Raw genomic sequence first — 144179 nt, forward strand, 5'->3', positions numbered from 1 at the left:
GTGTTGAGCACATTGTGGTCTTTACTGCTTCATGTCTGCCCAACCCTGGCTGTCCAACCCGCTCATTAACATTTCATTTGAGTTAGAAGACTCAAGGCTGGCGGCCAGCGGGGGATTTCATATGACAAGGTGTTAATCATCCAGCTGAGACTGTCAACTGAGAAGGGAAAATCATTTTGGTTATTTAAATAACATAAATAACAGGTCATCATGATGAACAATATAGTAAAAGAAAAACACCACAGACACACAACAAAGGTCAATCATGAGGAAAATAATATTAAAATGAACTGATTTTCGAGTTTTCTACGTCTTGAAACTGTGCTATGGTGATATTAAAATGATGCACCTCAAAAACAGAACAAAATAATAAACGAGTAGAACGTTTACAATTTTACGCAGGATTTACGCACAGGTTTTACGCACGTTCTGTTGTTTTTTATTAATAAGGAGAATTTCTCTGTCCATCGTTTGTTCTTGTTGGGTATTGTGGAGGTGCAGCAGGGGGTTGAGGTTGACTTGACATCCAGTCTACGAGATCGTCATAGGTTATCAGTAGCAGATAACTCCGAGTTATTTTAGGAACACTTTTGCCGTACGTGCCAACTTCGATCTTGGGGGCTTGATTGTCCAACTTTCGGAACAAGACCACCTCGTCCACTGACCAAATCGCATTACATCGCACATCACATCACATTGGCCACAGTGAGGTAAAGTTTTAAAGTTTCGTAAGGGCTTTCCCTCCTTTCTCCCACTTGTTGAGAAACGAACACCGTTCCTCCCATCGTCAAACTGCGTCAGACCCCATGTGTTTGGGAAAGTTTCCTTGTAGTGTGTTGGGTTGGGAAACGTATTTAAGCCCTGGGTACAGATGTGCCGATCAGCTCAGTGCAAACTACTGCAGCTGCTGCTCACTGACACATGTGCTCAGTTTTATTAGAGAGCGAGGATGCGTCCAATACTTTTGGCTCTAGTTGTCAGCTTCGTCGTGAAAGAAGTTCAAGGTTGGGGATACAAGGATGGAGTACTTCATAACTCTATATGGCTAGGTAAGTTTGCATTCCTAAAACGCATACCTTTAACTGAAACAATTGCGAAGGTATTGAATACATACGGATTTTTACAACGTGGTGACTTACAAGCTGCTGCTTAATGTTCTTTTTTTATGACGATTTTGTTAAAGTAGGCTATGCAATAATGCAATGTCTGCTTTAGGACATGTGATGTTGACACACACAGAAGAAGAAATACAAATTTACGGTTCTTACATTAGGGAATTACACCTTGCCATGGTAGACTGCAACCCAACTAGCTGAAAAGCACATTACCAAGTTGTGACAAAGTAAAACATATTCAGGATTTGTATGTGTGTATATGTACATGTGTAGATACGGTAGGCTATTTCTAATATATTTAAAGGATAAAAGATGTGAATAATGTATTTCTCACATCGCAATCTAAGCTTTTTATAATATATGATAAGGTCATCAGCTTTGAACTACCGGTAATCAGATTGACTTTAAAATTCTAATGATAACAAAGGGAGGAAAGTGCATCAGTAAAGAGAGGTAAGGTAATCTGCTTCAGACAATTAGTGAGTATGCTACACATCTGGAACCAGTGAATAAAGGTTTACAGTAATGCGTCACACCCACCCACCCACCAACAGCCTATTGTTTGGATCTGTAAAATACTGTGTGTGGAGCAACACGCCACAACATTTAATGGGTCCTTGGCATTACAGAGCTTGAGGTTAAGTAAGTGTAAAGACTGCCCCTCGGCCAAGTTGCTGAGGTGGGCCCTCCTCTGCCATCTGCAAGATCATGCATGCGTGATGTCAAAACAGGGCAGAAAAGGAGCGAGTCGAGCTCCCCTGAATGGACTCCATACCTGTACCGACGCCAAGTGGGCCATACTCAGGCCAGCTGCTGCATGGCTTAGGCCTGACATGTTCTGCTCAGCTGCACTTTACGTAAATGTTAACTTTCCCCTCTGTAAACCTTAAAAGATTGCACCATGTCAATATTATGGGTTTGGATTTGTGTCATCATGCCATCCACCCGGGAGAGCTGCTTGAATTTCTTTGCGGGAGACCTGTGCTGGGAATTTTAAACAGAGAGAGAGAGAGGGGGAGAGAGAGAGAGAGAGAGAGAGAGAGAGAGAGAGAGAGAGAGAGAGAGAGAGAGAGAGAGAGAGAGAGAGGAGAGAGAGAGAGAGAGAGAGAGAGAGAGAGAGAGAGAGAGAGTGTGTGTGTGTGTGTGTGTGTGTGTGTGTGTGTGTGTGTGTGTGTGTGTGTGTGTGTGTGTGTGTGTGAGAGAGAGAGAGAGACAGACAGAGACAGAGACAGACAGACAGACAGACAGAGACAGAGGACTTTGTCTGAGGGATGTTGAAAAGTTTACTTACCAAAAGTCCCCTCTCTTGTGCCTCCACCCGCAGAGCAAGCTGCAGGAGTCTACCACCGGGAATCTCGTAAGGGGAGATATCAGCTGACGTTCAACGAGGCCAAGGCAGTGTGCAAGTACGAGGGGGGAACTCTGGCAACGTACCAACAGCTGGAGGCTGCGCGTCAAATAGGTCTGTATGTCTGTATCTACGTATGTATTAGTTCGCTGGAGGCTTAGAGTGCCTCTGGCGAAAAAATAAAAAAGTGCTGTCAATTGTCCCTCGAAAGTTTGTGTGTGTGTGTGTGTGTGTGTGTGTGTGTGTGTGTGTGTGTGTGTGTGTGTGTGTGTGTGTGTGTGTGTGTGTGTGTGTGTGTGTGCGTGTGCATGTGTGTGTGCGTGTGCGTGTGTGTCAGTAAAAGTTGCACACGTGCATCTGGGTGTGAATCGGATGCAGGATGCGCATTACACAGCCATAAACAAGTGTCCAGGGATAGTTTCAGGAATTTGTTGTTTCAGTTTGTGTTGGACTTTGATGCACTGCATAGACTGATGGCAAACATGAAGAACTGAGGCTTTTGGTAGGCCCACATAAACGATTCCATCAGTTCTGTCCTGTTCTCTGTTGAGAATAATTGCATGACAACTATGCTTTTCTTTGATGGTTAACACCTGTGATCTTTTGATTCGAGGGATTACACCCGAACCACAGAGATCCTTTCCAGGCACATTCTTTGTGTGGCTTTAATGACTTTTGATGTGCACTGGTGCCCGCTTGACTGTCCCTGAGGGGCCTGTTGTTGTTCGCTATTTCCTGCCAGTTCCTGCCATGTGGGCAAGAGTTGCAAGCCACTGGACTTCTTTTTGAAGGGATTTTTTTTTTTTTACCTCTGCCAAGGATGTTGTGTTTTAGGTCGTGTTGGTTTGTCTGTTTGTCTGTCAGCAGGATAGCTGACAGACAAACAGAGTGCATTTAGTTTTGGGCTTTGTGCTTTTATTTTGTGACAGGACAGTGAAGATATTGACAGGAAGCGAGTGGGGAGAGAGAGATGGGGAAGGGCTGACAAAGGATCCAGGCAGGAATCGAGTGTAGCAGAGCAGTGCCCAACCGCTTGAGCCACGGCAGGGCCGAAGAGATTTTTTAACTGGATCAATTATATCGTCCATGTAGACACATTACTACTGCCTCTTTTTTCCAAACAAGATGCTTTTGTACTTTTGTACATGTTTTATAAACTTGAGGTGGGGGTTGTCTGGGTTGCGGTAAGAGACGACAACCGTTCATTGTCTGATTTCTCTTGCTGTGTGGGAGCTGTCTTGTAGAAAAAGGTTTTCCCACCACAGCAATCCTTAACCGAGTGTCGCTCACAGCACAGTCGAGATGGAATACCAATTGCTTTAGAGCTACATTTGTAAAGACTGGTACCTAGCAAAGCACCTGGTACTGGATAGTCAGCAACGCTGAAAATACAAAGTACCGAATTAAACAAATCACATTCAATTACTCTGCCGTCATTGTATGTCTTTGGCATATTGACTTCTAAACCAAAACAAAGCAAGCATGACCTCATTAGACACCATAGGTGGGATCCAAAAAGCTGTCTCTTTGAACAAACATGGTTACTTCATTGATCCAGAGGGAACGCCAGTTTCATTTTTATCCCACCACTGTTTATCACCTCTTGACATATTAACTGTTATATTTCATCACTCTAACCTCTCTTGTGTTTATTTGCTTTCTGGGCCCACACACAGGATTTCATGTGTGCTCTGCGGGCTGGTTGGACAAAGGACGGGTGGGCTACCCCATTGTCAAGGCCGGAGCCAACTGTGGCTTCGGAAAGGTTGGCATCATCGACTACGGCTTCAGGCTGAACAAGAGTGAACGCTGGGACGTCTACTGCTACAACCCCAACGGTGTGTATGTAAACTGTATGTAATTACTGTATGTAACCCAGTGAGAGTGGTCTATGCACTTTGGGTATATTGGCAACGTCAATTGGGAACATTTAAAAAAAATTAAAGTAGGTCTTATTTTTGGAACATACTCAGTGAATGTGCAGACCACACTCTCACACTACCAACTACTATCTGCTATGCAGAACTCTAAATTAACTCCTGCCAACCTGTCAAAATGCTGGTGAAAATTCAATTTGGTAAGTAGAAAAGAAAGCTTACTAGACAATTTGGACCATTAGTGAGTGTAAGTGAGTATGAGTGTGCGTTTGGCTAGTAAGATTAACATCGCCATTTTGGCTGGTGATGAAAGAAGTTCATTTCAAGCCCTGAAGCCACGCATTGTTAATTTAATGTGTAGGCCTATGTGTGCTTACTCACATGGAACATGCTATTAAAGTGGTCTATTTCTCATTTTCCTCATGTGAGAATTGCACAGCCATTGAAATACTTAGTAAGATTTGTACGTACCGCTATACTGTATTTACTCTTTGTGGGAAGGGCTGAGACAACTGGGTGTGAGGCCTCTTGCGGTGGTGGTGTGTACCCAAGACTTGTCATGGGTCAAACGCATTGTGGTTTTGGGTGGGAGAGGCTGGTACAGAGGTAATACATCTTTTCCACGGAAGAAGGTGTCAGCTTCCCTCCAAAGAGAAAGGGGCCTACGTCGGTTACGTCAAATAACTTTTGACGGCCTGTGGCTCACTTGTGAGTCATTCTAAGAGATCTTGAAATAAGTGAAAACAATTTATGGTCACCAAGGGCAACAGAGACTTATTCACCAGGTGCTTGATCATGTGGCCATCTGTTTTTATGGAATGTGGTTTTGGGGAAAATGTTGCAAGAGTCGGATGTGTCAGTAAAAAACTGAAATGTTCAAAATTAACTGGTATTGGTCAAATTTGCTGAAAATAGGGACATGAGGACTGTTACGATAAAATATTTGACCTGAAAAATATAAAAGCAGAGCCCTTTTTCTTAGCCTGATGAAAATAATGTAAGCAATTAAGAAAAAAACCTAGTCAAATTTACGTTTCGCTTGGTTGCTTGGATACTCTGGTTGGTAGAGTCACTCAATAGGCTGATATCATTTCTCCTCAGTGGGGCCTTTCTTTGTGGTAAGGACTGGAAATTAGGTTTTGCTCGGTTGCTTAGATACAGTGGCTGATATACTATGCTGTCTCATCGGCTTATATCAGACTTCATATAAAGGAGGACCATCTTTGTGGTCTACACTTAAGACATCCAAATGCAGGGATGAGGTGGAGTGGTGGAGGGGGTTGATGACGATGGTAGCACCAAGACACTGTGACGAATGATGACATGCGTGTGTAAAGTTTGGATGAGTCACTGTATCGAAGCGAAACAGAGAACATCCTGATGCTCCTGAGAACTTCCCCATCTGGTTTAGTCAGGGCTGATGACAGCTTTGGTTGGGCCCAGGACAAAGTCATCTGAACGCCCCCCTCCCTGCTCAAAACATATAATGTAATGGGGACCCAATTCTGGGCCCCTTCTATCCATGGGCCGTGACAACTGACCTCTTTGCCCAACTGCCCACCCGTCGTTGTCTTCCCTGGGTGTAGTATTCACGTGTGCGTAAATGTCACTTTCCTTTTAAAAAAGTATTTGTTCTGACGTTAACAATGTTTACACAACGGTCGGTCTCCCCTGTAAGGGTGTATCTGAAATCCACCCAGATGAGTACTCGCTGCCAGTGAACATTTCATTACTGCATGGAGGTTTTGTGACTCTGACTCGCCAAGATGCTACCGGATAGCCAGCTGGAATAGGTTATGTCTAATTGGTCTCTGGCTGTATGACTATGGTGCTTTTTTGGGTGATTCAAGTCTATTAGACTGTATTTAGGTGACAGTTTAGTAGTAGTTTCAGCATCTGCATAATGTGTTGCAACTATTGAATAGAAGGCATTGGGCCTTCATCACTTTCCATCATCATCATCATCATCATCATCATCATCATCATCATCATCATCATCATCATCTCTCTCTCTCTCTCTCTCTCTCTCTCTCTCTCTCTCTCTCTCTCTCTCTCTCTCTCTCTATCTCACACACACACACACACACACACACACACACACACACACTGAAAAGACGTTACTACCAAAGTACGACCAGAGATGGATAAAACTAAAGGCACCTAGATCATAGAGAATTGTTGAGACTACACTGCTACAACATTACACAAGTCTTAAGTGATACATTATGACTTTGTCATTGCTCATCGCCATTCTGGTAACAAAAAATTTATAATCAGGGCCCTTTCCTCAGAGTTTTTGAATATACTTTTTGGGTTTTTTGCCATCATTTGGACTGTACAGTGAGAGAGTGTGACAGGAAATTAGTGGGAGAGACTGATGGTGAAGGACTGGGAAATGACCTCGGGTCGGAATCGAACCCTGGTCCCTGGTGTGGAACAGCACCTTAGCCCACTGATTGGCCATGGTCCGAGTTTTTTTTAAGTGATAAATTGCATTACTGTCTAAAGTGAGAGTAAAGTGTGGACCTGTAGGCTACAGTATATAGGGGGCCCACACATAGTCAGATTTATGCAGATGTCTGGTGGGGGGCACAATGGAACTGATTGTACACAGGGCCTTCGATTTGTTGCTATACCCCTGGCACAGCATGTACATGACACCACATTGAGAGGCAACATATCTCTGCTGGAACCAGTGATGTGAGCACCGCAGAGAAAGAGTGCTGTATACAGTATGGCCACACATGTGGAAGACAAGGCACAGTACCAGATGTGGCTTTAGTATGCGCTTATTCCCCATGGAGGAGGCCATGCGACTGGAGGACTGGAGGCAGCCCAGATTCTGGTCTTTTTTTCTCCCCGATTCTTACAGTGCAGTGAATGCGGCGGTTTGTGTTTTTGGGTCAAAGCTTGAGAATTTAGCTGGAGCCAAATGGACAATCAGCCTGTTTCCTACCCCCTAGGAAGCCATTGATGTCACAACGCACATATGGACCTCATATTCTTGTTCGCCCAAGAGTGAGGTTGCATTTCACATTGCTGTATGTGTAATGCAATATTTCATCAAGACCGCACATATGGTGTTCATTAATATTTGTTTGATTTTTGTCCAACAATTGAAGTCATATCACTTGCTGAAGTCCACTCAGAACTCTTATCTTTCTTATTACCAATTTATTTGGTAGGTTGGCACGTCCTTTCACACTATTACCTAATAAGTGGGAGTGGGATTATCCCAAGACACCTTATAAACAATAAACAATTGAGGCACCCCAGACTATAAACACTACACATGTGCCATTTCTTTGTTTTTAAGATATTGTTTTGTTCTTTTCAGACTTTATTGGTGACAGGACAGTTTGAGAGAGACACAGGAAACGTTTTGGGAGAGAGAGACGGGAAAGATCTGGCAAAGGACCCAGGCCGGAATCGAACCCGGGTCAGCAGCATAGAAGATGTGTGCCCTTCCATTAAGCCACGGCAGGGCCACATGTGCCATTTCTAGGGACCTTACACATCAAACAGATGCATTGTCATTGTCTTCATTTTCTTTTTTAGGCAGCTAAGCATAGGTCAAGAAATTGGTCTCGGAATCAGAAAGTCTCAGATGTGAATCCCATCACCCATGGCTAAGTGCCTTTGAGCAACGCACCTAACCACATATTGCCTGCAAACAATAGTCTGTATGTAGCTTCTTCATGCAAGTGGGCGAAGGGTTTACTCGGGTCGAAGGGTTTACTCACTTCTGGCTGAAGAAACTCAACTATCATATCAATATTGTTATATCAATACAGAAAGAATTTTTGGGGGGCTTTTTTATTACAGGACAGTGTGAGAGTAGACAGGAAATGATTGGGAGAGAGAGATGGGGCAGAGCCGGGAAATGAACCCGGCCGGACTCGAACCGGGGTCCCTGTGGGCAATGTAAGTCCAAATGTGGGGGGCATCCTGCGCCACAGCACCCCCAATACAGAGAATCTTTTAAACAGATTAAGACAGGGCCATTACCAGTTTTTGTGACCATAATGTTTTAAAACACAGCTGAGGGAGCTAATTAGGAGGCGCTGTGACATTTGGGCTTACAGGACATGCCCACAGGGATCCCGGTTCCAGTCCGGATGGGGTCATTTCCCAGCCCTACCAGAGATTAGAACATAGGGAGAAGACTCAGTCTGATTGGTTCCCATTACAGCCATTTAGCTTTGCATGCATAATGCAGTTCCTGAGTGTAGTTGGCGAGCGTCGGTAAGTCTTTCATGTGGGAATATGTATGGAATGGAAAGGGGAACCTATCTAATACACTGCTACAGCAATTTCCAGTCACAAATCTCATCAACTAAACATCCCTGGTAAGCACTATGACTGGTGTTTAACAATAGGCTGTATTGACAAATCGTGCAGGTGTGTAGTTTTACAGCAGGGAAGAAGATTTCGACCTGTACTCGCTAGCATCCCACTAATGTTTATGGGTTTGGCCTAATAAAAATTGAACTTTGTGACCCAGTATATAATAATCTAGTGGTGCAAAATAATCGAAACGCTACTCAAACGAGGCCTTATTATTTCTAGTTTCGACCTCAATATAAATATTTCAGGGCAAAAAATTATAAAAAATCACAAAAATTATAATAGTAGAAAACTCTATTGACACCCATTAATTTTGCACTTGTTCGGATTAGGGTTAGCCATTTGTGGCTAGTAGCTTGTTCCGCGAGTGAACACCCCCTGGCCCTACCCCATATCTCTCTCACAATTGTTTCCTGTCTCCTCTCATTCTGTCATGTCGTAATAAAAGCCACCCCCCCCCCCCAAAAAAAAAAAAGAAAGGAGCTAATTAACTACGTTTCTTTAGAGGAAAATGTCAGCTAAATGCAATGTAATGTGACTGTAGCAAAGGGGAGTAGAGTTGCCCCGCCGGGACTTGAACCCAGACCTGCTGGGGTAGTAAACTGGGGCTCTGACTGCAACACCAAAGAGCCAGGCTCGTTGGTGTGACAGTCAGAACACACCCACAACCCTAGTGATGGTCACTCCATCACGCTGCCTTCCCCTTCGGGTGCACTTCACACACTCATGGTGTCCCTCACGTAAATGCCCATCATGCTTCTCCCATCCAGTGTGCCCCATCATCAATGCTTCACCCATTACTGGGGTCCCTCACATGGAATTACCGCTCACACACAATGGGCACGCTTCTGATGGCCTAACGGCAGCTATCCCACTTCTGACACCATTTGTAGCGAAGGGGAGTAGAGTTGCCCTGCCAGGACTTGAACCCAAACTGGGGCTCTGACCACTACACCAAAGAGCCAGGCTCGTTGGTGTGACAGTCAGAACACACCCACAACCCTAGTGATGGTCACTCCATCACAGTGACCCAGCCGTGGCTCATAACGGCTGGGCAGTGGACTGCTACGCTGGTGACCTGGGTGCGATTTTGGCCCGGGTCATTTGCCGTTCCTTCCCTGTCTCTCTCTCCCAACTCGCTTCTGTCTCTCCTCCACTGTCCTATCCCGAAAAATAATAACGGCTTAAAAAATACAATATATTCAATGTGGTCCTGCCGTGGCCTAACGGTAGGGCACTGGGTTACTACGATGGCAACCCAGGTTCGATTCTGGCCCGGGTCATTTGCCGAACCATTCCCATCTCTGTCTCCCCACTCATTTCCTGTCTCTCCTCCACTGATCTATCAAAATAAAGGCAAGAAAGCCCTAACAATATATTAAAATAAATACATTCAATGTAATGTAAATGTAATGCAATGCAATGTCTCTCCCCTCACAGCTAAGGAATGTGGAGGTGTGCACACAGACCCTCAGAAGGTGCTGAGCTCCCCTGGGTACCCCAACGAATACCCTGACGAGCAGATCTGCTACTGGCACATCCGGGTCCGCTACGGCCAGAAGGTCCACATGCGCTTCCTGGACTTTGACATCGAGGATGACACGGCTTGTCTTAGTGACCACTTAGAGATCTACGACAGCTATGACGACGTGTCAGGATTTGCGGGAAGGTGAGATACTGATGATACTTGCGCTAAGTTTTCATCTTTTGTCACCCTATGTGTTGCAAACAGAATTGGCTTAGAGGTGCAGAGACTGACAGAAATGTTCACACTTTTACCTGCCCCCTTTTTACCTGCCAGGAGGGGCTTGGGCCAGGTATTGCAATGACTTTTACGTCAGGCGTTTACGTCAGGCGTTTACACATCACTGGATCAGATCCGTGCTTGAGTGAATATATGGGCTCTGGCGTCTTCAAATTGTTCCACCTTTGAAATCGTTTTCCAGCGTTTTAATGTGCATGGACAGTGCATCCGCGATGGAAACGATACAGAAACAGTTTAATGTAAACTTAGCCCCTGTCTGTCTGCCTGTCTGTGTCTGCCTGTCTATGTCTGCCTGTCTGTGTCTGCCTGTCTGTGTCTGCCTGTCTGTCTGTCTGTCTGCCTGTCTGTGTCTGCCTGCCTGTCTGTGTCTGTCTGTCTGTCTGTCTGTCTGCCTGTCTGTGTCTGTCTGTCTCTCTGTCTGTCTCTCTGTCTGTCTGCCTGTCTGTGTCTGTCTGTCTCTCTGTCTGTCTGTCTGTCTGTCTGCCTGTCTGTGTTGTGTTGTGTTGTGTTGACCAGGGGCCCAGGTTGCTATCTCTGATTGTTCTCCTTTGAAGTATGGGTCAGGGACGGGTAGTGCAAGCCTGTAATTGGTCGTATGCATCCTGCCAATTCTGGCAATGGTGGAATGTAAACAAAGTTGGTGGCCACTCAATCTGTTTTTTTTAACTTTAGCTACTGTGTATTTTTACAGGTTCTGTGGAGATGAGTTACCAGAAGATTTTATCAGCACAGGTATTGTCACAAAATCTGCTTCTTTAAAAAATTGTGAAAGTGGTGGTGGTGGTGGTGGTGGTGTGTGTGTGTGTGTGTGTGTGTGTGTGCGTGCGTGCGTGAGTGCGTGCGTGCGTGTGTATGTGTTTGGTTAATTATGGCTGCAGAAGAAATTAAAATCTGGTTGATTACTTGTATACTTCTAACATTTTTTTGTATTTGGGCGTAACAACTACTTGGATATCTCTGTTGCCAGGAAATGTCATGACCCTCAAGTTCCTGTCCGACTCCTCAGTAACAGCTGGCGGCTTCCAGCTTGAGTACACCGCAGTGGATGCGAACCCCTCCGACGAGACCAACACATTCACCTGACCACTGTTCACATCTCTCTCTCTCTCTCTCTCTCTCTCTCTCTCTCTCTCTCTCTCTCTCTCTCTCTCTCTCTCTCTCTCTCTCCCATCACTTCTTTTTTAAGAGAGAAAAAATGACTTGTTTTGTATTTGTAGTTCACTTTAATAATTTATCATGGTGTTGTTTACTGTATTGATGCGAACTAGTCTACAATGCTGTTTGAAATTAAATGTGTATTCTTTTACAAAAGTTTGTCATGTGTCATGAAAAGTACCTTCTGTTTTCATTTAATTTTGTGTCAAACTGAAATAAAATGTTTTTAAATAAAAAGAGTTGTATTTGATACCTTTAGGCCTACTTTGTTTGGTCTATCATGCATTGGTCAGACATCCTGTTCAATCAAGGAGGAAAAAGTGAGTAAAAAACCCAAGTATGTTCAACTGCAGTGTGCAGGGCGGGGGGCAGGTCAGGATCACATCTCCCTCCTCCCCCTGAGCACATCTCCCTCCTCCCCCCTGAGCACATCGACTGCCTCCCCCTTGTCATTCAGCGCTAAACTTCTACACGGGAAGAAAAATAGCTCTGGAAGTCACTGCACCGTGCAGAGCAAAGACGCAGAGTTTTCACAAATAAAATCGTAGATCCATTCTCTCTACTCCACTAATGTATAGGCCTAATGGTTTGGTGAGTGTAGGAAACACGAGCTGGGAGCTTTGAGTGAACCTCGTGATGAACAGCACGCGAGGCTGTTTAGTATAATTTATTAATCCCGAGGGAAATTAATATAAGGACAGCTACATGTAGTAGGCCTATTTGTTAACGCATGGGTCTAATTTGAATAATTAAGTGTATCTTCTATCTTAGTTTGAAGACCAGATATGTGGTGCCAGTTTCTAAAAATCGAAAGATGGGTACAAGAAAAGTGCAGTAAAACGCCTGTGCAGTGGCGAATTATTCCATGTGTGATCCGCTCGAAATTAAACATAGGTACCCATCATTGAAAACGAAAGCATGAGCACATTCTTCAAAGTCCCAAAGCCTGGATGCTGTCGCCACAATATCTTTAGGATTGGGGACTGGACTCTGAGCAGGCCATTGCAGTAGCCTTTGGTATCCTTCGCGCATCTGCCCCGCTTCCAAACTGACACCCTGACACATGACACATTCAGCATTAACCTTTTGTTTTTAACCGTCTAACAGCGCATACCATTATCATTAAATCAATGGAACCTAAAGCAGTTGCAGAGACCGTTTCATATTGGATCAATCCCTTCTCCTTTACTATGAAAGAGAAAGTAAGGTCAAGGACAAATTATTCTATCTAAATGGAAATAAACACTCATGCATTTGGTTGTCAAGTCTGTCGCCCTGAAAGTTCTACTAGCCTACATGCATATGATAGAGGCACGCCCGATTAGCCTACGTGCGCATACATTATTCTGCAGTTGGCATAATTCATAGGTTACAAATTTACAGATAGGCCTAGCAATAGATGACAAAAATACCCTGTACCGAAATTTCTAAGCATCTGCCTCGCCATCAATTGTATCGAAACGAGGTCACCTCGTCATCTGCTCCACTCCCATGGTTTTTAAAATGTAGGCTATTTCCCGCTGCCTTCCCTTTGTTATTGATCCGAAAACATCCCTTTTTTTAAATTGGGCTACTCTCCTCTTGTGGGGAAGGAACACGTGTGAAAGGGGAAAGTGGAGAGTTATTAAAAATTACCCTATCGTGGGTAATCTCTCTCTCTTTCTCTATCTCTCTCTCTTTTACGCACGAAGTTGAGGTGGCTAGCCTGTGATGATCAGCAGGGGGAAATAGACGCGTGATGCGACATATGTCGATTCAGCATAGAAATGCTTCGCAAGTTTTTGTTTTTAAACTTCCATCCCAACGTAGTAGGCCTATAGGGCCAAAGGAAAATTAAATAATCACAGCGTCGGCTACCAAACGCGCGTCAAGTTGGACGCCAGCACAGCAATATTCTATCTTGATAGAACATGGTTCCTATAACTTTACCGACAATAATAGATTTAAAAAAGTACCCTACCATAACGGCAGATAAGCGGGATAACGGCCTTCGAGGTCGACCGGTTATACGAAATGAATGGCTTGGCTGCGCGCGTCGCCAAAGTTCAAAGCCGCCGCCTCGCCATTAATTTCGTATAACCGGTCACCTCGTCGGCCGTTATCCCTTACTTATTTAGCACTCCAAACGACGAGACACGATACAAACTGTGTGCATAGAATACAGTGTAGGCTACTATGCATTCGCCGGAGAAGACATTTGGCGCAAATTCTCAAATAGGGTGACGTCGGGATGGCGTGGGACTGTACAGACTACCATAATAGGAGAAATAGGAGGGGCGAGATCCAAAATGGGAGGGGCGGGATCTCAGAGATCCAGACCTGCCCACTTCTGCAAACTGCAGTTGGGTGCTACTCAAAAAACCTACCAAAGCAAGCTGTAAGTTATTCAAAGTGGGCGGGGCCACGTTGGGGTGAAAGGTGACGTTCCCTTGCTTGCGTCGTTTGGCGCCAGCAGGGTTTTCGCGGGGAAGACCGATCACACCGCTGATGAAAAGACAGCATTTTAAACGTTTTTAAACATTATTCGTTAGATATGACAACATCAGTGGTGTCCTGCCACTAATCGTCATCTCTTCTTTTTAAAGATTAAGGTGAGGATGTTATGGCCGGTGGTTGCAGAAGAAGGAGGGTGGCTTGTTCTCAGCGTGGCTGCAAGCGGTTTGTGCATGCCAGATAACTTGGCCTAATATATGTGACCAATCTGAATATTTTTTCATTTATGACGGCTTTAAGCTGCACTTTGGTGCTGGTCGAGGTGAATTTTAGATATGTTTTCTTAAATACATGCTTTGTATCAATCAACACGTTTGACGGCGGTGGTATTGTTTACAAAGTGCATGGAAACATCTGCAAGGACTTTTGCTACGTGTTAAAGTCGCAGTATCTACAAAACAAACAATCCTGAACATTTGGATATGAATGATAACTGTAATTGTTTTTTTGTTAGACGCATTTAGCGTGATATGGGGTACAGCCCTAAAAATAGTGGTATAGTGGGTGAGCACGCTAGCAAACTAGCTAGAGTACTAGACCGAGCTAGCTGGCCATCTAACGTTACCTGACCAGGCAGAGAAGCAGCAGTGATGTTCTGTGAGTTGTGCTAGCCAGTGATACTTTTAGCTTGGTTGGTCGTGAATAGCGGTGTAGGCCTGGGCTTTGTGTGGTAGGCCAAAACCCATATCTTTCAGCTTTGACATTAAAAAGATGATGTTTAGACAGTTGCCGCAAACAGTCAGTAACCTTAGCTCAATCGCCCATGTTGTGGTACCTTATTGCGGACCTTTCCGCAACATGTCCAGGAGCATCTCCACCAGTAATCGTTTCTCTACTTCAATATCAGGCTTATCTATCCTACGCGTTTGTCTTATGCTGGCTATTGTCATCCATTTTACGTACGATAAATATCATGGCCAAGGATTGGGCTATGTTGGTTTTGACAAGTATGTGCTCGTAATGGCTTTGTGCACTAATCTTTCACATGGAATACAAACTGTTCTGGTGCGGTTGCGACTATTGTAGCCAATGACAGACAAAAAATGCACCACGCAGGATTCAGGAAGTAGGCTATACCCTTGTTGTTTTACGAGCCATAACAGGGGAGCGACCGAACATATTTCATATCGGTTTTAAGATCTTTTAAGACCGGTTGAGGTCGAGGATGGTTTAAGGGTTGTTGATTTAGTCAGATGACCACCAGACATGCAAAGAGGGTTCATCACCTATGCTTGTATAAACAGATGGCAGTTTGATATCCCTGCCTGTTGAACATCACTGTAGCCTACAACATTTCCATTCCCTTTAGGATGATGGCAACTGTATCTCTTTGCGGTGCCAGTCTCATTCCTCTTCTGGACTCTCTGGAGGACACAGCAGCTGGACAGCCAGAGCAGACAGATGCCTACCTCACCATTGTCAAGTATGAGTTCACCGTCTTTGTTTTGCTTTTTGTTATTTTAAAACTCATAAGCTATTTTCGGCCCGGTCCACTTGGAGGAGATATCCATTTCAATCATCTAATTGATTTCAATGATTAAATAAAGTGTTATTTTTTTGTGTAATTTTGACCTGCGGTTTGTACATGTAATTTGCAATTTATATGTCATGTCCCCTTCTCATAGCCGTCTGAGTGGTGAGGAGGGGCAGCAATACCATGCCGTTATCGTCAAGCACTTTCCCCGCCTTGGTAAAGCCATTAAGGTGAGGCATCTCATTCCACTGTTTAGTGTGAATGCTGTCTTATACACTGGTTGTATTGCATGTTCTCTCCTTTTCTCTGTCTCCTGGATTACTTCCATTAGTAGAATAGACTAGTAGAGTAACTTTTATTGACCCTGGAGGAAATTAAGGTGTCAAGCAGCATAGATGGATCCATAGTACACAATACACAGGACATCATACAAGTTATTGCTCAGCAAATGAAGCATATAACACGCATAGGCTACATACATATATTCTGCCATTGGAGGACATCTCACGCACACACACGCTCACACCTACTAACACATTTTCCCACACACACACACACACACACACACACGCATTGTGGATGTGATCATCTCTGACTACCAAAAATATTTCACTGTTTACAATTTCTGACCCCTACATTCAAGCATGCATCACAACAGCCATAGAAATAGTAAAGTCACTTGAAGGAAGTGAAAGTTAAACCGTGGAGCACATTGTACTAAGTAGGAACTGGGTCACTGCTGGTAGCATTTAAGGTATGGAATGTGTCTTAGATCATTGTCTTGTCAGCCCCAGGCAACTTAAGCATGACTTTAAAGGGAAACCATTCTTGTAGAGTTACAATACATTGAGCTCAGTGAATGGATCCCCTCATCCATTTTTTAAAATGCTGGTGTTGACCTGGACCTTGTTTCTCGAAAGCATCATTGATAACCAGTTAGCAGCTTATTCGATCGGCTATGGGATATTGCATTTCAAGTTGCTTACTTAGTTTGCAACTATGCTGTCGAGAAACGCACCCCTGTGTAGTTAGACTACAATGGAAGTTGAGAGTTGAAACTCCACCATTTCCCTCCTAGGCTCACATCTGCAGTGACAATGCTGAGCTGAGCCAGGCGGCTCTGCAGACCCTGGGCCTCTGTGTCTTTTACCCGCACATCGTCGCTGCCGTCCCAGGTATGGACAGTCTTACTTTACTCTGAGAGTGCATGACATTGGGGGCGTTAAGCTTGGTAATATTATCGGCTGAATTGTTTATTGACCTAAAGGGAGACGCTGTGTTGATTTTAAATAATTGTGAAAATGACGGCACACAGGAAATGGCATGTTTCTCCTGAGTTTAGTTGTGCTTTATGTTTAATGCTTGATACGTTGCTCAGGTTGCTGTATTTTCTTATAACTCCATTATGCTATTAGAATGATTTCAAATGATATAGTGGCAATCCCAATCCAAATGGCAGTGTTTTGCAATGCAGTGTGCTTTTTTTTCTCCCTTTCTAGCCAACTTTGCAGAAGAGACCCTCACAAAGCTTACTGAACTTGTGGTGAAGTCGACTGAGAAGAACACCTGTACTCGAGCACTATGGGTCATCTCAAAGCAGAACTTCCCTGCAGATATCATTGGGAAGAAGGTAAAGAAATTATTAGAGATGTCCGATATTGGCTTTTTTGCCGATATCCGATATGCCGATATTGTCCAACTCTCAATTTTCGATTCCGATATCGGCCGATACCGATGCCGATATATGTGGGTTATTTTTCCTCATAACAAATTTTAAGTAACATTACAAATCTGCTGTTGTGGAACAAAATATGCTTAATTGTATTGTAATGCCCCACTAGATGCATTCTCAAATGCAACAAAGCTTTCCAAATATTAACATCGTCTGTGCAAAATAGAAAAATAATTAAGGAGAAAAGTGTACAGTAATTCAAGCATTATTATATCGGTTTTGATACGTTAAAAATCCGATACCGATATTGACTGATATTACATTTTATGCTATTATCGGGCCGATAATATCTGTGGGCCGATATTATCGGACATCTCTAGAAATTATTTGCTGAAACCGTATCTGACCGTATCTATATGTCAGGGCTCTAAATTAACACCAGCCAACTGGCCAAATGCTGGTGAAATTTCAGTTTGGCCGGTAGAAAAGACTAACTTACTGGTCACTTTGACCCATTAGTGAGTGTGTTTGGTTTGTAAGATTAACATCTACCAGCCATTTTAGCTGGTGATTGGAAAAACTTAATTTAGACTTTAATTTTGGTACTCTCTGTTAAGACCTTCATACCTCCGTCTGTCTTTTACATTGTGGTGTCCTTTTTTACCAGTTGTATCGCTCTGTTATGATCAATTTCATTCAGCTTTTCATTTCAACATTTTGCAGACGAAACATTAGTCTTAATGCACTGTCTAAAAAATAAATAAATAAATAACAAGACATCCTTTTGGTGTCAGATTTTTCCCTTTTTATTTTATGTCCTGCTCTGGTTGCACCCGAGTGTGAACCTCGGAAGCGCAAAGTATGTTTTTCTCTTGTTCTCTTGTCTTGACATGTCTCTTCCCTTCCCTTCCCTTCTCTTCTCTTCTCTGGGCAGGTGCCTGCCATTGTGACTGCTCTGGAGGCGGTGAGGAACAGGGAGGACATCCAGTCCGTTGTCCTGGAGCACGAGGCAGTAAATGTCATCATAAGGTTGGTGGCCTCTTCTCCTCATCCTATACCTGCTTGAAAGAAGATCGTCAGACATAGTCATTCAGCTGTTATGGACCTTAATGTGTGAAGATGTGTCAAGTGGCAAGACATGAATATATGAAGACTTGCAAACATCGATGACATCTTTTACGCATTGCATTGTGTGTATGTGTCACACGAAACACAGGCTCATGTGAACAGTTTCCTCCCTAACGCACTTTGCAACTGTCTTGATGGTGAACAGTGCTGTAAAACTGAGTTCTGCTTACTCTTGCTGCTCTGATCTGTTTTTATGTTAAGTTACCTTGTATTGGGTATTATGAAAGGTGCTTAAAGTATAAAGTTATTATTATTTACAGAGCTGTAACAGTACATTTTACTTACTTGCTTGTTGCATTGGCAGGTTAATAGAGCAGGCTCCTGCCCAGATGACGGATACTGCGGTCCATTGGGTGAAGCTGGTGGTTCCCCTGGTGATCCACTCTGCCTCTAAGGTGCGTCTCCGTGCTGCGGCCGCCCTGGAGATGGGCCTGCCCCTCATCCTGGAGAAACAGGAGGATGTGGCCGCCGTCGTGGAGCCCATGATGTCAACGGTAGGTTAGGTGTTGGCTTTTATTTGTGGTGCAGTGTTTCCCAACATTTTGTGTGTTGTGTGCCCATGTGACTGTTCCATATTGTCCTACAAAGGCAAGGTACCGTGACTATATATGTTGTCAAAATTGAGTTTAGACTGAAAATGTTCATTACACCTCCTTTGTCTTGTGACAACTGTCCCGTTTCAGAAATATTGCTATTTCAAATTTGCAGTAACTACAATATCCAACCTAATACCATGACTTTGAATGCATTTTTCTCAGTTTCAATGCTGACGCCGTTACTGCATTTTTCCTTTGTAGGGTAGCCAGCATACATTGGTAATTTTTTCCTACACACCCCCTGAAGTGTGCTCATGTACTCCTAGTGGCACGTGTACCCCTGGTTGGGGACCACTGTTGTAGTAGATTGTATAGTACAAATACTAATTTACACAAATAGTATTTATGTACATACAGGTGTTATTTGACTTGCTTCCATGTGCTCTTCAAAGTCTTGTTAAGTTTTCATCCCTGTGTTTATTTCCAGAAATTGATACCAGAACTGCAAAAGCTCTTCAACAATAAGAATGAGACCAATGTTCTTAAGCTCTGGACCTTATTTGTGAAGATTCTTGGAAAGGTAACATTTGGACTCTCAATACATATTGTATGGTTGTTTTCTCTATTTGTTAATAATAACACAAATAATGATTGAAAAAAAGCTGCGTACAGAAGAGAACGCAATCTTGGTCTTCTGTTTTTTTAATAATGGATAATGAACGTTTCACTCCCAACCTTGTTGCGTGACCTTCACGTCTCCTCCCTGGTTAGGTACTGCATTGTGCCAGTGGCTTCCTCAACTCATTGTTCTATCTGGAAGAGATGACCTGTGGCAGCTTAATCTTTTAATAATAATAATAATAATAATAATAATAATAATAATAATAATAATAGTAAGATTGCTGTCCTTGGTGTGTCCTTGTTTAGGTGCTGCATCGGGGCGGTTCCTTCATCAACTCTCTTCTCTACCTGGAGGAGATGGGGTTCCGCAGCTCCTCGCCCAGTGTCAAGAAAATTGCCTTCTTCGCATGGAAGAGTCTCATCGACAACTTTGCCCTTAATCCTGGTAAGACGATTAAAAAAATATATTTTGGTCGTCTTTATGAAAACTGAGGTCAACGGACCCGAGTTGTGTGGAAACACTCAAAGCAAGGTGGTTTCTGACTTGCCAACAAAAGTTAATCTTTTCAGTAGCCATTCTCTACAATCCTGCATGAATTTTTTGGGTCTTCCACTCCAGTAATTCTCCTCTTTTGAGATGGTAATCTAATGATGCACTTTTTTCCTCTCCTGGCTTCCAGAGATCCTGTGCAGTGCTAAGCGTCTGAAGCTGCTGATGCTCCCGCTGGTCTCCATCCAGGTGAAGACTGAGCCGCTTCTCCTGACCAAGATCAATGTGTGGTGGTACCTGGTCGTCAAGCTAGGGCCCAACCTGGGAACCAACTTCGAACAGGTAAACCACTGGAACATGGTAGTTTGATGGTCAGCACTGTGATGCACAAAATTTGAACACCGGTAAATAAAAAACGCCTGTAAATATGACACACACAGTACTTCAGGTATTGGCAGACTACACACATGCTCATGTACAAGCACCACACCCTCTAAATGGCCTTGTCCGTCTTGCTCAGGTTGGCATTGCACTACTCCAGAACACCATTCCCCAAGAGGTCGCATCCCCCTCATCTACCTCCGCGAGCACTCCCTCCCGAAGCATCACCCAAAGAAGCAGTTTCGCCCTCAACACCCCTAAAGCAGGTAGGACCACACTCTAAAATGTGCCAGATTGAAGTAAAAGACGCCCTCAGATTTGTACTTGTTTGTTTGCCATTATAAGCATGCAAAAATCTGAGTGCTGTCTTTTACTTCATCAATTTACTTTTTCACCCTTTCATCGAAATTTCATGTGGAATCCCGCATTCAATTCAAGACCTCTTATGAATTAACAAGCGATAGTGTGTGGGTCTCTTCCACTTTCCACTGGAAGGTGACAACCATGTACCTCATGATGACCTGGTACATGTGAATCTCATGTTTTGCTTTTGCCTGCTTCTAAAGACTTCAGATTTGATATTTTTCCTCCTTTATCTTGGCAACGATGGGCGTTCCAGATTTATTTCTATATTTGTCTAATGTTCCATTTCTACACTTGCCTGCACTCATTTCTTATACTGCACTCTTAATACTTTTCTCTACTGTACTGCTAATAGAATGCTGTCCACCTATTTCCACACTGACCTCCATGTCTCCCGTCCCCTCTCCACAGCCACCCTGGCGAGCAGTGCCAGCAGCCCGTCCCCAGCATGCCAGACCTCGGCCTCCTTCCCTTGCGTGCAGCTGCTGGGCCTGGAGATCCTCCTGCACTACCTGCTCGGGCCCCAGGTCCCTAGCCTCGCCACCAAGACCAAGCTGCAGCTCTGCCTTGGTGAGAACCACAAGAGGACACTGGATACTAGGGAAATTAGATATAGTTTTAGGTGCTGGTTGCACATATACTGATAATTTAAAATGCAGATTTTTTAAAATCCATTCAAATGTGAACACATGTGGATAAAAGTGAAAACTCTATTGTCATACACGTTCCTTAGATCCATCTCTGGGAGGCCTTCCTCCACAGCGCTGCCTGTCCTGTGTGGGCAGTGCAGGGTCTGTGGAGAGGCTTCCAGCAGCTTTGTGGCTGTACAGTTGGAGGTGCTTGAGTCATTGGCGTGTGAGATCAGTCTACCTGCACCTCTGGTCTCACAGCAGCACTGACCCCTTGCGGGAAGCCATCAGTGCTGCAAGACCAGAGGGCGGACAACTAAAAAAAAAAACTTGTCTATTGTGACAAGTGCGTTTTAGCCCCCAAAATGGGATATTTTTGAATTTGGAAATGCGCTTTCCAAAACTTGTTTACGTGTAAACAAGGGGCTAAAACCTGTGTGTTTTCAAAAATATCCATATATGTGTATAAAGATACGGTAACACTTTACTTAAAGCCAACATTATAAGCGCATTTATAACAAATTATAATGCACATTATAATTACTTACAACGTATTATGACTACACTCATAATGCTTCATGATGCTTTATATTAACAGTTATGAATAACTATGAATCTAGCTTATAATGCTTTATAAATCCAAGGGTGTCATGAGTGCTCATGACTGGCTATAAACAACAGGCTGCCTGATGGGGCTTATAGTACATTATGAGTACCTATACCCCTCTATGCACAGACCTGGATGATAAACTGTCATAAGGGCTCATACGATGCTATAATGTTTCATGTGAGATCATAAGTCGTCAATGTGTGCTCTAAGTAAAGTGAGGTTCATATGGATGCATCTATAATGCACTGTATAATGCACATCTATAATGCATCATAATGTACTATAAGCTCCATCAGGCATCCTGTAGTCTATATCCAGTCATGAGCACTCATAACACCCTTGGATTTATAAAGTATTATAAGCTAGATTCATGGTTATTCATTACTGTTAACATAAAGCATCATGAAACATCATCGGTGTAGTCGTAATATGTTGTAAGTAATTATAATGTGCATTATAATTTGTTATAAATGCGCTCATAATGCGCTATAAATATGGGCTTCATAGAAAGTGTTACCAAAGATTCTTTAGGGGGGAACAAAAACATACGAAAATCTTACAATGTTCTAAGGCAGTATGACTTGGCACCAGGACTATGATTGTGCCCAGCTGGGGTTTTGATTCAGTTCACTCTTAGTGGCTTTAGTGGAGAATCGCTCATGTAGAAGATTAAGTCTGTGCGTCACAGTAACAGACAAAGAGTCTCCTCCAAGACCCAGTTCCAGCTCTGCCTTTGTGAGAACGAGAAACCTGTCATCATTGTGACTCAGCTTGGCACTATGTTCCTAACTTGGCTTTTGATTCTGTCTTCACTGCACTGTAAAGCCAGGGTCCCCGTATGTCCTTAGTATGTTAGAAGTACATACAATGTACAATGTAAATACAATGTGTCTTATAAGGTCCTTGGGGAGTACTTGAAGCCTGTTGGTATTGTGGCTATGCACATCCCACTAGAGACCTGCATTGGGAATGGGTTCCTGACGTAGGCTTCATGCCGAAACATGACAAAGTGTTTTAATCATGTTATGCCTATTTAAATAAAGGCATTTTAACTACAAAGAAGTTGAATGCTTTGATATTCTACAACTTTTTTTCATTTGGATTTGAATTGGCCATCACGATTATGTTTTTGCCCAGCTGGACTTTTGTCACTCTAAGTACAAGTAGTGGAGAATCACTGTTGAAAGAATAAAGACTGCAAGGGGGCGTCCATAAGTCAAGGGGGTCTATAAGAAAATGTGATTGTGGTTACTTACTTGCGTCATGCATGTTGCTTCATTCTTAATCAAGATGGGGCCACGAGTGATTTAATTTTGTTCCTTTTCCGTGTGTTCCAGAGCCCCTGACGCATCCTCTTCTGACGAGTACCTCGTTCTTCACCAAGCACTCCTCTGTGTTCCTGACCTATGTCAAGAATGGCTTCATGGCAGTTGGCAAAGACTCTCCAGGTAAGATTTGAAGAGAAATCTGTCTTTCACAACACAAACGTTGGGTCTGTCTGTCAGAACATACTAATGTGTCGCGTACATGTACTTGTGTGTGTGGTGTTAAAATGCAATGGTACTGTGTCTGTGTGGCGTTTAAACTGCTATACAACTCTTTTTAAAATTGGCCAACACAACATGACTTTGAAAATAACTTTGTGTTGTGTTGTGGCGTACCTGTGTCTGGTTTCATTATAAGTGAATAAAGAGTTGACTTGAGGGGGAGGTCTGTGACTGTAGTAGTAGCGAACACGATCAGACACATCAGAGTTAAGCAGCAACAGCAGAGCCTTTGTTCTCCAGTCTGTCTAGCTGCACGCAGTCAGGAAAGCCAGAGGCGCAGTCAGAGCATTCGGCTCCAAACTCCCAAGTTGTAATCTATTACTGTTTCTAGCTCTTTTACGAATAACCACTGGAGCTCTATGTACAGTATCTATGCAGTATCCACCTTCTCTTTTTTTCAGTTGTTTTTTTCCTCCCATATCTTCGTTTTTTTATTTTTTCTCAATATTTTTTTTTTATTTGGAATGTAGTCATCTTTTCCCAGAATTGCTTGTCCTGTTCTCCTGAGTCATGTGTGGTCTTCCTCTCTCCTCATCTGTTTGGCAGGAATGCTTCTTCACATCATCTGGAAGAGCCTGGTTACTCACGTGTGCAAAACTGTAGAGGCAGGCAAGTCCTTCAAGTATTTTACACTGATCAAATGTAAACAGCTTTTGCTCTGCAAATTTGCATGCTTTGCATCTTCTGTTCATAATAAGTCCTTCAAGTATTTTACATTCCTATTAAATGTGCATCTTTTGGTACTTAATTATAAAAATACACCTTAACAACATACTATTTGTAATTGGACAGCTTGGTGCTCTGCATAGTCCATTATTCTGTATTGTTGAGGGACAGGTGTGCTTATGCTGTATTTGGCTTTGTTGTGTTTGGTTGCGTCACAGGCAGTAGCAAGAAGGATCGTCAGGGATGTGAGGCCTTGACAATGCTGCTGCAGTCCCTACGGGAAGTGCTGTTGTCTGAGGCCCTGCCTGCCAAGCAGACCTTGGTGAGTTCTACTACACAGCAAGAGTATGATGATGACCGTATAAATACCAGACTTCCCATGGGTCATGAATGTCTGGGAATTTCAGTGAAGGCACTTCCAGACAGGGAAAGTCATGGAAGTTGACCATTTTATGTGCAAGTAAGGGGTATCAGAAACAATGTCTAAATTGAAACTTGTGACTGTCTTAATTAAAACCATACACCAAGATTATGAAATTTAGGTTTTAGCCTGGTCACCCTGCAATACATGCAATTCAAACGGGGAAGCAAAGCAAAATAGTCCATTCTTTCATTTGAACGCCAGCAAAGAAAGATCAACGAAGTGAAGAGGAGCTAAGGAAAACAGTTGAGGTGTTTCATCATATGCTGCTTTCTTTTCGCTAGAGACTAAAACAGAACCACTACATAACAAGCAAAGAATTGTACTTCCATGACAGAGTGTCGTAACAGTCTTGTTTTGTCACCACAGGATCTTTTGGAGACCACCGTCAAGGGCATACCAAAGAAGGTCCTAGGCTCTGCTGCATATCAAGTGGGAGACATGGACATTTTGAATGTAAGTGTTTTGAGCTCTGTAGCATGATCCATCATGTCAAATGTATGAAGGTGGTATTTTTTTTTTAATTGTTATTATTTTTTACCTTGAGCCAACCCAAAAGACTCACCACATGGTGCAATGCTCTATGAAGGGATCAAATCATGTAATTGGCCTCCCGCTAGTACTGTCTAATTTTGATAAAGGTAAACGAAATCTGAAGGTTTGCCACATTTTGGTTGTACTCTTATGTGGCTAACAAAACAATGTCACTCACAACCTTTGTTGTACATTATGATTGGCCATAATAACAGTTAAGTTAATGGAGTGGTGGTTGAAGTGGATTCACAGCAGGAACATGATGAAGCAGTTTTCCCCTTCATAGTAATGGCCACGTGACTTGCTCTGGTCCACTGCGACCTCATTGTGTGGAGTTCGTGATGCAGTAATGAAGTGGACATGAGTAATGCTTTCCAGACGATTGTGATCTAATCAGTCTCACACTTTGGCTTATCAACGGCTGAAGCTGATGCCAAGGGCTTTCATTTTATTTGTATGCTGTGAATGAATAGGACAAATGGTGATGATGTGAAGACAAATGTATGGTCACAGCTTTGCAGCAAGAAAGAAAACTGCCTTGTAATGTTTTCTTTCATCTTTCCTACTCCAGGGAACCCCAGCACTTTTCCTGATCCGTCTCTTCTTTGACACCAAGTATCTGCCAACGTTTGTGGAAGATGAGAAGTATGTCCATTCATGGGGGCACTACACAACACAACTATTGCTTACCTAGAATCCTCACACGAAGTCAAACAATGAATAGAATACATTTTGTTTCATAAGCTCTTGGCACTGCATGTTGTATGAACTGTGCCTTGTAACCATTTATTTATTTATTTATTTATTTATTTATTTATTTATATAATCTGTTGGATACTCTCTGGTTTAGATTCTTCTTGAGCCTTGAGACCCTCTAAGAACTCTTTGTTCCAAGGACCTCCGTTGTGTGTCATGCCATATAGAGTTATCAATGATGGGCAACCTCCTGGATTTATTAGTTACTATCCTTCCAGTGCCACATATTCCAAATTACCTGCTTTTAGCTGTCCAAATCAACCAGGTGATCCTTCAACCAGGCAATCATCTTGTGTAGAATTGGACAGGTGAAAACCAGGATATTTGGAATATGTGGGACTGAATTGTGACTAATTAATCCAATTTGCCCATCATTAATTATCATCGTTATTATTATGAGTATTAGCATCTGATCCCTCCCTCCCCTCTACTCTGGTCCAGGTTCTTCCTGAGCCTGGAGACGCTGCTATCCTGTGGGCTGTCGGGCCCCACGTCTCCCCTGGCGTTTGCGGAGGCCGTGCTGGAGGCCATGAGCCAGGACACGGGCGCCGTGGCCAACAAGGAGCACCTGTGGAGGATGTGGAGCATGGTGGTCAACCCGCTTACCGACACGGTCACACAGGTGAAACATGTTTTTCAGTTACCTTACCATTGTTGCATGCAGGGTTGACATCAGGGAGGTTTAAGTTGTTGCATTCGGGGATCACTTGAGGGAGGTTTAAGTTGCCTTCATGTTCGCACTGATAAAGGACGTTTTTCCAGTGACTACAAAAAGATTTATGTTCAACAGTTAATTTGGTCAAACCGCTCTCCAAAACAGACTTGGCAGTGATTTGGGGCTCTTTATTTGCCCTAGAGCCCTGTGTGCAATCGCTCCACCACTATTTACCATTTTATTCATGTTTGCACTGACGAAGGACATTTTTTCAGTGACTTACAGAATTTATGTTCCATTGCTAATTTTTTTGTGTTATAGTTCTTCTCTTTGGATTACATCTGCATATGCACAAAGGAACCAATAATCAATCCTGACTTGGATGTTGATGATAAAATGCAAAATGCCAGACTGGTGCTTACTATAATAACATTGCACTTTTTATTTTTCAGTCAAATGAAGTTAACCAGGGGGATGCCTTGGAGCACAAATTCAGTGCCATGCACAGCGCCTTGATGTTCCCAATATCCTACCTGCTGCCTGGCAAACCTCTACCACAGGTAGGCCCTTATAGCTCTTCATTTTTTGATAAATGTATTGTGCTGACAGTTATCGCAGTATTCATGCTATTCAGCAGTAAAGCGCAAGCATTTAGGGAATCGTCCTTGTGCCGTAACTCAAGGGCTGCCAGTTCAAATTCCTACCACCCCCAGGAGGGGTGCCTGGGATCTCCCCTCTCTTCAACTCAAGACTTAATCTTATGGATCCTGAATGTTGAGTCTGCCTGACTCAAGGCAGTCAAAACATAAAAGGGAGACCACAACAACATGAAGGACATTAAAGAAATGACTCTTTCACTCACCAAAGCAACCACTCCTCTCTCTCTACACACATTTAAGGAATGACTATTTTGTTTCCTTCCTTTCCTTTCGTTTTCTCATTCAGATGACCCAAAAGACCCTGCTGAGCTCCTGGTCCCGTCTGTACATGGTCTTCGGCCGCTGCTCTGCCCTGGTGGCCACTGCTGAGGAGAATGCGTGCTGCGAGGAGCTGTGTGGCAAGATGGCTGCTGCCCTCGAGTCAAAGGCTAAAGGGCTGGAGTTAGAGGTGCATTGAAGTTTAATCAATTCACTTGTTAATTTCATTTTCAGTACCCCGTTTCCTGCAGTGCTGCTCACAAGGCTGTTTCAAATGACGTTGTGAAGTTGCATGCTTGATATGCTTGATGGTTACATGAATGATTTTAGAGGTGTGTTATCAGTTATTATTCCTCTCCTTGGGGTTGCATGCAGTGGTGCTCACAGGTCCCAACAATCTCGGTCATGATACCTGAAATTAAGGCTCAGTTAAATGGGTAGTTGATGGTTTTAGTAACTGCAAATCATTGATGTGTACAGGCGAACAATCGATTCCTGTCTCTTGTAGTGCAAGGCAGTTTGAAATGGTATTGATTTGAAGTGATGTACAGTACCACATTTATTTATATATTATCACAACTATGAAGTTGACTCAAAGTGCTTATGCTGACTGATCGCCTTGTACCCCCATCCCTCTCTTTTTCTTTCTTTAGGAACCTCCAGTTTTGGACGCTGTTATCAACATCCTCCACACAATGATTGAGAGTGTTGACTTTTCTCCATATACCCCGCAGTTTCAACAGAAGATGAAATGTAAGATTCTTTCTGCACTCTTGTTCTTTTTAATTGTCTTTTTTTATTTGCATTAGTGTGATTGGCTTTGTGTTTTCATTTTGTTCCTATTTACAGCTCCTCATACTCCCCTGGGCTGGATAAGGAAGAAAAACAAAGCACTGGGAAACCTGTCCACGTTCCATACACTTCTGGTGCAGTGTCTTGAGAAGCTTTTAGGCTTGGACTTGTCCAAATTAGCTGCTTACAGCTCTGGTACTACGCTGCTCGGACTTGGAACTATGCTCTTCAACATTGTGTCCAGGATCTTCTCCAACCTCGCTCTTCCCACGGTTATTCAGGAGGCTTTCTCGCTTCTTGCTCAGCCTTTGGCACAACTTTATGTGCTTATAGGAAGGTATGCTTGAGAACCTTTTTGATTCATGAATTTTAAAAAAAATGCATTGATTAATTTATTTTATCTCCAATGAGTTAGTGTCTTAAATGTCCTGCGATTTCTTGTGATTTCTGCAGCACTGAAAATGATCCAAGGTCCAAAGCTTACTGCTCCGTTCTTGCACCAAAGGTATGCAACTCTTCAGAAGACATTACTTTGTAATTTATTATTTATATTTTGTGTTTGGCAAACTTGAGAATGAAGTAAGGACTTGCCTTTCCTAGTTTCAGTCAGTTTGGTGTCTTTGCAAGGGGTATTTGAAAGTGTGTGTGTGTGTGTGTGTGTGTGTGTGTGTGTGTGTGTGTGTGTGTGTGTGTGTGTGTGTGTGTGTGTGTGTGTGTGTGTGTGTGTGTGTGTGTGTGTGTGTGTGTGTGTGTGTGTGTGTGTGGGTGTGTGGGTGTGTGGGTGTGTGTGTGTGTGTGTGTGTGTGTGTGTGTGTGTGTGTAGAATCCCGCCAAAGCTGATGATGTTTTGTGTCCTGTTCTCTTTGTGTAGCTGGAGACCCTCCTTGCGGACGTGTTGAGGAGCTTACAGTCGCGTTCAACACTGCAATACGACGACGATCTTCTCTCCGTGCTGAGCCCTCTACTCTGCAAGGTGTTCCTACACAAGAGCAAGCAGATTCGCTCCCATACCACCCAGTTCTGGAATGCAACGTTTGCAAATTCCCTTGTTCTCAGCTACCCAGAGACACTAAGGTGTGAACATTTTACTCATGTTTTATATTCTGTTACATGATGCATTGTTTTACCTGTTTTTGCTTTTGTGACGTCCAATGTATGACGTTTCCTGCCACAGTTACATTGGTAAAAGTGTCCAGCAAATATCGTTCAGTTTTTAATAATGATTGAACTTCTTCCTGCCAGGCCAATTCTAAGCAAGGTGAAACAAAACACCCCCATTATCTTACCTGGATTTCAAGCTGTGGATGTACCAGAGGATGTCTGTGGGCAGTACAGCGTAAGGATTTTTATTTTTTTTAAAGTCGTAATCTTTAATTTTTTCACTGGCTATTGAAAGATGTTCTGTTTTATTTACTGTATTGTGTCAATCCCCCCTACCCAGAGTGAAGGCTCGCAAATTGAAACCAGGATCAGCGGTATGACAGTGACACCTGGGAACAAGCGAGAGTCTTTGATGAACAGAGCAGCCGAACCGAAAACTTCTACAACACCAACCGCCAAGCCTGTATCCGTAAGTCCTTGAAATGGTTAATGGAAAACTTTTTTTTCCTTTTTTTCTTGGCACTGTTGACCATGTTGTTCTCTGCATGTGCAGGTCAAGCTTGATTTTGGATCGTCAAAGTTGCCCCGTCGGGAGGTACTGGAGGAGGAGGCCTCTGTAGACTTTGTCTTCATTCCTCCAGAAACAAAGGAGAGAGTGTTGACTGAGCATCAAAAGGAAGTGAAAAGGACTAAAAGGTGAAAGAAATAATAATGATTATAAAAAGAGGGGAACAATGCTGTGGGAAAGAGGCTTTGTAGTCGATCATTTTCATTTGTGTTCCACCCCACTGAAAGTATCTGGTGCGATTAATCTGTGTTTCAGGGTTGATATCCCGGCTATGTATAACAACCTTGATGCTTCCCTGGACACAACAACTTTCACCCAGTACACTCAAAGCCAGGAGGAATCCATGTAGGATTTTTTTCTTCTCTTCGTTATTTTTTTTTTGTCTTTTCATTTTAACTTTCTTTCCTTTGGAAAATCTGTGGTTCATTAATGTATTTCTTTTTTTCAACCCAGGGACAAATTGCCTGCAGATGAGCAAACGGCCATGGAAAAGGACAAGACTTTGCCTGAGGTATGTTATTTTTTCCTCCACAATTATAACTGAATGAGTTATTTTTTTATCTTTCTTTTTGTTAACTTACTGTTGCAGAATGAATGTATTCTTGTTAACTGCACACAGGCCTTAAAAGAAAACACAGATGCTGCAGTGTCTCCAGCTGTGAATGAAGACCAGGCTAAGGACCAGGATAACGGTGGAAGCCACATGGGCGAGGCAGAGGAAGAACCTACAACTGAAATGGACACCTCTCTTCAAGGCGAAGAAGTCCCATCGGCACCTCCTGATGTTTCCATGGAGGAGGATGGTGGACAAGAGCAAGATGTTTCAAAAGAAGCCAATGTGGAGAAGACTCCTACTAAAGACGATAAAGAGGACGGTAGTCCCAACGTTTCTGGGTCATCTGATGTAATCTCTGGCACACCTCAGAAAACGCCCAGTAGTAGTAGTCGTCGGCAATCTTTCATTACCTTGGAAAAGTATGCTGACGGCCGAGCTGCTAGCCCCATCAGTGTTTTTAAGTTTACTGGTCCTCATGTTAAGAATGTAGACAGCCAAGAAACACCAAAGTCTGCACGTAATTCGCAGTCCAGCCAAGCTGACGGGTTGACTGACAAGGACGCATCACAAGAACATTTAAAAGGTGCGTCTGTTTCAAAGGATCCAGAGCCCTCAAGTAAGCACACCCGAGAAAGTACTGAGGATGAGGACTTCATCCCAGATACCCAGACAAAGGTCCAGAGTGATAATGTGACTGCCAGTGATGGCCCAACTCTTATAGAAGGGAAGGGAGATATTGAAACAGACTCTCAGTCCTCTGCAGCTTCCTCTCCAACTAATCCAAGGCGGTCTGGGCGTCAGAGGACTAAGCCTGGGGAAGAGCCAGGGGAGAAAGAAGGTAAGGGTAGTGAACGGGAAACGAGGTCAGCTGCTAATAAGGAATCTAGTGTTTCATCTTCTCAAGAAACAAATAGCCAATCTAAGGGTAGACCGTCAAGAAGAAGCAAAGGTGCTGAAGTGGAGAGTGTTGATACTGTGAAGGGCAGAAGAAGTCTCAGAGGTTTAGGTGAAAATAGTCAAAGCAATTCACAAACTCCAGAGACTGATAGCCAATCGTCGGTTCGAAGCAGAAGGAGTCAGACAGATATACTTCTTGCTTCCCAAAGCCAATCGCAGGATTTGCCTGGAAGGAGAACCAGGTCTGCCCCTGAAACAGACTCTCAAGTGTTAAATGGTGAAGCTCAGTCACCAAGCAGACCAGTTAGGACAACGAGACGGTCTGAAACTGCTAAGTCACAGGACGAAAGTCAAAGTCAAACTGAGCAGGCTACAAGTCAGTCAGACAAAGGGGTTAGAGGTCGACCTGGCCGAAGGAGAAAGCTTGCCAATGACGAGGAGTCCCAAAACGCTCAAATGGAAAGCTTCAGTGAAAGCCAGGAACAGTCACAAGTACAACGTGGATTGAAAACACGGAAGTCATCACAGCCATCTGCCAGTGTTGAGAACTCTGATACTGAAGCGTCGTCACAAGATGAGCTCCAGAAACCTAGAAAGAGAGGACGAAAGCTGTATTCTATGAATGCAACGCTAACTCATAGTCCAGTAAAAAGTCCACAGGTGAACATTTTGTCAGACAAGGTAGAGACTCCAGAACATCCTGTTGGAAGTGAAGATGTTCAAATCACAGAAATGTCTAAATCTACAGCATCCCAAGAAAGCCCTTCAAAGGCTTCCAGTATTGTCACTGGCGACCAAATGGAGCAAACTGCAACTGAGGAAAGGAATGACTCTCAGGAAGAAGTAATGGACACACAGCAAGAGGACAATGATAAAAGCAGCAAAAAGGAAGAAAAACAACAGGTGCAAGAAGTCATTGAACCTGCGGTGATGGAGGCACCCAAATCGAGTCCCATTTGTACTGATATTGCCAAAGAAGCAGATCCTAAATCAAGTGATGTGATTGAGGTTCCAGCAGCCAGTCAAGTCTTGAATAGTCAGAGTAGTGAACAGGAGAAGGATGTAAATGTTGAGAACATCCATTCCACCCCGGATGTGGTAAAGCCTGTTTCACAAGGACCTGACTCGCAAAGTGATGACTGTAAAACAGATAGCGCAGGGGAAACCAGCTGTCCAGTCCACAGTAATAAAAAGCCCCGCAAACGTGGACGCCCAAAATGCACATGCCATCTCAGTCAAAATTCTAGTGCGGTTAGCGAGGGAGAATCACAGGAGGACGACAGAAATTCAGAAGTCAACAACCTCTCCTCTCAGAGTGAAGAAATGACCTCAGAAGAGCTGAAGACGGTTGAGGATAAAACAATTCTGCCAGAACCTGAGATTTCGGAGACTAAACCTGATATGTCCTCTCCTGTATCACAACCCAATGAAAGCCCAGCCATGCCAGAGCTTCCTATCAAGAGTGAAGGTGAGGGTGCTCAGAAAGAGGAGCCTGATGTTGAACCACAGAAAAATGAGGTGGCTTCTGAGGTGCCGGTTGAAGGATCTGAGCTTGTCGGTGATCTGGTAAAACAGGATGACGAAGTGCCACCTGCAGAGCCGGTAGAAACGGCAAATCCTGACAAGCAAGAAGAAAACTTGGAAGCGTCTGTTGTCAGCCACACAGAACTACATGGGAACGAACAAGATGTCACAACTAATGACGATGATGGAGTTGCACCTCTTGGTGACGACGCACCTGAGGCAGAGGAAGAAGAACTTGAAGTGAATAATAAGGAAGACCAAGTGCCAGTACAAATGGAGACCTCTGAAGCAGCTATGGAGACTACTGGACCACCAGTAGCAGAGACCGCAGAGCCTTCGGAACCTCTAGAAGCTGCTGCAGACAATGAGGTGTTCTTAGACTCTCCCGTCAAGCAGAAGTGTGTTGATGCTGTTAGTGAAGCAGCGGAGATGGTGGAGAGTCCCGGCAGCGGGAGGACGCGGGGAGTGTGGTCACCATCTGCTTCCCCTTCCACTAGCATCCTCAAGAAAGGCCTGAAGAGACCCATTGAGGAGGAATCTCCTTCTCCTCTCCTCAAGGTAAGAGATGTGTGAAATAACATTGCAAAACTTAATTTGTCCAGTGTTGACATTTTGGGTTGCTTGATCTAATGCCTTCTTGTGCTTTTATCTTTGTTTCAGTCTCGGCGAGTGTCTTTTGCTGACCCAATTTATCAACAAGAGTTGGCGGATGACATTGACCGCCGTAGCCCCGTAATCCGGACAAGTTCACCAAGACCTAAGACCATAGGTGGTCAGCCAAAGGTAATAATTTTATTTTTATTTTTTTCCTGAAATATTTCTGTTTACCCTGGTAAGCTTTTAGGTCATGAGATTTATTACCCATCTCGCCATTATAGTTCATCACAACACCAACGAAGGGATTATTGAACTTCAGTCCACGCAACCTCAGAAGTCCTGGATACAAGAGCTCTAAGAAATGTTTGGTAAGTGTACTTTTATCTACGTGTGACGGGCTACGCAGTACGAAAAGATGGAAAACCATGAGTGATATCTTTATCTTGACCATTAATGTGCCATGCTTGATATTTTTCATCATTCCATTGCATAACCTTGGTGCCTAATATTTAGCAGTATGGCCGAAGTACAGTAAGTTTTGCAGCTAAAAAATGTCTATGTGGAAATTCAAAATGGCGGACAATGGAGAAGATCCACATCATAGAGGTAGAAAATAACACTAGAGTGGACATGGCAATTCACGACAGCACTGGGAAGTGGCACATGGCGCCTCCCATTGTCTGTAGGTAGTGTAGGCACCTTCAGTCAATTCAAGTCAATGGAGAACACGCCCACCTCTGTTAAAAAATTGACTAAAACTGTGTGAATATGAAGTAACCTATTAATCAAAGACTAGATTTGAAATGTCAGGATAAATATCTACTTAAATCATATGAGTCGATAAAATACATCTAAAAATCAAATTATATTAATTCTGCACATATTTAGCAACACACTTCAACTATTGTCCTTGTAGAGTGTGTCGATGGACATTTTCAAATTATTAAGCCATTTTTTGACAGAGGTGAGCCTCCTTGTCCATTCATTTCCATTTATCAGACCTACCTACAGATAATGGCTGCCACAGATTGCCGTCAGAAGGGGGGCGGAGTCACCTCTAGTGTTATTTTCTACCTCTATGATCCACATTTTCATTAATGAAAAATGTAATTTTCATAGTCATAATGAATACTTAAAATTGGATGGTGGTCAGTATGAAAAGGCTAACATTCTTAAATGGGTAGCATGAATTTTAGAAAGAAACTGCTAAAAATATTACACAATGCACCTTTAAAAATAACAGTAAAATAACATTGGAACCCTCTGCAATTAATTTTGATCATGAAGCCAAGCAATGGGGTGTCGCAGTTTTTCTTTGCACTATGTAATTATGTGGAAGAAAAGAATTCCTGAGTGGGAAAAGCATTGCCAAGACATATTCAAGAAATAAATACTCTTGGCTGTAACTGAAGTATTCGGTTTGTTTGAAGATCTCGGAGATGAGCCAGGAGCGCAGGCCCATTCCTAAGGACTGCGTATACCCGGCCCTGGTCGGCTGCTCGACCCCTGTGGAAGCTGTACTACCACAGATCTCTGCCAACATGTGGTAAGACTCTCGGCCCACTTTCAGATGTTTGTTGAGTTTGTGGGCAACGCTAACACCAAGTAAACTAGCTGAATAATAAACACAAAAGGATTTGTGTGCCAGGAAAGCTAAGTCATTGGCACTCTTTTGAGCTCTCAACTGCCAAAAATAAGTCCAGTTGCTCACACCTACTTACCATAACCTGTACAAATGTAAATAGTCGGAGTGTCATGCATTTCCTTTTTGCTTCTTTTAACCAACCACCACACTAAGTGTTTTGTTTTCTTCATTGCTTGAGTCAAAAAGGAAAGTCTAAATGTGTCTTGACAAGGGCTTTGAAATGAAGTTTTGAACTTTGGAATGACTCCTCCTTTCCTTTCCTCTGTTTCAGGCCACGTGGCTTTGGGCAGCTTGTACGAGCCAGAAACATCAAGACCGTGGGAGACCTCAGTGCTCTCACACCAACCGACATTAAAGCCTTGCCCATCCGCTCCCCGAAGGTGTCCAATGTGAAGAAAGCACTTAAATCATACCACGAACAACAGGTAACGACTTAAGTTTCTTTATCATTTGTGCTTTTATTGTTCATTTATTTGTTATTGTTCAACCTTTAGACAACACTGATTCGTGCATTTTGTCTTTTGGACTCCAGCGAAAGGTTCGTTGTGATGACCTCAAAGGCTTTGATGAAATGGAGAAAATGACGTCAGAGGCCGAAGACCTGGAGCTATCCCATAATCAGGAGGAAGAGAAGACCCAAGCTGAAGCACAAGGCATGTCATGTTTCTTTCATGTGAATTATGATCTACTGGTGCATTACAACTATTTCAGCATAAGTTGTGCAGATGGATGCCAAAGTGGGCTAATGTATGGAATGACGGAACTGTTTATGAGGTGACTGATGTAAAAATGACCCGGTATGGAGGCATGAGGCAATTTTTTCCTCAAATGCAATGTACTGCTTCTTACGTTTATGGGAGTCAGTTGTGGAGGAAATGGCAAAACATTTTGCACATAGGGCATTTAATCTGTAATACATTTAACAGAGTTTTGAGAGTCCTGTATTGACCCAGTCGGCTCCTCTGGCCCACCCATGAAACTGCATTGTTTTCGCCTCCGAATGCTCTACCTGTGGTCGTGCGGTGCCAATCAGTGCCAGTCATTAGGCATATCAATTAGCCAGTACATACAGCAGGTGGAGCAAACGTGGGGAAAAACAAACGATTTCATGGGCGGGCTCACAGGAGCCAATACGTAAACATGCCAGATCCGTGTCAACTACAGTAAATTTTACCCCAGCCTATCATGTTAAGGTTTTTCGGTTATATTTGTTAAACATTTTTCCTTTTCATTTGTTTTCAGCAGAGGTGATGTCGGAGGGCACCTCCATATCTGAAGAGCTGCAGGTGGAGGAGGACCAGCAGCAGCCTCCGCAGCAGCAGGGGGAGGAGCCTCAGCCAGAGGGCCTCCTGCCAGACATCCAGGCCTTTGGGGAGCAGGTCGCCCGCTGTACCCCAGACCAGCTGGCTGGGGTGCACGACCACCTGAGCAGGATGATGAAGACTGTTGTGGATCGCCTCGTGGTCACTGCCAAGAGTGGCATGCCTTGAAGTCAGCACAATGCCTTTTTACCTGAGGTTTTTTTTTGTCAGTTTGTTTTCATTTTTTAAAGACTTAACGTTGGGGTTGGAGAACTTAACATGATCGTCCAAGGAACTTGGGTTGCCTCGGTTCACCTAACCTCCCCAGCCAGCGGTGGATTGTACAGTATTTTTTTTCTCTTTCCGTGTCCGTGACAACCAGATCAGTGACTTCACGACAGAGCACATGGACCTGAATGATGCCTTTTAGCCGTCTTTTAAATCATTCCATTTTAGTGGATGTATAAGCTGGATGTGTCTTGTTTTTTTAACTTGGTGTGCACAGTCTTAAGATAAATAAAGCTGAAAATAAAGGGATTACATCACATGTTCTTTGACTGCATCTTGGTACCTGTGTTATCAGTGCTGCCCCACAAAGGCAAAGGGCAGTAATTACGCCAACATTGAATATCTCTTAAACGGGACCCGTTTGGATCTTAAGGCTTTGTCAAGAGATAAACGAGGTGTTATGAGGACTTTTCTGAACCGAATTTTGACAAAATATGCTGTTACTGCGCTTTGCTACTACCAGGGCTTCAATTGATATGTGAAAGCATCATGACCTCCTAAACCAGGGATGTCAAACTCAGGCCCGGGGGCCAAATTTGGCCCGCGGAGCCATTTTATTTGGCCCGCCAAATCATTTCAAATGTGTATTTTAATTGGTCTACATACACCATTAAAAATATAGACAATATGACTTGAAGGCATCACAAGAATTTTGAGTGGGTCCCAGGTTAGTGTAACAGCACATACTGTTTTGTATACTGTACTGTAGCACACAGAAGTATATGATGGCATAATAGTGATAATACATATGAATTTGTTATTTGCCTAGCGTGAACCGTATGTACTTTATGGACACTGTCAATGCATTTTTTAATAAATGTTGAATTCGCCCCACGACTTCATCCCAGATTTTGATTTTGGCCCGCTGTGAATTTGAGTTTGACACCCCAGTCCTAAACTAAGGATAACTTCTGCCAATTTCGACACGCAGTGTAAGGCTCACACTACCCTGGACTTGTCAGTACCTGAGAACATTTTTTGTTTTTGTTCGGCCTTTTCTGAGATCCTGGTCATTGTAATGGGGGCATAGTATTTTTACATTTCAAAAAGACTTCTTGAGTTATTCCAAATAACATCCAAAAGGGTATGCAACATCCGCAGACAACTAGCAAACAGCAGGTCATCAAGCACAATTACTGGCTTTAGATGAAGAACATGGGATTCATTGCATTAGTTTGATGTGCTTAATATTTAGCAATTGATCCTGATCCTGACCCAAATTCCTATGCAAAAGGAGCATGACTTGTATCATAATTTGACGTGCTACAATCATGAGTGCTGTATCGCAGAAGCCTTTTAGCTACTGACCCACAGTACACTGTATTGTCGAAAGTATTCGCTAACCTGCCTTGACTCACGTATGAAATTTAGTGCCATCCCATTCCTAACCTATAGGGTTCAAAATGATGTGGTCTAACTATTGCAGCTATTGCAGCTTTAGGATATAAAAACATTTTTGATAATTCCATGTTCCCAACCTTGTGGGAAAAGTTTGGAACGGGCCTCTTCCTTTCCCAACATCCCTATGCCCCAGTGCACACAGCGAGGTCCATAAAAACATGTATGATTGCTGTGGATGAACTTGACTGGCCTGCACGGTCCTGACCTGACCGATTTAGAACACCTTTGGGATAAATAGGAGACTGAGAGCCAGGTCTTCTTGACCGAACATCAGTGTGTGACCACCAATGTGCTTAGGAATGGTCTGAAATTCCTATAAATGTGCTCCTCAACCTCGTGGACAGTATTCCCAAAAGAGTTGAAGCTGTAATGGCTGTAAAAGGTGCACTGACATCATACTGAACTGTATGGGTTAAGTTATGGGATGACACTTAAAGTAAATTCATGTGAGTTAACGCAGGTTAGTGAATACTTTTGGTAATGTGGTGTATCAGATTGGATGTAAATTTGGTCTGATAGTTAAATTTCTAGGACTCCTATGCAAAAGGGACTTAAACTGTAATTTAAGTTGACTTTGTTTTTGGTAATCAAACAATATATATATATACACTCCTTTGGGTGTGAAGTTGGTATTTTCTGATCATATCATACCATTGCTAGGACTCAAATTCCTGTGAAAAAGTTGCATGACTTTTTGTACAGTAATTGAACATGTATTTGTTTTTGGTTATTAAACACAATCATTGGTCATAGATTGAGGAGTCTCAGACAGGTGTGTTGTATTGCAGAAGCCTGTTGTGCTTTATTCATATACTCGATTGGATTTAAATTTGGTATTTTTTGATGGTTTATTTTACCACTGCTAGGACTCAAATATGCACAATTTGCATAACTTGTACAATAATTTGATGTGTTTTGTTTTTTTGGTCACCAAACACAATAATTGGCCATAGATGGGAGGAGACGGGGATGTTGTATTGCAGAAGCCTGGTGTGCTTTATTCATCTCTACAGCTCCAAGGTAATACCACTTCCATGCCCTGTTACCGAGGGAATCGGAAGAAACAAAACACACATGCATCCTAAACGGTCAGCCTACAGCATTGGAGGGAAGAGGCTCGTCTTTCAAAACTTGTCAGTACAGGTTTGCATTTAGGGGAGGGAGGGATGGTGTGTAGGCCTACCCCTGGGTTCACAGTGGGTTTACATTTTGTCTTTTTTGTTCCCACAGTGAATCCCATATCAACTTTCAGTCAATGTTCAGTGTTGCTCTGAAAAAAAACTTTGTCATTTCAGACTGTGCTTTCCCCTTAGGGAAATGTGCACAGTAGTACATTCAGCCCATTCTTTCTCTTCCAACTTTACAATTTCTTTTGACATCTCCAAGGAATATCACATTTGACATCGAGTCAAGAGTCTTATGCATTGTAAAAAAAAAAAAACCTGGGCTTTCTGTCAATTCATACTTTTCGTGTGAGAATACTATATAGTAAAATATAAATAATCCTAAAAGTGGTCTGTCGTATACGTGTGTGTTTATTACATAATTTAGCAGTTTAAACTGTACTTCACATACATCCTCAAGGGAAACAGGGACATGGAGGCAAAACAAAACGTGGATTCACAGATAACTTAAGACAAAAACATCTCTAAAATGAACAACTAATCCTAGCAGCTAAACATGAAACATTTGTTTTCAAGGAAGCCTAAGATGTTACAGGTTTCAGTTTCTTTTTTCTGTTGTTTTTTTTCCTCTGGTGCATTTCCCCCAGTGGATAGGTACACTCACTCCTCAAGGCAGGAGGAGGAGGGCTTCGGATTTGTAGCTTAGACGGCTTCCACGTAGTTGGCTGGCAGCATGCCTGTCTTGCCGGAGCGCTGCACGGTGCCGTACATCCAGCCCTCGTCGATGGACTGAACGTTGACGATGACGTCGCCGTCCTTGAAGGACACCTCGTCTGTGTCGGCAGCGGAGTAGTCATACATGGCACGGACAGTTTTCTGTGAGGGGGGGAAGAAGGAACATCACATAGCATTGGGACATTGGATGAAGCATGTCTGTGCATAGCATTGGGACATTATCATTGCCATGCATGTGTGACACGTTTTACGCTTAGGCTGTGCTCCAAGGTGGTTGGGTGATGTGAAAGTGAAGAGCATTTCCTTTGGTGATTTCAATGGTTACTCTTCTAAAGAGAATGTTTTGCTTGAACATTTTAATTTTGCCAATCATAATTTTGGAAAAGAGTTAATAGTGGATGTATGCATGACTTGGTGGCAGACATCTAATACTGTAATTACTGTGGATACGGTAGTCTTGAATTTTATTTTCATACTCATACAATTTTTTTGCACATTGAGTAAATGTGAGTAAAATTGATAAAAATGATGCTGTATACAGGTAAATACTTAAAGATTGGTTGAGGTACTCACGCCAGTGGTTGATGGGTGGGATGGGATGGAAGAGACGGTAGTCTGCTGGGTGGCCACTGATGAGGACCTCTGCTGGAGCTCAACAGTCCTGGCCTGCTGGTAACCTGGTATGGCACGGACAAAACAGCAGCTTGACACAGGTACACTGCATCTGAACATTTGTTCAACAGCCTAATGCAGGGATGTCAAACTCTGGCCCGAGTGCCAAATGTGGCCAGCGGAGTCATTTTTTTCAGTCCGCGAGATCATTTCAAACGTGTCTTACAGTTGGCCCACTTACACCAATAATGTATAGCACAACAAGACTTCAGCATGAAATTTGGAATGATGTCACAGGAGTATGAGTAGGCCCAGGCCAATGAAAGAGCTCACACTGATACGGAACACAATCTGTGCAGAACATTTGAACTACCATATGTGATGAGAAAGAGTGTGTGTGAAATGTATTAAGTGCATGTACGCACAATTTTAGTCCATTTTTCAAAATATTGAGTTCAGCCCGCTACTTTGTTCCAGACTTTGTTTTTGGCCCTCAGTCGATTTGAGTTTGACACCCCCTGGTTTGGGCCTGTGTGTCATTGTGATCACAGACCAGATCACATCACAGCACAGTATGCCCAAAGAAATTCCAACATGTATATGAAGAGTTCCATTGCAAAACGGTGTATCCATTTTTAAACATTTTGGGAAATTGACATTTTTGTATTTGGCATTCCATTGCATCACATTGTAAAATGCACTAATTTCATATAGGTTTAAAAAGTATGTTCTCAAAATATTTGAATGGCAGAGTTCACACATAGATGATAGGACTTCTGAACAGTCATTTTCAAGAAAACATGCAAAAGTCAAAAATGGTGGATACACCATTTTGCAATGAAACTCTTCAAATACACCATAGTATACTCTAAATAACATGAACGTACCTATGGTTGAGGTCCCGTTAAACGTACCTATGGAAGAGGCAGCTATGTTGGTACTGTAGAGGGACATATGGTGTCCGTCAACGTTCTCAGACACCTCGGACTTGGACTCATCACCGAATCCGCCACTCATGGCACTGGTGGAGCGAGAGTGCTCCTTGCTGCGACGCTGGGCTTGCACTGGGGGGGAGAGCAGTCAAAGGTTACAGGAGAATATGGCTGTGCTGAGGCAGCGGCTGTATGTTCTGTTAAAGTGGTTCTCAACCTTTGAACAAACGCCCCCTTGACCTTGTCACAAGTCTTCCAACGCCCCCTTGACCTCATCATAAGCCTGACAACGCCCCCCTTAGTATTGAAAAATAGAAATGGACTAATGCCCATCTATGGCAACTAAGCAGCTCCCTTTTCAGCTGTATCCTTCTCAATGCCCTCCCTAAAGCTCCCATTGAGAAACACTATCCTATTACAAGTATAATGCATGTGAACAATTTAATCCACACACCGTATTACCACGCCCACTAACCCAGCCCATTTCAACGTTTTTCATGCCTTCCCATCTGTTCCTGTTCTCTGCCCATAGCCCTTCTGTATAATTTAGTACTAGTAATTGCTACCTAAATAGTAATGGCACTGCCCTTATAACTGTGGATAAAAAGGTGAATAATTTTAGAATGCACAGTCAATGGACATACGGACTTACACCGGCCTTGGGGCCAAACAATTATTGTTTTGGGACCACTTTCCATTTCTCAGGTGGGTGTAAGTAGAAGTATAATCATGATTTACAACAGTACAACAGGATGTGATATCATATTAAGACAGTTGTTACACTGAATCTAACAAGTGCCTCATGAGGGTTTTCACTCAGCTTCTACTCTTACTTTTTACTTTATCCAGCTCTGTCACATTCCTTTAAAAAAAAGGAGACCCTCCAACACCATTTATGTATTATTTTTTCTTTTTACCTGCCGGACATACTGTACAGTACAGCATGCTACCTGCGCTTTGGGAAGGGGGTTAGGGTGGGACGTTTCAGTTTGCCCCGATCCTTCGGGACCTGTGGGCCCGTGGGCCTGAACTAAGGCGCCGATTATACATAGCCAAGTATTTTGATAAACAAACATTTTTCATCCCTACCTTTACCGAAATATCTTCGTTCACATCATTGGCAAATTCGAAAAATGCTGCTGAGAGCTGTCATAGACACATTAAGCCTGAGCGAGGTAAGACTGACATTCAAGTCTTAGTTTTTCTCTGGTTATATACAGTACAACGCCTAATTCAGGGGTCCCCACATTTTTTTCTCTGGGGGCCACATTGTCGTTCATGACTGATCAGGGGCCGGGATCAATCATGTGGGCTGTTTACTAGGCCACTGCCTGTTATAGCCATAAGATATCATTACAAGTGATTTGCAAAAGAAGTGAGTACTTCACATGTTTTTCAATTTGAAATACCACAGCTATTCCTTTTGATTTCTAATAACCATGTAAAAATAGCAAGGAAAGGTTAGTAAAATATGGTGATTGACATTTTATGAGTGATACAATAGAAATGGTAGGCCTGTTTATATTACAGTGAGATGAGAAACTATCAAGACAAGAAACTTCTGGTGATTCACACTAGGTTATGAAAATTAAAATATTTAAAAAGTATATTTTATCTTTTTTTCTGTGAGGATTGCTTCTTTGGGCCAGTTCAAATGGTGAGGTGTAGAGAGGTGGAGGGCCGGTCAAAGGGGCATGGCGGGCCGCATCCGGCCCACGGCCTTAGTTTGGGGACCCCTGGCCTAATTGGACTTTTGTATTGAATAGAGGGGCTCGCATTGGGTTAGGGGGCTCTTCAGATGACTTTGTCCTGGACCCGGGCAAAGCTGTGTCAGCAACCCTGGCCAGACATTCAGTAAGACATCTCTCTCACCTGACATCATGTGCAGACTCCTGGACTGGATGTTGTCCTCAGCTGGATCGTAGTCAAAGACGGAGCCAGGGTTTGTGCGCCACACACGGAGGTCTGTTGGTGGCATACACAAACGTGTCCAGAATTAGATGTAGAATTAGAAGTGTGGATGGACTTGATGGCGAGATGGATCATTCTGTCATTGGCATTTTTTTGTTTTTACTGTGTCAGTGCCTATAACTGTATATGGCAGTGACTATATGGCAAAACCAAACAATGCTTGGGCGCACAAAAGTTGAAAACATTTCCACTCTGACTAGGCACAGGCTCAATTACAAACTCAGGTCCATTAGTGTTCCAGCTGTAGAGTGAGGAGTCTGAACACTTCAGATTCTTTTTTGTGTTTTATTCAAACTACGTTTGGACCATACCAAGGTAGGGAATCTGAAGAAGTCCTCGATGTAGTTCTGCCAGCATGGAATAAAACAACAAAGGAAACTCCTCCTCACTCTAAAACTCGAATCAGCCTTTGTCCAGCACCTTTATCTGGGATGTGCGTGTACAATCTTCCTTTTGTACAGTGGTCCATGTTTTGCATGACCATCTACGAATGCTTGATGATCAAAATGCATGTGACAATAATGCCCAGATACAGTAATAGGCTACATAGCCTCTACTACAGCGTAGTAAGGCAGCTGGAAGTTCCACATGCCCCCTGCTCCCCCTCAAGCACCTGCCCCTCAAAATCTCTGTGCACGCCACTGATATGATGTGTTTTTAGAGGGCCTGTAGGGGAGTGTTGTTTACCAGTGATGGTCTCCAGATCGTGCTCCTCGGCACGCCTCCTCTCCATCTCGACGACACGCCTCTGGATGCCACGGTAGTTGATGTCACTGACGTCCTGGGTGTTCTTCTTCACGCGTTCGGTCACAGGGTCGCTCACAGTCTGGGTGAAGCTACCCTTGCTCTTCTCGAAGTCCTGGTGATATCTGACCTGTTAGACAAGTTAGGGTGACACACTTGAATAAAATGCAATACAAACACAATTGGGTAAAACTGCTTCATGGTCATTGCTTTCTGTTGGGATATAAAACTGACCAATAATAATAAGAATAATAATAATAATAATAATAATAATAATAATAATAAATAAATAAAATATAATTAAAAAATATATAATAAAAACAATATAATAATAGGCCTAATAATAATAATAATAATGATAATAATAATAATAATAATAATAATAATAATAATAATAATAATAATAATAATAATAATAGGCCAAAATAATAAATAAGTTACCAATACAGTTATTTATTTGAGTTAATAAAATAAAAACGAAAGAAAAAGGAAAATGGACAGGTGTTAATTTCATAACCTACAACTTTTCTAGCATTTTCCCCCCTACGACTTCTAAAATCAACTTACTCCAGAGATGATGCGCTGAGTCTCCTTCACGCGCCTCATCTCAGGAGTGTCCAGCACGAATGCGGCCTTGCCCTGCACCTGCTTACGGAAGCTGTCTGAGTACAGCACCTGGGGAACAAGACAGAACAGCGCAAACAAGAGGTGAGTTACCCAAACAGTATGCGTCCGAATCAATCACACATTGGACATTTAATCGAAATGGGAGAAAGGGAGAGGGAAAAGACACACATAACGACAAACGTGGACTATGGTGCGTGTGTGTTGTTATTAATAAACCTCTGACAGATGAATTAGCATATTTCCGCAAACCGCGCGAGGGGAAAACGCAAACGGTCCCATGCTGGGAAGGAGGGAGATGGTTGTGCTGGGAGACAATGGCCACAAATGAAGAGATTTGGTGATGATGTGTGACACAGGTAAACTTAAGCAATGATGTACACACTATACTGTATTTTTTCATGGTCAACAGGGCGATGGGAAGTTAATATTATTAGCCATCTAAGCAAGAGGGAGAAAGAGTTAGAAGGTTTAGGTGACTAGCTAACACGCTAGTTCTAGCACAACGTCCCGCTGGAGGAAATACCGAGCTAATGTGTTCTTGGTTCCTTTTCACCCGTTCCATCTCTGGCGTGAACACCACGGGTGTTCCCTTGACTCCGATGTCCTTATACAAAACCTAGAGTGGAGAGGGACAGTGGGCCCAGAAGGGACCAATCACAAACAGGTACAACATGTAGGCCACCACAGCTAGGCCTTTTACATCCTTGCATTTGATCTCATGACCAGGATGTCTAAAAGGTACTGCTGCTGCCATCACAACACATCTGTCAGTGAGTGCACCCAAACAGGAGGGGAAAAAAACAGAGAGTTGTGTGAACTGCTGTAATACTAAAAAGTTGTATTAGTGGTGATTGTTATTCTCTCTTTTTTTTTTTGAACATAGAGAAAAGAAAACACAAAGAGAGAACAACAAGAAGCAGTGGAATGTTTGGTCATTGGAAAGTTGAGTGCACAGCACATCAGACCCTAGCCTAGGCCTATAGGTTTGGATTAAGGAGGTGAATTTGCTGAGCAATGTTTGTTTTCGGTTGAGGGATGGTACTTGAGGAAGACATGATGAAGGGAAGGGCCAGTAAGGTCACTCAAAAAGAAATGGATACTTCTTTTCCATCTGCAGTGATGATGGGTTGGTGTTGATAAGGATGGAGATGGAAAATAAAGCAAAAAAAAAGAAAAAAGTAACCAGTGAAAACCATCAAAGGATGTACTGGGAGGGAACAGGTGAAATGAAGGTTAATTGGAGGGGGAAAAGGCAACTGGAGAGAAAATGTTGTCGTGGTTCCACTACCGAGCTGATGTTCTTTTGGGTTTCCCGGACGCGCTTCACCTCTGGAAGGTCCGGAATGGCTGTACCTTGACCCAACGAATCCTTGTACTTTATCTACAGCCCATTTCAATTCCATGCAGGCAGGCAAGAGCAGTGACATAAATGGATAAACCAAATGTCAAATGAAGAATGTGACAGTAGAAATGCCCAGAGGCTACATTACGTTACAACACAACAGTAAACAGTGAGAGCAGAATAAGACATCACAGTACACTGCCGTTCTTGATAAACAGACAGCTATGACATAGTTCATAGACACACAGCCATAGCTTGTTTGTTTATCAGACCTACACATTCCTGCATAACATGTTCTTACTGACTGGTTCAACCATTAACATTTCCTCATCTACTGTGAAAATAGAAACAGCTTCTGAGCTTTTGATTTGGAAATTGATGTTAAAAATGTTGAAATAATAGTCTCCTGGAGTTGCCCAGTATTTCATCACACAAGGTTACAAAGGATCAGTTAGACTGGGAACGTAACAAAAGGGGGCTTCGGGGAAAATCTTTGGACTGTACCGTGCTAATATTTTGCTGATTGCGTTTAACTCTCTCCATCTCAGGAGTCTCTGATATTGCAGTTCCGCCTCCCAAATCCTCCTTGTACCGAATCTTTCAAAAAGTGAAAACAGATGGCAAAAAATGCACAAAAATGCAGAAAACAAGAAGAGAAAACACAAGACAAAAATCACGAACATTGTATTGCCTTACCCGTTGGATGTACTGTAAAAAGTTAAATAACATTTTTTAAAAGTTTAAAAAGTTTGCCAAAAAACCACTCAAAACTGGTTAAAAATAAAAAATGTTAAAGCTCACACCATGTTTGAGGAAAACAAAAAGTAAGTAAAAAAAAGAAAAATGATGTAAAAGTTAGCAGTTGTAGAAATCTGACCTGAATATTATTTACACAAAAAAAGACCTGTCTTGTGTAGAGTCAACCAAGAAAAAAAAACACGTTAAGAGGGAATAAACGTGAGGTTCACTCAACAGGAGGTGGGGGTAATGAGTTGAAGTAGTAGTTCAAAAGGGTTCCGGGGAGAGGAGATACGGTATCTATGGAGACGGGTGTATACTACCGAACTGATGTTCTTCTGTGTCTCCCGGACCCGCTGCACCTCGGGGAGGTCTGGTATGGATATACCCTGGCCTAGTGAGTCCTTGTACTTTGCCTACCGCCCCGACCATTGCAGCATTATTTTTGTTCAACAAAAGAAGCAAAAAAAGTGACATCACTATATTTGAGGAAAACAAAAGTAAGTTTTTTAAAAAGTGTGAAAAAATTTATGTAAAAGTTAGCAGCACGGAAGATTTCTGAACTTGTAGAAACCTGCCCTGAATATTATTTACACAAAAAAAGACCTGTCTTGTGAAGAATCAACCAAGACAGTCATCTCTCGGCAAAAAAACACGTTAAGAGGGAACAAACGTGAGGTTCACTCAACAGGAGGTGGGGGTAATGAGTTGAAGTAGTAGTTCAAAAGGGTTCCGGGGGAGAGGAGATACGGTATCTATGGAGACGGGTGTATACTACCGAACTGATGTTCTTCTGTGTCTCCCGGACCCGCTGCACCTCGGGGAGGTCTGGTATGGATATACCCTGGCCTAGTGAGTCCTTGTACTTTGCCTACCGCCCCGACCATTGCAGCATTATTTATGTACAGCAACAGAAGCAAAAAAAATGACATCACTATGATACAGTATGATGCAACACGTGAAGGGACAGGATAAAAAAGGGCAACTGCTTAGCACTATGACAACAAGGCATCTTTTTTTGGTTGTGAAGTTATGTTTTCACCCAACATCATCATGGCTTGTAAAAAGAAAGCATTGTTGACACATCCGTGTGTGTAACAACACCGTGTTTTGGTGATGGAAGTCTGTATTAAAAAGCTGATGTATGATATTTGTTATGTCATTATCTCTGAGTTGTAACACTTTTATTGGATTGCAAATGGTCTCCACTTCACAGCATTAGTATATGAACTGATAACGGCAGAGAATGGTCATTAAATGTGACTGTAGTGTCAATTTATCCTTTTGGAAAGAGGCAGCAGTATTATCATTTTAAGCATAGGGAAGGAAGGACAGAGGTTTGGGCGAGTGGAGTCATGGGAGGATGGGAAAGATAGGGTCACACCACACCAGTGTGTACCGTGCTAATATTTTCCTGATTGCGTTTAACTCTCTCCATCTCTGGGGTCTCAGAGATCGCTGTTCCGCCTCCCAAATCCTCCTTGTAAAGAATCTTTAAACATTGAGGGGTGAGAGCAGTAGGACATGAAAAAATAAAGTCAGGGATGGTTTGTTTCTTCTTCAGAGACTTTTGTTGTTTTTTTTGGTCTGGGCAGCCCACCAGACAAAGTTTCGCACCATTTATACAGAAAACATTGACTTCAAACAAAGATGTGAGACGCACACAAGGACACACATTTCACACACTTGAACACAAACTATACACTTCAACCACAGCTGGTAAGTGGTGCATAGAAGACTTCACACAGAATAGACAAAACATTGGTAATTAACGTGTCCTAAAGGTTAGGCTACCACTATTGCTTCAAACAGGAATTTAAAGTTAAAACTTGTAAAAGTTTGTTTATAAAATTATCTTTGTTAATCTACTGTAGTAGTGTGAAGTAGTGGGGAAAAACAATAAAACCAAGAAAGTGTAAGAAAAAATGAGGAAAAATTATGTTGTTAGGAAACTCAAAAAATATATACTCAAGAGAAGTGAGTACCGAGCTGAAATTCTTTGAATTTTCTTTAACACGAAGCATTTCAGGTGTCTCCGTTACTGCTGAAACTTTGCCCTTACTGTTTTTAAGGTCAGTCTGGTACTGAAGCTATAGAGAAGAAAAACACAAGGGCAGTTAAAATGCTTTACAAGAAAAAAAGTTTTGTGGAAAAAATACAAAAAAATCCTACTGTATATGCTACTGTAAATACTTCAAAAGTAAAAAAGAGTACTCTAAGTGAAAGAAGAAAAATGTTGAAACAAAAACCTAAAGATACCTTTAAAACCTAATATGTGAGTTTAGACAAAACCCAAAGTGAAACAGGACAGCAACTTGACAACAACATTACACAGTATGACAATACAGTACAAACAAGAAGACAATTGTTTGACTTGAAACACACAAAAAAGACCACAGAAACAGTTATTGGACTCGAAAAGACATACGGTAAAAACAAAGGCACAGGGGCGATGATGACACTTACGGTGCTGAAATTCTTCTGGTTCTCACGCACTCTCTGCATTTCAGGAGTGTCCAGGACGGGGACATAGTGAGACATGGTCCTCTCAGCCTCCTCCTTGTATTTTTTCTGTTGGGAAATAATCATTTAAACCCATTGATGCTGGATGCTGCGTAGTGAAACATTGACCCAGGCGCCTGAAGCTGCATTGACGGAGCACTCTGGCTCATGAGATTTGAGATTTTTAAAAAAATTTAAACGTTATGTTAGAACTGAATGAACACATTCTAATGCAAGATGGGGGTCTTAGCTTTTAAATGCATCTTATTTTATTTTCCTACAGTATGTTCTTCAGAGGCTGGGATATACGTTTTCATAGACTTAGGGCACTTTTACCTAAAAAGGACATAGACACTTATCAGGTGTTTTTTGCAGGTGCTTTAGGCATGAATGGGTTAATCTTATCAGGTCTGTGAATATTCACATTATTATGAAGATCACGGCAGGTTATGTTATCCTTCACCTTAGAGCTTAGAGCTCTAACAAAAATGGTGAGATAAGAATAGTACATAGTACAATGCCATTCCAGAGGCGGAAAGTCTTTCCAACATAACAAAAGGTTCTTACCTGGCTCACAATCTGCTTCATCTGTTGAGCATGGATGATGTCTGGGGTATCGATCACAGTGGTGTAGATAGAGCGGTCCCTATCGGCGGTCTGCTTGTACTTGGTCTGAGATTAGACATTTACAGATCACAGGTCAGTAACCATCCAACCATTTCCAAAATGTACCAGGAAGCATGCTAATTAAGCTTCCATTGGTACACAATACATTTTGCACTTTGATTCAACAGTCAGAGAGTAGGGTCACTGTAACTGTTACTGTTACTGTTAAGTGTTGAATTTACATGGCAACATTTACTGTGCAGATTCGTAGTTCTTAGCGTTTAGGGCAGAGGTGCATAGGGTAGAAGTAGAAGCAAATTCATGATGTAAAATAAAGCACATATTACATAGCTGCTTCACCATTCATTATATTGTACCTCACGATAGGTTTTACTTTCCTTTTACCTCTTCTTCTACTTTATGCCCCTCTGGACGGTATTCCAAGAACATGGTTAAGTGATAAACCTGGTTAAGTTAACCTACAGCCAGGCCATGGTTCACCTGCTAATGGAGAGCCCACAGTCATTCAGGTAAGAAAATGAGGACTACGGGCTCTTCTATTAGATTATTTACCACGACAGTACTTCAAGGTTAATGTAACCTGGTTTACTACTGAGTCATCGTTTTGGAAAGCCCCCTTGGTTTAGGGATACAGTATGACACAAACCTGACTGAGGATATCGGTCGCGTTTCTGGCCCTCATGAAGTCTGGAGTATCTGTAGCCAAAGCCAACATTCCTTTGCCCTTGATCTCTAGCTCCAATGCCTTCTTGTACACTCTCTGAAAACCCCAAGACAAATATGTTATAAAAATACATTAAAGTCAACCCTTCAGTTGTCCAGGTGCAGGTGTTAGGCAGGAAGACTTGATCAATATGAAAAGTTCATTAAACACTGCTCACTAGATACTGTTCTGAAGACGCACTGGGCGAAATGCGTTGTTTGCTCCAAGAAATAAAGAGAAACCAATAACATTGTCCAGTGTGCAGTGTTAAACAAACGTTATATATATATTATGTTTGTCAATGCTGACTGTTACAAAAAGACCCCAGTTACAATTTCTATCCAGTAGAGAGAGACATGAACTAAACTTCAAAGAAAGCATTACCATGTGTTACTTATTTTAACAGTTAGGTGCCTAAATTAAGGAAATGCTATGACAATGGAGGTTACCATGGTTAGAATCAATGTATGAAAACATTCTACAAAATGGAGGACAACAGGATAATCAAGTAAACCATGTGACAGAAGAGTTATGTGACTTCAAGGAGTCCGTGTAAATCTGTAAGGCAAAGTCATGTTTAGTGGAAATAAAACATCTGGTTATAAGACGCCATCAATTAAATGATCAAAGCAGAATTATTTATGCTGGATTGACGGTGTTAGTTACATCAGAAAGTGTTAGTTTACACAGTCGAACAAACAAGGCAGACATTCAGTTGACATGATGGCATGTTAACAAGGCAGCTAAGCCAAGAAGAAGGGGACTTCTGAGGGGGAGGGGGGCAGTCACGAAACAGCGGTATGATGATGACACATCCTACGACCCGTCCTACCTCGTTGAGGATCTGAGTAGCATTCTTTGCCCTCAGCAGTTCCGGAGTTTCCTCCAGTACCATGAGACCTTTACCCTTCACCCCTTCCTCTAGATCCCTTCTGTACTCTTTCTACATGGCGGAGAAGAACAAGAGAGACTGCAGAGAGACAGACACAGGCCGTAGACACACACAAGACAGCAGGGCAACACAGGCACGCAGTACACGAGCCAGCGTTCGGCACAGTACTGCTCATACACAAGGCTACATTACACAATTACACCAAACCTCTCTTGCATCAGACCAGGGTGAGACTTACTGTAGACATGTCTTAACGGCCAATCAACATCATCGCTTTGGCTCAGAGTACATACAATACACACAGTAGCAGTGCTACAAAATCAACGTACATTTTTTAAATAAGTCCATTAGTTATATATTGTTATTGTTATGTTATGGAATGGAATCAGATTGCAACTTTTTAAATTGTCACGTTGCATCAAAAGTAGCATGTAGTTTCACATTGTCTGTTCATAATAATGGAAGAGAGGCGTTGGTGAATTTTGTAAGCAATTGAGAATGAAAAAACATCATACATCGTTCATCATCAGACATATTCACAAAGACAAACAATAGGCCTATAGCACAGCTCTTTTTTGTTTTTAAAAAGAGTATAATTTAAGTAGAACAATATGAAAAGTTACCACGGTCCAATAATATCTTTACTGTTCCTGGCAGTGACAGGACAGTCCTTTACAAGCCAAAACCACGACGGTGTTATTCACACACACAACCACGACAAGACACGCTGCAGGTTATGGATGGGTGGGAGGTGTTGGCGAAGTCTGAGGTTAAATAAGTTAAAAATAGATACTCTAAGAAAAAAAACGTCAAAAGAGAGCGAGAGAGAGACGGAAAAAACACCAATAAAACACTTATTCGCCCTACATAATGACACTCTGGAGTGCTGTGAAAGAGGGAGGAATTACTTTTGGTGTATTATCTGTGAAAGGTGAACCATGCAGCCTAACCTCTACTGTGGAGAAACTCAGTAGTCCTCAGAGAAAAGAAAAAAAAATCACTCTTGGGATTAAAAAGGGAGGTGATGATGGCTGGAGGAGGTGATAGCATGACATGTGGTCTTAGTATTATTACCGGGGTAGTGAAGAGGGCAGGAGAATGAAAGTGGGGGTCTCCACTTCACTCAACTCAACTCAACTCAACGGGTTACCTCGCTAACTATTTTGGTGGCATGTCTGACATGTAACATGGCCGGGGTCACCTCCAGGCCTGACAGGTTCTTGCCCCTCATGCCCTCCTCATAGTCCTTCCTATAGTCTTTCTATATCCGGCACAGCAGGGATCAGAGAGGCAAATGTCACAACAAGCATCGCTGCCTCAATGCCACCCACCTCCTTACCATTTAGGTGAGCGAGGAGATGTAGAAAGTAGAAGTACTGTTTTGGATGTAATTACATTCCTAGTGGTATGACGTTACACAAGGTTACAACTGTGTCATATCACATAACTAGGGAACTTGTAACTACAGCGATAACAATACTTCTACTTTGTACATCTGTTTTCCAGATATACGTGTAGATATTGAATATGTACAGTTGGGACAAAAGATTTCTAGAGAATAGAGTTGTTATTTTTCTGTGCATAAAGAGTGCGTTCCAGAAGAACAAGACATACAGTACAAGGCAGTACAGTAACGTAGCAACATTATTACATATGCTTGTTAGGTACGATGCACATTCATTTGGCAAGCCACATACTCTACCTCGACTTTTGATGCACGGCGAATATATTCAACCAGTAAGCTTTAGTTACATACACATTGAAAGGTACTACTCATAGTGGTACCCGACTTTAGCTGTGACTTTGTCCTCTACGTTAACATTCAAGGCATGTTTCTCAGTAACAATGACAGCGACACAAGCCAAAAACATACGTCTTGGAGTGGGGGAAAAAGGATAATTTAGAGCTAGGCGTCCATGACACAGGTCACCTGCGAAGTGTGGAACATGTTAACAATTGTAACCATGTGAACGAGTGTTCCATGGCAGAGGTAGAATGCATCTGCAAGTACCTGACTCTGCATGCTCTGGGCCTCCTTAGCGGTCACATACGTGGGAGTCTCAAAGTCCAACATGGCCTTGCCCTTCTCCTTCTCATATTTCTCCTTGTACTTGACCTGCCATCACAGACATTATCAACACGTGTATTAGGCAGTGCACAACTAACTCACATTAATGACAAAATTCAAAACAGATGAATCGCGTTGCGCCCGGTGTGCCCGGTGTACATAGTTTTATGTGAATAATTCGCCCCGCGTATGCAAAGACCTTAAGACAACTTTCTTGACAATTTAGTTTTAACAGGCTCTGTGCAAAGAGGTTAAGTATAAGGCTTAATCACAATTGATTTAATGAAATAGCCATTTTATAAATATACAACAGTTCTATAAGTACACACTGGATGCTGCATAGTACAAAATGAATGTAATTTGCATTATGGTGTACCATAAGTACCACTTGCTGTTGTCTGTAGCCATGGAAACAGCATACAGTAGTACAGTACTACAGTAGTGTACAGTACAAGTACAGTACACTAAATTGCTAAAACAGTACACTTAAAACTGTTGTCACTAACCCCTAGCAAGCCTAATGTCGGAGATGGGAGCAGGACAATGTACAGTACACTACAGTACACTGCTGGCTCCAGCTTTAATGATGAGGTGACGTGGGAAAAGGTTTTACTGTTACCATAAAACTGCCTTGCATAATCCAGCAGACCATTCTGTCCAGTAAAACCCCCTTTTATAGGCCGACCAAACCCAAACAAATAAAAACAATAACAAACCCCACACAAACACATCTTTTGGTGCTAATGGAAAAGGTCAGGATCATGGAAGGCCAGAGAGGTGGTAAGGGCCTTGGACTTTTCACCTCTCTCTGTCTTTCACATACTGTACACACAGAGACACACACACACACGCACACACACACACACACACATACACACATACACACACACAGAGCTTGGCACTATTAATAACAATATGTCTTACTATAAGCCTAATACTTTTTTTCACCTCTCGCCTTCAGACTCACACTACACTGCACACACATGCTCACTCATTCACTCACACACTGTAGTTGGCGCCGTGAGCAGGGTATGTATGGACTACTATACTATGGTGGCGGTTGAGACTTACGTGACTCTGTAGCTCAGAAGCCTCTTTGAGGTGTAGTTGCTCAGGTGTGTCAGGGATCATAAGGTAGTGACCCTTACTCTCCTCGAATTTCTTCTTGTACTGGTACTGAGGGGGAACGAATGCCCGAGCAAAACAGCTCAGTATCACTAGTGAACCCTTTCACTTGTTTGCATGGAGCCCTCGTTACTTACTGTACGCCCATTAAACAAGGCTCATCGAAAACATTTGGAGATAAGCAAGGGTTTTAAAAATATTTTTACAAAAAAATATGAAACTGAATATCAAAAGTAAAAAGGAAAAACACTACAATTTTTACAAAAATATGAGAAATGTGTACGTGAAAAGATGAGTGAATGGAAAAAAGATATTAAATAGTGGAGTTGTTATGTGACCAAAAAGTCAGGAAACTAAAAGCATGTGATGTTATGGTTAAACAGATACTACAGTGCCTAGCTACTTTAGGATCAAGGTAAAAGTGAAAAAAGTGATGTTACTGTCAAAGACTGCCACAGAGATGAATTCAGGCGCAGGGGGTAAGGTAGGTAGACACTATGAAATGCAGCATGTTTGGGTATCAGTGGTGAAGGTGTGTTACTGTTACTGCACAACACCTTTCACCATTCAATAGCACCAACACGTCATTATTAACTATGGAAGTGGACTGAAATCAGGTTTGAAAGAGAGGTGAGAAGGGTAAGGGTCACTACCAGATGATGGTCCTGGGTTATTAGGAGTGGAACTAAGGTGTGGAAATAAGAGAGGTAGGTACAGGGAGAGACAGACACCCGTGCTTTTTCACAGCATGAGATGGAATGTTGTGGAAGAGTGGTGAGGAGTGAGGGGGTGAGGGGATCGTGTGGAGTTTAAAATGGAAATAAAGAAAGAGGAAGTGAGGGAAGAAGAGAAGGTGATGAGGAAAGGGAACGGTGTGGGTGTTGATGGATATCTTACGTCGCTGGCCAACTTGCTGGTGCTCAGCCCATGCTGCATGGACAGAGATTCGGCCATGTCTGTCACAGGCTTGTGGATCTTCTTAAGATCCTTCTTGTACTTCACCTATAAGAGAGAGAGAGCGAGATAGATAGATATATAGATAGAGAGAGATGAGGATGAGGATGAAGAGGATACTTGAAAAACATGGTCATCCACTGTTTCTAGTAGTATTACTAAAAGCACACATTTCTTTGAAATTGGAGTTGCTGTTTACTGTACCTCACTAGCCAGAACATTGGCGTCCTTAAAGGTCTGATAACTCTTGCTTTCCTTCATGTCATACTGTGGTCTCTTTCCTTTCTCCTTGTCGAATTTCTCCTTGTACTTCACCTTTGGGGGAATATCAATATCAAATAATGTGTAAGTAAACCGTAAACAACTGGCAGTTGCATATGGCAGAGGAGCCACTGCCACAATTTAAAACATTCAATTAATATCACCATTTTTTTGACGTTAACACTCTTACAAAATGTCCATGCTTTTACCGATGGTGAGACAAGGCTGTGGACAGTCCTTTCATCACTAAGGATGTCCAGTTACAGACACCATGCATTGCCAGTTGGAACCAACTCTACCAAAAATAAATTGATCCCAAGTGGCAATTAGACTTTTCAGTTTTGAGCAGGCTTTTAAAAATCCCAAAAATATGCCATAACGGGAGCAAAGTTTCTGTGGAGAAACACTTTAAGATAACTTGACCTGAGAGCTGTGCAGACCTACCAGAACTGTGAATGGACCATAATAGACAATATAACCTACAATTTACTGTATTTACACCACACGTTACATGGCCAACTCTGCCATCTAGAGGAGACATCTAGTTTTAGGAAATTCCTGTCGATGCTGGAAGGAGATCTGCAAAGTTCTCAGTTCTTAGCAAGAGTACAAGATGGCATCCAGATTTAATTTTTGAAATATTCAGGAACCATCACTGAGCTCCTGAAGAAATACAGTATGTAGATACTCTTGAGGAAAAACAAAAACGATGAAAATAGTGATGAAAATGGTCCCAATAAAATGCATTAATGAGGCCATACTACAAAGCAATTCTTGAGCAAAGCTTGCAAAAAAGAAGCGAGAAAAAAAGAGATTAGAACATTGCAAAGTCAAAACTGAAAATGCAAAAAGGATAGCCTTTTAAGGTTGTAGGTGGTCCTCTGGTCAAAGTATTTTTGGATAAAACGTCCCAATCTTTCACCATTGCTGTTCAAACCTAAGGCACGTACTGTATTAGTTTTCTCGATTTTTAAGCCAGATAGATAATGCTTTTCATGCTGCCAGATAACAACCAATCGAAGCCAGAAGTGATGTCAGACAGACAATAGAGAGGAAATATAAAAATGGCAGCCATTTGGGCCCTGTGGTGGGCCTCAGGGCATCATCACCATCTCCTTACATCACTAGTCAGGGCACTCATTTTCTTAATGTGGCGCATCATGGGGGTGTCAAAGGAGGCGGCTCCGTGGAGGCTTGGTTTATCCTCCACCTACACAGCGCAGTGAGACACACGGCAGGGAGGAGGAGAAGCAGGGTGGGGGAGGAGGAGGAGGAGGTGGTGGTGGAGGAGAGGAGGGGGTGAGAAGTTACAGGGAGGAGAAGAAACAGGGTGGAGGAGGAGGAGGAGGAGGTAGAGGAGAGAAGGGGTGAGGAGTTACAGGGAGGAGGAGAAACAGGGTGGAGGAGGAAGAGAGGAGAGGAGGTGAGGGGTTACAGGGTGAAGAAGGAGAAAAGGGAAAAACACGGGAAGGAGGAGAGGAGGAGGTGAAGGATTACAGAGAAGAGGGATAAAAGGAATGGATACCGGAAGGAAGAGAGGAGGAGAAGAGAGGGAGAGAGAGAGGGGGGGGGGTGCTCACAGAAGATAGAAAAGAAAAGAGAGGGATATAGGATACAGGCATGGGATGAACATGGGGTGGAGAGAGAGTGGACAGAGGTTGGGTGGATGGGGTGGGTCATGGATAGAGGGATGACAGACAGACACACACACATGTAAAAGGTACAATGATGGTTTAGAGGGATGGTGTCAAGGAGAGGACATTACAGCTGGTGGTCAAATGGGAGACAATTAGGGGTTAACATGGGCAGCATCGCACATGGAGATTAATTGGTAGGGTGGCTAAAGGAAGGAAGCTCTACTGAAGCGCTGGGGGAATAGGGGATCACTACTAAGTTACTACTGCTACTACGTGGCCACAAACTGCTACTACTGCTACTACTACTACTACTACTACTACTACAAGTACCACTACTTTGCCACAAAAAAATGGCTAGTCATCAGTGCTTAAAACTACGCCACTACACACTGCTACTAGTATTAATACTGGTGTACTAGTGCTTCAAACAACACTGACAATAAACGGATCAACAGGAAACAACCTATTAATGAAACATTTGCTGGATTAATAACAAAAAATAACATTGCCATCCGAGTAGATATTTAGTAAGTCCGGGTTTGAAAGCAGTACCGTGCTAGTCAGTTTTGAAACTTCCGTTGCCAGGGCAATGTCAGGGCGATGGACCAAAGATCCGCCCTTGCTTGCTTCCTGACGAGCCTTCTCACGATAGCCAACCTGCAAACACAAGGAGGCACACAATATTTTAATAAATGACAATCGTGCACTTTCACCAGGTTTTCAGCTTAATAGGCACAAACCATACAGTATACTGGTCATGTGCAAGATATGAACGGATATAGTCTGGAACTGAGCGCAGCTTGGGTCAGCGGTCAAAAGTTCAATTGCTAAATTTTACTCAAGACAATGTTTCTTTTGTTGGGTACAGCATATCAAAATGATGAAATTCAAAAGCGAAATAAACTTAGGCTACTTACAGTAGGTTTATCGAACAATCAACACCATACCCTCCATAGCTACAGTATGTGGCTATATCCAGTTGGGTCTACTTTACTCTAGTAGGGTGAAATTAGGCTAGAAGGAACCACTTTTTTCCATTCTACTGTATGCACATGCCTTGCAAGGAGCAACCATGGTGTGTGTCTAGTCAGTAATAATAATGATAACTGTATTTGGATGCACAATTCATACAAGACATGCAGCTCAATGTGCTCAACAGTCACATTAACAACAATATTAAAAAAATGAAATTAGATAAAAAATAAAAATGAAAAAAAATCAGTGTCACATGTAGTGCACATGTAGTGTGTTTGAGGGCTACTCACATCGCTTATGAGCTTAGCAGCCTGGGTAGCCTTCCTGATGTCTGGACGGTCTGCCACGGGAGTGTAGCACAGCTTGGCCTTAGCCTGTTGCTTGTAGGCATACTGGAGCAAAGAAAGGGGGAAAACAGAGGAAACACAGGGTTAAAGAACCATGGGACGGGTGGTCTTTGGTGTCTGGGCCATTTGCCTGAGATGCCACCTGGCTACAAAGACCAGAGATCCACTGGAATTGTGTTTTAATGTAGTCTCTGTAAGTTCACAGAATGTTTTGAACTGTAATAAAACAGCTGCCTCTTTTTGGTGTGCTGAGGTTGCAAGGTTGTGACTCACGTTGCTCTGGTTCTTGGCAACGTCCATGGCGTGCATCACATCAGGAGGAAGTGTCATGGCGTTGTACTTGGACTTGCCCTTCTCCTGCTCAAACTTCTCCTTGTACAGTTTCTGTTGGGGTGTAGATTGTAAGACATAAGTAAGCTTTTACAAATAAAAATACAGCAGGGACAGAGATAGAAAAAGAAGACAGGCTGGCCCATACACACAAATAAAGAAACATATCAAAGTTACGATACAAAGTGATTCGATGAAAATACAAAGTCTAATGAGGAAAATAAGAAATGGTCCTCTTTTATAGTATGTGACATATGGGTTAGCACACACACATTCATGTTCGTGTGCCTTACTCATATGAAAAAACTACAATATGGGGCACTTTTACAGTATATGCCACATAAGACTTCTGTAATATCCATAATAATCAATTAATATTATCCACTATTAATCATTTTGTAAGTTTCACATGTCTCTTTTTTGTATGGTTGTATAGAGCAGTGATGGCAATGCAGTGCTGGATGATTGGGCGATGACAGTACCCCGCTCTGGATCTTGGCGACCTCCTTGCTGTGGACAGTGTCGCGTGTCTCGGTGAGGGTGGTGAAGGTTCCTTGCTGCATTTCCTTCTTGCTGGCCTCCTTGTACTTACTCTGTGAAGGACATAGACATGAAACAAGTTACAGGTACTGTACATGCGCTGTATCCCGTATGACCCTTTCACTGTTTCAAGTGGGATGATGCATGGATGAATGGATGGATGGATGGATGGATATGTGATTGATAGCTCTTGTACCTCAGAGACAAGAGAAGCCACTGATTTGGCGTGGAGGATCTGAGGGGTGTCCAAAACAGACTTGTAGTGTCCCTTCGCCTTCTCGTACTTCTGCTTATACTTCACCTGTTTACAAAGAGAGGAGGAGAGAAGGGATGCAGAGAGGTGCAATAGAGTTCATGGAGTCCATTGTTGTTAATTATCATTCACATCAGAAGGATTGTAAATCCATTTGATTTCATTTTGAGTTTTATTTTCTTCTCAAACAAACATGGTGACTCACGTCACTGTACATGACTGAGTTCTTCTTGGCCAGCTCCGTGAGCTTGTCCTCTGGCACGGGGATCACGCAGCCCTTCAGCATCTCCTTATCATACTTGTACTCAATCTGTAGGGAATAGCAAGAGCAAGTAACAATAGCAACTATATCACAATCACAAGCCAGAACTTCAACAAAGGTCTAAAAAGCCACAACAGGTTTTTATATGTTGCAAGAGATTAAATAATTTGAAAAAGTTAACTTTTTGTTCCATGGCTTTTGATGTACGCTGCCATTTTATACATAAGGTTATGCATTCTGAATTACTTGTCAAAATCTATTAATAAAAAGGAAAAATGTCAATAACAACAAGAAGAAAAGCGATGGACTCACGTCGCTCTGCTGGAGAGTGTTCCTGGCATGATGGAGGAAGTCGGGACGGTCGGTGGTCCAGATCCACTTGGCCTTAGTGGCCTCGTACTTCTTCTTGTAGTTGAGCTAGAAAAGGGTGAGGAGTCAAGAGAGGTGATTCGATAACGCTTTTCAAATAAGTAGAACTACACAGTCGACCTGCGCTAGTAGGCTAGGTCTTGATGTGATGAATTTAGACTATTTTATGGTCACTTCCTGGCTAGTCTTTTTTAGGATTATTATTAGGCTACTGTGTGTGTTCTCACGTGAACCCCGGACAATTGGCACTGTACGACAGCCTCCAGAGCTGGTGTGTGAATGTGGGAATGTGTGTGTATGTGTGTGTGTGTATGTGTATGTATTTGAAAGCACTTTCAGTCAGTTTCATAGCTGTGATACTGCGCTATATAAATACATGTTGTATTGTATTAGTACGTACAGTACAGAAAACCTGTTGAGTGTCAAATTAACAACAAGAACAAAACTGAAAACATTCGATGTCTTACATTGCTGATGTTCTTGTAGGCCTCCTTGGCAGCGCGGATGTCATAGGCATCTGGGTCCATGGTGATGTGGGTCTTGCTCTTCTCATAGACTTCCTTGTACTTCAGCTGTTTGAGGGGAAACATACAACAGTGTGCTCATTTTGGGAAAACGGAGAATGATAGAGTTGATGTCTTTTTGGGATTAGAATGACGACAGGCGGGGTAGTCACTTACGTCACTGGTGAACTCCTTCACTCTCTTCAAGTGTTGGGTGGTTGGGGTGTCGTGGGGCAGAGTGTAGCCCCTGGCTTTGTTCTTGTGGTAGTCCATCCTGTAGGGGATCTAGAGACGAGACACACACAAGTTTTCAGCATTAGTTAACCACAACTGTTTCTATCCATACTGAGTTTACAGATAGATGATAGAAGGACACAATGGTTTTATTTGTCACATGTATATGAAAGTGATAAAATGCAAATTTCAGTGAAAACTTACATCGGTGATCTGCTTGTTTCTCTTGTTGGTGAAGAACTCGGGGGTGTCCAGAACGGTGGTGTACTTGTGCTTGATGCGCTCATAGTGCTCTGTGTACTTCCTCTGAGGTTTAGGGTTGGGGTGGGGGGTGGGGGTGATAGACGCAAGTCAGTAACATTCAGGAACAACTTTTCATGTGCTTTGAAAATTCTCATGTGTATCAAACTAAGCTTACAAATATATGTTTTACAAGTAGTGTATAGAGATATGTAGTTATATTGTACTGTATGATATATCATAGGATGGAGCCTATTATAGCCTATGCTGTATATAGCCTAAGCTTATATAGTATATTAGGCTATAACATTATAGGCTACAAATAGTGCATGATATATACTTTATATGCATGCAATTGGCTATATTGTGTATTATAGTGTGTATTGCAAAAAGCTGTAAACAACATTGTTTACATCAACAAATACATATACTGATGCAATATGTATTGTTGAGGTATATTGTGTCAATTTATATCGGTTAACACAATATACAGGGAACATAGAAAATGCATTAAGCTTAGTTAAGTGGAGGATTTACTTCTACTCATTACAAAAGTAGGATTCTTAGGATGAACTGCTAAGAACGTGTAGGAACAACAAGGATGTGTTAGTACATGCAGAGAGCGCACACATACACACGCAATGTGACACACTTCGGAGGCTGAAAGCAACTTCTAGCGACATTACACAGTATTTTCGACAGAGACTTGTTACCGTTTTGTAGTCTGGAGAGGTTATAGTTCGGCTGATGTTTTTCCGATTCTGCTAACTGAGAAAACCTATGGTCCATAAGTTCCAAATGTATGACGTTAAATTACCACAGAGTACCAAAATACTACAGTATTTGTTATTGCCATATGTCCATATTGTCCAAAAATAATTTAATATAAAATTACAGAACTATATTTTATAAATATATAATTTGCAAGAATTTAATATTCATGAACAAAGCTCAAGAATAAAATTGAATTCCAAAAAAAAAATTATATAATAAATATTGTGCTATTATATAACCATAATATTATTCTATTATACTGAGTAATAACCAGCAGCTTATTTAAACCTATCATGACGTGAATGTGCAGTTGATTGTTGCTTTCATGAAATCAAGTCCTCCATATCACACCTGATGAGCCTGATGAGCGGAGACAATGAATGGTACTTGGTGGTGACTCTGCTCTCATGGAAGACTATGAAGGCTACTTGATGGTGACTTTGCTCTCATGGAAGACTATGAAGGCTACTTGATGGTGACTTTGCTATCATGGAGGGGTTATCTGGCGAATGGGTCATGGGTGGAGTGGTGGTGAGGAGGGGGTGAAAGCGTCAAGGGTGAATGAGTTAAAATAGCACAAAGGGGAGGAAGTGATGAGGAACGCTATGTAACTTAAAGGAAGGGGAAGCATCACAAGTGGGGTTGCTAGTTAACAGTTATCCAGTTCAAGTGATCAGTGAAATGTCAGGGATGAAAATGAGAGCCAAGGGTGGAAAAGGGGGGCAGTTGGGAACAAGATGATTGGGCAGGGAGGTGGGTAAGGGAACGCTAAATCCAGGAAGTCAACTATGGGCATGTTTACCTTACTCTTCATACTGGAGTTATAGATGGCCCCCAGGATGTCAGGCCGAAGCAGCTCGTTGCAGCCACTCTTTAACAGCGCCTTGGCCTTGGATTTATACTTTGCCTGTCCGACGCCAAGACAGACCAGAGACAGACACACATAGATTCCACAGGTCATGCAGAGGTTGGACACAGAAGAAAGACAAAGCGAGAGTAGACATTGATTGAGGATGGGGAAAGGGAGGTAAAGGATGAACTCCTGGAATCCATGAAGGGGTCCCAAAGCTTCATTCTTGTATTTGATCTATGGGCTCCAGGGATGGTAGGGTAGTAGAGCAGAATTCCTTTATTGATGCCGAAGGAAACTAAGGATCTTTCATGACAATTTGAAGTTTTAGCAGATTATTAAGTACTGTTTTTTCACTTTCCCTACTAAACGTCAGTGTCAGTGCACAGATTAGCAGAATGAACTGAATGAATTTTTAAAATTAATATCCTCATCCTTTTAAAGGTTAGAAGGCAAAACGGGGGTAGATTTGGCATCTGGAGCACATAGATCAAGAAGGCACTCGATAGTAGTGCCCAAACAGCAGACCTAAATTAGAAAAGAGAAAGTGAGAGAGGACGTGAAACGCTGGACAATTGACGCCATGCATCCGATAACATCTAGCAGGCGTCTGGCGGTGGCCCCATGCTAGACTGGGCTGGTCTGGAAGCAGGCCGCCAGGAGGCAGGAGCCGGGGCTGTACCTGTCTGAGGTTCTCAGCCTCCTTTGCCATGACGTGCATAGGGGTGTCGACAATGCTGGTGAACTTATCCTTGGACTTTTCGTACTCGGCCCTGTAGCACCTCTGCTCAAAACGTCAAGAAAACAGTTAAAGACAACTGCCAAGAGTGGAGACCCTAAGCAATTATGCGACCAGGGGAAGGAAAATATAGTGCTTAAGAAGAACAACAACATTGGACTAAAAAGAGGAAAAAAGTTGGAAGATCAATATCATCATCATCAATAATTAATATCATCAACATCAATAATAATAACATCATACATAACAGCCCATTAGGCAATAGTGCCATCTGGGAGAAGTCAAACTCTGCTATCAAGAAAAAGGTTACTGCTCAATTCCATTAAGCTTACGGCAGTTAAACAGTTAAGATACTGGCTTGATTTTAAATTATACATATGAATATACATTTACTTAAAAATACCATAAAAGTATATAATTTAAGTATTAAACTGTAAATATGAGAAATGTTTATGGTCTCACCTCTATTTAAAAACGTATTTTTGTTTTTGCCTTGGAAGTTGGTGGCATGCATTCTGTTACTTACGTCATTGGCGAGGAGTGACGCATTCTTGGCGGCTTCAAAGAATGGAGTGTCACAGGTGTACTTGAAGTTACCTCTGTTCTTCTCAAATGATGATTTGTACAGCCTCTGCACATGGGAAAAAACAGGGAAAAGCCAAGGAAAATGATGTCTTTGTCAGCAATGTGAAAATATTGAATATATTGTACTACAATACTGTATTTTAACAAGAGACCATTGTAATTTCATTTTACCTCGCTGTAGAGAGTCTTGTTGCGTTCTGCTTGTACCATCTCGGGTGTGTCCCACACATAGCAGCCAATACCCTTGATCCATTCCAGATCCTCTTTGTACTTGAGCTGTCATAAATAAAATCACAGTATGGACCATTTTAGAAACCAACATAACAACAAAACAATAACAAGAGTAATAGTAATAGTCAAGAGAAGGAGTGATACTGTATTCATTACATGTTAACAAAACCATACTCACATCGCTGACCATATCGCTAACAATTCTGCTGTGGAAGAACTCTGGGCGGTCTGGCCTGGACCTCCAGGTTCCCAGGGTGCTAATGTACTTCTCTCTGTACTTGACCTGTGAAATAGCAAAACAAAAGGAAATTAACAGGATGTACAGTAGTTATCACAACACTGAGTATTTGATTATGAATTAACCTCATCTTTTACTTTCCAGGTAGAGTAACATTGCCATACTCTGATTGGCAGGGGAAGTACCAATGAGCGGATTGTTTATAACTGGGTGATATCAGCTTATTTTGTATTTGTAAATCATGCATGAAAAGTCAATGATAAATCAATGAGTCAATCAACCAATCAAGCAGCCTATTGCTGCTTTCTTGACCAACGCTCACTTCAAAAAGAGGCAACACTCTCAATATGACTACCCTAGTGAAATAAAGGGGAAATAAAATCAATCAATGGCAGATGTGAACTCACCTCGCTGATGTCATCTCTCACTCTCTTGGCACACAGGATGTCCAGGGCGTCCTTGGTTGGGTGGTAGTGTCCCTTGGACAGCTCGAAGGTCTCCTTGTAGCGCAGCTGTGGTGGACAACAAAAGATGTGAGTCTCACTCCTGCGACATGACACCGCATTCATTGACACACAAGAAATGGTGTTTGAAGTAGAAGTGGAAATTCATGATGTAATGTCAACACTAGTACATGATATTACGTACTGTAGTTGTCACAACAGTTATTCAGCTGCACATAGTGAGTACCTAATGAGAGTCTTTTCTTTTACTTCTACTTCTACTTTTTACACCTCTTCACAGAGATAAAGGACTGCATTTACACTATATAGCGCTTTTCCAGTTCTTCAAGTATTCAAAGCTCTTTACAATGTATGTCTCACATTCACCCATTCCACTCACATTCACATGCCGGTGGCAGTGGCTGCCACATGTTGGTTTACATAACGGATGCTGATGTAGTCACAGGGAGGAAAATGGATGTGCTACTTACGTCGCTGGCCAGCAGGTAGGCTTTCTTGGCACGAACCAGCATGGGAGTGTCATGGATGGCAGTGTACCTATGCTTCATCTTCTCATACTGGCTCTTGTATTTGTTCTGGAGTGAAAAATAGAAACCATAAGTGAACACACCATCAAAACAAAATCATATTTAATCATCATTAACAAAATACATCATATCACATAACCATATAATACAATCACATGATATCATATACAGTAATATAATGTCGTATACAAGCCTATAGTACAATACATTAGTTTTGATTTTAAAATATATATACGTATATATATTTTAAGTAAGTTTGGGGACTTTTTGGACCTTCATTATGACAGGATAGTGTGAGAGGAGACGGAATGAGCTGGAGAGAGATAAGGGGTAGGACTGGGAAATGACCCCCGCTGGACTCAAACCGGGGTCCGCATGGGTATGCAAGCCAAAATGCGAGGGGCTTAGCCCCCCCCCCCCCCAATTTTGTTATAATTTTGTTGTAATTTTGTTATAATTTAGGTACAGTGCATTTATAGTTAAATAAAATAATGTGTCCAGAAGACAAATATTATTGCGTTGACAAATTAAGCCTTATAAAATGATTGAATAATGAATAAAATCATAATAGTCATATAAGATTACCTAATCTCATGAATGTAAATCTTAAAAATCAACATGTGGGAAACAAGTAGTGTTACAAAAATAAAAAAAGATACACCCACCTCGCTGGTCAAGACCTTCATTGTCCTGCCATGTTCAATCTCAGGAGTGTTGACCTCAGGAGTGAAGAATGCCCTCTCCTTGGAGGCCAGGTCTTTGTACAGGTACTGGTTGGTCAGATTCTGAGCCCACTTGGCTCTCAAGAACTCCACGCTGTCCAGAGTGTTGGTGGCCTTGGTCATTTCCTCTTTGCCTTTTTTGGTGTAGACCAACTAGATGAAGATGAAGCCAACACAAAGAAAATCAGAAAGAAAGAACACTGATGGAAAAACTGGAGCAGAAGGCGCAAATACTCATGTAGGGTGAGAGCATGGGATCTTGTTTGAAAATGTCTCAAAGAAGTTAACGAAAAACATAGCATGGACCATATACTGATGTGGGATGACCATGGAGTCATGTATAAAACTGCACAAAGAAAGCCAAAGAGAGAATATCACTGAAAAACATGGCAGCAGGAACAAAGAAGGTATGGTCTACAGGTATATACGTATACAGTACTGGTGTTATGTGGGATGATAATAGGATTGTGGATGTGGCTGGATTCACTCACGTTGCTCATGTGAGACTTCAGCTCGTGCACGCGCTGGTACTCTGGGGTATCCAGCACCACTGAGTAGTTGGCAAAGTTGTTCTTGGCCTCAGTGCCATAGATTTTCTGAAGAGAGAAGACAGAATCAGAGTTAAAAAAAGCAAAGTCAGTATCTTAAACAAATAATAATAAAAAAATACATATTTATAATTGTTTGGTAGGGATTTTGAGGGCTGGAACCCTGTTCCCTGGTGTACTTACGTTGAACTTGGTGATCTCACGGATGCGAACCATCTCAGGGGAGTCGGGCATGAAGCAGCCAATGCCTCTCAGCCACAGCAAGTCCTCCTTGTACCTGAGCTGTGGACATTAACAAACAAACAAACATATAGGACCATTATGAAACATTAGTAACATTTTTTTGTACATCATATGAATTCAACATTATCATTAAAAAAGGCAGGCACACTCAAACCAACCGTAAGACATACTAACTACAGTATGAAACCAGGAACTTACACGCAGAGTGCACACAGTACTGTTAAGTACCACTGTGTTTCACAAGGATTACAAGGATTACAAGGATTTTTATTTGTCACATGCATAGAAATACTATGAAGCATAATGTGCAGCTAAATTTGTTTTGTCTGCCTGTAGGCTACTGTTCATAGGTGTGTGCCTTTGTGTGTGTGTGTGTGTGTCTGAGTTGGGGGGTTACATTTCAACAGTTCCAACAGGGGCGGTTTTAGCAATAGGCAGACTAGGCTAGCCTAGAGCTCCACCACATCTTTCCTCTGCATGGGGCTCCCAACAGTCAGCCATGCAAAATTTATCACCACAAAAAAATTCCATGTCTATTGTTTTCCTAGGGCCCCCAATCGGGTAGAACTGCTTCTGAGTGCCAAAGTTCTCATCGTAATTAAAAGGCATGGGCATAGGCATTGGAATTGGCATGTGCTGTGGTGACTATGGGCTGTGTGTAATGAAAGAACAGCCCTAAAAGGATCAGGGGTGCATTTCTCGGAACTGTTGTTTACTACGTTAGTTACTTCCTTGGTTGCAATCCCAAGTTGCTAACTGCCTAACATCTATTCTTTCGAGAAACAAAACCCCGTTTTGTACCTGGAGGATTAATATAATTGTACCTCATACTATATGTGCCTTTATTTCTGTGTGTGTGGTATGTCTGGTGTGGTATGATGATGGAGCTGCCATGTGCTGTACAGTACTTACATCACTGTTGAGCTCGTTGACGCGGGCGCAGTGCATAAGCTGAGGGGTGAAGGGCATGGGGATGTGCTGCCCCCTGTTGGCGTAATACTTCTCTTTGTAGCAGACCTGCAGGGGAAACAAATCAGTGACTCAATCAAACGTCTCCTCACAAAAATGGCATGTCAAAGATATTAACCACAATATGATGTGAAAAATATATATTACTTTTGTATAGCACTTATCTAAGCACTCAAATACACAGTAAAATACTGTAATACATTACTTACAATTACTTATACATTAATTCAATTTATTCAGAGAACACTTTGTTTTGCTCTGTTTTGTTGTCTGGAAAAATGAGTGTAGTGATCACTTACGTCACTGATGGCCTCCTGAGTGGCTTTGACTTGTAGGGTTTCTAGTGTGTCGTAGATGACGTGAATTTTGTCCTTCTCCTTGTGGTACTTCTGGCGGTACAGACGCTGAAAGGGATTGTGAATCGGAGTAGCTTGATTACTTACAAATATCAGGATGTACAGAACAATCATTCTTATTGATATTATAATCATGCACTGGTTAGGACAAAGCACACTTATTTATTTAAATTCATCTTCTGTAGTCTCATGAGGAGCAATAGCAAGACTTAACTAACATAACACTACATTGCTCTGATAATACCCAGTCTTTTAGCCTAGTAAACTAGCCCACCTGCCAGCGGGCAAAACTAGTGGGTCTAGCCTCGGACAATGCCCCAGGCCCTGCAGGCCAATCACAACGCAGGAGACTTGTATTGATTTGTTTTGAATCTTTGGATGCAAAGCAGACAGGGTTTTGAGGGAGTGATGACAAAGCATTGGCCAATAGGAAAAGGCACAGTTTGAAAAACAAGGGGTTGTTTCTATCAACAATCTTCCGATGTGTCATTGATTGGGGCCAGACTAAATTATACATTTAATCTCACATTTAGTCTGGTTTATCGGGCTACCAGTCTTTAGTAATACATTGCGACTTCTACCGGTCAAGACATTGGTCACTGCCATTCTGGTAACTGCAAGTTTATAACAGGGGCCATGTCTTCATGCCTTTGGAAATGAAAACAAAACGCTTGAATCCACTTACGTCGTTCATGACCTTGTTGGCGTTCCTGATGGTGACGAAGTTGACACCTTGAGGGTCCAGAGAGTAGCTCTTGGCCTTGGTCTTATCATGGTCCAGTTTGTATTTGTGCTACGTTAAAAAAAAGACACAAATTCAATTGCATGCATGCAATTATTATTCATTCTATTTGGACACATACATTATTATTGATTAAAAATAATGATTATTAATGTTATTTGTTTTTTCATTGTTTTACTCTTCACCAACCTCACTGACGGCGTTGCTGACGGCCCTGGCGTGCTTGTTAGCAGGGGTGTCGTATGGAAGAATGTAGCCTTTAGCCATGGAGTGCTTGCTGGCCTCTTTGTAGCAGTTCTATAAGAGATAAGGAGACAAAAGAAATGTTTGTGTTACGCGCACCTTGAAGCTTCGCTGATTATATAATGATGATAGGATGATTTGATAATGCCACTTGTCAATGCATTGTAAAAGCAATATATTTCTGTATGCCTTACGTCGCTCTGGATGTACTGGTTGAGGCGAACTCTCTCGGTATCAATGGTCACTGCAGCAGCAGAGTTTGTTCCCTTGATGTTGGTCTCATAGTCGTAGTGGTAGTTCAGCTGAAAGAGAAGATAGAAATCACTGCGTTAAAAATCACTGCCTGTGAAATTGTGACAGAAATGAATTGTGGAAGAGGTATTACTGTGTATATAATGAGATATAGGTAAGAGATGTTATAAATGATACATTGCCAAATGTATAACTGTCTTGCAGCGTTGGAGTAAATTTACATTAGATATAAAACGTACACCATTGAGGTTTGGAGTTACAATATAGTGTGGTTTTCTGGTGTGTTAGTTCACTTACAGGTAGTATTTATATTATAAATCATATATATTAAATATAAAACTTACGTCACTGAGGTTCAGGGCACTTTGTCTGTTAGCCTCATACACAGGGGTCTCCAGCACCACAGAGTAGTTCTTGAACTGCTCGATGCCACCGGCTTTGTAGTGGTTCTAAGAGAGAATAGAATGGAATAGAAAGCTTTTATTATTATTGTACAAGTACAAATGTACAATGTGATTTAAAGATTTACAATAAAGTGCACAGATAGATACAAAACATAGGAACACACTAAATAAACACACTAATATAAAACTGTGACTAGAGTACAAACAAATATAGATAAACTATGTACGCTTGTGCAAATATCTGAGAGGTGCAGAAATAAAGGGGAAAAGTAACAACATGAGAGAATATCCTCCTTGTTAGTTGAAGTCAATGTATTATTACTGAAGACAAATTTCCATATTGTGGACAATAAAGTATTCATATTCATATTCATATTCATATTATTATTATTATTATTATTATTATTATTATTATTATCATCATTAAAAGCATTACTATTATTTGTACAATGGCAGCAATGAATGGAATTGCCTCAATGGCTGTTTCAGAGACTGCGGCTTGAGTTTAATGATAATAATCATGTAAAAGTATAAAATGTGAGGATAAAACTTAAAAGGTTAAGAAAAGTTTTTAAAAAAAGGACAGGAATGCCAGGAGAACTCACATTGCTCTGGAGCTGCATGGCGTGCTTGCTGCGCACAATATCAGGGGTGTCCCAGGCGAAGCAGCCGATGCCCCTCAGCCAGTTCAGGTCATCCTTGTAGAAGATCTGAGGACAGGCACAGGCAAAAATCAAATGTAATATTACTCCCATTGCATTTAATGCTACTCACTATAATCCTGCAATCATAATAGAATTTTGAAAATGCATACATACTGCATGCATGCACACACAGGAATATGACAGAAATTCAGTTTTGCACATTTTACGTCACAAAAGACATACCCAAAAAAGAACAATAAGCAACTATTATTCCAAGTCGTACTTGATTCTAGTCAGAGCAATCTCACAATGATTACAGACCAAAGTTGTACATACATGTTTGTACTTACACACGTTCACACATGATAACACACACATAGCAATGCAAGTGAGAATTGAATTGTGAATGTGCCACATGAATACTAAACACAAATACAACCCAGAAATACAGTAACTCACGTCGCTGAGTTGCTCATTGACTTTGCGGGAGTGCACGAAGGTCTGCATGTCAGGCAGGCAGATCCACTGGTGCAGGTACTTGCGGTAGTCAATCTCACTGATGCTCTTCTGGGCCTTGCGGTTCTCCACAATGTCCAGCATGTCGGGAGGCACAGTGATCTTGGCCTTGGTCTTCTCATAGTCCGCTTTGTACAGACGCTGGATAAATATAATATAATATAATATAATATAATATAATATAATATAATATAATATAATATAATATAATATAAAATTGTCTTATATAACATTAATTATTTGAAATAATAATAATAATAAGAAATGTGAATTACTCAATAATATAATATAATATAAGCTTAATATTATATAATACAATGTAACATATAACGTAACATCTCAAATTGTTCTTTGTACAGACAATAAAGAGCGTAAACAGACACTATTGTAAGTAGGATCAATTTAGCTGAATTCATAGAAACAGGATAGTACTCACGTCAAGGTTGAGCTTTCCAGCGTGAATGCACCTAAGGGTGGCAGGGTCATCCTCGATGGATTTTGGCAAGCTGTAGAGTGACTTGAATTTCTCGTAATCTTCACGATATTTAGCCTGTCAAATAAGAAATCAATAATGTTTGGCATTGATATCTGTACATACAGGACAGTAATACAATGTATATGTGAATAGTTCACTGCTAAACCCATTATAAAAAATCTATTGAAAAAAAGTAATCACAATAAATTAGCCACTTATGTTATTTATTACAAGTCCAGCCCAAACATGATGCTGATTTAAAAAAAAAAAAAAAAAACTTAATTTATAAAAATACATCCTAGTTTTTGTTAACTCATCATCACAAATGTACTTAGAGTTTTTTCTAGATGTAGAATGCAATTACATTTTGCAGGTGTAAGTAAGTTTAATTTATATAGCACTCTTAAAAAAAGTGAGAACTGGCCAAAATACAGTGTCAAACTAAAAGAACAAAAAACTAAAGTTATGTGAACCCTCTGTATGTTGTTGGGTTATGTATAATGGACTTACACCGCTCAGGATAACCTTCTGCTGCTTGGCGTGGACCAGGGCATTGGAGTCATGTGGGATGAAGTAGCTCTTAGCCTTGATTTTTTCCCATGCGGCAGAGTACTTTTTCTGTTAAAAATAAAACGTGAACAAGACACAATGTTACCATCACCTACATTTTAAAAAGTAATCATTTTACAATGATTAATGCTTTAAGACACAATGTTACTCAATACTGTAGAGAGATTTTTAATATTTTAAAGTTACTTTTAGTTAGTGATGTGGATATGAGTAATGGGAAGATAAACGCACCGTGCTGAAGAGGTCTTTGAGGGCATAGCACCTAGCATAGTCAAATGTGTCCAGAGTAGTAGTGTACATGTGCTTCTCCCTGTGGTAGGCCTCCCTGTAGTTCAGCTACAGGAAAAAAGAAAGAAGGAAATCAGAGCATGCTGATGTGTAATTATTTAATACAAAAGAGATAATATGGTACTATTTAAATATAATATAATATAATATAATATAATATAATATAATATAATATAATATAATATAATATAATACAGTATATGTCTATAATCATGTATTATATTGCTATAGATAATATTGCAATACAATTCCATATTATATCATTATGCAAATACATTGTTATGTATATATATTAGACGCAGTAACTTACCTCACTAGCCCAGGTATGTCCAAGGATAGCGGTGACGTAAACTGGGGTGTCTGTCACAATGGAATAGTTGTTGAATTCCTTCTTGCCCTCGGCTTTGTATTGGATCTGTCAGAGAAGCACAATGTTAGTAGTGTTGATTTTGGTTGATGTCAGTATTGGATTTTGTGCCGAGCCATATAAAAAAATCTTGCATTTAGCAATGGAAAAAGCAAGAGCATAACATTTCAAAGATTGTCTTATTTTCCGCCTCTTACATCGCTCTGAAGATCATAGGCCTTCTTTGCACGGAGAATCTCGGGTGTGTCCCAGGCGTAGCAACCTACGCCCTTGATCCAGGTCAAATCCTCCTTGTAGATCACCTGAAAGAGAAAAAGACAGAAATGGGCAATAGAACCTGATGAAGCACAAGCGAAATGTGTTAAAAAACAACAACAGCAACAACAAAAAAACAGCAAATCTAAGTCCACCTGTATGCGGTGATTCATTTCTTATTCTCTGGACTGCACTTAACCTGCACTTAACCCGGACACTAGCTGTGCATAGGAGTTTTCTACATTTGAGGGCCATAGGATCAGCTCTCAGAGCCAGAGGGCAAACCAATACTTCCAATTGTGACATAATATACATAATTTGTATACCTAATTTGTACATAACCTTCCTTCCCATAACTATTGCCCACCTTAATGCATCTGTGCATATTCTGCACTAATCTATACCCACCTGTACTTGGAGCAGCTGTAAATAACTTACTTTATTTGATCTGTAAATACTGCACTTAATTTGTACTGTACAAAGTGGATTCCAAAAAAGTTGGGACACTTTGTATTTTGTGAATAAAATCAAAATGCTGGCATTTTCAAACATCCAATATGATAACAAGGTAGAACATTATGTGCAGGCAACATATCAGTTGTTAAAGTCAAGTAGAATTATTGTTTTGAGGTAATTATGTGATCATTTAAAATTTCACCCTTGCAACAAATCCCAAAAAAGTTGGGACAGGGCCAATAAAATGCTTTTTATATTGGATAAGACTAAACACAACACAAGGTATGAGACTGAACAGTTAAATACTTTGACTGATGGCATAATTTTATTCAAAAATTTGATATTTTGATGTGCGAGACATGATTTCAGTAGCTCAACTGATAGGTGTGTTCTTCAACTTGTTTATCTTTTTGTTATGCTTAATATGTGGCATATCCTGACGGCAAGAAAATAATTTTGTGACCTGTTTACTCTTATGATGGAACCACACTGTTGGAACATAGTAGAGATTGAAATTTGCCACCATTATGGGGCAATATCTGAAGACGGTGCTCCAAAATATAATGCCTTGGTGGCTATGTATGCTGTTTAAAGTCTGCATATATCATTCAGCATTCATTATAATGCTCTACATGAGTAAGAAGACCCTAACCAAGTCACCTCTGCACCCCCTTACCATCATATATGCTGTCTTTCAGACTGACCACTAAATCAAGCTGAAGTATTCCTTTTCTATATAACCTGGAGGGTGCATGACTCCATAATTTTCAAAATTGATTAAATATTTTCCATTCTGTAATCAGAGGACAGCTTCACATGTCTCCTAGGTCCATAGAATGAGCTTTTCTGCACGCAACAATATTTAATGTCTGCATCATGTGCATTAATCAAGTGTTGTGTTTATGATCATTTTTTCGAGAGCTGTCATTGTTGGAGTGTCATAGTTTGCTTATTGATCTTGAGTATGTCATGATCTTATAATTTGTGCAATGACTACACAGAACTCTATATTGCGGAAATAGGCCTTATATGCCTGCAATTTTGGTTATTCAATCTTTGTGTGTAATAGATAAGTAATTAGTCCCTCAAAATATTCGCTGCTGAATGCCACAGCCTCTATGTGATGGTATTATATTTGTGGAGTCACGTTGGCAGTCAATATAGTTCCTTTTAAAATATTCTTCCTTGTGTAATTTTTAGAATTATCCAACTATTACAACATGTTTTGGCCCCGTCCCAACTTTTTTGAGATTTGTTGCATGGGTCAAATTTTAAATGATCACATAATTACCTCAAAACAATTATTCTGCTCGACTTTAACAACTGATATGTTGTCTGTACATAATGCTCTACCTTATTAACATATTGGATGTTTTGAAAATGCCAGCATTTTGATTTTATTCACAAAATACAAAGTGTCCCAACTTTTTGGGAATCCGCTTGTACATACTGCACATATGCCTCAAACTGCTATTTACACTTACTGTAGTATTGGATGCTAAACTGCTTTTCGTCACTCTGTATCCTCACATGTGAAATGACAATAAAGCGTAGCCCCTTACCAGACATCGTCCCGGCACTGGGACGTTGTAATAGTCACTGAAAAAACGTAATTACCATAGCACTACACCACTATGGCAGCGCACAGGGCCTTTAGTAATATACTATGACTTGGTCATTGCCATTCGGCTAACAGCTAATTTATTTGGAAGTGTCTGAAGGGGTTAATCTAATCTAAACTGTAACCCTTTCTTGCAGATGCACTGATATAACCTTATTGTCCTGGCTTACTTAAGACTCACTGTAATGTCATAGCAATTTGGTTATGATGTAGTTAAGCTTTAGTGCAGCTAATAGTGAATTGTGAATAGTGAATCGCTGGTTATCCCATCTGCATTAGAAAGGGCTACAAAACAAGGCAGAAGAAAGACTTGCATCGCTCAAGATCTCATTAGCGTGGCGGGCACGGATGACATCGTCCTGGTCGGGATGGCATGTCCACTGGTGCAGGTAGGAGCGATACTTCACATCGCTCAGGATATCCTGGCATTTCTTGGCCACCACGTGACTGATCATGTCCACTGGGATGTGGAGCTTAGTCTTTGTATCATTGTAGTCCTTGTGGTACTCCCTCTGCACAAATAAGTAACAATACATGAACATGCTGCTAACATTTATTTAGCAAGACACGGCAAAGCAAAACTAAAAAAGAGACATATGAGAAGTTTTAAGTCATACAGCTGGGGATCAGGCCAGATGTTTATTGAAATTTACTGTACTTGGTAATGATTTCACCGGCGTCAACTCTCAATTTTTGACAGTGTTGATGATACCAGTGTTACCCTTTGCTGTACAGTAATAATAAAGCCTTTCAAGTGCAGGGCTTGACTTTGTCACCTGCAAACCGGCCTCATGCTGATGAAGCTCCGCCGTGGCTAGTAACAATTACTTTCAGTGTCACTTGCCACTTTGGCACAGTGGCCACCCGTAAGCCAAAGGGTACCGTTAATCTGTCAAGCCCTCGTCAAGGGGTTTATCTACTGAACTTAAAGAGTCTTACCAGTCTCTTCATTTTCTCAATCTCCCCATAGCGCATCACATCAGGGAAGTCCAGGTGGTTGGCAGCCTTGTAATGACCCTTTTCTTTCTCATGAAGCTCGTGGTACTTAGCCTGTGGATAGATACAGAGAGGCAAAATGTCCAGGGGCAATAAGTAATGCTAGATCACCAATACACTTCAAAACTGTGTAAGGTTCAAGTAATAAAAACAAATATTAAAACTAGATTCACACTGTTTATTCTTTTCTATTGTATTTTTGTTTGGCTTGAAGAGGCACTACATCTACACAAAAATAATGTTATTTGTTGACTGATAAGTTGTACAGAGAAAGCCTGAAGGGATACTTACATCGCTGACACTGTTGCGGGCCTTCTTGGCAGTCAACAATGGGATGTACTCGTGGTTCAGCTGGTAGCCGGTGGCCTTATTTTCGTCCCAGTCGAGTTTGTAAAGTTTCTGTAAAGAAAGTAGACCAGTTATGAAGTCCACAAGGTGTTCACCTTGATTAAAGAAGAAATAGAAAACAATTTCCTGCCTGGAGTGTTTAGTGGAGGACATGCTAAATGTACTCAGCGCTCAGGTGTACAAGGAGAAGAATGTGTGTTAGCCTATTGTCAGTGTTTCCCACAGACCAAGTAGCACTGTGTGGTGCTACAGGCTGGGCAAGGCCAGCGCAAGTATTATACCCGCACTGACATGGATGTGTGACTCTTGGTCAATTTGTGGTGCTTGATTTTCATTCTGTGGTACTGCACCACAGAATGGCTTATGTTTGGGAAACATTGGTAATTACCTCGCTGATGATTTTGGCAGCCTCTCTGCTTTGGGCCAGCTGGGGTGTGTCCATAGACCCGATGTAATGGCCCTTCTCAGCATTGAAGGTCTCTTTGTACTTCAGCTGTAACACAGACAAGGTTGTTTAGATGAACACGCATACTGTAGGCCTGAGGTGTACATATGCACCCAATTAGTGTACACGTTCAAATGAAAACAAAAGAATTGTTATTACTCACGTCACTGAGATTGTCAGCATTGACTTTAGCAAGCACAATCTCTGGGCTGTCCACAACAAGGGTAAACTTGGCAAAGTTCTCCTTAGCATCCTTCTTGTAAAGCCTCTGTTAAAACATTTAAGAATATAGCAATGAGATTAACAGGAATAATAATAAATGTAAGCTATACAAATCAGTGGGGATGTCTATATTTTTAAGGTTTTAGGCCTTATGATGGAGTGAGACTGACATGTGTTCTTTCAACTATTTCCGAGCAACAAAAAATCCCACATACTTCGTTCATGATTTCCTGAGCTTTCTTGACTTTCACATGGTCAACACAGTCGTGGGCCATCCATCCACATCCACGGAGCCACTCCAAGTCAGCCTTGTAGACAATCTGAAGGAACAGAGGACAAGCAGCAGTGTTGAATGAGGTATGACTATCCAATAGCCAATGAAGGTGTCAATGCATTGAATGTTGTTGGTGTAAAGCTACTGAAATATACATAACTGTCATCGCAAATGAAACATACAAGAATATATTCATTTGGAAGGGCGGATCCATTTGTATTGACTACTTACGTCACTGTTGATGTCATAGACTTTGCGGGCCTGAATGACATCGTTCTGATCTGGCAGACAGGTCCAGTTGTGCAGACGGGTCCTGTAGTGGTCATCATTCACCTGGACCTGGCATTTCTTGGCCAGCTCAAAGGCAAGCATATCAACGGGGAGATGGAACTTGGTCTTGGACTTGTTGAAGTCCTTCTTGTACAAGGCATCACTAGCAATCTTGGCAGAATTCAAAGCCAGCATGAGCAGTGGGTCATCCCGGACGCTGAGGGCTCCAATGTGGTGGCCAACCTGCTTGCGGTATCCCTCTTTATATTTGTGCTATAGAGAAAAAGATAACAGTTAATGCGTCGTTTTTAGCAGTAATGACATTTGATTTTTAACTTTTTTTTTTCAATGGCACACTTACATCACTCTGCGTCTTTGATGTTTTCGTGCAGTGCTGGATGCGAACAGCATCGTGAGGCATGAAGTAGCCAGTGGATTTGGACTTGTCCCAGGCTTGGGTGTACAGTTTCTGAGGGAAGGATTACAGCAGTTAGATAAAAGATGTGCATTTCTTAGATGTGTAACTGTTGATTGTGATTGTGTAATTGTAAATTGTTCAGATGAGTAGGATTTGGAAGAAAGGAAAAAGACATCACCTACCGGGTGAACATTCTTATTTGACTCTCTGCAAGTTGCCAGGATTGGATTATCTGCCATGTGGTATGTTGTCTTATCCTTATGCCATTGCTCACGATATTTTTGCTATAATAACAAAGGGAGATGCATAAGCAAAAGTATCTAGTAGCACAGAAAAACCGATGCTCAACAAACAGAATAATTGAAAGGATTAGCGTGGCCCATGTTGCAGTTACTGCGAGATTCGATTTATGCATCAAACATAAAAAAACAAAAAAAACCCATATTGTTAGGAAGAATTTCACCTACTTCATTCCGGACTTCATTAGCATTCCTTGCACATGCTATGTCAACCCTGTCAAGGGGAATCATGAATGGCTGTTTGTCCACTTCCACACGATAACCCCTCTGCAAAGAAAAGAAAGATAGCATGAAAATGGGGCAAGTACGTATCTATTAGTCCTACATGATTTACAGCAAACAATCAAATTTAACTGGCAATTAAGATCTATGAAATACCTCTAAGTTTCAATAACAAAGAACATTGAAAGTCTGCATTTCACCTACTTTGAGAAAATAGATAACAGTATTGAAGCAGATATAGAAAGATAGAATGCCCTGTCATTGGATTTGAGTTCCCAAATAGCAACAATAAAGATGAATGAAATTCTACGTCTGCTCTACTCTTTTCAGCTGATTAATCCTACAACATTCCAAATTTCCCGCATTACTTGATCGCATTTTAATTGCCTCAATTGAAATAGCCATTTCACACCGAAGAAGTGTGTAAGCCTGAGGCGATTCAAAAATCTGAAAGAAATCAGATTAGTGCTTCATTATTCATTTATTTTTGCAGCTCGAGTTTATTCATTGAGAAAGTTAAGCACCCACTGTAGTGCATTAGCAGGTGTTGAGCGCGCTTCTTGATCTTTCTGCCTCACTTGATGCCATTTTGTGGCTGTTACTTACGTCAGCGAGGATCTTCTGGGCATTCTTCACTCTGTTGACCTCCACAGACTCATGAGGCATCCAGCCACATCCTCTCAGCCACTCCAAGTCGGCCCTGTATACTGCCTGTCAACCGCACACCCACATCATGAGCACATGAGTACAAAATTGCACTGAAGGCACGTTTACTCCAATTTGCATACAGACTTTAATTCATCATTTAATTCATCATTCAACTTTAATTCATTCATATCTTTTTTTTTTAGATTTTTAATTTCTTTTTGTATGTGTTTGTAAGCTAACTAATTTAGGTTTTTTTGAAAGGCACCATGTAACAAATAACATGTATTATTATAATTATTATAGTTCACAAAAAGTCTTTGTTGTAAGAGCGCTTCCTGGACTCAAAAAAGGTGCTCTTTGAGGTGCTCTTTGGATGGGCAAATGCAGACGTTGAAAAAGAAAAAATACCAAGGCACTCTCTTCAAAAGTAAAAAGCCTTTATTCCATGGCTTGGTTTACAATTAACCTTTAAAAAACTCAGACGTGTTTCGGCCGCTTGGCCTTCTTCAGGGAGTCAAAACTTTGACTTAAATAACATGTATTATTATTAGTAGTAGTACTATAAGGTAATGCAGTCATAAATTATACAGTGCAAATCAGGCAACACTCTGGTAAAATTATTGACCATTGGAAGGTATGGCGGATATACAGTAAATTACTTATGTCGGGTGTAAATTACTTACGTCACTCTGCAGGTCGTAGACTTTTCTGGCCTGCACAACATCACTGGAATCAGGTAGGCATGTCCAGTTGTGCAGGTGGGTTCTGTAGTTGAAATCGTTGACTTGCTTCTGGCACTTCTTGGCCAGCTCAAGATTTAGCATGTCGACAGGGAGATGGAACTTGGTCTTGGACTTGTTGAAGTCTTTCTTATAGAGAGCATCACTAGCAATTTTGGCAGAGTTGATGGCCAGCATCATCAGTGGATCGTCTTGCACACAGCGAGCGCCAATGTGGTGGCCACATTGCTCGCGGAAACCTTTCTTGTACTTGTACTGCAAAGGTAAACCCACAATCAATTTCAAAATCTCACAGCTGGTTAGAAGTCACATATTTAGTTCAGGTTGTAATACATTTGCATATCAAGACTAAACTGAATACTTACATCACTGGCTATATCCCTGGAGGCTCTAGCTTTGAGTACAGAGATTGCATCCTCCTTCACATGGTACGCTTTGGCCTTTGCTTTGTTCCAATTGTCGGTGTACTTTTTCTGAAATGTAACATGGTAAGGGTAAATAACCGTGACAAATAAAAACTTGACCAAGAAAACTTAAGATCTAATAGGTGGTCATTTGTCGAGGTGGGATTACTTACATTGCTAATTGCAATAGCGTTTGCTTTTGAGAGGAGAATTTCTGGCGTGTCTGGGTTGATGTGAATGGCCGTTTTGTCCTTCTCCCAGGCCTCTTTGTATTTTCTCTGTTAATAGAAAGAGGTAGAAATCCATTGAGATACACAAGGTAATATTACGATTTTAGGAAGCATAGAAAAGCTACTTCACAAGATTTTTTTGAGGTGGTAAATATGTATGGGAATAAATGTCATGTGTATTTAAAAATGTATGTCATTACATCATTCAGTTATTTTTGACTGAGGTGGCTTAATCTTTGTTGACCTGTTAAGGTCCTTAACCTTAACTTAAAAACCTTAGAAATTAAAATTCTCAAGAAAGAAATAATGTAGTAGGAGAAATCTCTTACACCACTGATGGTTTCAGCATTTTGCTTGGACAAGACAATGACTGGCAGATCAACAGCACTTGTGAACTTGACAGTGCTAGGATGCTGGCGGTATTGTCTCTCGCTGAGAATGTCCTGAGCATTTTTGGCTTTCAGAACATCAGGGGAGCCCTGTGGTATCCAGCCACATCCACGGATCCATTCCATGTCAGCTTTATACACAGCCTGAAAGGATGGGGTTCAGGTTAATGCCAACATATTTCAATGAACTTTTCTATCCCAACAGTAGTTAATATACATATATTTTCAGTTAATGTACTTAAAAACAAGAAATGCATAAGAGCAAATATACTGTTAATACGTTGTGCAATAAAAAAGGCAAAAACCTAAATGCAAGCTTACATCACTGCGCAGATCGTAGACTTTTCTGGCCTGGACGACATCGTTGGAGTCAGGCAAGCATGTCCAGTTGTGAAGGTGAGTTCTGTAGTTAGCATCATTGACTTGAATCTGATTCTTTTTGGCCAACACAAAGGCCAACATGTCCACAGGCAGATGGAACTTAGTCTTGACCTTGTCATAGTCCTTCCTGTATAGATTGTCACTGGAAATCTTGCCAGCGTTAGCGGCCAACATGATCAGTGGATCGTCCAACACACTGAGAGCCCCAATGTGATGTCCACATTGCTCGCGGAAACCTTTCTTGTACTTGTACTGCAAAGGTAAATCCACAATCAATTTCAGAATCTCACAGCTGGTTAGAAGTCACATATTTAGCTCAATTTGATTGTGGAAACCGGCTATATATTTGTAAGTTGGTGATGGATAAGTAGAAGCACATCATGTAATGATAATGCAAATATGATGACTGAAAATATACCAATCCTTTTGCAGTGTAACTAAATGAAAGTGAACCTTACATCACTTATGATCTCTCTTCCCTTTTTGGCTGCTTGGATTGCGATGGCATCAGCTTTGAGGTCATATCCCTTCTTGAAGATATCTTCAACAGCTTGTCTGTACTGTTTCTGTACGGGAAAATTGCACATAGTACATATGGTTAGTTGCATATTTTCTATATACATTATGCCCAGTATATGAGAAACCAAGATGATATGGACCACATCACATCATCCTGGAAGACGAATGGAAACAAATTGCATTAATTGTTAACTCTGGAACAGTGTTAGATAACGTTCTACTTTGTTATCCTCCATCTAAATAAGTGAGCAATCTACATGTACAGTCAGATAGAACTCAGTAAAGTTTTTTTGTATAGAGTTTTTTCCAGTATACCTACCCTGCTGTTGGTGACGTTGTTCTGCTTGGCCAAAAGGATCTCAGGAGTATCGGGCATGATGTGAAGTTTCGTCTTATCAGCATTCCATGCTTCAAGATATGCTTTCTGTAAGAATATGCAGTAAAGTTTGTGTGAGAATTTTTCCACACTAAAAAAGAATAATGTTTCAAACGAAAATGTTTCAATCCATTCCCCAAGCCATTAACCATAGAATACCTGGTCCCTAATCTTGGCATTGTCCTTGGCCAAGGCGAAGGGCATTCCATCAGTTTTGCTGGTGAAGGGCAAACTGCTTGGGTGCTGACGGTACTTCCGTTCGCTCAGGATTTGACCAGCTTTCTTACATTTCTCTACATCCACTGAGCCAATAGGAACCCATGGGCAACCTTTGATCCATTCCATGTCTGCCCTGTACACCGCCTTTAAGGAAAGACAGATTTTAATGTTATTTCATTAAATAGTACTTACAAATTTGAAACATTTGATGTCAGCTGATTTACTAATGCTATTCTCTTTTATGTTATCAATATGGGGTGTAAGACTTACATCGCTACGCAATTCATAGACCTTCTTAGCCTGAACAACATCGTTGGAGTCAGGCAGGCAGGTCCAGTTGTGCAGGTGGGTTCTGTAGTTGAAATCGTTGACTTGGATTTGGCACTTCTTGGCCAGTTCAATGTTTAGCATGTCGACAGGGAGATGGAACTTGGTCTTTGACTTTTCAAAGTCCTTCTTGTAGAGAGCATCGCTAGCAATCTTGGCAGAGTTAATGGCCAGCATCATCAGTGGATCGTCCTGGACACTGCGGGCTCCAATGTGGTGGCCCACCTGCTTGCGGTAGCCAGTCTTGTACTTGTACTACCATAAAGACAAGAATGAAAACGATTTTAATCTGTGCACCTTTGGAAGTCAGGGTCAGTCGTATAGAAAATGATAAACGTTTAAATATATACCAAAACATACTTACATCACTGATGATGTCTCTTCCCTTTTTGGCTGCTTGGATTGCGATGGCATCACCTTTGAGGTCATAGCCCTTTTTAAACATGTCTTCTACAGCTTGCTTGTATAATTTCTGAAGACAAAAAAGCCAGTTTATCATCATCAGTTTACGCTGATATACTGGTTGAGTCTATATTCTATCATTCAATTGCTAATTACAGTGTACTCCTATTAAATCTATAGATCTATTTGCAAACATAAATCATACAGAACACAAGCAAAAGAAGTCAACAACATAGAAAATGGAAGAGACTCACCTTGCTCATATTGGCAGCATTGGCCTTTGACAGTACAATCTCTGGAATATCATTATTCAAGTGGATCTTTGTCTTATCAACTTCCCAGGCTGAAACATACTGGCGCTGTGTGGAACATAAGGAAGTGGTGAGCATGAAAGTTTCAAAGTGAAAACACAACATAGTGCTTCTTCACATTGTCTGTAACACTACTGTATATTATATTGTGCAATCAGCTGACCTTGTTGATTGTATCTGCATTTGCTTTGGCCAGCACCAAAGGCATAGACTGCATGTCTTGAGTGAACTTGAACTGATCGGGATGCTGGCGGTATAGACGATCGCTGAGAATCTCACCAGCTTTCTTTGCCTTAAGGACATCCAGTGACCCAATGGGGACCCAGCCAGTGCCCTTGATTAATTCCATGTCAGCCTTGTACACAGCCTGCAAAGTGATCACACATGTACTCAGCACATTGGAAAATGGAAAGTGGTAGTAAAATAGTGATAATCATAACAATCGGATGTACAGTAAATTACTATGATCAGGTGTAAATTACTCACGTCACTCTGCAGGGCATAGACTTGTCGAGCCTGGACAACATCGTTGGAGTCAGGCAGGCAGGTCCAGTTGTGCAGGTGGGTTCTGTAGTTGAAATCGTTGACTTGCTTCTGGCATTTCCTCGCCAGCTCAAGATTTAGCATGTCGACAGGGAGATGGAATTTGGTCTTGGACTTTTCAAAGTCCTTCTTGTAGAGAGCATCACTAGCAATCTTGGCAGAGTTAATGGCCAGCATCATCAGTGGATCGTCCTGGACACTGCGGGCTCCAATGTGGTGGCCCACCTGCTTGCGGTAGCCAGTCTTGTACTTGAACTACAATAAAGACAAGAATGAAAACGATTTTAATCTGTGCACCTTTGGAAGTCAGGGTCAGTCGTATAAACAATAATAAACGTTTAAATATATACCAAAACATACTTACATCACTGATGATGTCTCTTCCCTTTTTGGCTGCTTGGATTGCGATGGCATCACCTTTGAGGTCATAGCCCTTTTTAAACATATCTTCAACAGCTTGCCTGTATGATTTCTGAAGACAAAAACAGTACCAAATGGCATTAAACAATTTGCTGTATTACACATTTGGATGAACTGTTTGATTGGAAGTAGAGAAGATGCACTTACCACACTCATATTTTTGCAGTTCTGTTTAGCAAGAACCACGTCCATGCAATCTGGCATGATGTGGATTTTGGTCTTGTCCTTGTTCCAGGCCTCGGTATACAGTGACTAAAGAGGGTACAATTGTATTTATTAGTGAGCACATCATGCTTAGCCAAGAAAGAATACTTCAAACCCAAAGAAAGGGTAAAAACTAAGGTTTATTTCATATAGTAATGTAGTAAACCAGATACCTTGTTGGTTGTTAGTGCGTTGGCTTTTGCAAGAACATTGGGCATGTCCTCTGTTGTGCTGGTGAATTTGAACTGGTCGGGGTGCTGACGATACAGCTTTTCACTCAGGACCTCCCCTGCTTTTTTGGCTTTTTCAACGTCGAGTGAGCCTATTGGGACCCATCCCATGCCCCTCAGCCACTTCAGATCGGCCCTGTAGACAGCCTGATGACAAATGATTACACATGTAAGGTAATGTCTAATCAACCTAATTACCTCTGCCAAGGAGGTTATGTTTTCGGTCATGTTGGTTTGTCTGTCTGTTTGTTTTTTTGTTTCTTTGTCTGTTTGTTTGTCTGCAGGATAACTCAAACCTATGAACGGATTTGGCTGAAACTTGGTGGATTTGTTGGAAATGACCCAAGGAACAAGTGATTAAATTCTGGTGGTGATCCGGATCACGAACCGGAACCAGGACCTTTTTAAAGATTTTTCACCATTGCTAGCCTAGAAATCTAGACGCCCCTAGTGACCGCAAATTGAATTGCGGACAAGGCGAATTTTGACATTCCAGTTTCTAACTCCACAAAACTCCACAAAAAGAAGGCAGAAAGACTTAAAATAAAAATAAGGTGTAACATAGTCAAATGCTCTATCAAACCACTTCCTTGGCAGAGGTCTGCCCTCTCAGAGTGCATCTCGTTTTTATGTATTTTTGTAGCTTATTTTTGGTCTTTTCAAGCCTGTATTTATACAAAAGGACAGTGTGAAAGGAGACAGGATATCAGCAGGAGAGAGAGACAGAGTATGATTGTGAAATTACCCAGGCCTTCACATTTAAGCTGTAATTCTGTATGAATGCCCTATCAATTAATGTAATTGAAATACAGTTTTGCTTAAACATTTTCCCTAAAAAGGTGACCTTCACCAAAAAAAAAAAAAAAGTAATAGCAAAGTTATATAAATTATGGATACCATGTTGCAATGTTGAAAGGCATCCATTCAGCCTCTGTCTCACTTACATCACTCTGCAAGTCATAGGTCTGTCTGGCCTGGACGACATCGTTGGAGTCAGGCAGGCAGGTCCAGTTGTGAAGGTGAGTTCTGTAGTTGGCATCATTGACATGAATCTGATTCTTTTTGGCCAACACAAAGGCCATCATATCCACAGGCAGATGGAACTTGGTCTTGACCTTGTCGTAGTCCTTCTTGTAAAGGGCATCGCTAGCAATCTTTGCAGAGTTCAAGGCCAGCATGAGCAGTGGATCGTCCTCAATGCTACGGGCTCCAATATGGTGGCCAATCTGCTTGCGGTAGCCAGTCTTGTACTTGAACTAAAAAATTAAAAGCCAAATTCAGAAACAAGTCTTTTACTGCAAATTGGCAAGTTTAATTGTTTATTCCCACCGGCTGTGTTGTGTAAGATACTTACATCACTGACGATGTCTCTGGCTGACTTGGCTGCACGAATAGCAATAGCATCACCTAGTACATGATGGCCCTTCTTCTTGGATTCCTCATGGGCCTTTTTGTATTTACTCTGGGAAATGTAACAAAATAAAACATATAGTACAGTGCTGTAAAACTTCATGGGCTTTTTTGTATTTACTCTTAATAACGCATAAGTATAACATAAATGGTTAACTGTCATCCATTCTGTGAATCTTGAGAGATTAAATACATTTGTGTTTAGAAATATATTGTTCATGGATTGAACGTTTTTTCCCAGTCATTTTAATGTAAACTCACCTCACTGTATGTGATCTTGTTTGTTCTGGCCAGCACCACATCCATTGCATCTGGCATGATATGGACCTTTACCTTGTCCTTGTTCCAAGCATCTGTATAACTTTGCTGTGGAATTAAATATAGTCTTAAAAGCATGAAGGGAACAAAAGCTGTGCTGTAGATATGTAAAGAATATCCTTAAAAAATAACCCTTGGGGTGGGGGATTTATTTCTGGAACACATTTGCCATATCTGTATAACTTTGCTGTGGAATTAAATAGTCTTACAACCATTAACCCATTAGCGCAGAGCCTATGTTATAACCTTACTGTCACCAAGATTGTAATGGCTATGTCTTAATCTGTTACTAAAGGCTCTCTGTAATGTCATTGCAATGTTGTTATGATGTAGTTGAGTATTATCAGCATATAGTGAATAGGCCCACCGGCTGCCCTATCTGCAGTAAGAGGCTATGGGAACAAAAGAGCTCAGTGTGGGCATGGAAAGAATATCCTAAGATAACCCTGAGAGGTGGGGTAGGAGATTTATTTCTGGAACACATTTGCCATACTGCTTGAAATGCACTTCAGATTTGCATTGCGCACAGTGAATTACAAGGTTTGTGGAACAATGTTTCCAAGATTTCCTAACCTATCTTTAATTTGTGTGGATTGTTATCAGAAAGGCTTGTTTGTTTTGGAGAGATATGGAGACAAATACCTGGTTCATATTGTCATTCATTGCCTTAGCCAAGACAAGTGGCATGTCTTGAGTTGAGCTGGTGAATTTGAAGTTGCTGGGATGCTGACGGTACAACTTGTCACTCAAAACTTCACCAGCCTTCTTTGCTTTCTCAACATCAAGTGAGCCAATGGGTATCCATCCCGTACCTTGTACCATATTTTTGAAATCTGACTTGTAGATAGCCTAATCAAAATGATGAAAAAGAACTGGTTAAGTATGTCAACTGACATAAAATTGAATTCAGAATAAAGCTGTGCTCATTTAAGGTATGCCACTGTATAGAATAAAAGTGTCTGAAAAACTTACATCACTTGCTATTTCATAGCACATTTTAGCCTGGACAACATCACTGGAGTCAGGCAAGCATGTCCAGTTGTGAAGGCGAGTTCTGTAGTGAGCATCATTGACTTGAATCTGATTCTTTTTGGCCAACACAAAGGCCATCATATCCACAGGCAGATGGAACTTGGTCTTGACCTTGTCGTAGTCCTTCTTGTAAAGGGCATCACTGGCAATCTTAGCAGAGTTCAAGGCCAGCATGAGCAGTGGATCGTCCTCAATGCTACGGGCTCCAATATGGTGGCCAATCTGCTTGCGGTAGCCAGTCTTGTACTTGAACTAAAAAAAGTGAAAATACAAATTAAGGAACTTACTTTTCCTGCAAATTGCCACATTGAATTCTTTATGATGCTTTCTGTAGTCAGGCTTGCATCTAAACTACAAGGGAAATGATATTGTAAACATTTTTCTTTTTCTGACATTTGCTTAAGGGGTTCATTCATTCAGTCATTCATTCATTCATTCATACATTCATTCATCCAACCAGGGCTGTACAGTAGTTTTGCATACTTACATCACTGGCGATGTCTCTGGCTGACTTGGCTGCACGAATAGCAATGGCATCACCACGTACATGATGGCCCTTTTTCTTGGATTCCTCATTGGCCTTTTTGTATTTACTCTGGGAAATGTAACAAAATAAAACATACAGTACGGTGCTGGAAAATGTCATGGGCTTTTTTGTATTTACACTTAAAAATACATAAGTATTACAGAAACAGTTTACTGTCCTCCACTCTATGAGTCTTTGATAGATTAAATAAAATAAATTCATGTTTAGAAATATATTTTTCATGGATTGAAAGTCTTCCCAAGTCATTTATGTAAACTCACCTCACTGTAGGCAATCTTGTTGGCATTGGCCAGCACAATATCCATTGCATCTGGCATGATATGGATCTTTGTCTTGTCCTTGTTCCAAGCATCTGTATAACTTTGCTGTGGAATTAAATATAGTCTTAAAACCATGAAGGGAACAAAAGCTGCTCAATTGGCATGTAAAGAATATCCTTTAAGATAACCCTTGAAGGTGGGGTAGGAAATGTATTTCTGGAACATTTTTACCATACTGTCTGAAATCCACTTCACATCCACATTGCGTCCAGTAAATTAAGAGGTTTGTGAAACATTTTTTTCCACAATCTCCTACCCTATCTTTAATTTTTATGTGTTGTTATCAGAAGAGTGAATGTTTTTGGAGACATGTGTAAACAAATTACCTTGTTTTAATTGTAATTCAATGTCTTGGCCAAGACAATTGGCATATCTTGAGTTGTGCTGGTAAATTTGATGCTTTATCCACTTCACATTTGCATTGCGCACAGTGAATTACAAGGTTTGTGGAATAATTTTTCTAAAATTTCCTAACTTATCTTTAATTTGTATGGGTTGTTATCAGAAAGGCTTGTTTCTTTTTGAGAGATATGGAGACAAAATACCTGGTTCATATTGTCATTCATTGCCTTAGCCAAGACGAGTGGCATGTCTTGAGTTGAGCTGGTGAATTTGAAATTGCTGGGATGCTGACGGTACAACTTGTCACTCAAAACTTCACCAGCCTTCTTTGCTTTCTCAACATCAAGTGAGCCAATGGGTATCCATCCCGTACCTTGTACCATATTTTTGAAATCTGACTTGTAGATAGCCTGATGAAAGTGATGAAAAATAACTGGTTAAGTATGTCAACTGACATAAAATTAAATTCAGAATAAAGCTGTGCTCATTTAAGGTATGCCACTGTATAGAATAAAATGTGAAGTGTCTGAAAAACTTACATCACTTGCTATTTCATAGCACATTTTAGCCTGGACAACATCACTGGAGTCAGGCAAGCATGTCCAGTTGTGAAGGCGAGTTCTGTAGTGAGCATCATTGACTTGAATCTGATTCTTTTTGGCCAACACAAAGGCCATCATATCCACAGGCAGATGGAACTTGGTCTTGACCTTGTCGTAGTCCTTCTTGTAAAGGGCATCACTGGCAATCTTAGCAGAGTTCAAGGCCAGCATGAGCAGTGGATCGTCCTCAATGCTACGGGCTCCAATATGGTGGCCAATCTGCTTGCGGTAGCCAGTCTTGTATTTGAACTAAAACAAAAATGAAAGACAGAATTAAGAAAGTATTTTGCTGCAAATCGCCAATTTGGATTGCTTATTCTTTCTGTAGTCAACCTTATATTTGAACCTAGAGGGAATATTACAAAACATGGATTTCTGCATGTACTGACGTTTAAAAAAGGTATCATTAATTAATGTATAAATTTAATCAGTTTTGTAAATTGGCATACTTACATCACTGGCAATATCTCTGGCTGACTTGGCTGCACGAATAGCAATGGCATCACCACGTACATGAGTGCCCTTCTTCTTGGATTCCTCGTTGTCTTTCTTGTATTTACTCTAGAAAAGACACAAATGTAATAAAACATTTAGCTTTCATTTAAGACCAAATTCGCCATGGGGGTTTGAGTTTAGAAAATAAAATGCCATCGATGCTTAAAAAATACATGTATTGCAAATCTTAGCAGCTCTATTATTCAAACTCACCTCACTGTAGGCAATCTTGTTGGCATTGGCCAGCACAATATCCATTGCATCTGGCATAATATGGACAGTTGTCTTGTCTTTGTTCCAAGCACTTGTATAAGTTTGCTATAAAATTGAAAAAATATAGTGTTAAAACCATCAAAGAAACAAAAGATATTCAGCAGACAAGTAAGAAATGCTTCAAGAAAACCATTATCAATTTGCATTATTTGTTGTCAGAAGAGTTTATTTCTTTTAGAGACGTGTAAAAAATTACCTTGTTCAAATTGTCATTCAACTGCTTGGCCAAGACAATTGGCATATCTTGAGTTGTGCTGGTGAATTTGAAGTTGCTAGGATGCTGACGGTATAACTTTTCACTCAAAACTTCACCAGCCTTCTTTACCTTCTCAACATCTAGCGAGCCAATGGGTACCCATCCTGAACCTTGTATGACATTTTTGAAATCTGACTTGTAGATAGCCTGATGAAATTGATGAAAAAGAACTGGTTAAGCATGTCCAATGGTTAAGCATGCCCAATGACCATTAAAGCTGTGATTTATTTAAGGTATGCCACTGTATAGAATAAAATGTCAGTCTGAAAAACTTACATCACTTGCTATTTCATAGCACATTTTAGCTTGGACAACATCATTGGAATCAGGCAAGCATGTCCAGTTGTGAAGGCGAGTTCTGTAGTGAGCATCATTGACTTGAATCTGATTCTTTTTGGCCAACACAAAGGCCATCATATCCACAGGCAGATGGAACTTGGTCTTGACCTTGTCGTAGTCCTTCTTGTAAAGGGCATCACTAGCAATCTTAGCAGAGTTCAAGGCCAGCATGAGCAGTGGATCATCCTCAATGCTACGGGCTCCAATATGGTGGCCAATCTGCTTGCGGTACCCAGTCTTGTACTTGAACTAAAAAAAGTGAAAATCAAAATTAAGAACCTACTTTTCCAGCAAATTGCCAAATTGAATTCTTAATGGTGTAGTCAGACTTTTATCTAAACGAAAGGGAAGTTATATCGGTAATATTTTCCTTTTTCTGACATATGCTTGAGGGGGTTCATTCACTCATTCATTCAACCAGTGCTGTACAGTAGTTTTGCATACTTACATCACTGGCGATGTCTCTGGCTGACTTGGCTGCACGAATGGCAATGGCATCACTACGTACATGGTGGCCCTTTTTCTTGGATTCCTCATGGGCCTTTTTGTATTTACTCTGGTGGGAAATGTAACAAAATAAAACATACAGTATGGTGTAGTAAAACAAGTGGAATGGCAATGAGGCATGGAGGCATGCACTTCAAAAATGGAAAAATATATGAATTATTTGCTACCAAAGTGGAGTTGACACATTTGTGTTTCTGACTCACCTCACTGTAGGCGATCTTGTTTGCTTTGGCCAGCTCGATTTCCATTGCATCTGGCATGATATGGACAGTTGTCTTGTCCTTTTCCCAAGCTTTTACATAACTTTGCTGTAAGAATGTGTAAAGACTTAATGCTACAGAAAAATACTAAACGGTTGAATATTTATATAGTGCCCACTTTATATTATGCATAATACCTTGTTGAGGTTGTCATTCAATGCCTTGGCGAGGACAATAGGCATATCTTCAGTTGAGCTGGTGAATTTGTAGTTGCTGGGATGCTGACGGTACAACTTGTCACTCAAAATTTCGCCAGCCTTCTTTACTTTCTCAACATCAAGTGAGCCAATGGGTATCCATCCCGTACCTTGTACCATATTTTTGAAATCTGACTTGTAGATAGCCTGATCAAAGTGATGAAAAATAACTGGTTAAGTATGTCAACTGACATAAAATTGAATTCAGAATAAAGCTGTGCTCATTTAAGGTATGCCACTGTATAGAATAAAAGTGTCTGAAAAACTTACATTACTTGCTATCTCATAGCACATTTTAGCCTGGACAACATCACTGGAGTCAGGCAAGCATGTCCAGTTGTGAAGGCGAGTTCTGTAGTGAGCATCATTGACTTGAATCTGATTCTTTTTGGCCAACACAAAGGCCATCATATCCACAGGCAGATGGAACTTGGTCTTGACCTTGTCGTAGTCCTTCTTGTAAAGGGCATCACTGGCAATCTTAGCAGAGTTCAAGGCCAGCATGAGCAGTGGATCGTCCTCAATGCTACGGGCTCCAATATGGTGGCCAATCTGCTTGCGGTAGCCAGTCTTGTATTTGAACTGTTGGGTAAGAAAAAAATAATGATTTATTTCAAACAATGATTCATGGTCACTTACTGTGATATACTAAAATATATAGAAAAATAAATGTTAGTAAATATCATAATTATACATCATATTCAATGATGATGCCTTCCATTTCCAAACGTACAAAAAACAATCAGAAATCACTCAGAAAGTATTTATACAGCACTGTTTTTTTTCAAAATCATCATTCAGTGTGTAAAATTTTAAATAATATGAAAAATAAATATTGCTTTACTTACGTCACTAGCGATGTTTGTGCAAGCTCTTGCTGCCTGAATTGCAATAGCATCACCTCGGACATGAGTGCCTTTCTTCTTGGCTTGCTCATTGGCCAGGTTGTACAGTTTCTGCAGAAATGAAATAAATCAACATCTTGAAACTAAAAACAAAACATATTTTTGTATTGTACAGTGTGTAGTTCCCATGAACATTTAGCTAAATACAAGTAAAAGAACCGCCTATCTCTGTAATCAACTGTTGGTCCTTGTCACTCATTTGTAAACATATGCAAGACTTTCACACTAATCCATAAGTGAAAAATCATATAGTTTCTCAAAAGCCAAGCTACACTTCTGACTGGTGGCACTTGTTAAAAAATCATTGGTATTTCTACACTACAGCTGTGAGCTTACTTACATTGCTTATTGCGATAGAATTAGCCTTGGCCAGCACAATCTCCGGACTGTCAGGCATAACATGGACCTTGAGCTTGTCTTTCTCCCACTGGGCAGTGTAAGCTTGCTGTGATGAGAAAGAAAACAAACACATTAATATTCATTGGCACTATGAAGTACAGAACATCAAATGCATCATATGCACAAGTCCCGTTAGTACACTAATTTGGTGGTAATACCTTGTTCATGATCTTGTTGTTTTCAGTGGCCAAAACAATATCCATGGAGTCCATGAGTCTATGGAAGGGGTGGACGGAGGGGTGAGTGCGATATTTCTGCTCACTGCGTATCTGAGAGCCAGTTTTTGCGAGCTCAACTGGCATAGAGCCTATGGGGACCCATGGCAATCCTCTCACGTTTGCATTGTATTCAGCCTTGTATTCAGCCTTGTAAGAAGAGGAAAAAAAGCTGTGAATTTTATGTGAGAATAACACTGAATTGTACACAGTTGTAGTTGCATAATATATGTACAGTATGTTCTATTAAGAGATAATGATGCAGTTTTTTACTCACGTCGCTAGCACTGGAATTCATGCTACGAGCTAGCGCCAGACCCATGGCGTCTGGGGGAAGGGTGTAATTATGGAGAAGCTTCTTGTAGCCGGCATTGGTCTGCACTGTTGAGGCATGCTTAGCATGAGCCACACTCATCATGTCCACAGGGGAATGGTACTTCAGCTTGACCTTGTGGTAGTCCTTCTTATAGTTCTGTTCACTCTGCATCTTGGCCACATCCATGTAGTGCACCAGCAGAGGGTCGTCCTTAATGTTGCGGACACCAATGTGGTGGCCCTTTGCCTTGTTGTATTCTAGTTTGTACTTGTACTGTGATGAAGTTATAGAGACTTTATTACAACCTATACAAGGCCAAATCACTGTAAACTGGTTTCGAAAATGCAAAAAAATCATGTTGACTTACATCACTGGCAATGTGTCTGCCAGATTTTGCTGCCAGGATAGAAATCGCATCACCAGAGAGATGGTAGCCAGCCTTAGCCATTTCCTCTAGGCCAGCCTTGTAATGTTTCTGGAGACAGGATAGAGCGCAAAGCAGATAATATAAATTCAGCAAAATCAGCAAAGTACTTTATTTTCATGTAACACAGAAAAAGATATCAAGCTTGGTGTTTGCCAACAGGCCCATTTCCGTATGTGACATCCCTGCACTACATCCTACAAGGTACAACAAAATTGTGCAAGGGGAAGTGTGCTTGGAAAGCTGAATGGTTTAACCTGAACATTTGGGGTCAATGTAAGGGGTTTGACATGTTTCAAACTGTAATTGCTATCTGAATGTCCAAAAAACAGCAAACATTTCCACAGGTACTATAGCTGCATGGTAAAGAGAAATACGGAGAGGTATGTACATTACTCATCGTGATTGCATTGGCCTTGGCCAGCACAATCTCCGGACTGTCAGGCATAACATGGACATTGAGCTTGTCTTTCTCCCACTTGGCAATGTAAGCTTGCTGTGACGAGAAAGAAAGAGAAAAAAAACGAATTAGGATTCATTAGCACTATGAGCTACAGAACATCAAATGCATCATATATGCACAAGTCCCGTTTGTACACCATCTAATTTGGCGATAATACCTTGTTCATGATCTTGTTGTTTTCAGTGGCCAAAACAATATCCATGGAATCCATGAGTCTATGGAAGGGGTGGACGGAGGGGTGAGTGCGATATTTGTGCTCACTACGGATCGCAGAGCCAGTTTTTGCAAGCTCAACAGGCAATGAGCCTATGGGGATCCATGGCACTCCTCTCATGGTAGCATTGTAGTCAGCCTTGTACCCACACTAAGAAGAGAAGAAATGTTGGAGGAACATTAATGAAAAAAAATGATTTTTTGGATCTTATAGATGGTTTAATGTGTAGATAGTCGGTGATGCACAAATTTCAACTCACATCACTAGCACTAGCATTCATAGTACGAGCCAGCTCCAGGCTCATTGCGTCTGGGAGGAGGTTGTAGGTATGAATAATCTTCTTGTAGCCGGCATTGGTCTGCACTGTTGAGGCATGCTTAGCATGAGCCACACTCATCATGTCCACAGGGGAATGGTACTTCAGCTTGACCTTGTGGTAGTCCTTCTTATAGTTCTGTTCACTCTGCATCTTGGCCACATCCATGTAGTGCACCAGCAGAGGGTCGTCCTTAATGTTGCGGACACCAATGTGGTGGCCCTTTGCCTTGTTGTATTCTAGTTTGTACTTGTACTGTGATGAAAAGGTAGATAATTTAATTTAGAGATTGTACATTTTGAGAATAAAAAACAGTAGCATTTCCAGTATTCTAGTATTTCTTGTAATGAAACTGCTCTAGAATGAAATGCTAATTTTAGCAGATCTAGGCTAGTAGGTAAGAGAGCATTATATATAATGGGGGGGGGGGGGATTAAGGGCATTTTCACACCTAGTCCTCTTTAAGTGAACCAAACTCAGTAGTCCTCTTTAAATGGACCAAAAAGTTAACCGACAGCAAATGGACTCACTTCTGTTTTTGTTCATATTGTGAGTGTATTATAAAAAATGATATTTCTAGTCCTGTCATACCCGGTCCTCTAGAGCCCCCTTAAGTGATTATATCTATCACAAGTGCAACTTGTCAGGACTCATAAGTGAGCCACACTGAGACCACGTCAATAAAGGTCTCAGTTCACTTCCAAGGGGTCTTGGTACACTTTGAAACGTTCATATACCGTATGCACAGAAAATGCTGAGTCACAGGTCTGAGTTCACCTAAGTGGTTGAAAGGGACCAGGTGTGAAAGCCCTATTATGTATTACAATTAATTACAGATTGATATACAGTAATATACATTCATATTTTTTAAACTGGTATTAATCTAGGTAAATGTATATGAAACTTACATCACTGGCAATGTGTCTTCCTTGCTTAGCATGAAGAATGGAAATGGCATCTGCCTTCATGTCATAACCCTTGGCAATATGTTCAATCCACTTGTGCTTGTAGTGTTGCTAGAAACCAAGAACACATCATTAGAACAGTGCAGAACACTGGAAAACTATTTTAGGATATGTGCACGCACTCACAACAATAAGTAATAGGACAAAGAAGAAGAAGGAAAAAAGAACAACAACAATAACAGCAAGATCATCAAAAGAGAAAAGACAGACATTTTACCACCTTGAAATAGATAAAATCTACTTACATTACTCATTGTCTGTTGATTGAATTTAGCCTGTACGAACTCCGGGCTGTCAGCAGGCAAATGGTAAGTATGCTTGAACTGCTCGCCAGAGGCTTTGTAAGCAGCCTGTAGTGTGGACATGGAGGCACAACAAGCTGTGTCAGACAGTTTATCACCCATTTATGGACTATCATCATTTATCATTTATTTTTTATTAATATGAGATTATAATTTATTGTTGTCTAATTTGTGAAAACATTGATTATCTCAAATCAAAAACTTGTGTTTGAAAGAAGAAACTTGCCATGTTGAGCTGTTTCTGGTTGGACATTGCAAGGGCCATGTTCATGTTGTCTGGCAGGCTGGTAAACGCAAATTGGCTGGGATGCTGACGATAGGAGTGCTCATCCAAGGCTTTGCTTGCCTGCTTTGCCAACTCAACAGGCATGGAGCCAATTGGGACCCAGCCTGCTCCTCTGAAAACACTGTTGTAGTCGGCCTTGTAGTTATTCTGTGAAGGTAAGGGGATATTAGGATCAGTTTTTGTTTAATTTTTGTGTCACATTAGTAGCAATTTCACTTATATTATGGTTTAAATAAAATGTTTGCTCTTCTGATTTTTACAGAACTTACATCACTTGACTGGATGTTCATGGCACGAGCCAGCACCAGGTTCATTGCATCTGGGAGGAGGCTGTAGGTATGAATAAGCTTCTTGTAGCCAGCATTGGTCTGCTTAGCTGTGGCTTCCTTAGCATGAACAACACTCATCATGTCCACTGGGGAATGGAACTTCAGCTTGGACTTGTGGTAGTCCTTCTTATAGTTCTTGTCACTCTGCAACTTGGCTATTTCCATGTAGTGCACCAGCAGAGGGTCGTCCTTAATGTTACGGAAGCCAACATGTTTGCCCTTGCCCTTGTTGTAAGCAAGCTTGTACTTGTACTGTGGGATTAGATGGTGGGGACTTGTTATTGCAGGCACAACATTATGAATAACTGCAGTACAAGTGTTGTATGAGCAGTAAACAGGATTTCCTGTAAATGACCACTGAATAAAATTTCAGATGATCCTGCTGCACTTACGTCGCTGGCGATGTCTCTGCCTGACTTGGCAGCGAGAATTGGGATTGCATCCTGTTTCATATGATGCCCCTTCAGTAGATCCTTCTTATGTTCATATTTGTAATAATTCTGAAAAAGATTTTTTTAAAGAAATTAAGATGGTTGAAAACTTGGATAGGTTTGCACTGAATTTGAAGTAGAGTATGCATTACTCCTTAATGATAAACACTGTATTTACACTACCAACCTCACTGATGCTGGCAGCGTTGAACTTGGCTTGCAGGAACACTGGAGTGTCGGCCGGGAGGTGGTAGGTGTGCATGAACTTCTCCCCAGAGGCCTTGTACAATTTCTGTAAAAAAAAAAAAGTAAGGAGATGAGTCACAGCCTCAGTATATAAAATTGACAAATATTATTCAGTATAATAGATCATGCGGGAGGACAAAGAGTTCTGGAACAGGAACAGAGTCCTTGAACAGAGTTCTCTTTTGGAACACTGTGTTCTGTGTGTACTGTATGCTGCACTTACGTCACTCAGTTGCTGAGCGTTGAGCTTGGCCTGCTCCATGACTGGGGTGTCCAGGACGGCGGTGAAAGGGATGGTGTCTGGGTGCTGCCTGTACTTCTTCTCATTGAGAGCTGCAGCTGCCATTTTGGCTCTCTCCACGTCCAGAGAGCCAATGGGAACCCAGGAGGAACCCTTCACTCCTGTCTCATAGTCCATTTTGTAGTTGACCTGTAAAAACACAGGTCGCCATCATTTGCATGTTATACTGGGGGGGTGGGTGGGGGGAGTTGGTGTTGTAAGTATTTTGGAAAAATGGATAGCAGCTTCAAAAATGACTTACGTCACTTGACTGGATGTTCATGGAACGAGCCAGCACCAGGTTCATTGCATCTGGGAGGAGGCTGTAGTGGTGAGTAATCTTCTTGTAGCCAGCATTGGTCTGCTTAGCTGTGGCTTCCTTAGCATGAGCTACACTCAGCATGTCCACTGGGGAATGGAACTTCAGCTTGGACTTGTGGTAGTCCTTCTTATAGTTCTTGTCACTCTGCAATTTGGCTATTTGCATATAGTGTACCAGCAGAGGGTCGTCCTTAATGTTACGGAAGCCAACATGTTGGCCCTTGGCCTTGTTGTAAGCCTTTTTGTATTGATACTGTGAAGGCAAAAAAACATTACAATTCAGAAAGTATCCATAACAGAATACTGCTGCTTAGTTTTTTTCAATAGACTACAGAAGTGTATAACTTACTTATGAGATGTATGATTTAACTGTGAATTTGTTTGATACTTACATCACTGACATCATGTCTGGCTTTCTTGGCTGCAAGTATGGCGATAGCATCGGGTTTCAAGTCGTACCCCTTTGCAATAGTCTCTTCCCAGCCCATCTTGTAATATTTCTGCAAGAACAAAAAACAATTCAAATGTTAGAACCTTTGAGGTGAGCACCGAAACACAAATAAAGTCTAAAGCAAAAGCACCATAAGAAGATCGGAATACCTGGCTGACGTTCCAAGCATTAACCCTGGCTTGTTGCAGCTCTGGGACATCAGCGGGCAAGGAATACTTTTGATGGACCTCCTCCAGGCCTTTCTTGTAATGAAGCTTCAGGGAAGAAACATCGTTTTATGTCAGAGATGGCTGAATTGTGGTCAAAATCAGTAGTAAAACTAATTCTGTTTTATTAATATTGTTATTTCTTTGGTCAATGTTATTGTGGGACGAACTTACATTACTCCTCAGCATCTGGTTGACCTTGGCCTGCATCATGACGGGGTGGTCATCGATGGCAGTAAATGGAATGGTGTCTGGGTGCTGCCTGTACTTTTTCTAGGGGTCCAAACATGGGAAAGTTAGCATAATGCATCGACTTCTTCTCAACATAAACATGCACAATTGCTGTAATTATGGCCATTTTTTTTGTTAAATTGCGTCTTACCTCATTCAGGATCTCTCCAGCCTTCTTTGCCTTTTCCACCTCCATTGCCCCGAGGCTCACCCAGGGAGATCCCTTTACACTGTTGTTGTAGTCCGACTTGTACTCATTCTAGTGTGTGCACAGTCAACATAAAACAATAACTGTAATATATCGCGCTCAACAAAAATAAAGTGTATCTAGGTGCTAATCTCATAAAAAATGACACAAGAGGACAGCGCTCTTAGTTAATTACTGAGGAAGGTTAAGACGTTGGGCAGACAAGAAAGTCTGAAGAAACTAGGAATGTAGTCCTCTCTTTTCTTATGTGAAAGTCACCACAAAACAATAAAAAAAATATTTAAAAAAAAGACAATCAGAGCTCATCTCATCACACAATCTTGATCATTTTAATGTATAAAGCCTTTTGAAAGAGGTAGTGAGTAATGTCCTTACATTGCTCTGGATCACGTTGGCGTTCTTTGCCGTTTCCAGTGCAATTGCATCATAAGGCATGCAGTATTTGCTGGGGATGTTTCTGTAGCCAGACATGCTTGCGATGCCTTGTGACTTCTTGGCCAGTGTAACCGACATCATGTCCAGAGTGGTATGGTACTTGGTCTTCAACTTCTCATAGTCCTTCTTATACTCACGCTGTGGACACATTTCAGAATCATCATTTTCTCTTTTGCTCACTATAATTGGATATGTGTACGTACAACTACTACTACTAATAATTATAGTGATAATAATAATAATGTGTGTAAATACACTAATGATACTAGACATGTACTCAGAGAATGCATGTACCCCTGCCCTCTGGTAAACAGAAATATGCCCGGCAAACGTACAAACAAAATAACTAACATACACACATCTGATGATCACATAACCTCCTTTGGGGAGGTGTTAACATGGGAAACATAGATAGACGGATAGGAATTTATTGATTGACAGTGTATACCTGCCAACCAAAGTTAAGGAGATGAAGCAACTTACTTCACTTTGAATTTTGGCAACATGCACGGAGTGCATGATTTTAGGGTCATCGTTGATGCTGAGCGCACCGACCATCTGACCTTTGTTTTTCTCATACTCCTTCTTGTATTTCACCTGGAGTAAAGAACATGAGGGTCACCCAAATGTGAACAACTGCTCCAGAACAACTCAATTAAACATAACAGATCAACCCAGAGGATGAAGACTTATTTCAAAATAGAAACTGTGTAGTTCAGAGTACTCACATCACTGGCAATATTTGTGTGGGCGCGGGCAGCGAGGATCGAAATAGCATCACCTTTCACTTCGAACTTTTTTGCCTTTGCTTTCTCCCAGTCATATTTGTAACAATTCTAAAAAATGAAACATAACAAATCATTAAAGATGATAGTTGTGTGTGCGTGTGTGTGTGTGTGTGTGTGTGTGTGTGTGTGTGTGTGTGTGTGTGTGTGTGTGTGTGTGTGTGTGTGTGTGTGTGTGTGTGACTTTGAGAAATCCATACTTACATCACTGAGGTTATAGGCGTTGACTCTTGACTGAATGAATAAAGGGTAGTCTGGGGGCAGGGCGCTTTTGAACTTTGTCTCTTCATACTTTGCTTTGTAATTGAGCTGCAAGAGAAACACACAAAACCAAAAAAAAATGTCAGTGAAGAGCAGAATATGTCAGAGCAGTAGTCTGACTGCTGACACTCACTTTTAATTTTGTTTTGAAGTGAAAGCAGCTCATGTGATGAGGCCTGTGGTCAGACTCTCTAAACTAGTATTTGTCAACGGCTCCACGGGGGGTGGGTGATGTTAGTCTATTTTATTAATACTTTAGCACTAACAGGGACTTACGTATATACATGTCAACGGGGTGTTTGGATGGCTTATTATGAGGTCAAAAAAGTTCAAAAAAGTTTGAGAGCCACTGCTCTAAAGGTTCCCAAAGGATGAGAACCACTGTTCTAAACTTTCACTCTGAAACCATGGATGGTGTTGCTACTCAGCCGCAGCACTGGGGGCAGTGCAGGCCAGTGAGGGATTAGATTTTGTAGCAAAGCCTTTTTTTCTCTCTTTGCTTGACAGACTGGTGGCCCTTCCAGTGGTGTATTTTTGGACCATCTGTGAAGATGTTTCCAAAAATAAAGAAGCTGCTTGCTCTGGTTTCCATAGCATCCGAACCAAGACAGCTGGGCCATGAATGAATTTTAGAGGGGGGGGTCCAAGAGGCGGATGGGGGTGGGGGCTGTTGGGAAGATGGGGCCCAGGATGAATGTGCACTAACACCATGGCAACCATTTTCAGTGTTACCCTATGAGAGCCATTCAAATACAGTGTTAATCTACTGCTCAATGGCCAGTCTGAATGCATTACCGGTAGATTCAGTGTGGGCACAGGGTAAATGGCCATGTACTGATTGGGTACTTACGTCACTGAGTTGTTTTGCGTTAATGCCCGCTTGCACCATGACAGGCGAGTCTGTGACTTGGGTGAATTTGACCGTGTCTGGATGCTGACGATATGTTTTCTGTAGAGGGAAAAAAAAGTGTATTAAGTCAGAGTATGACAAATTGCGTCTTATGTTTGCAAAAAATGTGTTTTTCTATATTCATTTTATTCAAACTCCACCAGTTCTAAACTCACATCTTTGCACACTTCAACCTTCTTCATAGCGTCATATCCGGGCGTGATGGTTTGAGGGAAGTAACATCTCGTCTTTATATCCTCATAATCCGCTTTGTAATTCGTCTGAAAATTGCAGGATTGCATGTCAAACATAATGTATATATCAGCATAAGCAAATAAAGTTAAAAGAAGGAAAGTTAAAATAAGGCATTTTATAAATTCAATAGTTTTGGATGCCACAGAGGTATTTGGACTGTAGACGCAGAGGCACAGTCACTTACTTCGCTCTTAATCTCTTCCATCTTCTGACAGTGGAGCATGAATATGTCTTCATAGCTGCCGATATAGTGACCTTTCACCTCATTTTCATACTTATCTTTATAATGCGCCTGCAGAGGGACAGAAGTTCAGTTAATTTTATTTAAAGCGTAGTCATAAAAATAGATTAAATAAGATGAAAAGAATCTTCAATCAGATTCTGTTCAAGGGAAAAGAGAAGTGTTTGCACTCACGTCTGTGAACTGCTTAAGGACACTGTCCATCTGGAACTTGGGCGTGTCGCAGTAATTGATGCTGGAGCCCCTTGACTTCTCATAGCTGGCCTTATATACTTTCTACATGACGGAACAGATGAAAAACATCAAACATTAGCTAATATCATGGCCTGTCTGGAGATAGAAATTACTTGATTGATGATGTACTGTATTTGACATCAGGCCTATCGTATTTTAATTAATGTCTGCCATAGATTTGCCCACTGAGTGGGCAGTTTGGATCGGCTCTGAAAGCGTTTACATTTTTTGGTTTATGTCTTCTGCTGTGCATTTCATTACATGCATAGTTGTAGCTTGTATTTTGTAGGGATGGACCAATGTGAAAAATTTGGCTGATACCGATATGTAATATTAATATTACTGTTATAGCCGATAAGTCATATGAACCAATATCATATATATATATATATATATATATATATATATATATATATATATATATATATATATATATATATATATATATATATATATATATACTGTATATATATATATTTTACATTTGAGAACATTTTATACAGACTGAAAATAATGCAAACTGAATTTCTGTATCTCTTCTTTTTTCTCAAAACATGTTTTAACTCAACAATGAACATCTGAACATCTGTGAATAATACACAGCTGGCTATTGTGAATAAATGATTAATATAGCGGCCGTTAATATCAGCCGAGATTTTCATATCGGACCGATATATGTTTAAAAATGCAGATGTTAATGCAGACATATCCTGCATCCCTAGTAGTTTCATATTATAAAAATGAGGACAGACTAAAGAACACTGGTAGAGGCGTGTAGTCGTACATCACTAAGTATCGTGCCAGCGTATCTCAGCTGCGTGAGTAGGGGATTGGACGTGGCGGGGAGAACGTTGTAGCCAGCAACTGCCTTCGTTTTCTCGTAGTCCTTCTTATATTTGACCTGTAAGGAGAAACCACAACAAGGACCAGCTTAGTTTGCTTAGTAATCTATTTAGAAGGTTGTGCATATTTAAAAACATTCGGCAGTCCAGAATGTTAATACTGCTATGGTTTATTGATGTTGACATACTGCTCTTCTACATTGTACTATGGGTCTTTGGAAGTCGTTTTGTAATGTTTTGTCTTGCCAACTGTTCCAGGTTGGCCCCTCCATATTCCCAGAGCTGGCATAAACAAAGGGTCTCGGTGGGCACAGCCAAGCCAAACGTGCCTTTCACCTTCTCAGGAACATTTCTATATTAAGCCGTCGTAGTCAAAACAGTCTGGACCATACTGTAAGTGAACGGCTTTGACACAAAATGAATAAGGAGTTGGCAGAAAAATAACTGCTGGTGAGAGTCAATGTGGAAAAGAATGAAGCACTCACTGCGCTTGCGGCGTCACCGGCTTTCTTGCGGGCGGCATACTCTGGCGTTTCCGTTTGCATGAAGTAGATTTGGTCTTTGGCATCCTCAAACGCCTGCGTGTACTTTCTCTGTGGTCATAACATCATGAACACAATATGGATGAACAACAAATTTGTGCACAGCAGTTGTGTCGCATCATCGGTAATGTCAACAATGATGAAAGTATTTTGAAGGATTTGAAATATTACGCATATATTGAAGAGAATATCAGAGAATGCAGTAGGACAATTGTAAATGTAGGTGTCAAAGACTTACGGAACTAAGGTTGTCCATGGCCATTCTTGCGATGGCGACGTCAAAGTAAGGGGTCTCACTCCACTTGCCCTTGACATTCTTGTTGTAATCTTCATGGTACTTGAGCTGTAAAGACAAGACTCACAGTATTATTACTTATTAATCCTTGAAGACAACATAAGTTTGTCACAAAAAGACAATGAAGACAATGACAATGAAGTTTTACTGTGTAAATAAGTAATGTCTAACATTCTAGTCTTCCGGTCTTGTTTATTCAGCCAGTGGCTCAGTATTTCACTGTGTGCTCTGAGAGGCTACATGGATGCATTTACGTATATTGAAATATCAATATTTCACATATTCCCTTTCAATTCCACTATTGCACCCAATGGGGACAAGCGGATAAGAGGAGGAATTTGGTAGCAGTGGCACCACAGACCACCAACCAGGCAGGGAGGAGGGCTTTTTCCGCTGTCATGTTTCCTGGCCTGTGGCCCATTGTTGTCCTTTACTTAGCACAGTCTGGACAGATATGTGGCTCCCTATTAATATCGTGCAGCAGGTGGGAGATATCCCTGTCTGTCTCTCCGGGACAGCAGAGCCTGTGGCTTGGTGAGGCCTCCATCTGCTCCTGACTGACAGTTGTGGCTAACAGGGCTTAGGCACTTGCTGTTGTCATCTTCATCATCATCATCTTCTCCCCTCTGCTCACTTGATAAAATGCGTAGGGACATTTGGAAGGTCTAGTTGTGGTGGTGGTGGTGGTGGTGTTTTCTGTTGTTCTTGTTTTGTGTCTCGATTGAGAGAAGACTGAATTTTATTGCAAGGTGGTCTTCACCTTGCAAATGTCAGTCTCTATGTCCAGACTGGGGGCAAAATACTCACTGTTATGAAACATTAACTTTACCGTTATGAAACTAAATTCTTTCAAACTATTGAAATTCTTTTGAACTTTCGTGTGAACATGTCCAACCTTCTCCAAGCTAATGAGATCAGTGATATGAGAATCCCTAAAATATTCACATGGGCAACCATACTGAGACAGCCATGTACTGTACTGAAATACATGTACCGGCATCTAAATTTGCATCCATCCGCATCTAAAAATATGTTGTGTCAGATCGAGACATGCGCGTGCCACCGGTCCAGCTGGTGCGTTCGAAAGGGTGGTGGTGGTGGTGGTGGTACTCACATCACTGCGCTGGGCGAAGACCTTCTTGGCCAATTCCACCTCCGGAGGCTCAGCCAAGGAGGTATACTTGGCCTTGCGCTCGTCATGACCCTTCTTGTACTGGATCTGCAGAGAAAAGGGCAACCGGAAGTCGGTTACAGTACAGATACTGTACTTCGGTTCTTTTTGCAATGAACTTTGAAACCCTCTCTTAAACATTGCCCTTGAACCCCATTACCATGCCAAATGCAAGAAATTAGAGGATCTGGTTTGCCTTACTTACATGATTAAACCCAGCATAACCCAAACAACAAGAACAATAAGGAACACAAACACAAAAACACAAACAAATCCCAAAAAACCCTTATCAAATAACCTTTATGGAATTGATAAGATTTCTGTTCTGTTCTAACCCTCGGTAAAAGGCGAAGGTCTACTCACGTCACTAAGGACTTCCTGGGCTTTGGCTACCCTGCGAAGCTCAGGGCTGTCGCTGTATGGGTAGTACATGGTCTTGTCCTCATCCCAGGCCTCTGTGTACAGTTTCTGAAAAGCAAAGGCAGAACCAATCAAACCTCCAGCGCAGAAATCATACATCGGACAAGTAGGCTTCATTTAACATTTGCTAACATACAGGGCCGCTGACAGCTTTGGCTGGGCCCAGGACAAAGTCTTCTGAGAGGGCCCCCCACTCAATACATACAATGTAATGAGGACCCATTCCTGGGCCACTCATCTCCCTGGGCCCGGGACAATTGACCCCTTTACAGTACGTACAACACATGCTGGTAGGATCATTTCCTCATAGTGGAGTTGATTTCTGCATGCATTGCACTTCAAAATCCTCCATGGTGCCATTAAACTTTTAACAGATATAGGGCGCACTGAGTATTCGCAGTAAGAGGTCAGGTCACAGCACACAGTCTAACTGGTCTATCCTTAAAGTCTACAGGCATGAATTGTTTTTCAACCAGTTTCTCAGACTTTGTCCATAAGATCAATCTACCGCGGCGTTGCCTACATTTAGTCTTCATGGAATTATGTCCATGATGATGCAGATTATCTTCCAAGTGTGGGTCTGACTTCACTGGCTCAGCCTACCTTGCTGTAGTTGGCGGCGTTCTTGACAGCCAGCACAAGCTCAGGAGCATCGGGAGGCAGGAGGTAGCGGTCCTTGGTCTCATCCCACTTCTGCCTGTACAGCACCTGTAGGTAGTGGCATTGGATTAGATCAGGGGTTCCTAAACTTTTTTCCCTGTGCAACCCCTTGTACATTTCATTGTGGTTCACGCACCCCCTAAGAAATGTTGCACAGCCGCACACTATGTAATTTTGGGGAATCCTTGTTTCCAACAGACCTGACGTTTGCCATCTGCCATCATTACAATGGAACTTGTTGCATGACAAGTCTAGGAGTTATAAATTATACTTCAGCTCCCGCACCCCCTTATGGCAGGCCGCGCACCCCAGTTTGGGAAAGCCTGGGTTAGATCATGGATGGGGAACCTATGGCCTTATCCCCAGATATAATTTTAAAGTTCCAGTTTCACATTAAATATGACATGATTTTAAAGCAATCTTAGAAATTACATTGGCAAATACAATGAAGTTATATTTTCAGGGGACTTAGTGAAGGTGGGGTCTGTTGTAAAGGAGGGCCGCCTTCAATGTAGGCCTAAAGTGCAGGGGGAAATCCTGGTTTGTGTTCATAATACGGTCCTTGGAGAACTACTAGGTGTTCATAGTACGGTCCTTGGAGGAAGTGGCCCTTCAAATGAAAAAAGGTTCCTCACCCCTGAGTTAGATAGATTGTATTTAGTCTTCAGTGCCTGTGATACAGGCTTCACAGAGTGTTTGCAAGAAAAAAATAAAGTCAACCGATTTGTCATAGTTCAAAACCTGTTTAATGTTTAGGTTGAGGATTTTCTTCTACTATCTGGCCTGGATAGAAATAGGGCTCAGTGTCAAGGGGGACAAAAAACTTGATCACTTATCATCACTCATAAAGGCCAGTTGTTAGAATGTACAGTATGTGTAGAGAGTTTTGAAATCAGACTCACCTTGCTGAACAGCTCAGTCACTTTCTTCACGTGGGCGACCTCAATAGACTCACCGCCGTAGTGGCACACAGCGTTTGCCTTCAGACCCTCCATGCGGTATTTCACCTTAAATGAAATGAAGACAACAGTCAACAAGAAACTTGACTACCCTATAATGAAACACCTGCCTGGAATGGAAAGTTACATTTTAAGGACATACAGTGATTGAGATTAGTTGTTTTTGTGACTCATGTCAGGTAGAGTATTATAGAATAGAACAAAATACTAAACGTAATAAAACAGAATAGAGTAGAATAGAATGTTGTTTATAATTACTGTACACCACTAACCTAAATATAGTGCTGTAAACATATACAGTACAATGTAAGCAATGTGTACAATGAGATATTAAGCCACGAATAGACCAAGTGCGACATGAGCGATTCCCGCTACGTAAGTAATTGACTGTATTGAGTCGAGGGCGACAGAATAGACAAAAGCGATTCGGGCGACTACAGGCGATTCACGCAACTAGAGCGACAGTTTGTAGTGGAAATCCAACCAATATTATACAAATTAGCTATGATGTGGTGCAGTGACAGCCTCCACAGCCCATGGGAATGTTGGAATGTTTGGATTCTGCCTTGAAGTGATACTGTGCCATTTTTGGAAATAAGCTTTATTTTACACCTCTCCTTGCGTTAAATGATTCAGTGCTACCTTTCTCCTATATTTTCAATCATTTCAGAGTATGGCCGTGCAATTTTTACCTCCATTCTAACAAATAACATTGAATTCTGTGAGACCAGCTGGAGGCTAGCTGGTCTCATAGGATTCAATGTCAATTGCTAGCTTGGAGGTAAAATTTGCACGGCCATACTCAGAGAACGGCTGGAATCACAGGAATAAGGTAAAACTCAAGCATTTAACTCAAGGGGAGGTGTAATATAAGCTTATTTCCAAAGCTGTTTCAGTATCACTTTAACGGACATACTCTATTCGCGTCTATCGCTCGTATCGCTCTTGCTGCACAGCAGCGATTCTCTGTCACTTGAATCTTGTTGTGGCTGGTGTATTCGCCTGGTTAGGCTGCATATTAAGGTAAGCATTCCAGAATGCTATGGAGAAGAAAGCATCCTCCATCCGAACAGTACCTCACTCAGCTGCTCCTGAGCCTTCTTGATCCGGATCAGCTCCGGAACTTCCTTTGAGATGGCATAGGGCAAACCCTTCACACTCTTCTCATAGGCCTCACGGTACTTGTTCTGGAAATTGCAATCAGTGGCATCACAGTCATTTTTTTTAGCAGACCAGTTAAACTATTCTCAATAGTATGCTAAATGGTCTTAATAATACAATTAACAATACAATATAAGTGCGTAGTAGATAAGGTAATTGGAAAAAAACAAGAATGTATAATATATCCATTTCTTTTTTTTAATTAAAATGAAAATCATGAGGGACATTTTGAGGGACTGATGAACTGAGGGCTTGGAGCTGTATAGGAGGATCAAAGTGAGCAGTCGGTGCTAGAGCTGATGATGGTGGTGGCTTACGTGACTGTACTGGTCCAGCATCTTCTGGCTGTGAGCCAGGTAAGGTGTCATGAACTTGGTGGTGTCCACCTTGACCTTCTTCTTGACCTCACGTTGGGCAAGACCTCCGGCTCCCTGGTGTGATGTAGAGAGCAGTGAACTCCACAGACCATAGATGTATGATGTACTACGTTCAGAGTTGTATAAAGTAGAAGTACTCTTACTGATGTAATTACAACACTAGTAGAACTTGACTTGACCATGTAATGTCATATCATTAAGTATTGTTTCTATTTTATACAACTCATACAATATGTTCATGTCTTCTTGTGAAATCTAGTCATTCTTTTGTTTCAGATATGTTCAAGTTTTTTTTGTTTTTTTTCAACGGTACTACTTTCATCTTTATCAGAGGGGAAGGTCACTCCTCTGTAACCTCAGTAATATAAGCTGATTTTAAAGCATACCACATCAACATCCACGTGACCCTCTGATGAAGTCAGAAGTTAGTTACCCTGTCCAAACATGACTGGTAAAAGAAAAGAAAAAAACGTGTGCATGTCTGAAACAAATGATTACTCATCACTAGCTCCATAGACTAATGATTGATGACTAGCTCCATGTTTTCATTAAAAAATAACCAGACACCAAACAAAAACATTCACAAAAGTGGACATAATCATTGACATAATCAGTGCTGCAGGAGGTTCTCATGAAATGTCAATATCCAACTTATATAAATATACTGTATATTTCTTATTCGTAATGGCTGAAGAATACTGTAGGCCTATTGTATAATTCACGAATGCTGTTTTATCTCTAAGAACCATTTCAATTAATCTTTTTAGCTTACCTTGCCAGACATATTTGATAACCCAAATAGAATGAATGGTAACCAAACTTAAAAGGTCATGTCAATATGTTATGCCCATTTAGACCAGTTCTATAAAAAGTATGTGATTGAAAAAAGCATTCATTCATGAAGAAAAAGGCAAGACATCAAAAGGGGTAGAGATTGAAATAACTAAAGGACTGATTTAGTCACATGTTCAATCAGTGGACCATGAAGGTGTTAAAGTTCCTAAGCAATGTTTTTTGACACATTTGTTAACACATGGACAGACAATATGCATGCAGGCATAAACAAATGAAGGCTTTATTTGCAAAACGGTGTATCTCCATTTTATAGAATGATGGGAAATCGACATTTTTGTACTGGGCATTCCATTGAAATGCATCGCAAAATGCATTTTATATAGCTTAAAAAAGTATGTTCTCAAAATATTTTAATGGTAAGAATTCACACATGGGTGATATGACCTCTGAAAAGTCATTTCCAATAATAAAATGCAAAAGTCAAAAAATGGAGATACACCGTTTTGCAAATAAACCCTTCAAATACTGATCATATTTACACTAGTGATGGCCAATTCCTATTGGATTGTATTAGATAAATATGTCATACGATAATTGTCATTGAAAACCCATAAGTTGTGAATGTTAAATGGGTCTGTGACATTTTTTGGGCTAATGGCCATAAATTTGAGCTAATGCCCATACATTAACTAGTAATTGGAAATTAATGCACTGCAATGAATGTGCTTCTTAGATAATCTACTGAAAAATAAATAAATAATTTAAACTGTAGTTGCACCACCCTGACGTGTGCTACTACTAAAACGTCATTGGCCCAAATACGAAGAGGCGTATAATGTAACAACAACACAGTAGCAATGGCATGACATGGATCATTCCAGTGCATCAGGCCCGTGCAGCAAACAGTACTGAACATCCAGGAAGCCTTCAGGGTTGTGATTTTCGAAAGCGTAGTTGCTAACCGGTTAGCAACTTGGGTAGTTGCCAGTGGGAAATTGCATCGCCACCAACAAAGTAGCTAATGTAGTCAGCAATTACGGTTTTGAGAAACGCGCCCCCAGAAGCATAGTTCCCTTCCCTTATCGCCGTCCTTGTGTTCATTGCATTTACCTTCACCCCTGACCCAGCAGACTGCTGCGAGACCTGCTGTGTCACCTGCTGAGTAAACTGTTGAGTAACGGTGGTTGTCTCCTCCACAATTTCCTCCTCCTCATACTCCTCAAACTATAAAATGTAGGAGAAACTCAGGGATTCAAATCAGGATCACACAAGAATTAAAAAAAGCTGACTGAAGGGTGGTGGATGTTTTTTTCCAGCTCTGAGATCTGTTGTTTAACAACAAGGCCGTTTAAAAATCTCTGCAATATCTATATAGCAACTTAATCTTGTTTGGAATCAATATCCCATCTGTCAAAAGCATCTCTCATCGGTTTGGACCTCAGATTATTTTTTCTTTTTTTTTTCCACACAAAACAGCCATGTAGGCTACTGTTTATACATAAGCTTCGGTGGTCATTCCTCTTCTACACAGGGAGAACAGGAGCCCATAATAGATCCACCCGCAGTGGAGTTTGACTGACATAGCCTCCTGAACTGCCCCTATACCCAGAACATCTAAGCACCCAGATGACCTCACCTCTATTCTTATTTACTGCTAAACCCATTGTTGTGACGGTAAATAGAAACCTAGAGGTCAAGATGATATTGTGACATGACTGGGCAGTCATTGCAACAAGATATCTAAGCGGTGTACCACAGCTTGCAGACACCAGTGAAAGTCTTGTCACCATTTTATCCAAATCACGGTTCACACAGGATACACTGCTCAGTATATTAAAACTGCCTGTCTGGGGGCTGTTTTCCAAAAATAGCTTGGCTGAAAATTTTCACTGCGATGACCTCTGGCCGATCTCTTTCACTGTGACAACTATTTTCAACTGCTGAGGCCCTAGCATCACCCAAGTGGAACTCATGCAAGATCAAACAGCAACGTGACTACACAGACACCAGAATAGGCTGCCTCACAATAATGTCCCAATACATCTGCATTCTAGAACTGACTAGAAACTCTTACTAAAGGCCTGACATCATATAAACTCATCAAAACAATCAGAGCTGGAAAAAAGCAAACCACCCCAGGTGTTCTCATCAATAGCTTATAAGTGGCTTCTTTGTGATGACCTATGGAATTGTAAGGTCTCATACAGGACACTTAAAAGCTTTACACTTCTTTCTCTCGAAGCACAACAGGAAGATACTGTACAGTACATGTTACAAAAAGAAGCAGTCATTGCCCATCAGAACACAACTATCACAACAACTACCTCTGCTCTATTTCCTTATCAGATCCAGCTTATTGTCCAGGTGGTTTCTCCATATTTGCTTGCTTGCTTGCTTACTTGCTTACTCCCCCCATAACATATTCTCTGTGTGTGACGTTAATGGCAGGCTAGTCGAGCGAGAGGAGTGTGATTTACAGCACGGCTCATCTCATTTGCCTCCCTGTGAGTCTGCCATAGATGTCCACTTCTATATTTGTATGCACTGCCAGCAGTAGGTGAAGCCCAGGGCTCCATGTTCCCTTTTTCGGGGAGGGAATGTATGTTCTTTGGCATGAAAAACTAAAAACTAAAAATGCGGACGTTTTTTTTTTAAATCCTCCAGATGTGAAAACACGATTCTCAGATTATATCTAATCTTCATTTGACAACAAATATTTGACATACGTAGAAAGACTGCCAAAATACTACAACAGCGTAGCCTCGTATTCCACTCCACATTCCATACATCCCACAGTTGAAGCCATCTTACTGTCTTGAGAACAATAGATCCTTGTGTTGATTTTAAGTGTAGATGAAAGTAATAGTGAAACCAGAGTGTATGTGGGTCAATTTTTTTCTGTCAGTCAAGACTTCCCATCACTGAAATACAGCAAGATGGTAAATCGAATACACAACTTCCCAGTTGATAGGTTAAAGGGAACTCCAAAGTGATCACTTTTCAAATAAGGATTTGTTTGTTCTACCAAGGTCTACAATTTGCAATGCCCTTTAAGATATCTCCACCAGGAACAGACAACCTATACAAGGTCGACTTTAATCTAGTTTCTCCAGGAAACAAAAATTAAAGTACAGGCCTTCTGTTTTCACTCTTCCATTGAACACTTGTACACATTGACAAAAAAGCACGAAGACAAGATTTGCAGACATTTTCAATAAGCCAAGAAAGAAATCCTTAAAGAATGGAGCTATTAAATATGTGCTAAATCATGGCTGAGATGGCACCATTTTAAGAGATGAAGATTACAATTTCAAAATGGCGTCTCAAACAGTAACTCCTTGTTCACACCAGCATGGAGTCTGGTTTGTTTACTAACAGTGTTTCCTGAACAATGGAAACAGTCAATTCAAAATCCCAATTTCACATAGATAGCATCCTTGTATTTAACATTTCAGCTCCAAATATAACTTTAAGGAGATCCTCCCCTTGCTGCCATTAGGAGCACTACACATGAACAGAACGTAATCTCACTGTTAGTATAAATGATCCATGATGAACATGTGAAGTTCATGAGAATATCATAGCTAACAGTGGGTACTTCCATTCAAAGCACAGTTAAGAATTGTTCCCATTTACTTATTGTTCCCATTTAATTATACAGGACATTGAGAAACAAAAAACCAAATCATTTTTGTTTTGTATTTACCTGTGTCCTATCTTAAAACTACAACTAAAGTGAATTGAAATTACGAAGTCAAACTCATTCAGAATTTTACTTAAATGATTTAAATCTTAGCATGGGATAATGCTTGATTTGTATGCACATCGCAGATCTACTCTCTGCATATCTAATGCTGAGAATAATGGTCAAGATGGCTCTGTAGGACTGCAGCATTCTGCACGTTTTGTGTGTAGAAAATAGGCTATAATTGCACTTTACTGGAGAGTTTTATTGAGGGCATAATTTACTACACCCCCGGGGTAGGTGGTAGGGTGCCTATGACTCCAGGGAGGAGGTTGCATGAAATGACACCCGGCTCTGCTTGCAGATGACTGACTGGCTGACATCGAACTGCTGACTGGGTTGGTATCATAGCTAACTATTCATAGATCCTCTGCACTGGGCCTCAAGCAGTCGGTCTATAAGATCCCAGGGACGTGTCGGATTAAGGCTCCACAGTAGTCCAGGGTGAAGGGAGAGAATGATATTCTATTCTGCTTCCTGTGAGGTGTGGTCATTCATTGGTCCGTGTTTTGTGTTGTGTTCAATTCTCTGAGGTGTGGTGGTGGTATCCATCAGACCTTACCTCCTCCTCAATTTCGTCGGTCTCCATAATGATGCAGTATTAGAGGGTCTACACAGAAAGGCAGAAGTCAGTAACACTTTTCCAGAAGCGTTTAAAAAAAATAAAGATGAAGCTATCAATGACATATTAATTACCGGTACTCATAGCGTAAGCTATTTCAGTGAGGAATTTTGTCAGTGATAAACATTACAACAGATACATCTAAAACTGTCTTGATGACTGATCAATAAGCCATTTCTTTTCTTCAAATAAAAACAGATAATATAGGCAATATATCTCAAACATCATAAATACTAATCATACCTTTTCAGAGATGGGATTTGATCTCTCAGCTACCTTGCAATAAGGAAGCTGCCCAATTTCCATCCACAAGTGCCAAAATCTGATATTCCACTTACTGAGTTGCTGCAAACCTGAGACAGAGACAGAGATGCGTCACAAATTGCTGCCACACTTTTCCGAAAAGCCTAAATTTCTAAGGCCTATCTGTAGGTAGAAATATTTTTTCTTATACAAAAAAATGTAGGTTATCAGGACTGTTCTATCATGCAGGCCTCACTCAGTTAGAAGTTTGACACCCAAGATTCCACCAAAGTGCTACGCCTCCTGGCTAAAGGATCGCGACAGCTGTCCCGAAGCGCTCCAGCTATTCGTCATGTAAGCTAATGCTGCAGTCCTATTGGCTGGCTTTGTTTAGCTAGCAGCAGCAGCAAGCAATGCCTTCTGAGGCTAGAGGTTAAATATAGGACTGCAAACTGACTAGCCTTTTTTAGCACCCGGCAAGACATTACAATTAAAAAATTGGTGCAACTTTCATTTGTTTTCTTGTGAAAACATAAAAAAGGGGGTAAAGACACAAAAGGGTCGGATGAAGGGGCCGAATCCTGCCCCCAGTGGCAAGTGAACAGGAGGTTGCCCGGTGGCAGGACGTCTGATCTGACTCCTGTCAAGGAACTCCAGGACTTGAGGTCACTATTAACTGGAAGTGCTGCTTCTCTGTGTTATAAGGCTTCCCCAAAGCCGTTCACACCAAGACGTCAGAGAACAAGACCAAGCCTTAATCCACTTCATCCATTGGTCCAGTTAGTGGGCAAGAAGGAAAAAAAACAATCCAAGGCAGAGGCCATGCAAAGTGGCAGAGATGGCCAGCTCGCAATTAAAGCCGCTTTGATTCATTTTTTTCTCTCTCTCAGTCGTGATGTGCTTACCAGTTACTTAAAAGTTTCAACGATTCCCCAGCCTCCAGAGCTTCCCCGACTCTTCCCTCCTGAGAAACTCGGGGCCGACAGCTCACAGCTGAAGCAGAGACCTGGTTATCATGTGCCTCCCGCAGCCAATCACGGCCCGCCGTTCTCAGGTTTCAAAAGCTAAATTTACCTAAGTGATCCCGACAGAAAAGAGCACCTGTTCAACAAATCTGTTATGATTCGACTATGATGAGGAGAGGCCCTGAGAAAAGTAAATAAATGGGTTGACATAGGGGTGGTTGTGTTGATGCGCACTGCAGGTAGGTGGTAGATGGTAGGCGATGAGCTGTCTTAGAGGCAGAGTCATCGTGAACTGGCAACCTGCTGCTGAATTTGGAATGGTTGGACTTTGGCCATGATCAAGACAGACACATGGAGGGAAGGCCAGAGCCTTTGAGGTCATCCTTTGTTGAGACCCCGGTCCAGTCAATAACGGCTTTCCCTCTGCTGAAAAACCAGGTCAAAACTAAGGGGAACCAACCACAGACCTCATCCAGGACCCTGTGAATCTTTGGTCTTTTTCGACTTTATTTGATAGGACAGTGTGAGAGGTCGACAGGAAGCGAATTGGGAGATAGACGGGGAGGGGTCGGCAAAGGACCTGGGCTGGGAATCGAAACCGGGTCAGGCGCATGGCAGGCGAGTGCCCCACCGGTTGGCCACGGCAGGGCCAGGACCCTGTGTATTCAATGGCAGTTTCAGCAAAACATGACAAGATTTCCAATCACAGATCCTTTCTATTATTCTTTCATTGACACAACTCCAAACAAAATATTGGCTACGTATCTAGCATAGATCAATGAGGTCATTTTCAAAACTCAGTAGTGTTTGGCTCTGACGACTGCCCGCGCTTGTTTATGCTCATAGTCATACTGATGACCAAGGTCTTGCTCATACCAGAAAAATTATAAGCCAAGGTGCTAACCTTGGTGAACGACCTTAATGTGTTCAAACAGTCGACAGCTGTTTTAGCACCGCCGCCACCGCCTCACTCCCTGGTGTGTGTGTCTCATTATGATAACGTGTGGGCGCGTACAGTATCAAAACTATTCCGGGTGATTCAAAAATACTGCAGCAAGGGCCTATTTTTATGTGCAATGAAACCCCAGGGATGAGGCCTTGATCACCCGATCAACTTCCAGAAGCCACTTCACACTGTAAAAAAACTTAAAGAACCCTCAGTTGGTTTTTGGTTCTCTGAAGAACCTAAAAGTTCTTAAAAGAACCCCAAGGTTTGTCACACCCTTAGGAGTTATTTTACAGTGGCAACCGAAGGGTTCCTCAAAGAACCTTTAGCAGTTCTTGAGTTTGCCACTGGGGAGGAACCTTTTAGAATACCTTAAAGTTCTCCTAAGCACCTATAAGTTCATCATAGAACCTTTAGGGGTTCCATAAGAATTGCAACTTTTGATTATTCAATTAACCTTTTATTTTTTTCTGTGCACTTTCTCTGTTCAGCATGGAAGATTATTTTTAAAGCCAGTTCAAAGTTCAGCTACTGTTGTGCCGAGGTGATAGCACTGGCGTTTTTCTTCATTATACCTTTCTCCGGTGCAACACACACACACACACACACACACACACACACACCCCACCCCCACCCCGCCTCTCTCTCTCTCTTTCTCTGAAGCCTCTTCCTTCCCAGCCGGGTGTCTGGCATGTTTCTGCACTGCCACCAAGTAGCTTTACTTTACCACAGATGCCTGATTGATGGGTACAGCTGCAAGGGTCTCTCTGGCAGGGACCTGGAGCAGAGCATCCCCCTCTAGTACCCGCAATCCCCCCTCCTCCTACCCCACCATGCCTCCCATTCCCAACCTCTGCTCTCCCCTCTGAACCCCTACTCTCACACCTCCTCCTCCCTGCCCCCTCCTCATCCTGCTCCTCTCCTCTGGCTCTCCCCTGGCACTTAACCACACACATGCCTATGTTCTTAACCCCCACACTCGCACCTCTTCCTTACCCCTCTCCCTCCTCCTCCTCCTGCTTCTCTCCTCTCTCTGCGTCCAAGAAAGCCATGATATCAGCCCTCTGAAGCCAAGATCGAGATGGATGCGAACAATGCTCTCAGTCAAACTCCACGTATAATATCTAATCTGAATTCTTTGTTGCTGGATGATATGAAGTGATATTCCTTTGGGAATGCCAGCCAAACGTGCTACTTCAACTGAGCTTAGAAAATATACATACAAACATACAACATTCAGTTGAGGGCTGTCTGTACTACTAGTGTACATATGGCATTCAAGTAATTAGGAACTGCATATACACGCAGCTCTAAAAAACAATGAGAACAGTTTACATAGTTAGAACAGTTCAAATAACTTAGAGCTGCCTACAATTTCTATAGGAATTATGAGCTTTGGATAAAGGTTGCACTCGACCATGCAGAAGTAAATGACACTGGAGAGCCAGAGGTCGGGGCAGCATGAAAACAAGCTCATGGATGCTTAGTCACTGGAAAACATGACCCACCGCAGAGAGGGGACAGGTGGATGCGCACAGAATACAGTCCATGCTTACGTCAGAAAACAGAGCTCCCCATCACTGAGGTAATCAGGCTAAATGAAGTGATGGCATTAATAAAAATGATTGATGGTATAGTCAACAAGTGTTGAGAACATCATAGTTCATGGTGCGACACTAAGCGATGATAAAGAAATTGTATTTATAGTAACTTAAGTATTTAGCATCATGTAGCCTAGGCTAATAGTTTGCAGCAGTGGAGGAGAGGAGTGTTGTTGACCTTGGAAAAGGAAATATACTGTATGTATGATACAATAACTCATTGGAGGTTAGTATTACATTACAGAATTATGTCTGCTAGGGTTTGGTAGGCCTACATTTACAAGTCTAAATTGGGCAGAGTTGGTTTTGCTGGCATGGGACTTGAGGTGGTTGAAGACATGATCTCCAGAATTCCGTGCTCCTGGACACGGATGTTAAGGACACGAAATCTGCGTCCAGGAGCACGGATTTTGCCAAAATTGTTTTCCGTGACGGACACACAGAATGGACTAGCTCCGAAACGTCTGTTTCTCCAGTTAACCTTAGACGAACTGTTGTTTAATTTCGGCCTCAATACACTTTCACACAAGTCTTGTGTGCGCATTTGTGATGTAATGGGTAAAATGTCTTCTGTCATGCTGTATTGTTCATTTTATTGATCAAAACCATTTGGAGAAATTAATCCATGCTTTTATTACCTGTAGAGTTGACTATTGCAATAGCCTACGTATAGGTCTTCCCTAAAAGTCAGTAAGGCAGGTGCAACTAATCCAAAATGCAGCAGCTAGAATCCTAACTAGGCTACAACAAAGAAAAGACACCGCATCACTCCAGTACTTAGGTCATTACACTGGCAACCAGTGAGATTTAGAATTGAGTTGAAAACTCTTCTGATAGTTTATAAGTCACTAAATGGCTTAGGCCCTACATATATTGTGGATATGCCAGAGCCTTATAATGCTAATAGATGTCTTAGATCTTCAGAGTCTCCTCTAGAGGAGACTGGGGTAAGATGAGCCACTTTTTACATTTTTCGTCACAGCTAAGCGATGAAGGCGTATTTGGTTAAAATTTTCACATCATACCAAATTTCAAAGTGTCCTGATACTATTAGAGCAAAAACTAATTGATAAACTGTCATGGTTAAAATGATATTGCCTTTTAAAAATATTTTTTCAGGTGGCTCATCTTACCCCGTGAGCCACTGCTTGTGGTAAAGTGAGCCCAGGCAAAAAATCTCAGCTAAACAACTTTTATTTATTATAACAAATGTAACTAATGAATCTATGAAATAAAATAACTAATGCAACAGAACTATGCCAAAAAATACATATTGTGGGCCCTTACAGCTTTGTTTGAATACAATGGCGAACAATGCAGAGTGCAATGTAGAAACAAAGTTAATATTATTGTTTGAATTGGCTGAAACATGCATAAAGTCATTAATCTCAACTCACCTGGGTTGATATGAAAGAAATTATCTGGTTATGCTGAAATATCATAACATGGTGTTCAACCATTATGCATCCCATTAGGATAAGCGGCTCATCTTACCCCATCTCGAAAGGCTCACCTTACCCCGATGCCAAAATTATGTAAATAAATGCTCATAAAATTATCATAAAAGTGCAAAAAGACTTAAAATATCACTCATATAGTAGCTTATTACGTAACATTTCAGACATGATGAGACCAGAAATTGTTCTATTTTTGTTTTCTCTATGGAATGGAATTCACTTAAAGAGCAAAAAAACACATTTTCACAAATATCTCTCCTGCCAAATTTGGCACATGCTTCACTTTCTCACAGGTGTTAGAAAAGGATTTCCACCACCTTAGAATGTGGTGACATGTTAAAATGTATTCACCTTTTTCGAGAAAAAGGGGGTGGCTCACCTTACCCCAGTCTCCCCTACTGGTTGTACTTGGGGTCAAATCCAGACCGGGTGAAATGGCATTTAGTCATCTACATGCTGCCAAATGCTGGAACCAGCTTTCAGTTAAAATTAGAACTGCTCCAGCAGTATCTTGTTATAAAAATACATACATTTTTACAGAAAGTTATTGCCACAGTATAGATGAGTGGTTCTCAATCTTTTTTTTTTAACAAACACCCCCTTGACCCCATCTCAACCCTGTCAATGCCATCCTTAGGGCTGGGCGGTTCTGTAAAACAATGTGTAGGCCTATCACGGTTTTCTTGATGAAAATGAATATCACGGTTCTCTGCACAGTTTTTTTTTCATAAGTGGCGATTTTCCCCTGCATCTCAATGTTTCTGAAGAAAAGGTTGAAATTAAATTTAAAAATGAGATCAAATCCTTCATTTTAATTAATCTCCATTCCTATTTTAATCACTTTTTTGGAAAATAAAGCTTTGTAAAAAACCTTCTCATCAATAAGTGAACCTTGTGTTGATGAAAACCGTTTTTTTTTAACGGTATACCGCCCAGCCCTAATCCTTAGTGTTAAAAAATAAAATATTCAAATGCCCCCATTAGCAACTTAGCACCCCAACTCTCCGCTGCCTCCTCAACGCCCCTGTGTGTGTGTGTGTGTGTGTGTGTGTGTGTGTGTGTGTGTGTGTGTGTGTGTGTGTGTGTGTGTGTGTGTGTGTGTGTGTGTGTGTGTACTACTTTAGATAAACACAGGTCTGGTAGCAGAAGAAACCCTGAGTCTGAACATTTTGAAAAAAGAATGAAAACCAAATGACTATATTTCATTCTTGCAGACAAACTCTATCAAGTCTGAAATACCGTCAGTCCTGTAAACATAACTTATCTGTTCAGACCAGTGTTGCACAAAACAAGTTTAGTCACTGGGTTATCGCAGATGTGGTAAATCTACCAATAGTATATCCCTATGATTTGCTTAACTGGGATAATGGAACCTTTTACTAGGGGGTTACTACTTCAAGTTCACTTAGCCAATCTGGTTACTAGACCACATACCTTTATACCCATGGCTTACCTAACTGCTGGCTCGTATTTCCTCAGGAATATCAAGTGTTCACTGTGACCAGGCAACTCACACTGCCCCATAGATCCAATGCACTGCCCCCTAGAGGAGTGAAGGTGAGTCAAACTTTGCAGTCTGATCAACCAGTAAGCACTACTTGGTTTTTACATTTTACATAAATAGTGATAATTTTAAAATAATAATAATAACTACTAGTAATAACTACTGATAGCTAAATCAATTTGAAAAATGTAGGTGTTGAACACCACACGTTTATTGCAGGACTGATATGTTGATTTTTTTTTTTTTTTAACTATCGTAAGATTAGTTTATTTGAACAAGAAATTAACACTCTACTTTCACTAACTCAAAACACACACACACACACACACACACTGACTCAAAAAGCACACACACACACACACACACACTCACACACACATTACAGTCACTCAAAAAGCACACACACACACAGAACTAACTCAAAAGCACACACGCACACACACACATAAGTTGCTGCTGCTTCATGAAGCTTCGTGATGCTGCTGCTTTACTTGAATGACTGTACTGGAAACTAGCTACCAACTAGTTGTAAATATTGCACATTACAATTGCTTACTTTATATTTATTATTATTTCACAATGCTACGATCACCATGTCAGAATCGTCACAATAACTGCACCATAACTGGAAATGCACAACAATACCTCTTTTTAATATGTGTGTCTACTGTTGCCCAGTCTGCACTTTATATACTTACTTACTGCCCATTTTGCTTCCTGGCAAGTAGGGCAGCAAAACAAAGGTTCTCCACTCTGGTCTGTTCTGTGCTTTTTTCTGCACTTTATACAGTGAGTCCAATATGTATTTGATCCCTTGCTGATTTTGCCGGTTTGCCCACTTATAAAGACATGATCAGTCTATAAATTTATGATAATATGTATTCAAACATGAAGAGACAAAATATCAAAAAGAAATTCCAGAAAATAGCTTCAAATAATATATTTTAATTTATTTGTATTTAATTTAGGCAAATAAGTATTTGACCCCTCTAGCTAAAGAAGATAAAGTGCTTTGTGGCAAAGCCCTAGTTGTCTAGCACTGAGGCCAGATGCTTATTTTAGGTGATGACAATGTTTGTGCATATAGTAGAAAAGATTTTTGGCCATTTTTCTTTGCAGAGTATCTCTAAAACATTAATAGTTTGTGGCTGTAGCTTGGCAAATGGGAGGTTCAGTTCCCTCCATAGAATTACTATAGGGAGACTGTCTAGGCCACTTCACTACTTTAATATGCTTCTTATTGAGCCACTCCTTCGTTGCTTTGACTGTATGTTGTGTATTATTGTCATGTTGGTAGATCCAAAAATGGCCCACCTTCAGTGTAGTGGAGGAGGGAAGGACGTTTGCACTCAGGATTGCACATCACATGTCTCCCTCCATCCATTCGTTGATGATGTGAAGTTGTCCTGTGCCTTGGCCAGACAAACACCCTCAAACCATAATGATACCACTTTCATGCATGATGGTGAGGAGGGTGTTCTTGGGATCATAGACATTGAATTGTGTTAATGCCAAACAGCTTGATTTGGTTTCATCTGACTACAGTACCTCCTTATCATATTCTAAACCAGTCTGACCTCAGGTGGGACTGCATAAGTTCCTTCTGAAGTAGAGGTACCATGTGTGCACTACAGGATTTTAAACCTCTGTGGCATTAAGTGCTACCAGTAGTTTTCTCAGTGATTTTGGTCCCAGTAGCTTTGATATCATTGCCTAGTTCATCCGTACAGGTCTAGGGTGCTTTCTTTCTGTTCTCATGATTATCAAATCCCTACAAAAGGTCAAATCTTGTATAAAACCCCAGACAGGCTGATGGATAGTCATTTTGTATTCCTCACATTTTGGAAGAAATGCATCAACAGTTGGGTCATTAATACCCAGTCTCTTTCTTCTGGCTTTGCAGCCCATTTAATCTTTGTTCAGGTTTAAAATCTTGTCCCTGATGTCATTTGACCGCTCTTTGGTCTTTCCCATGCTGGTGAGGTTGGAGTGTGACTGATTCACTCATACTATGGACTGATTCTGCTGATTCAATGTGTCTTTTATGCATGTTAGTATGTACAGGCACAGTGGGTTTACATACAGTGTTGAATCTCGCCCTCCAACCCGTGCCAGCAGTTCACCTAGGGAGCGCTGTCGAGACAGCAGAGCTCATAAGGCTGGCGCTAATAACTTGACATTGTGCTCGCTGTCGGCTGAAACTTGACAATATTACTGTAAGTTCTGAGAAACAAATGTGGAGTTCAATGACATGTACAATAACCTGTGAGTTATGTCCTTCTGATTTCCTACAGCTTTGGCATTTATGAGTCAGGCTCCGCTAGCATCTTGCTATTAAAATTGCTTTACGGCCGTCGTGATCACAGCAATGCAGCCGGCCGACCAATCCAAACGCAGTGTGTGAAGCCACTCGTGACGTCATATTGACAATAAAGTCGTATTTTACAAAGATCCAGCGAGGTTAAACATTCAAACTAAGTGCTGTTTGAGACAATACTCTATCCTGCTTTTTGGAAAAATAAATTGAAACGATGATACCAATTCTCTCCCAAAGCAATGGCAGCATCGTGGTTGAGCTCCATGGGACCCCATTCATTTCAACAGCCTCTGCGCTCCTTGGCGCTCCTCTGCGCTGTCTGGATGGCGCCACTTAGTGGACAGTACCACCCGGAAAAAGTCGCGAGATTACTCTCTCGTACTACCCATAAACACTCTCTGGTACAGGTGTCTTTAATTCAGATGACAAGTTGATCGGAAGTGCCCATCTGGTCTGTGGGCCCGGAACTGTTATCAGTTGGCAGGGGATCAAATACTTATTTTGCTCGATGAAATGGAAATAAATTAATATATATTCTCTTAAGTTAATTTCTGGATTTTCTTTTTGATATTCTGTCTCTCCACATTAGAATACATATTATCATAACATTTATTGACTGATCATGTCTTTGTTAGTAGGCAAACCAACAAAATCAGAAAGGGATCAAATACATATTGGACTCACTGTATGTCTGTAAGGTATTGCATAGGTACTCTAGGTGTAATGTATGTGTACTGTCTATGTCTAATTGTCTATGTCCACACCTAAAATCTATGTCTATGTCTGCATGGGAAAGTAAGAAATGTAATTTCAATTCTTTGTGTGACCAGTGCATGTAAAGAAATTGACAATAAAAACGAATTGACTTGACCTGGCGTCCGTTTCTCGAAAGCGTCTTTGCTATCGTCGTTAGCAAAGTCCTTCGTAAGAACGACTCAACTCTCTTGACAGCGACGCTCACCACTAAATCCAACGGAACGGTAAGACGGTCTTAAGACGGGGGGGGGGCGCAGATAGAATAGACTTTTTCTTTGAAAAAAAACAGGGAAAAAGCCAGATAATAGAAAACATAACCCCATAAATTAGTAACAGTACTCACTTATAATGCCAATTATTTACTTTGAATTTAGCATTTACAATAGTCTTGAAAATATTCTTACGCGCAAAAGGAGGTCCCAGCAGAAAAAGTTTGGTAACTACTAACCACTGGTGTAAAGTATCTCAGTGTGTGAACCAACCTTTAGGCAACAAATCAATAATCCACTGCAACAAAGGCAACAAGGACAGATAAAAACACTTTATTTCACCATATTTTACATGAGCAGAGAGAGAGAGGTAAGGAGTTTGTTTGTTTGTAACTCCTCGTTACTCTGAGCTTGTCTCCTCAGCCCCCTTAATTCCAAAGGGCTGTGATGCAGGCACAAGGTTAATGCAAATACTGGACTGTACACACAGGGCAACACAATCTCCAGCTAGCTGGCAGTACTGCAAGGCCACTCCAGACAGGCATGGGAACTCACACAAGTGGAGCATTCAGGCCGACTGAGAACCGTGCCGGTGCCCGTTCCCGCACCTGATCGCGAACCGACCGGCGTGTTCACGCCGCAGATCTTAGCGTTCGCAATCCTTAAAGTTTGTTCGTAATGTGAACCGAAAAATACTTGGTTTTCCTCCTCGAACCATGACGACAACGTGGGCATCAGCAGGTTCATCTGGGTAACACAGTCACGTGTGGAAAAAGTTCAGAACCCGGTATGAACAGGTGGTAAGCACTTTAGTGCCGAACGTAAGTGGTGCGGGCACCGGCACCGTTCGGGCCGGCCTGAAAACAGTAAAGGAGTTCGTAATTCTTCTCCACAGCTCTCCTCTGCAACTACTGATAGATCCGCATTCTCTCTGTTTCCGTTTCTTTTTTTCTCATTTCTTTTCATTTCATTTCCCTCCTTTCTTTCTTTACAAATGGATAAACCGTGCAGGCAGGAAAAACAAAAACCAAATAAAATCAAGAGCAAATGCAAAACAAAAACAAAACAAAATCACAGAATGAAACACTGGTTTCGGGTTTTCTGGGTTGATGTGAAATCACTGATCCTGAAAGTCTGAGGAAGGAGGAAGGGGATTTTTTTTTTTTTTTGCTTTTCTTTCTTCTTTTCCTTTTTGTGTGTTGTGTTGTGGTTCTGGTTTTGTTCATAGTTCTTTGAGCAGTGATCTGTAAATAAATAAAACCAAGAGTCCCGGTGACGCTATCGGGTCACCTTCACAGTGAGCTGAGCAGCATCCGGACCTCCCCCATCGCATCTCATGACGTCGCATCACATCCCGCCTGCCACGTCAGGAGAGTGAACCCGCCCGTCGCATGCTAGTCAGAGGTCAGGGGTCATCTCACGCGCAGCCGTGACATCATCCACTCCAGGCCCTGGCACAACCTGTAGGGGGCCAGTGAAACACAAGCGAAATGTCAGGGATGTTGTACATTTTACAATTTACATAGTAGTGGCAGCTGTGGGCTAATGGTAAGGATAGGATAAGATAAGCCTTTATTGTCCCTTCTAGACAGAAATTTGCTTTCGGTACAGAGTGTCTGAGAATTCACATAAAACATCTTTGTGATGTATCAAGAGCCACGGTATCCAGGTTAATGTCAGCATACAACCAAGAACGACCAACAGTATTAACTGTGGACACAAGAGGAAGCTGTCCGAAAGGGATGTTCGGGTGCTAAACCGGACTATCCAAAATAAATAAAATCACAGCTGCCCAAATCAGGGCACCTCAACTCTCCTGCTTCCACCAGAACTATCCGCCAGGAGCTCCACAGGGTCAGTAATATACACGGCTAGGCTGCTATAGCCAAACCTGTCTAAAACCAGGTGTTTCAGTTTCATTGTCCAGCCTCTGTAGATAGCAAACTACATAGACAATGCTACACTCACAAACTTGCTTAGTGTGGTTATAGTAAATAGAGGCTGACAAAGGGAATTCAGAAGTGTCTTTCACGGTGTTTCAAGTTGACACAATTTAAGTGATTTTGTTGGAGGGTTAAAGTATTTTGAGTTGCCTTTAGTTTAGGTCCCAGAGTTCAATCCATGTCAGATAAACAGGAAGGCACTGCGATTATCACTGTGATTCTCTCAAACAAACAGCCCCACCTCCCTGCCTTCCTCCCTCCACCTCCCTGTCTCCCTTCATCTGCTTGTCTCTCCGGCTATGCTTACATGGTAATGATCAAAACAGAAGATGATTAAGTGGCATTGGACGCACAAGGGAGATTGTCAGTGGAAACAACAAAATATTTAGTCAGAAGTGCCTTCCGTTAACATGGCAATCTCACCATATGGGGAGGGAGTGTACAGATTTTTGTTGTCTTCCCCGTCTTCCCCGATGCAAATAGCCTGGCCTTACCTTGTCGCGGTTCTTCTCTCAAACAGACCCACCTCTCTGCCATCCTCTTCTCTCAACTCTCATTATCTCTTCTCTTAACTACCCACTTCTCTCCACCCTCAGCCACTGTAGCCGTATGATATCAGTGATTCTCTCAAACAACCAGCACCCACCTCCCCATCTCTCTTCTGCTGTCCACCACCCTACAATCCCCATGCCCGTGCCCTTCAACCCTCCCTACAACCTCTGCTATGATTGGAGGCCAGCTGCATGGCCCAGCTACCATTATCCCCTATGGTGCAAGGCTAGACCGTCTTGTCAGGCAAATAGCATATTTGATCTTGTTTACTAGTCCAGTGCATTCATGTTAATTTTGGCCTTACCCCTCTCCAGTGAGGGCGCAGCAGGCCTGGATGTGCCACTGGTGGTCCTTCACCGAGGTGAGCTGCAGGCTCTGCGAGATCTCCGCCACCGTCATGCAGCCCTTCACGTCCTGCTTATTGGCAAAGATCAGCAGTCCCGCCTTCTTCAGGTCCTGGGTACACAAGAGAGAAGAGATGCACAGCATTTTTATTTAGAGTAGTAGACTAGTGTAGAGTGTTTGATTAAAAAAATATGTCTTTTTTTCAGAACCCAGGGGCGGGATTTTGTGCCTTTTGTGCCTTTGTTATTGGATAGGATAGTAGAGAAAAGACGTAATGGTTGGGAGTGGGCAGGGTAGGGTAAGGAAAGGACCCACCCACCGGATTTGACAGCACACATTTAGACTTAATATCCACCTTTTACCAGGCAGCTGGATAATAAAAAAATGTATGGTGTAGAGATAGGAATCGATTACATTTTGCTGGGTACAAGTTATTAAGTAGTTCTGCATATGGCTTCATTTCACTTTTCATTTCCATAGTGGGTTTTAAGTTTTGTGCTTCAAAGTATTCTTGACATTCTGAATTCATGTGAATGGCACATACATGCGGTCACAGTTACCCTACCCTTTGACCGGCAAAATTGAGCCAGTTCCTCCTCGAGTACGATAGAACATCAGTGCCAAATCTGAAGCATGCGTCTCAACAGACTCTGGCAGGTATCACTTTCATGAGAATGAAAAGATCACACATGTGGTCATGGTAACCTTGAATCTTGACCTCTCACCTTCAAAATCTAATCAGTTTCCCTTTCCATCCAAATTCAAAACAAATCTGCCTTGAGGCTTTTTGAATCATCACATTAGAGAACACAGACATAGGAGATGGACAAATGGATGAGCAACTCAAAAAGCGCAATGCCTCTTGCCACAGCTTCAGCATGTGCAGAAGTATAAAAAAAATAATTCACTTTTTTAAAAGGTGGAATGTGCTAAGTATGAATTTGGCCTGAATTAAGTCAACATAAGCATGAAACTGCAGACCGTGAGGAATGTGATATTTTGCGGTCTTGCCCTGTGCCTAGGGGCTGGCACAGCTGAACCAAACAAATATGCGAAGTAATAAATACACAATGTTACATTATTGTAAACAGAAGCCGGTGAGATCCCAGGCTGTTCTCATGTGTGTGTGTTGGGTGGGAGAAGGGTTGTGTTGGAGCTCACAGAGCACACACAGTTAACCATTTCTCAACTTAAAAGTTAAGTTCAGGCACTCCCGTTAAGATTTGAAAAGGCTACTTCTGAAAATAAATGCAATAGAAGGAATGCAAAATCAAAAGCCGTTTTAGAGCCAACAAAACATTGCCCTGAAGTTGAACCCAAAAGAAGAAGTCTAAAGGGAACTAAAAAAAAAAACAGCAAAGTACATCAACAAAGTGGTTCTTGGAAATCTGACACCATTTTCATTACTCATGAACAATATGTCAAAATCATTATCAATTAAGCAACTATTTGGATTTGATTAAGCATCAACAATACATGTTTGTGAGTTGGATTAGGACACTACCAAAAAAAAGAGAGAATAGTTTTAAGCAAGCCTGTTGCACAACAAACGCAAGAATGAAGACACTCCTTCAGACGCGTGCGTGCGCACAAACACAAACACACACACACACACACACACAGACACAGACACAGACACACACACACAGACAGACACAGACAGACAGACACACGGCGATTCAGCTTCCCCACTTACTTCATGTGCAAGCATTCTGTAGAGCTCTTCCCTGGTCACAGAGATCCTCTCTCTGTCTGTGCTGTCAACCACCACGATCACAAACTACGGTGCCAAATCAACAAAGGGTAGGGCAGGAGGGGGGGGAGTGACATAGAGAGAGAGGTTGTGAATAGGTGGAACAAAGGTGGTTGTGATTCAGTACACTGAGCATGCATAGCTTGGACACCAGCAAAGATCTTTGCAAAGATATGAATCAATCATGGTCGTTCATCGCCATGGTACTGGGTAGGGGCACAGTGGTATGGCTGGATCACGCGAGCAAACCTCTCTTAGAATCTATTTTCAACACTTTGTGTTGCTATGGTGATGATGACACAGCATCTATACACAACAAGTCTGCTAAAGTGCAATGTTAGAGATCGCAGCTCATTTTTTACAGAATATGTGAATACAGACCTTTTATTTTTTGGGTGAAGTTATATTACATTACATTGCACTTAGCTGACGCTTTCATTTATCCAAAGCAACTTACAACTATTATTTTTCAGGGTATTGGTTCCAGTCCCTGGAGCAATGCGGGGTTAGGTGCCTTGCTCAAGGGCACTTCAGCCATGGATGGAGATGTAGGGTAGGTCAGGGGGGGATTCGAACAGGTTTCCTAGGTTGCCACGGCTTCCCCACACAAGTTGCGCTTAAGACAATAAGCTAAAGCTAAAGCAATGTAGTAATTTCCTTTTTAAAATAATCCTTCAGCACATCAGTACAATACATCAAAATGGCAAAATTTGTGTTTCTTGAAATGGAGCCCTATAAGGTCCCGGAGAAAAATAAATAAAACGAGGTCTCACCTCTGTGTTTGTGTAGTAGGTATTCCATGATGCTCGCAGGGACTCCTGGCCCCCAATGTCCCACATGAGGAAATGTGTGTTATTGACCACTATCTCTTCCACATTGCTGCCTATTGTTGGTGAGGTGTGCACCACCTCATTCATTGAGCTGAAAAGAGAAAGAGAAAAAAGAACATAAGTGAGTCGTGACAAATGTTCAGGGTATTCTTGTGTGTGTGTGTGTGTGTGTGTGTGTGTGGTGTGTGTGTGGTCAACCTCTTCATCACAATATTTATTGCACTTTAATGGCCTACTTTGTTTTTTAACTGACAATAATCAGAAAAGGTCACATGTGTCTCACCTTTCACAAACCCATCTAACAGTAACAGTAAAACAAATATTTCCCCTCTTCTCACCTCCCCTTTGCTCTACAACCATTTCCTGCCTCGCCAAAGCCAGTCAGAAAGGAAGTCGGGGGCCAGTACTTACAACTGATAAAGAATGGTTGTCTTCCCTGCATTGTCCAGGCCCACAATGATGACCTTGTGCTCTGAAACAGAAGACATAAACAGAACAGGCTGAGTAACTTTATGACACATCTCATGAACCACATGTGCCCATGCCGCGAAACACAATGGGAGTTTCATAATGCCGATCACACTGCGCCAACAGTGATGAAATCATTTCCTTTCACTTGACTGATTCGGGTTCAGGTCAGGCTTAAAGCATTTTCTTTTTAATATTCTTTATACAGGACAGCAGAGAGAAGACAGGAAATGGTTTGGATAGAGAGGGGCGGGGCAAGGTTAGGAAATGATCCAGGCTGGACACGAACCTGGGTCCCCATGGGCAAAAGCCAGGCCAAGGCCTCCTAGAGATGCAACACCTTCACCGTTGCTTCTAGTCAGGCCAGGAGCAATACACATATCATCTCTGAGCTTTTGAAAAATTGGGAAATCCTCCCATTTTCTCGAGAAGCAAACAACCATTAGCAAACCAAGGGAGGCGGGTCAACCATGCCGTTTGGGAAATATTGTGCTCTTGGTCAGACCAAGTCTCAAAGAGGTTTGAAAGTCGATGATAAACAGGCTACATGGGCAATGTGCCGGCATGGTGCACACTACTGCATGCCCATTCAAACATTTTTTAACTGAACAAAAGCACTTAACCATTTTCTTTTTCATGAAGCAAAGATTAAGTTTAAAGGGGTTTTGTGTAGATAGCATACATAGTCCTAAATGACAATAGAATGGTACATTTCGTAAATAAGTATTGTATTTTGCGAGCCTGGTTGGTTTACGTTTATTATTCTTTGAGGATGACGAAACCTGTTGAGCTTTTCACCTTTACAATAGAGAAACAATAACCCATAGCCTACTCAATCTTACTTTTTAGGTTGGCATAAAGCTTAAGCTTAGTTCTTGATAATATTAGGAAGCAAGGGTCAAGACAGGGAGTGCCCTTGAAGCCTTGTTTCTTTGTTCTCCCACAGACAGTGCGGACATTGTTGGCCCCTTTGGGGCCTTGACCATGAATCTTCTTCAAAAAGGGACCCCATGCTGCACACTGCCTGCCACTATGCATAAATCCATCGGAGGCCCACACAGCGCACAAAGCACAGAGCCCACAGCACAAAGTCCACCACCACTCTGCTCTGCTAGCGAGGCCTCCCAGTCCAGTCAGCCTGTGTGTAGCAGCCTCAGCCTCGGCCTGCCCCAGTGAACTCAAGCAAATCTCTAGGCCAACAAATGAGTCACATAGCTAGACTAGCCTATTCTACAGTCACACTCACAGTCAAAACTTGAGGAGCAGAGGGTGGGGGGGTGGGTGATATTGGGCCAGAAACTTCTGATGTGGTAAATGCTGAGCAGTTGAGCTATGTGTCGTGTGGTGTGGTAGTGTATGCTTTGGCATGCATGCATGTGGCCTATTCTACAGTCACACACCTCTCAGTAAAATGTGAGGAGGAAGTGGTGGTGGTGGTGTGGAGGGGGGTGATATGGGGCCTAACATTTGTATTGCGGTAAAAATTGAGCCGTAGAATGTCAGCATTGTGGTCTGAGAGAATAGAGGGAAAGGAATGCACAATTTTTGTACGGTTTATACTTTGGCACAGCATATCCTCTTCTACAGCCATACTTTCAGCAAAAAATGAGGAGGAAGGGGTGGATTTGTGTACTTATATTGCTGTATAATTTCAGCCATAGGGAGTCAACATTGTGGTATACTTTGGAATGTACACATGACTGCAAACCATGTGCCAACTGAGGGCATTCTAGTAGGAAGTTGCTGCATAACAAAAAAAAAAGTTTAGCTTAGCTAATCTTTAGGGCAACAATTATGAGTCATTCTGACTAGCCTCTTCTCGTCACAGCAATAACATGAAGTGGAAGTTAATATTGTGCCGTCATGACGTCTTGCTGCATTGTTTTTACTGAGTCGCCAACAGACATAGACATAGATCTTTTAATACCTCCCGTTAACGTACGTAGGTGATGAGTTATACATCTAATAAGCTTATACTACGACATAGCCTGCTGAACATTACAAGACTAAATCACTGGGTAACCATAATGATCAATTCCTTTTTCCACAGGAAGTCATCTAAAAAAGAAAGGCCTATGACCTATGGTCTATAATCTACAAGCACACAAAACCACTCCCAATTCCGGGTTCCTACATGATTTAGCCCAATTGCGTAAAAATGTAGTGTATTACCTGTGTTATACGGCTGCACAGCAAAGGAAACCCCACTTTTGTATAACATTCTTTGATGTGATCATGACATACAGTAAAACTAAAATGTGTACATAAGAAAGTGTGCAGGAGTGATAGAGTGTTAAGCTTAGAACAAATATAACAGTTGCCTTATCTAGTAAGATCATTCAGAAGTATTTCCTGTCTTTCTTTTGATTTTGCATTCATACAAAAACAGATGTTCAAGGCTGTGCCAAGTTCAAGTCTGCCAAGCAGGGGAAAGCATGACGACATACATCAAAGAAGCCAAATAAACATAAAAAGGAATCTTTTTGCTGCCAATTGAGGCCATTACACTTCCCTTACCAAAAGTAAGAAAAAGGCTAAGTCAACTAAGCTCAATGCTCCACAGGTATGGAACTCGGATGTTTAAGACTAAAATGCATTGTTTGGACTGTTAGCATCACTTTAAGATAATGGTGGTTACATATGTGAAGAATAGAACACTTGGGCTACAAATTCTGCAAACCTGATCGGAGCTGATGGCAGACCAGCAGCAACAAGAGCCAGATCAACAGTGCCAAGAGCAGGCTGTTCTCCATATGCTCAAAAGGGAGATGCGGACAATTGTGATAAAAATATATGTTAAAGGGCCTCTAGGTAGGATTAAAAGTTTAAGTAATCACTGTCTCGAGTCAGCCGATGCATATTTGAGTCATTAGTAATAGTAAGTGAACGATGAGTCTCGCAACCACTTCCACAGTCCGCTGTCAGAAAACCCCAAATGCAACTTTTGGTGGTCCGAACAAGTGTGGTGGGAAACACTTTTCATACGAAAAAAAGATTTTGAGATTTTGAGTAGATTTTGAGACAGGCATGCCACAGGCACCGCGCAAACGACGTCATCCTACATTGTGCCCCTTTAAATAGTACACTAAAATAAATTTAAAAGACGAGACCTTCTCATCTTCCATACATGATAAGAACAGACCCAAGTGGGCTATGCGCCTTGCTTACGCTCTATCACAAGACGCAACTCCAAATGGCACAGAGCATTACCCTTCAAAACAGAAAGCCATCACATCGTAGGTGCAACTGGCTAACAATAACATACCTCATACTAACCAGCCCGAGTCTGTCTGGTTTCCTGTCTAGAGCTGCAATGTGATAAGATACAGTCTTAGCAGTACATGTAGGTGTAAACTGACTGCACCCAACTGTCTGCAGCTGGAGATATTTGAAAATCCTCTCTTTGTTTTGCTCTGGCCAGGAAGTGCACCACAATGGTTAAAACATAAATAGCATAATGCCCTTTCACTGATTGCGTTGAAGACATTTACCCCCCCAGTCTTAAAAAATACATCTGACCACGTCCAAATGTTAAATTTTGCTTTGGATTTTTGTCTGGACTTGTCTGGACCCGTTTGAATGCTGATTCCACTACACAAAGTGGAGCACTTCGATCTTGATGAATCACTTATTTCCTTAGCTGGTTTGTGCTGCGGTTAAACTACACCTTGGGGTGGAGGAGGCCGGATGATTGCATGCTAACTGGCAAACGAAATCTGGATCTCACTTGTTTTATGAGGCCTAGAATTGTTTTATCCCAACATCCATTTCAGAGAGGAAAAAAACGCCACAGGGATTTTGGGGAATACAAAGACAGCAATTCACCTCCAGCTTATATAGCCCATGACTGTTTTGCATGATGTTAGAGCCGTTTCCCCTCCTGTTTGTATGAGTAAAACACCACGTCTAACAGCCTTATTATCAGATGTGGTGCCAGTGACAGTGCTCACTTAATGATGCCTCACCTGCATAGTGTGTGTGTGTGTGTGTGTGTGTGTGTGTGTGTGTTAGGGTGCATCAAACGCCCCCTATGAACAAATATTGCCTTGGCCCTATAATAGTAAAAATGTTCTACACCCAGTAAAAACACACTGTGTAAAATATTTTGAAATCTGGATAAAGTCTACCGGGGCCACCAGCCCCATGAAAATAGAAGATAATGGTGAAAGTCAAAATCTTGGAATAGAAACAGGGCTGGACTGGCCATCTGGCATAGCGGGCATTTCCTCGTGGGCCCCCATTTTTTTTATTACTGAAAATAGGGGCCCACGGGTGAGTCAGTTCTGCACCACGAATAACAATTGGGGGTGCGGGGGGAGGGGGGGGGGGGGGGGGGGGGGGGGGGGGTGTGTTAAAATCCAAAAGTGCCCGGGCCCTATTTATCCCCCAGTCCAGCCCTGAATAGAAATGGACATTTCGGTGCATCAAGCTACCCAATAAAAACACATTGCCTCAGCTGTGTGATAAAAATGTTCTATGCACAGTAAAATCACTCACAAAATATGTTGAAATTTAGATGAATTCCACCAGGCCCATGAAAATACAAAACAATGGTGATAGTGATGGGCAACCTGGATTCTAAAGCTGAAGACCAGTGCCACATATTCCAAATATAGCCAATATAATGAACCAACTGACCCACTGCTAGTATCAAGCAAGAGATTGCGAAGCTGTATGACTTTTGTGTGTTTCACCTGTGGGCATAACCAGGATTGTACAGGTAGCTGTTAATACCTGGTGGAACATCTGTACTAAAGCTGTGAATGGTCCTTGGAATTACTTGTGTTTTTTTTATTCAAGAAATCCCTGCAGTAGTTTAATAGAGTACAGTCAATACAACTGTATGTGATGTTGCAAAGAGTGGCTTCCCAAAACCTGCATTTAAGTGACTTCTAGGTACAAAGCGGATTCCAGAAAAGTTGGGAAACTTTGTAATTTGTGAATAAAATCAAAATGCTGGCATTTTCAAAACATTCAATATGTTAACAAGGTAGAACATTATGCACAGACAACATATCAGTTGTTAAAGTCAAGCAGAATTATTGTTTTGAGGTAATTATGTGATCATTTAAAATTTCACCCTTGCAACAAATCCCAAAAAAGTTGGGACAGGGCCAATAAAATGCTTTTTATATTGGATAAGACTAAACACAACACAAGGGATGAGACTGAACAGTTAGATACTTTGACTGATGGCATAATTTTATTCAAAAATTAGATATTTTGATGTGCGAGACATGATTTCAGCAGCTCAACTGATAGGTGTGTTTTTCAACTTGTTTACCTTTTTGTTATGCTTAATATGTGGCATATCCTGACTGCAAGAAAACAATTTTGTGACCTGTTTACTCTAATGATGGACCACACTGTTGGAACATAGTAGAGATTGAAATTTGCCACCTTTATGGGGCAATATCTAAAGGCGGTGCTCCAAAATATAATGCCTTGGTAGCTATGTTTGCTGTTTAAAGTCTGTATGTATCAGTCAACATTCATTTTAATGCTCTACATGAGTAAGAAGACCCTAACCAAGTCACCTCTGCACCCCCTTACCATCATATACAGTGAGTCCAATATGTATTTGATCCCTTGCTGATTTTGTTGGTTTGCCTACTAACAAAGACATGATCAGTCAATAAATGTTATGATAATATGTATTCTAATATGGAGAGACAGAATATCAAAAAGAAAATCCAGAAATTAACTGAAGATAATATATATTAATTTATTTCCATTTCATCGAGCAAAATAAGTATTTGATCCCCTGCCAACTGATTACAGTTCCGGGCCCACAGGCCAGATGGGCACTTCCGATCAACTTGTCATCTGAATTAAAGACACCTGTACATACTAACATGCATAAAAGACACATTGAATCAGCAGAATCAGTCCATAGTATGAGTGAATCAGTCACACTCCAACCTCACCAGCATGGGAAAGACCAAAGAGTGGTCAAATGATATCAGGGACACGATTTTAGACCTGAACAAAGATTAAATGGGCTGCAAAGCCACAAGAAAGAGACTGAGTATTAATGACCCACATGTTGATGCATTTCTTCCAAAATGTGAGGAATACAAAATGACTATCCATCAGCCTGCCTGGGGTTCTATACAAGATTTGACCTTTTGTAGGGATTTGATAATCATGAGAACAGAAAGAAATCCCCCTAGAGCTGTACGGGATGAACTAGGCAATGATATCAAAGCTACTAGGACCAAAATCACTGAGAAAACTACTGGTAGCACTTAATGCCACAGAGGTTTAAAATCCTGTAGTGCACACATGGTACCTCTACTTCAGAAGGAACCTGCGCAGTCCCACTTGAGGTTTGCCAACGGACATCAGACTGGTTTAGGATATGATAAGGAGGTGCTGTAGTCAGATGAAACCAAAATCAAGCTGTTTGGCATTATCACAATTCTATGATCCCAAGAACACCCTCCTCACCATCATGCATGAAAGTGGTATCATTATGGTTTGAGGGTGTTTGTCTGGCCAAGGCACAGGACAACTTCACATCATCAATTAATGGATGGAGGGAGACATGTAATGTGCAATCCTGAGTGCAAACGTCCTTCCCTCCACCACTACACTGAAGGGTGGGCCATTTTTGGATCTCCCAACATGACAATAATACACAACATACAGTCAAAGCAACGAGGGAGTGGCTCAATAAGAAGCATATTAAAGTCGTGAAGTGGCCTAGACAGTCTCCAAATATTAACCCAATAGTAATTCTATGGAGAGAACTGAACCTCCCATTTGCCAAGCGACAGCCACAAACCATTAATGTTTTAGAGATAATGTGCAAAGAAGAATGGGCAAAAATAGTTTCTACTATATGCACAAACATTGTCATTAACTAAAAGAAGCATCTAACCTCAGTGCTAGAAAACTAGGGCTTTGCCACAAAGCACTTTATCTTCTTTAGCTAGAGGGGTCAAATACTTATTAGCCTAAATTAAATACAAATAAATTAAAATATATTCTTTAAAGTTATTTTCTGGAATTTCTTTTTGATATTTTGTCTCTCCATGTTTTAATACATATTATCATACATTTATAGACTGATCATGTCTTTATTAGTGGGCAAACCGGCAAAATCAACAAGGGATCAAATACATATTGGACTCACTGTATGCTGTCTTTCAGACTGACCACTAAATCAAGCTGAAGTATTCATTTTCTATATAACCTGGAGGGTGCATGACTCCATAATTTTCAAAATGGATTAAATATTTACCATTCTGTAATCAGAGGACAGTTTCACATGTCTCCTAGGTCCTTAGAATGAGCTTTTCCGCACGCAACACTGTTTAATGTCTGCATCATGTGCATTAATCAAGTGTTGTGTTTATGGTCATTTTTTCGAGAGCTGTCATTGTTGGAGTGTCATAGTTTGCTTATTGACCACGAGTATGTCATGAACTCATAACTCGTGCAATGATTACACAGAACTCTATATTACGGAAGTAGGCCTTATATGCCTGCAATTTTGATAATTCAATCTTTCTGTGTAATAGATAAGTAATTAGTCCCTCAAAATCTTCGCCGCTGAGTGCCATAGCCTCTATGTGATGGTATTTTATTTGTGCATTCATGTTGGCAGTCAATATAGTTCCTTTTAAAATATTCTTCCATGTGTAATTTTTAGAATTATCCAACTATTACAACATGTTTTGGCCCTGTCCCAACTTTTTTGAGATTTGTTGCATGGGCCAAATTTTAAATGATCACATAATTACCTCAAAACAATAATTCTGCTCAACTTTAACAACTGATATGTTGTCTGTACATAATGCTGCACCTTATTAACATATTAGATGTTTTAAAAGTGCCAGCATTTTTCATTTTATTCACAAAATACAAAGTGTCCCAACTTTTTTGGAATCCGCTTTGTATGTCATGGGTATCATCAGGTCCAGAGTCCATTGCCAAGGGCCTCTCAGGTAAGTTATGGTACTCATGTGATGGAATAAAGTGAAATACTACCACAGGCGATGGGATAAAGAAGTAATGGCACTCTTCGATACAGTTGTATTGACTGCCTTGTAGCCTAGTCATTCCAAGGAGCATTCATAGCTTTAGTACAGATGTTCCACCATGAATTGTAGGCCCGCATGTGAAACAAATAACAGTCATACAGCTTTGCAATCTCTTGCTTGATACTAGCCGTGGTCCAAGGCAGCAAGGAATTGATATTGTGTTGCAAAACAGCAATTTTGCCTGAATATAGCAGTTTGACCATCAGTCTGTCCCGAGACTGAAGTCTGTGTAAGTGGATCGACTGAATACACACCCTGCTTAGATATTCCTTCTGTTCGTGCTCCCAATACAGATGAATTCACTAATTACCTCATCAACCTGGCTTAAGTGGTAATTAGGATCAGCTGGTTCAATATATTGGCTGGGGCAAATGTGTCACAGGGTTTGTCCACCTCTGTTTTAAGACACTTGCTACGTTTACATGAGACATTTAATTCAGAATTAACTCACTTTAATTCTGAATAAAGCTTAATTCCGCTTGGAAAACGCCATGTAAACATCTCTTAATTCTGAATTAAATGAAAGATCAAAGCAAACTCGACAGAACTATTTAATTCTGAATGATTAAGTTAATTCTGAATTAAAAACGTCATGTAAACGTAGTCAATGGGAAGCCTGGATTCAAAAGCTACAATCCAGTGCCACAGATTTCAAATTACCTGGTTTTAACCTGTCCAATTGCCCTAATTGGAAAGGTAAAACTAGGTATGTCATTTGGAATATGTGGCACTGGACTTCAGCTTTGGAATTCAGGTTGCCCATCACTATCACCATTATTTTGTATTTCCATGGGCCTGGTGGACCCAGTAGAATTCATCTAAATTTCAACATGTTTTACACAGAGTGATTTTACTGTGCATAGCACATTTTTATCACACAGCTGAGGCAATACGTTTTTATTGGGTAGCTTTATGCAGTAAAACTGTCCATTTCTATTCCAAGATTCTGACTATCACCATTAACTTATTTTCTATCTATATGGGACTGGTAGCCCCGGTAGACTTATTTATAAATATTTTATACAGTGTGTGTTTACTGGGTGTAGAACATTTTTACTATAGGGCCAAGGCAATATCTTTTCATAAGGGGCGTTTGATGCACCCTAGTGTGTGTGTGTGTGTGTGTGTGTGTGTGTGTGTGTGTGTGTGTGTGTGTGTGTGTGCGTGCGTGCGTGTATTTACTGTTGAGGGTCATTTCACATGAAATCAGACACTTTGGGACCCGACCGACACGGATTTCAATCATACTTGGTGTGTCTTTTTAGTAGCAAGGTAGCACCCCAGAACTGCATTGGCTTGAATCTGACACTAATATTAAAGGAGAAACAGACTAGGAAAGGTTCACATGTGAGGGTAGGACACTATACATTCAGCCTTGATTATATCAGTCAGTGTTAGTCACAAAAAGCTGTCTGTGGTGTTGTTTGAAAGCTCTTATGTCTGTAATGTCTGTATCAAAATGTAGTTTTCACTGGAGTCTTGTCAAACACATTTTCAATCTTCTGTGCCTGTTGCATAGATTTTTTGACAATGAAATACACATTGACTTTGTCTGCTATACCTAAACCTTGATCAGCTGCTACAGATGGCAACATCTGGTTTCCCCACTTTGAAAGCATTCCGGCAAAACAGTTCCTTGTATTTCACACCCCCACCCCCACCACAATATCACAAATTCCTGGAAAGCCTTTCACTTCGTCTGTATAGTCCAGGGGTGGGGAACCTTTTTCATTCCAGGGGCCGCTTCAAATTCCTCCAAGGGCCGTCAAAGTCCTCCGAGGACCACATAACACTATGAACACAAACCAGGATTTCCCCCTGCACTTTTGGCCTATATTGAAAGCAGCCAGCTTTAAAACAGACCCCACCTTCTCTTGGTCCCCTGAATATAACTTAATTGTATTGCAAATGAAATTTCTAAGATTCCTTTACAAAATATGTTATATTTCATGTGAAGCTGCATAACATTGAAATTATGTTGGAGGCTGGATAAAACGGCCCTCGAGACATAGGTTCCCCACCCCTGATATAGTCAAACCTGTGTCAAACTACAGCGTTGCCTTTCTTTCTACAACATGTGACATTTGATCCATATAACACGGAAAGCAAGACACTGACAAGCCAGACAAGTGCAGACAAGAAATGTAAAACGTTTTTTTCCACCCCACACACCCCTCAGTCCAGGATTGAGTCTGTACATACAAGTTGAGCTTTGATCTTGTCTTTCTATAAACAATAACATTACTAGACATGTTGGATTCAGGTCACTCATGTAAGACACCTAATATGAGGGTCTACTTTTGAGTTCCCACAGTGAAAGTTATTGTGTTGGCCTACGTAAAAAAAGATTACCCAATACCAATGGCACTGGAGACAGTTTCTTCTCTAAAATGCACAAAGATAAATGCCCTCATAGAAACTGAACGTTCCCACTGACAGCGTGCCAATCTCTAAAATTTAGCAGGGTAAATACCACCATAGAAACAACATGTCCCAAATCTTCAACACTCGAACAAGAAGCCAAGTCAAACTTCCAGGCAACCAGTGCTGTGCCCGAGGCTGTCAGGCCACTATACGGCCCTATGGGGGATTCTGGGAAAGGAACTATTCATGCATAAAATGGATCCTCAAGAGACATTCATCCGACCACCAGTACACCCACATGTGACCTCGAGCTCGGCTAAGCATCTGAAAGAGCCGGAAACAAACTTGCCATTTCTGGACCACGAGGCAAAGCAAAACAAAAGAATAACGTTTTGGCTCAGTGAGAGTTCATGAGAATATACCCCAGTAGTCAATGGATAATTATGCAAAATCTAACATTAAAAACACTAAAATGGAAAGGCATTGTTTTTAAGGGCCATTTAAAAAAATCTCAACAGTCAGTTAAGCAGCTGACAATAACAGCTGAGGGAAAACCTCAAGCCAAACCAACCACAGCCATGCTAGAGCACATCTTGGTTGGCAGACAGTAATCTTCGCCAGTTACCGAAGTGTACACTTAAACCATTTCCTTAAAGCAGCTGCCTGGGGGACCGCATTACGAATGAAGAGATAGGAATGCAGAACCAAAAGTCGCTTAGGCCTACATAAACCTGATAACCTCTCTTTTGGGAGAAACAAAACTGACTGCACTTAAACAGCAACGTGTTGACGTCAAAGGATTCACTCTGTGGAAAAAGCTAGCCTCCCCTGGCTACTTTTGCACGTGTCATCTTCCATATAATTAATATGAAATAAAATGGAGTTATCTACATGTGTATTTTTACCTTAACATTGGTAAAGCCATAATGACATAGTGGATTGTGTGTGTAAACAAAGGTTTGCCAGCATCCATTTCAGCACTGACACCAAGCCATTGGGAAGGTCCAGCTGATGTTTGCTCACCACAGCTCTAGTTCCACCACAGCAGCCGACACAATGTCATGCCATTATCACTACACGTAACACCACTAGACAATGACTTCCGAGCTCATTCCTTAAGGAAAAAGTTAAATACAGTCATTCAATCGGTTGCCTTCCCTCCACAGTGCCGCTGTCCATTGATCTGTGAGCTCGCCCTAACCAGAGTGCTACAACCTTACACATCACACTAGTGCTGGGCGACATGGGGAAAAAGCATACATCACAATATGGATTACTTTAGATCACGATAGAGATATATGACATGATATAGCACTATAAGGTATATGTCAGTTATTTTCTTTATTTTCCCTGTATTGTATTAAAAAAAAGAATATTTGTATCCTTCCTTTTACAGTTATATGAACTTAGAGCATGCATAGTGACAACGTGAAATGTTTTAAAATAATATTTATAATTTACAATAATACTTTTCTATCACAATAACACCCAAGCTTATAGCACACTGCTCTACGCTGACTCTTTCTGAAGACTTTATTCAATGCGGACCCTCGCTGTGGGTAACGTTGTGGGTAAATTTTTTTTACGTTTACTTTGCAAATTAAACATGTTTAAGATTAACTTAATGGAGGAACTGTTACAGTTATTCTGCAGTTCAATATGATCATATGACAAGCATGAAATTATCTGAGGGTCACACAGAATCCGCAGCCTATTCAAAAAGAAGTAAGCTACTCAGGATCCCCCTTCAATGTCTGCTAAAATATACGGTAAAATACATAAGCTTAGAGGTTATGTGACGGCAAGACTGACTGCCAGCCAAGCAGCCAACCACAAGACGAGACGTGTATCTATGTCTGCCACTGGTGGTTTAATTACTAATGGTACACAGTATCACCCCTACACAGACAGCCAGTTACTTTACCCAGTGTCTAGGCCATAAAATTGCTGCAAGTTAAATGCACTAAGCCCGCTATTCTGTATGAAAACAACCAAAGCTGCAGGCTAAGGCATAAAAGAAAAAGAGACATTGTAATTATGTCACCTAATCATTAAAAGCAACCTCTCTCTGCTCTTCTGTTCAGCGTCTTCTAAACCTGCACGGTCTCAGTTAAACATACAATCCAATTTCAGGACCTTCACGCCCGTAGTCACTGTGGGTGTGTGTACGTGTGTGTGCCAATTCCACACAAAGTCACTATTTGCGCAAACCAAGTTTGCTCTCTCCCTCTCTGACTGACTGACACACACACACACACACACACACACACACACACACACACACACACACACACACACACACACACACACACACACACACACACACACAAAATACTACTGAAGCATCTGGGACATCTGTCTCCCAGCAATAACCGTTGGTGCAGTGAGGACTCTGGTCTACATCCAAAGAGTTTAGTTGCAAGAAACTGGACTCCTTGGGAGTTACAAACTCAAGGTTCCAAGAAGTAGCTGTCTCCTGCTCACAACGAAACTCTTTTTGATATACCCTGAACATCTGGTTGAAGCAGAATTTTCACAGGCACATGTACACTCTGGTCTGAAGTGCCTGGCTAGCTAGCCTAAGCAAAAAATGGCATTTTGGAGCCAGTGGATAGTGTAGTAGTTGGCCCTGGTCATACTGCTGCGTGCTTAAGCGGGAGCTGTGATGGCATTCATAATTGATGGAGGATCTGTCACATGAACGGCCCGATCCAGAAGCAACAGCAAAGTGGACAGCCATGCATGCATACTGATGAGCTGCCCGTGTAGTGTGTGTGTGTGTGTGTGTGTGTGTGTGTGTGTGTGTTTGTGTGTGGCTCTAAATATCCAATAGGAGTCATAATCTATGCATAATCTTACAGTTTAAAATGTAGGCATGTATAATTTACACCACTTTATCGCTAGGATCTAGGAAAGGGAACACAGTATCTGATCAACTGCTGTTCAAAGTTTATGCTGTGCATATTGATTACTCTAGTCCACTGGACTGGGAGTCAACAACGTGTATTCCCCCCCAATAATCTCACAATAACATTGTAACAGTCAAATAC

The 144179-nt window shown here is 41.4% G+C and overlaps 4 protein-coding genes and 1 non-coding gene across 25 annotated transcripts in view; 3 read left to right on the top strand and 2 right to left on the bottom strand.

Moving 5' to 3' along the window:
- Positions 1 to 506: 506 nt before the first annotated feature.
- Positions 507 to 11812, top strand: tnfaip6 (tumor necrosis factor, alpha-induced protein 6). Its single transcript, XM_063214160.1, has 6 exons — positions 507 to 1049; positions 2440 to 2577; positions 4140 to 4301; positions 10128 to 10356; positions 11144 to 11184; positions 11420 to 11812. The coding sequence occupies exons 1-6, from the start codon at positions 950 to 952 to the stop codon at positions 11533 to 11535; spliced, it is 786 nt and encodes a 261-aa protein (XP_063070230.1). The 5' UTR covers positions 507 to 949; the 3' UTR covers positions 11536 to 11812.
- Positions 11813 to 14040: 2228 nt separating this feature from the next.
- Positions 14041 to 37028, top strand: rif1 (replication timing regulatory factor 1). 3 transcript variants are annotated; one of them, XM_063214182.1, is made up of 36 exons: positions 14041 to 14198; positions 15410 to 15523; positions 15726 to 15804; positions 16653 to 16749; positions 17074 to 17204; positions 18181 to 18275; positions 18679 to 18868; positions 19398 to 19490; positions 19838 to 19976; positions 20212 to 20363; positions 20542 to 20668; positions 21177 to 21335; positions 23342 to 23452; positions 24098 to 24164; positions 24440 to 24539; positions 25008 to 25094; positions 25744 to 25817; positions 26370 to 26550; positions 27036 to 27143; positions 27529 to 27690; positions 28154 to 28253; positions 28350 to 28629; positions 28746 to 28797; positions 29164 to 29366; positions 29535 to 29628; positions 29734 to 29862; positions 29947 to 30089; positions 30217 to 30306; positions 30415 to 30472; positions 30581 to 33496; positions 33599 to 33721; positions 33817 to 33903; positions 34966 to 35081; positions 35452 to 35605; positions 35713 to 35833; positions 36423 to 37028. In XM_063214182.1, the coding sequence occupies exons 2-36, from the start codon at positions 15411 to 15413 to the stop codon at positions 36668 to 36670; spliced, it is 7179 nt and encodes a 2392-aa protein (XP_063070252.1). In that variant the 5' UTR covers positions 14041 to 14198; position 15410; the 3' UTR covers positions 36671 to 37028. The 3 variants fall into 3 exon arrangements, with proteins under 3 accessions (XP_063070252.1, XP_063070254.1, XP_063070253.1); XM_063214184.1 differs by having other exon boundaries at positions 36426 to 37028; XM_063214183.1 differs by lacking the exon at positions 14041 to 14198 and adding an exon at positions 14248 to 14265.
- On the top strand, positions 21485 to 21711 carry LOC134461921 (small nucleolar RNA SNORA53). The gene has a single exon (XR_010037456.1). It is a non-coding gene; the product is annotated as a small nucleolar RNA SNORA53 (small nucleolar RNA).
- A 2114-nt stretch (positions 37029 to 39142) lies between the features above and the next one.
- Positions 39143 to 116079, bottom strand: neb (nebulin). 19 transcript variants are annotated; one of them, XM_063214163.1, is made up of 140 exons: positions 115977 to 116079; positions 115072 to 115181; positions 114769 to 114816; positions 111572 to 111685; positions 109607 to 109720; positions 109205 to 109315; positions 108072 to 108176; positions 107113 to 107217; positions 106453 to 106557; positions 106033 to 106137; positions 104862 to 104966; positions 104567 to 104674; positions 104024 to 104140; positions 103180 to 103281; positions 102949 to 103056; positions 102686 to 102790; positions 102471 to 102569; positions 101564 to 101668; positions 101303 to 101410; positions 101058 to 101171; positions 100515 to 100712; positions 100083 to 100190; positions 99875 to 99973; positions 99644 to 99748; positions 99436 to 99543; positions 98985 to 99296; positions 98666 to 98872; positions 98384 to 98488; positions 98158 to 98265; positions 97706 to 98017; positions 97377 to 97583; positions 97094 to 97198; positions 96792 to 96899; positions 95827 to 96138; positions 95511 to 95717; positions 95282 to 95386; positions 94834 to 94941; positions 94428 to 94739; positions 94094 to 94300; positions 93877 to 93981; positions 93480 to 93587; positions 92902 to 93213; positions 92572 to 92778; positions 92378 to 92482; positions 92116 to 92223; positions 91605 to 91916; positions 91269 to 91475; positions 91013 to 91117; positions 90758 to 90865; positions 90242 to 90553; positions 89906 to 90112; positions 89301 to 89405; positions 88981 to 89088; positions 88434 to 88745; positions 88104 to 88310; positions 87405 to 87509; positions 87088 to 87195; positions 86678 to 86989; positions 85677 to 85880; positions 85447 to 85551; positions 85244 to 85351; positions 84823 to 85134; positions 84500 to 84703; positions 84280 to 84384; positions 83988 to 84095; positions 83567 to 83878; positions 83237 to 83440; positions 83021 to 83125; positions 82641 to 82748; positions 82123 to 82434; positions 81742 to 81945; positions 81356 to 81460; positions 81144 to 81251; positions 80722 to 81033; positions 79997 to 80101; positions 79337 to 79435; positions 79052 to 79153; positions 78813 to 78920; positions 78413 to 78724; positions 78123 to 78227; positions 77849 to 77953; positions 77629 to 77733; positions 77184 to 77291; positions 76836 to 76946; positions 76211 to 76408; positions 73762 to 73866; positions 73508 to 73612; positions 73141 to 73245; positions 72850 to 72957; positions 72301 to 72414; positions 71808 to 72005; positions 71310 to 71414; positions 70645 to 70749; positions 70243 to 70350; positions 69995 to 70102; positions 69749 to 69856; positions 69007 to 69111; positions 68651 to 68755; positions 67679 to 67777; positions 67439 to 67543; positions 66891 to 67100; positions 66169 to 66273; positions 65642 to 65746; positions 65175 to 65279; positions 64937 to 65041; positions 64707 to 64811; positions 63394 to 63498; positions 61782 to 61883; positions 61521 to 61628; positions 61308 to 61412; positions 60784 to 60888; positions 60415 to 60519; positions 60153 to 60257; positions 59899 to 60009; positions 59360 to 59470; positions 59030 to 59131; positions 58317 to 58421; positions 57248 to 57337; positions 56071 to 56181; positions 55810 to 55914; positions 54859 to 54963; positions 53731 to 53835; positions 52870 to 52980; positions 51660 to 51770; positions 50771 to 50884; positions 50065 to 50169; positions 49462 to 49566; positions 48981 to 49085; positions 48395 to 48487; positions 47774 to 47866; positions 47319 to 47411; positions 46762 to 46854; positions 46204 to 46296; positions 45439 to 45531; positions 44856 to 44963; positions 44232 to 44418; positions 43446 to 43538; positions 41556 to 41705; positions 40603 to 40706; positions 39143 to 40170 (listed from the first exon to the last, which is right to left on the bottom strand). In XM_063214163.1, exons 3-140 carry the CDS (start codon positions 114793 to 114795, stop codon positions 39997 to 39999), a joined length of 19140 nt encoding a protein of 6379 aa, XP_063070233.1. In that variant the 5' UTR covers positions 114796 to 114816; positions 115072 to 115181; positions 115977 to 116079; the 3' UTR covers positions 39143 to 39996. The 19 variants fall into 19 exon arrangements, with proteins under 19 accessions (XP_063070233.1, XP_063070231.1, XP_063070232.1 ...); XM_063214161.1 differs by having other exon boundaries at positions 41529 to 41705; XM_063214162.1 differs by lacking the exon at positions 63394 to 63498 and adding an exon at positions 64124 to 64225 and having other exon boundaries at positions 41529 to 41705.
- A 9064-nt stretch (positions 116080 to 125143) lies between these two features.
- The window catches only part of arl5a (ADP-ribosylation factor-like 5A), a 20646-nt gene continuing 1610 nt past the window's right edge, over positions 125144 to 144179 (bottom strand). The window contains exons 2-6 of the mRNA XM_063214185.1: positions 130661 to 130721; positions 130193 to 130340; positions 129363 to 129446; positions 127626 to 127777; positions 125144 to 126287 (exon numbers count right to left, since the gene is read on the bottom strand). Of these exons, the coding sequence (XP_063070255.1) occupies positions 126239 to 126287; positions 127626 to 127777; positions 129363 to 129446; positions 130193 to 130340; positions 130661 to 130721 (494 nt within the window). The 3' untranslated portion in view covers positions 125144 to 126238. The remainder of the gene's footprint in view (positions 126288 to 127625; positions 127778 to 129362; positions 129447 to 130192; positions 130341 to 130660; positions 130722 to 144179) is intronic.

The sequence above is a fragment of the Engraulis encrasicolus genome, chromosome 13, assembly GCF_034702125.1.
Source record: "Engraulis encrasicolus isolate BLACKSEA-1 chromosome 13, IST_EnEncr_1.0, whole genome shotgun sequence".
Classification (NCBI taxonomy): domain Eukaryota; kingdom Metazoa; phylum Chordata; class Actinopteri; order Clupeiformes; family Engraulidae; genus Engraulis; species Engraulis encrasicolus.

Bases quoted from the DNA above. Each gene is read 5' to 3' on its own strand.
- neb (XM_063214161.1), bottom strand. From the start codon at position 114,795: ATGGAGACCGACGAAATTGAGGAGGAG. The intron at 85,881-86,677 runs GTAAGTGAGACA...ATTTGTCATCAG, and splicing joins CCTATGACTTGCAGAGTGAT to GCTGTCTACAGGGCCGATCT. The intron at 64,812-64,936 runs GTAAAATGAAAT...TCCCATGTGCAG, and splicing joins ACAAGACTCTCTACAGCGAG to AGGCTGTACAAATCATCATT.
- rif1 (XM_063214182.1), top strand. From the start codon at position 15,411: ATGATGGCAACTGTATCTCTTTGCGGTGCCAGTCTCATTCCTCTTCTG. The intron at 24,540-25,007 runs GTGAGTTCTACT...TTGTCACCACAG, and splicing joins TGCCTGCCAAGCAGACCTTG to GATCTTTTGGAGACCACCGT. The intron at 30,473-30,580 runs GTATGTTATTTT...AACTGCACACAG, and splicing joins AGGACAAGACTTTGCCTGAG to GCCTTAAAAGAAAACACAGA.
- tnfaip6 (XM_063214160.1), top strand. From the start codon at position 950: ATGCGTCCAATACTTTTGGCTCTAGTTGTCAGCTTCGTCGTGAAAGAA. The intron at 2,578-4,139 runs GTCTGTATGTCT...GCCCACACACAG, and splicing joins GGAGGCTGCGCGTCAAATAG to GATTTCATGTGTGCTCTGCG. The intron at 4,302-10,127 runs GTGTGTATGTAA...CTCCCCTCACAG, and splicing joins CTACTGCTACAACCCCAACG to CTAAGGAATGTGGAGGTGTG.